This window comes from Ochotona curzoniae, unplaced genomic scaffold (genome assembly GCF_017591425.1).
Source record: "Ochotona curzoniae isolate NIBS_2020 unplaced genomic scaffold, NIBS_Ocur_1.0 contig_1274, whole genome shotgun sequence".
Classification (NCBI taxonomy): Eukaryota; Metazoa; Chordata; class Mammalia; order Lagomorpha; family Ochotonidae; genus Ochotona; species Ochotona curzoniae.
In genome coordinates, this window is record NW_024465023.1 from 34,584,228 (window position 1) to 34,728,406 (window position 144,179).

Here is a 144,179-nt window from a genome sequence, read left to right on the forward strand (position 1 = left end):
TACAAGGAGGATATCTGGCAAAGTATTAACATGATGATTGGGACCCCTGACTCTCTGCCAAGGTTCAACTCCCAGTTCCAGCGTTCTGTTGATGTGTACTCCTATCAAGGGTGACAGCTCAGGTACTCATATCCCTGCCAACCCCCTGGGGATACCCAAAATAATATTAACATATACTGATTTTAAAGCATTTTTCTAAGCACAGAAGAAATTAATTCTAACAACTCTTTGAGGTAGATTAAGTGAGAAATATCTTTATCAACCTGAATAGAGTACTTATGTGCAGGTTACTTTGCTTTTATCTTACTCCTTTTATTCTCAGCTATTTAGGTCAATGCTTTTCCTCTCATACCTTGCATTTTTTCCCCTTTGATGCCTAAATGATTTTTAATTTTTTAAATTTTCATTTATTTGAAAAAGAAAGAACTCATATCTAAATGTGTGCAACAACTGGGGCTGGGCCAGGCTGACTCCAGGAGCAATGAACCCAGACTTGGTTCTTGTGCTCACATGCAAGGACTGTGTCCTGAAAGGGAGTTCCCCAAGCTCCTCCATAAAGTCTCCTCTCAGTGGCAGATCTCATGCACACTGGTGGGTCATGGGCCCAGACTGACTTAGTCCATTTCCTGTCCATGCAGGAACAGTGCCTTTCCCAACCAGCCCAAACGCATTCCGGTTCTTACTGTTGAGTGCTACAGCCCAGCCACACCTGGTTCACACTCAGACACGGGTCTCATGTGGCGCAGAAGGAGCTAAGACATAGCTCAACAGTTCCTGCACCACCCTGGCTTTCTCAAGCACTAACAGGTGTCAGAGTCAAACCCAGTCAGGCATACCCCAGACCCAGTCCACATCCATGCCAAGGGATACAGTCATGTCCAGCCCAGATTGCTATCCCCCTTCCGGCTCTTGCACTCACCAGTGAGAAATCATGACCCAGCTGGGGCGTCCCCTTAGCTCCCCAAACAGGCCTGTTCCCAGCCACAAATCTTGTGCATGCCAGTGGTTGCTGTGACCTAGCTCGACATAGCCCATCCCCCAGCCTGGCCTGTCCCGACCCTCTCTCCCAGTCCCAACTCTCACTGGTATGTGCTGCAGCCCAGCCCTGCCTATTCTGCTTCCATCCCTGGTTCACGCAAACCAGTAGATGTGATAGCCTAGCTCAGTATGACCCACACTTCAGCCTGGCTCCTGCACATGCCAGAAGCTAAGGTTGGCCCTGCCCTGCCTGGTTGTCCCACTCCAGAAACAACCCACACACTCCCTGATGATCATCGCCTTCCCGTCTGTTCTGATCCCTAAATAACATTTCATTGCTACCCCTACTTTACTCCTCCCCTGCTACCTTAGACTGTTCTCTTCCCTGAGTGACATCCTCACTAGACAGTCTGCTTTCTACGCTCTGCCTTCAGCTACCTGTAGGTATGCCTATCCCTCTTGCACCCTACACCATGAGAAGTTAAGCTTCTCAATTGCTGCTTGAGTTGGTCTCATATTCCTTGTAAGGCAGAGATGATCGCGCCTGGGCCTTAACTAATCACTCTCTATGGTACTCGTGACCTCCATGCTTACCTACCTCTCTAGTACTGAACTTTCTGGGTGTAATCTGGGTATTCAACTACTTTTGCTATATCTTTGCCAATATATCAGATAGGATTCCTTTTTTAAAAAAAAAAAAAAGAGAGATTTATTTATTTGAAAGGTAGAGTTACAGAGATCGACAGAGAGAAATCTTCAACCTGCTGGTTCATTCTCCAAATAGCTACAATAGCTGGGCCAGGCTAAAGTCAGGAGCTCCATCTAAGTCTCTTACATGGGTAGCAGGGCCCAGGCACTTCGATCATGTTCTGCTGCTTTCCCAAGAGCATTAGTAGGAAGCTGGATTGGAACTGCAATCAGGACTTGAACTGGCATTCCTTTGGAGTGCTAGTATCACAGAGCTCAGCATTCTGTAGCACAATGCCAGTCCCCAGGTAGAATTCTTAAAGTGTGCTCAGTCAAAACGGAAATCTTAATTTTGTTCAGACCCTTTCCTCCTTTCATCTTTCTCCCCTCAGCGAATGTTGCCATCATTTGTCCAGTTTCTCGGGACCCCAAATTCAGGAATTCCTCACTCCTCAATCTTGCTTACAATATGCCACTTATACTTTCAAAGACTATTCCAGACACACCCAATTCTTACTTCTTCCAGTCCATCATCCAACCTGAGCCCTGTTCAGTGTCACAATTTTTGCTGTCTTTTCTGGAATGCTCTTCCAGCAAACTTCCCATGACTGGCTGCTTCATTTGGATTGCAACACATAGTGGTCTGGCCTTACCACTTTGTCTAAAGTAGCTCTCATTTCTCAGTTCATACACGCACAACTGTAATAACAACGCAGCTTACACTGTGCTTAGTGTTGTCCTATGCCCTTTACATGGATTAAGTCATCCTTGTTGTGTTACTATAGTATAAATATTGTCATTGCCCCAGATCAGAGACCAGGAAAGTCACTAAGACACAGAACAATTAGAAATTTTTCTAAAGTTACACAGTGAGTTAAGGCAATGAGTCATTATCTAAACCCATTCCATAGATAGATAGATAGATAGATAGATAGATAGATAGATAAATGGATAGATATAGATATGTTAGTAAACTTCAACATTTTTTTTTGAATAACAGATTTTACAGAGAGATTGAGAGACAGAGAGATGTCTTCCATCCTCTGGTTTACTTCCCAAATGGCTGCAACAGCTAGAACTGAACTGATCTGAAGCTGGGAGCCAGGAGCTTCTTCCTAGGTCCCAAGGGCCTAGGTCATTTTTTTAATATTTTGTTAAGCATAAACAGGGAGCTGCATCAGAAGTGGAGCACCCGGGACTTGAACCAGTGCATGTATGGGATGTTGACATGACAGATGGAGGATTAAATGATTATATGCCGCTGCACTGGCCCCTAAATAAATAAATCCTAAAAAACACCTATAAAATTACAGATCTGTGTTCTAATAGAACAATGTCTAAAGACATCAACATTTTGACCTTTTTTCTGTTTCTCACCCAGCTTACCCATTCATAGCAGAACCTCTACTAATTAGGGGATAACTTATAATTTTTTTCTGTACATCTTTGATCTTGAACATGTTAGAGGGGTTTAGAAGTGTCAATTTTACCACCTGATGCTTCTTTATGTCCATGGTTTCCTGCATGGAAACTTGTAGCTCAACGCAGGCCACTTGTCCTGCTTCTGTATGTCACTACCTTATTCTCTTACTGGTTTTGATCCAGTGTTACCTTTGGTGGGTTTTGGGTGAACAGAAGTTAAAAAGATGGTAAGTATCTGGTTGAACTGCCATGTAACTCACTAACATTCGACAAGTAACTCTTCAAATATTCTTTGCATTTTTGAGAAGGCAAATCAGAAACTTGATAGAAATGGGCTTGTGGTTGCTCCTCCAAAATTAAGACTACTCCATCAATATCTCCTTGCAAATATAATTTTTAAGAAGTTGTAAGGTTTTTTTTTTTTTTTTCAGAAGAGGGAAGATGCAGATACAGGTGGGCATGTTCAGGGAGAGTGAGCCAGGAAGGGAAAGGGTGATGGAGAGAACACTTTCCAACTTTTCTTCTCTGGGTGTGTAGGGGAGATGAGAAGCTAATAGGATTTTGTTGTGGGTGAAAAGTATGCAAGCCCTCTCCACTAGTGCTTCCCTGAGTGATGAGTTCTGCAATCAAGAAGGATCTTGGAGCTTAAGAAACCAGAACTCTTCCTTCTGATCTTGGAAGCCCCTTCATGGTTTGTTCTTTTGTTACTCCTTTAAAATATATATATATATATTTTTATCAATTAAGGCATACTTGTTCAGATCTTCTTTTCGTTAAGCATAAGGTGAAGACTCCTATAAAAGTTTGAACTTTTCATACCTACAAGTGAAATTCTACAGCATATTTTAAGTATTCCCTTATTTCTACTCAACTCTTAATTCTTGCTATGCTTTATTTTAAAAGGTTAATTTGCATCATACACAGTATCATTTACATTTTTCCATGATTGATGGTGTTTCAAAATCTTGATGTACATTTTTAACTCAACCTTCAAAATGACAACAAAGAAAAAAAAATGAATGAACCCATTATTATTACAAACTCCAGTTCATGGGCCTGGTAGCCTAGCAACTGAAGTCCTCACCTTATACGCGCCAGGATCCCATATGGGTGCCGGTTCTAATCCCGGCAGCCCTGCTTCCCATCCAGCTCCCTGCTTGCGGCCTGGGAAAGTAGTCGAGGACGGCCCAAAGCCTTGGGACCCTGCACCCGCGTGTGAGACCAGGAAAAGGCTCCTGGCTCCCAGCTCAGCTCTGGCCATTGCGGCCTCTTGGGGAGTAAATCAGCGAATGGAAGATCATCTTCTCTGTCTGTCCTTCTCTCTGTATATCTGACTTTGCAATAAAAATTTTAAAAACAATTCATTATGTTCATCCTTTTTTTAAAAAAATGGTAAGTCTTAAATAATTGTAAGAAACAAAGTAGAAATAATTTGTTTTGTTCAGTCATGCAAGTAACTTCTAGCCTAATGGATGGCGGTAGTACAAGATAGGCCATAGAGAGACTCCAAATTTGTAAATTTGTAAACAGACTCTGGAAACCAAGAGTTCTTGGTGAAGAGAGATGGGCGGGAATATTTGATAAGAAATATTTCAATTGTCATTTCTCCATTAATAGCATTCTTTTACTTTTTAGAAACTATTTGTTCAACTGAAATGCACAGATTAACACGTTCCTGCAGTTTTCTGACACAGCAGTTTCAAATGTAGAGGAGGGACCAGATTATATTTTCTCTCCTAACCTAGATTAAGCAGGTTAAACACTTTTCCTTTCAATTTGTGGGGAAAAAAATATTTCCGTGTTTCATAAAGTTCTTTTAAAGAACATATTTATTTAGAAAATCTTTCTATAGTTGAAGCCGGCATTGCAGTGTGGTAGATACTGATGCTGGTATCCCATATGGACCCTGACTGGTGTCCCAGCTGCTCTGTTTCTGATCCTGCTATCTGCTCAAGGCCTGTAAAAGCATCAGAGGATGGGTGAGTGCTAAGGCTCCTCATCACACCTGGCAGAAGTTTCCGGCTGAGGCATGGCACAGTGCTGGCCATTCCATCAACAGACAGATGGAAGATCTCTCTTCCCTCCCCCACCCCCTTGACAGAGTAAAACATCTATGAAAGGAAGTTTCTTTTTTTCCATTGGTAGGAATTATGTAGCTTTTGTTCTTTTGACTTTAATAAAACTGTGAATATAAAAAAGCTTTCTTAAAAAAATAGAATAAAATAATTAAAAAGCTTTCTTTTCTTTATGTTTCTTAGCGATACATTAATACCATCAGCATATCTTTATTTGTTTTATTTAGTGGTTGTTCTAAGGATTATAATATATACATATTAGAATTTGATTCACATGATGTTAATTTAAATGAGCATTTTAAAAAGAATTATTTGAAAGGAAGAGAGAGAGAGAGAGGAAAGAGAGAGAAAAAAGTATACAGTGGTGAAAATAGCTTCCTTCCACTGATTCACTCCTCAAGTGGCCATAACAAGAGCTGCACTTGTCCAAAATCAGCTTCTTCCGGATCTCCCACATTGGTGAAGGAGGCCCAAGCGCTTAAGCCATCTTCCACTGCTTTCCCTGGTGCTTTAGCAGGGAGCTGGACTGGAAGTCCAGTAGCTGGGACTCAAACAAATGCCTACATGGGATTCCTGTGTTACAGGTGGTGGCTTTATCCTCTATGCCATGGAACCAGCCCCATCCAGTGAGATTTTTAAAAACACCAATTTATATGACTATTATTGCTCTTTTTCATAGTCTTATTCTCATATATAATACATCTACATATATTACAAATGAAATTATGACTTGGAATGGGCTGGCAAGGACCAGAATCAGGAATTCAACTCAGGTCCCACATGACAGACAGAATCCAATACTTGAGCCATTGCTGCTGCTTCCCAGGCTCTGAACTAGAAGTAAACCCGAATCAGGAACCAGAGTCAGTGACCACACCATGTACTCTGATGTGGAACACAGGTGGCTTAACTGCCAGGCAAAATGCTCATCTCGTACTCACCTTAGTTACAATTTCTGCTTCTCTTGATTGATTGATGTGTATTCCAGTTGCCATTCAGTGTCTTTTCCTTAATATAACTTTGCTCTCTTCTTTCTTTGGGCTCTTATTGCCAAACATATTTCTATATGTTATAAGCCTACAGTGTAATTAAGTACTGATACCTTTACACCATTGCTTTTTTTGGCGGGGGGGGGATTTTTTTTATTGTTATTAACATTGTATTATGTGATACAGTTTTATAGGCACTGGGAGTTCCCCCACCCCTCCCGTACCCCTCCCCCCATAGTGGATTCCTCCACCTTGCTGCATAACCACAGTTCAAGTTCAGTTGAGATTCCTTCATTGCAAGCATATACCTAGCATAAAGTCCAGCGTCTTATTGTCCAGATAAGTTCAGTGGCCTCTTGGGGAGACCTTCTCTGGTTTGAAGGTAGAGCTAACAGAGTAAATTTCTGGTCAGTTAAAAGCCCCAACAAAACCTCAGTATCCATATACAACGTTATGGAATTAATTGACATAGTATTGAGTAAACAATATGTTAAAAATAATGCAAGTTCCATTCTTCGAAACATTTGGGTTGAGACAGTATCAATGACAGGTTCAAAAAATAACAAACAACCAAACAAAAATTACAGGTTAAATCAAGGCAAACATGTGGTATCTAATCTTTTGGGATTCGCTCTTCAGATCGTATAAATCTTTCGCCTTTTACACCATTGCTTTTAAAATTAGTTAATAGGAGATAAAAAAATTTATTATGCATTTATTTCATCTTCTATTCCATAATCTACTTTAGTAGTGTGTTCTTTGTTTCTACCCGTGGAATCAAATTAGTATTTGGAGGGGCAGGTATTGTGGCAGAGTGGCTCAAGCTGAGGCTTGTGCATCTTACACGTATCAGAGTGGTAGTTTAAATCCTGGCTATTCCACTTCCAATCTAGCTTCCACCTAAGGTGCTTTCTGATCCTTGCTAACCACAAGGCTCACATGGATGGATCTTTTGGCTCCGGGCTTTGTCCTGGCTCAGTACACATGTTACAGGTGTTACAGGTGGTGGTTTAACCCATCATGCCACATGTAATATTAATATAAGGAGAAGAGATCCAATATATTTTACAAATGTAATTGTAAGAAAATAATGATATAGACAAATGTTTTCATTTCTTCTTTGTTAGGTTGAGAATGGAATTGCAAAGTCGCGTGGTAATGCATGCTGGACATTTTAATGAACTGCCAAATGTTTCCAAAAGGATGGTGACATTTTACATTCCCACAAAACAATGTGTGTTCAATTTTCCATTTTCTAGCAAACATTTTTTATCCATTATCCGATGATAGTGAGCAATAGCTCCTTGTGATTGTCATTTGCATTTTGCTGATCCCTCACAATAATAAGCATTTTTATATGATTTGTGCACGTATCATTGTGTATCTTTGTACTAAAGTATATTTTTATCCTTTGCCCACTTAAAAATTGGATAGTTTGCCTTTTCATTATTAAATTGTTACAATTTTTTATATAGGGCCTGGTGTGATAGCCTAGTGGCTAAAGTCCTCGCCTTTTAATTGTCAGGATCCCATTTGGGCACTAGTTCTAATCCAGGCAGCTCCACTTCCCATCCAGCTCCCTGCTTGTGGCCTGGGAAAGCAGTGAAGGACAGCCCAAAGCCTTGGGACCCTGCACCCATGTGGCAGACCCAGAAGAGGCTCCGGGTTCCTGGCTTCGAATCAGCTCAGATCACCAATTGCGGTCACTTGGGCAGTGAATCAATGGACAAAAGATCTTCCTCTCTCTCTCCCCTCCTTTCTGTAAATCTGTCCCTCCAATAAAAAGAAATAAATCTTTTAAAAAATAATAATAAATAAAAATATATAATTATTTATATATTATAAATAATACATTCTTATTAGATATATGATTTTAGAAAAGCATTCCCTCTTTTTGAACGTTTTTTAAAGATTTGTGTTATTTTTATTGCAAAGTCAGATACACAGAGAGGAGGAAACTATGATTTACTCCCCAAGTAACCATAATGTCCACAGCTGCATAGATCAGAAGCCAGGAGCCAGGAGCCTCTTCCGGGTCTCCCACACTGGTGCAAGGTCCCAAGGCTTTGGGCCATCCTCTACTGAACTCCCAGGCCACAAGTAGGGAGCTGGATAGGAACCAGAGCTTGTTTGGGATCCCAGCGCTTGCAAGGTAAGGACTTTAGACACTGGGTGACCATGCAGGGCCCTGGGCTGTTTTTTTTTTTTTTTTAATTTGTTTACTATTATTGAAAAGGCAGATTTACAGGGAGGGGAGACAGAGACAAAGATCTTCTATTCAGTGGTTCACTTTCCCAATGCCTGGGTTGGTCAAGGCTGTAGCACACACCAGCACGAGCTAGAACCGGGGGCAGGGCAGGTCAGGCCAGACCATAGCATGCACCAGCAAATGCCGAGGTGAGGCAGGCCATGCCAGACTGGGTTGGAGCACTCACTCAAACACACAACAGCCTTGGCCAGGGGGCAGAGATGTGCGATTATGGGAGTGGGAGACTGCAGGTGGTTCCCCCTGCTGGGCCACCTGCTCCTGCTGGTGAGCATGAGAGCTAGGACTTGGGGTAGACCAGGCCAGGCAGGCTACAACACCTGTTGGCCTGCATGTGAACTGGGGAGAGCCAGGCTGGGCTGACTGTACCTACTGGTTCATGCATAAGGCAGAGTAAGGGCTGGCTGGTTGGGCTTTGCCACAGCATTGGCTGTCAAATGCTGGGACTAGAGACAAATTCTGTCAAACTGCAGAAGCCCCTGGAAAGTGCAAGATCTGGGACTGGGAGTGGGTCCAATAGGGAAACTGTGGGCACCCCTCTGATGGGCTGCAACTCCCACTGGTTAGCATGAGAACAAGAGCTGAGGGAGGGTCCAGTGGAGGTTATTGAGGGTTGCTCCAACTAGCCTGCTGTTCTTACTGGTGTGCATGAGGGCTGAGTGTGCGGTGGGCAGGGTTGAGCTGAGCCACAGTATCCATTGGTTTACATAAGAGACACGGCTGGAAAAAGAAACAAGCCAATAATTGCAGCTACTAGTGTGTGCTGACATGCATGACGGACTGAACAATACCTTGCACAGGCAGGCACACAAAAGTCAGGTCTGAGAACACTAAAGACCAAGTTTCTATGGAGATTCTCCAACTGAAAAGCTGTACTGAGAACTTCAACCATGAGAATCACAGGATCTTTAGTCACAGTGTAGTGCATGTGTCAGAAGTGGGCCTCCTCAGTGGCTTAGATGGAGCAGTGGACAGCATACCCAGATGCACATGGAGGATATGGCAGTCTGTTGAAGCCTGTAGAGAACATCTGGTACCATGGCAGAGGAAGGATGGCAAAAATTGGTCAACTACACCAGCCAAGCGTTGACAGCAAATATCTGGGCAGATGGAGATTTGGGGTGGACTGTTCAGCATATGAACTGTAAAAGTATTTCCTTATCCTTGTATCAGCAAGATTGACAGCATTTCAGGACTATCGAAACCACTTGAGCAGAACTCTCAATGCATCCTCCACATCAGGGACCCTTAGATGATATCGGGTGGCCATTCCCCATCCCAGGTACTGAGGCAGTTGGGTTCCTGGATGCAGCTTCCCTCTCTGTATCCCTCCTCTCCCCCAGACACAGGAAAAAGAAAAAGAACATTTGAAAACAATGGTCTCAACCACTTTCCCCTAATCCTCAACCCTCTCCACCCCCATCAACTGCGTAAACATCATCAACAAGAAAATTTATATATTTTTTTTTCAAAGGCAAGGGAATGGGGCACAGGGATAAGACAAGCAAGAAGGAATTGTTAAGGAGAAAATTCTGGTTTATATTCTTGGAAAATAAGTGGATACTGACACCACCAAGTGATCAAGAGGTGTAAGAGGACCAGGAACAAGAAAGAATATTTGTTAGTTTGAATTTGAGGCTCCAGGCAACATTAAAATTTTGTTTCTGTCACTGCAAGCAGTGTGACCTCATTGGAGTGGGGGTGTTATTTATTCTGTGTTTTAGGGGTTTTTTTCCCTGTAACAATAGCCCTGACTTCAAGATACTTTAAAGACAACATGAGTAACTGTATAAAACACGCTTTACAGTATCTGGCACAACGTAAGCACTCCGTAAACATTCATTATAATTATGACACAGGTATGTAGACATGAAGAACTCTGGGAGGTTGAGGAGCTAGCCAGGGCCTAGTATGTCTGGTATGCAAAGTGTTGGGGAAAGATATATGATGGATAATGGAAGATAAGGTAAATCAAATTGTTAAGAGCAACGAATGGCCCTAAGCAAAGGAATTCTGGCTTTTCTCACATTTTATACAAGAAAGTACAATGCATAAATTTGTATTCTAAACCACTTCAGGGACAGGAGGTGAAGTTAAGGCAAGGCCTAGTTAGGTTAAAAGAGAACAAGGACCTTAATGAGAGCTCCTGGAAAAGACAAGGAGAAGATGGATATTCTCAGAGTGCCATAGACATGGAGCCCCCCACTCCCTTAAGACTTTTTTTTTTTTAAAGATTTTATTTATTTGAAATGCAGAGCAACACAGAGAGAAGTAATCTTTTTGGTTCACTCTTCAGCTGGCCATAATGATCAGGGCTGTGCCCAACCAGGTGTTCATTGGGTTTCCCTAGCGTGTGCAGGTGCCCAAGTACGTCAGCAGGGAGCTAGATGGGAAGTGGAGCAGCCAGGACTCCAATTAGCATGCATATGGGATGCTGGCACTGCAGATGGTGCTTTTAAGTTTTTCTGCCACAGCACCAGCCTCCTCCCTTAAGATCTCAACCAAAAGTTTTAAAAGTCACCACCTGCGCATAGATATATAAACGGTGTTGGTTGCACAAGTGAGGGGTGGGCAGGAAGAGACTTCTTTAGAAAGAAGATTGAAATCACAGCAGCTGGAACAGAAAGGGTGTTTCATGGTATACTAATGTTCAGATATGAGCAATTAGGAGATGGTGTCAGGCCAAGTCTTGCAACCTTAACTGTGGATGAGTCATTTTTGATTCTTGGATCTGTTTCCAACTCCATAAAATAGAGAGAAGAGACTAGATTCAGTAGTTTCTGTGGTCTCTTCCTGCCCAGACATCATTGAGGGCTTTACGAAAGCAGGCAAAGGATCCCTCCTCCTGAATAGAAAGAAAAGGTAAGCTTGGAAAAATATGGAAGACCTGGTCCACAGTTTGAAGGCCCAGGAAAAATAACAAGTTCTAGGCCAATAACTTTCTTATGTTTGTGTGACCTCAAGCAAGTCCCTTTTCTCTGGAACTCAATCTGGACAATGTTGGTCTACGCTAGGCACGAAAGCTGTGGCTCCCCTAGTGTATTTCTTCAAGCACCTGCTTCAGCACCCCTTGGGAACTTACTAAAATGCAAATTCCCAGCCTCCTCTTCTGATCTATGAAAAGGAGCCAGGCAATCTGTCTTTAGAAGCCTAAAGGATGTCACCAATACAGGAAAATAGTTTGAGGACCATGGTTTTTGCTATTTTTAAATTTTTGAAAAAGCTCTCCTTTTTTGTGCTAGTGTGATTTATATACAATTTGATGATTTTTTTTTTACCTGTCATAAACATACAGTATAACTACCACCCAGACCAAGAGTATTTCCACGGTTCGTTTCGTTGTGCCCCTTTGCAATCTATCTAAGCATCTATGACTGCTTTAGAACTAAACAGAAACGGAATGATTGTTCTGTTTTCTTTTTGCCAGTTGCATACTACATGATGTCTGATATTTTCCCACAATGTTGAATATACCAGTAGTATATTTCTAGAACTGAGCAATACACCACTGCAGTAACATAATTTCATTCAGAATCCTTGCTGACAGAAGTCTGGGGTGTTTTCAGACTCAAACCATTGCATGTAATGTCACTATGTCTTTGAGAAGGCACTCACTGCTCTTAGGTATGTATAAAGGAGCACTTACACCTCTTATTTTTAAAATGGAAGCCTTTTTGTAAAAAGAATTTTGAGATCATTTGTCATTGCACATGCACCTGGAAGAAACAGTATGGAGATATCCCATGGACCCTTCACTCAGGTTCTCCCAGTGGTGATATCTTGTTAAATTTTCCTACAATAACACAACCAAGACACACTGAGACTTGTCAAGAGGACAGTGTATCATCTCAAGGGTCCCTTGTGTTACTCTCTTACAGCCTCACATTTTGCATACAGGCTCTGCCTCCTACCTTCTTCCTTAACTGCATCAACACTAATTTAGTCTGATTTCCAGTTCTACAAACTGCTGTTTCACAAATGGAATTTCAAGAAATGGAGAGCAGTGTCATAGTGGCTTAAAACACAAAGCTACAAAGGGCAGACATGGACCAATGTGGGCTAAAACCGAGCTAGAATCAAAGGCGGAATGGTTCTCTATAGAGTGTGAATTTCAGCGAATATCCTATATCCACCCACCAATATCACAAAGCAACGACGAGTCAGAGCGTTGTCCTCCTAAACTTTATTGGCACTTAAGTAGAACAAAGGGTTGAGCATAAACCCCTCCAAAAACATTAAAAAAAAAAAAACCAAAAATACACACAAAAAACTGGAATACAAAATCTAACCTTTCTCCCCAGCCTCCCCTGTGGGTGGGTTACTGCCATCAGGCAGCCAGATTGTCCCAAGATTCCAGGTTTGAATTTAGCCAATATAGGGCATATCACCAAGTGAGTGTCAATATAGTTCACAGCAATGCACATAAGACTCCCTAAGGTTGGGGGGGTGGGCTGTGGGAAGGGGAGCTATCAAGGGATGCTCTGGGGTAGGGGCAATGTATGGAAGAGGTCAGGGTAGCCCTTTGGGGATTGAATCCCAGGGAGAAGGCAACAGGAAAAACAAAACCAAATGCCAAGTACTTGAAGAGTTGATTGTATGACCTATAGTGACAGGTAACATCACTAATACTGAAAGCTCCTTACATTAAAGTTTCTGGCAAAATACCCTTTTATAATATAGCATATGCTTCCCAGGTATGGGGTAGGTAAAGGAATGAGGCCAAAATGATCCTGCCCCGAGACTAATATCTTCTAATGGTGCATTAGCAAGAAAGGTAGAAATCAATACTGAGTTAGATATCACTAGAATATATAATACTGGTGGGAAGAAAAAAAGAGCATTCTTGAGTTAGAAAGGAGGAATGAGGCCACTCCAAGGTTGAGAACAAGGGGTGGGGAAATGCAAGGGATTAGGCCAGAATCCCAGCAACTCTCTGGTTTATAGTTCCATGGGACAACACAGCTGTTGGCAAGACTTGGATCAGAGGTTTGTCAAACAGAGGCAGAGCCCAGTCCCAACCTGGAGCTGGGAGGGGTGATGGAAACGAGGGTTGAATAACCTGAGACCAGAGACACAGGTTCTCACCTTTCTCAGATTCTTGTACCCACTCCCCACTGGAGCTTCCTGGCATTAAGCTCTAGGGCTCAGCATACCAAGACCTGAATGGCTGTGAAGCAGGAGCTGGGACCCAAGTATCTCTAGAAGTGGCCTACAATCCTCAGCAGGGGAAAACACTGAAACCAGGTATGTCCATTTCTTCTGTTTTGGCAAGAGTCCAGGGTGAGGCTAGCTGGGATTTTGGGTACTCATCCCTTCTGTTCTAGTTGGAGGGGATTTGGAAATTGGAGAGGGGAGGAGCAGATCCAAAGAAGGGACCAGGGACCTGGAATAATAAGTAACAGGTACCTCTGCCCTTAGAGCTCACTTGAGATGGACCTAGGCTCCCATTAAGGCAATGGGGAAGGATCTCCTACCCAGCCTTGCTTGAACAGAGGGCCAACAGTCTTTTAGGATGATCATGCAGTCTGTTGAAGGCACTGTCTCCCCCATCCCTTCCTGGGGAGAAACTGAGTCCCTAAACTCAGGGACAAGGCTTATTGGGACTGAATTTGTAGCAGGCCCAATATGGGAGGTAGAAACAAGAATGACAGAACATCTCTTTATCCTCCAATCAGTACAGAGCCTAAATAACCTGAAAAGGTATTGGCATTGGGAGGCCAAATCCTAGGTCTGTTGACATCCTAGTGCAGATAGCCAGGGTCCTGCCTCCTTCCCTAACCCTGTGATACTCCAACCTTACCAATCACAGGACGTGGGAGAGGAAGACAGTGCTGAGGCAGAGAGGCTAATTCAACCTACTCCACACTGCACTCCCGAAACAGCAAGTGTGCGCGCGCGGTGGAAGGAGGGGAGTTTTCAGATTGAGCAGGAAGTGCCTCTGAGCTGGGGAAGTGGTCTACTCTAGCAATCTAGATTAAGTAGGACAGAGAAGGGAAAGCAGGGTCCCATTGACACCACAGTGGGCTGTTTGCCCAGGGAAATAAATGGGGGCTGAAGAGTTAGGTTTGGTCCCATGGCTGCACTGACTGCTTGGCATGACTCCAGGGTTGCTCTAGTTAGTGGCTCTAGCACAGTGTGAGTTAGGCAAGGGTGTAGGAGTGGGGCCGATGAAGAAGGGAGGAGGGGTCCCTAGAGGCTGGGTGTCTATTACATGGATTCAAACTCATCAATACGCTGCTTGGTGTTGCCCTGCCGGATCTGGCGCAAGGTCTTGTACTTGTCTCGGCCCAGTCGCATGTTCTCAGCATGGATCATGTCATTGGCAGTCTTCTTGGACTCATCACGAGCATTGGCCAGCTCTGAAGTGAGGGCCTGTGAAGGAGGGAAGGAATTCGGGAATCAACAGCTTCCTTTCATTTTAACCAGATTTTCTGCCCCAGCCCCCAACACAGGGGCTGGGGGAGGGGGGTGATTTCCAGCCCTGTTAGGACTGTGATAAGAATTAAAAATAAAGCCCAAAAACAAGCTTACAAACTTAGAGGATCAAGGAGTGATGACTGTTCCCTGAGAGGAGTACAATGTATCGTAGGTTCAGTAGGAATTTTTTTTTCAGTTAGATGTTTTCTGAATGTAAGAGGTCAATCAAGCAGGAGTGGTGGGACAGTGAATCCTCATAGTCTAACAAGCAAGAGGTACCTGCCCTTTCAAGCTTTCACTTGAGAATGGATCAGGCTTCCACACCACACAGGGATTGGCTCCTACACCCATCCTGCCATCCAGGGGAAGACCAAGAGCCACGAGTCAACACACAGGGACTTCTTGACTCTTTGGCTCTGACTGTGTACCTTTAGGTGCTTCTGCACACGCTCATTCTTCTCTGCCTCGGTGGTACGCTCCTCCTCACTGCGGTCCTTGGCCATAGCGTCAGCCCGTAGATCGGCACTGGCCTCCGCCCCATTCTCATCCTGCTCATCTTGATCATTCTCGGCAGGCTCTGCCACATGAGGTGTACTCATGGCAGTCTTCAACTCAGCACGGGTCTTCTCCAAGTCTTCCTGTACCATCTGGGCCTATGTGGCGACCAAAGGAGAAAAGGACCAGCAGTCAGATGAGGTGATTTGTGATAACCTGTACACCTCTAGAAGAATCTAGACAAGGCAGACACCAAGTGGAACAAGTAAATCCATTTGCCTCGCCCTTGATTTCCTCTTTGTCCAACGGGACAAGGGAATTCTGGAAATGTCTAAGACAGTCTTGCACACCTTCCTTCAAAATGTCTGCTGCCAGAGAAGCATGGAAATAGAAGGACCTGGAAGCTTTGTGGGAGGTACCACTTCCCATAATGCTTTATTCAGGGCACCATGTCTTACCTTCTGCTGCCACTCCACAGCCTCACTCTCCTTCTTCTGTCGGGCCATTTCCAGCTGGGAGATCCGGGCTGTCAGTTCCGCCATTTCCATGGCCTGCGGATAAATTAGCAGCCTATGAGGACTGGGGCTTCTGCCCCTCATGGTTCAGGTATTTTCAAACCTAGTTTTCTTAGGGAATCAGTAGGTAACCTACAGATCTACATGTTTGCTACCTTGGAAGCTCTTTTTACCAGACTCCTTCATTCCACTCCTATCTTCCATACTCACCACATCCTTACAAGCCACAGCTCCCCGCACAGACTGCAGGTGTCCTGAAGACAAGAGAGTCATCTCTGTGCCTGCCTCACTGTATTCCCTTCTATTTCCCCCTCACTCCAACTCCATTGCCAAGTATGCACTTGGAGCCTTAGGAAAGCTGTGGAGATAACGATCATTGTCTAGAGTGGCAGACCCTTGCCTGCTATCCTAGAATGATCAGGGCTTCACTAAGACTCCTCCTAGGATCAGTACAGAAAATACACTTAAGCATCACCAGGAGATGTGAATAAGGGAAGAAAGCTTATGCTTAGCTTCCCTTTGGGCATATCTTCCATGCTAACCTCCCCCTAAGAGATAGGCCTCAGTCCCCACTGCTACTATTTGCTCTCCAAATAGTGTGAGCAAGAGCATATCAAGGAATTTGAGTCATTGCTTTGTGATTTTTGAGTCACAAAACCCTTAGTAATGATTAGAGTATGGATGATGGTGCAACCCTCCCCAAATCCAGCTTTTCCTTGTGATTTCACAAGGACACAGAAATGGGTGCGAAACCTTACTCAGCCATAGCTGTGTGACTTTGGTAGGTCTCTTAACCTCCATGAGCCCTAATTTTCTTAGCTAGAATTAATCCCATAGGGTTTCTGGGAAGAGAAAATTTGAAATAAGCCAAAGGAAAATCCATTGCCAGCCTAGAACACAGCAGGTCCTCTATATGTGAATCTCTGTCTTTTTTTTTTTTGTTTTTTTTTTTTTTGTCCTCCCTGTCCACTGCCAGGTCATCAGCTTAAATCCCTAAGGGTTCTGAACTACAAATTCAGAAACTACAAGTGAGGGAAGACTGTAGAGCTTTTGGGGCCAGGCCAGCAACTTCTCAGCTTGATTCTGAATAACATATCTGCTAAGGGTTTGTGGAGCAGAAGTCTCCCTGAAAGAGTCAGCCCTGTGAGTGGATGTAGTTGTAATTAGGCAGGTAGACAAGAGGGAAGGAGCAGGCCCCACAATCCCAGTTCTTCCTACAACTTTACCAGCTGTTCCTGGGTCTTCTTCTGGTCCCGAGAGGCCTGTAGCAGGGCCTCCTTGGCCTCTTCAGCTTCTTGACGCTCTTTAGCCAGCTTTTCAGCCTCACTCTGGGCACGTTTCCGTTCCTGCTCAAGTTCCAGGGCCCGGCGGGTCTGTTCTTCCAGTTCTGGGCAGCAAAGGAGAAAAGGCATTGAAGAGGACAGAGGGGAAGAAGACACTCAAGCTCCTTTCCTGCAAATGTTCCACCCCAGGGCACAGCTGGCAAAAGAGTCTGAGCACTCTTTCTTCTTGCCCCATCCCTCACCAATTTATTCTGTGAACACAAAGCACTAGTTGCTGTGAGTCTGCAGGTCAGCGAAAAGGGTTTCTTCACCTCAAAGCATCAGGTGCGGGAAAACTCAGTCACCAAACTGGCCCCAAGCCTCACCTTGCTGAGCCTTCTTAGTCTGTTCCTCAATCTGCTTCAGCCTCTCCATCAGTTCCTCCTTCTCCCGTTCAATTTTCTCCTTTTCCTTTTCTGCCATTTCACGCTTCTTCTTCTCATTTTCCAGTAGAGCACTAAAGAATAAAGTTGGAAAAGGACAGCTAGTAAGGCTTCACAAAAACCTGGGGACTTGCAAGGATCCCAGACTCTGGGGCTTTTAGCCTCTGCTGTTTCAACACACCCTGGGTTAGTGAGTTTGCACCACATTCCCTTACTGCCACAACCTTGATGTCACATCATTGCCCCCGTGGGCTCACATGCTCTAGGCCAATCAGTTTGCTTCTGAGTCAGAAGGCCCAAACTGGATTTTCAGCCCTGCCAATAGCACATTGAAGTGATCTCAGCTATGCTACTGTTTTTGCTCTTAGCCTCAGTCCCACTAACTATAAAATGGCCAAATAGATCCAGGGAGACAAATTTAGGCTCTGTCCTGGGATGCTATGCTTCATGTCTGGTGATCTTTCTGGAGAGAGCACCAGTCTCAGAACTACCTCTGCCTACCCAAAAGTCCAGCTTTAAGCACCTTTTGTGCAGAATTTGATAACAACTTTCTTGCCGCAGGTCCAGCACAAAATCCTCACCTTGAACACGCCAGGATCCCATATGGGCACCAGTTCTAATCCCAGCCATGTGCTTCGCCATCCAGCTCTCTGCTTGTGGTCTGGGAAAGCAGTGGAGGACGGCCCAAAGCCTTGGGGCCCTGCACCCACTTCGGAGACCTGGAAGAGCTCCAGGCTCCTGGCTTCAGATCAGATCAGCACTAGCCATTACAGTCACTTGGGGAGTGAATCATCAGATGGAAGAGCTTCCCCTCTGTCTCTTCTCTCTATATATATCTGACTTTGCAATAAAAATAAATATTTTTTTAAAAAAAAATAAAGAATTTTCTTGCTCCAACACCTCTTTCAGGAAACTTTCCTGTATTCTGTGGCTAAATGCCTTTCTTTCCCCTCTGAGATTTGATTCCTTTCTCCTTCTCCCTATCTCTTCTTCTGTTATTTTTGTCCTAGCACTTGTTACCATCTCAGGTACTACCTAATTTTTTTTATATGTCTTTGCATTCATATTGCAATGATAGCTTCATGTGGGCAGGCATTTGGGATCTTTTTCTCTGCTTGATGAAAATATTTATTAACTGAGTTAATAGTGCAGCATTTTTTATCTTAAGTCATATATACAAGATACGTCAAGAAGTTCGTGGAAGTGCCAGTACTGTAGTGTAGCAAATTAAGCTGCCACTTGTGATCCTGGCATCCCATATCAAAGCACTGCTCAAACCCTGCCTATTCTATTTCCAGTCCATTATTCCTGCTAATGAGCCTGGGTAGGCAATCGACGTTGGCCCAAGTCCTCGGGTCCCTGCCATCCATGTGGGAGATCAGGATGAAGTTCCTGTATCTTGACTTCAGCTTGGCACATCCCCGCCTGTTGTGGCCTCCTGGCAAGTGAAATAGTATGTAGAACAACTCTGTCTCTCTGTCTTCCTTGCTCTCCCTCCAGTGTTCTGACTTTCAAATTGATAAATAAACATATAGATAAATATTTTTAAAAAAACTCCATGGAAATGTAGAATTAAAAAACAAATTGAGGCAGTTAGCAATTAGCTTACCAGTTAGGATGCCCGTATTCCACATCAAAGTGCCTGGATTTGACTCCCCATTTCATCTCTACTTTAAGTTTCCTACTAATGCCAACCTTGGAAAGCAACAGTGATGAATTGAATAACTGGATTTCTGCCCCCACCCCCTCCACATTTGAGACTAGGCTCACAGCTTTTAAAAAAAATCCTTAAAAATTCAGATTTAAATGTGCACAGCATTTGCTGTCTTTTTGTTTATCTGAGGAACCCAGAGTCCATCTAGTATAGAAATGGATGAATCGTAGACAATGGGGAGCTAGGAAGTACCCCTCCTTCCTAGAAGTCCCTGGTACCCCAGGTTTCTAATACTTGCTTCTAAGGAACCTGAGACTAAATGGAAGCAGCTGTCATCCCTACACAGCTCCCTCTTGGTCCTAGGTTGGCTTCATTTTCTGCCTTAGCAGTCTAGGTACTTTTAAGATGCTTCCTGGCCTTGGTTCTGGTCCCATTCCAGCTCTGTAGCACCTACCGCTCCATCTGCTTCTGGTGCTTCTCCTCCCGGGCCTGTGCCTTCATCTGCTGCACTTCAATGGTGTCGGGCTTACGGCGGCGCATGTATAGCTCATGGTTCCCCATGCACAGGGCTAAGATTCGTTTGTTAATCCGCAGTCGGGGAGCATAGAAGACAAAGTCCTGGTGGGAAAACAGCAATCACAACGTGTTTGGAGGTACAGATGAAGGCGAGTTTCTCCCTTCTGGAAAGCTATGTCCATAAGCAATGGAAACATTATTTAATTCAATCCTTCATATTAGAGATCAGAGTGGTGAAGTAACTTGCCCAGGGTCAGACAGCAAGTTAGTGGCAGACCCAAGACTAGAACTCAGGTTTCTTCAGTCTAAAACCAGTTCTCTTTCCACAAAACCACAACTTTTGGCAATTGCTGCTTATGAGAAGCATCCTAAACACCCTCAATTGAGTTGAGGGGTATCAACTGTCCTTCTGTGTTACTCAGAGATCCCCCTGGGACTCAGGGGGCCTCTTTTGGAAGCCAGGTAATTCCTGAAGCATATCCTAATGAGTGCAGTACAGGTGGCTGAACAGCTCCTGTGTGTCTAAAAAGCAGATCTCAGACCCAACCTCTTAAATCCTTTTGTGGAACAAGACAGGCATACATACATACATACATACATAGATAAATACATCAATTATGCAAATATTAATTGTCCTGGTTGTGGTGGTTTTTTTTTTTAAAGAAGCTCTGATCTCAGCTGACTTTGTTACTTACCTTCTTCTGATGAAAGTTGAGCACAGCAGCAATGAAAAAAGCACACACAAGAAAATCCAGTGAGTTTGAGTTTGTTACTACAAATATCACTGGACCAAAGTCACCAGGTGGTGAATTAGCCACTGCCTCCTCTGTCACTGAACCCAAATTGTTACCATCTCACATGACTTAGAGTGCACTGGAAGGAGCAAGGGCTCTCGAGGCCAGATAATTTAGGTATTAATCCCAGTTCTACCATTTTCGGCTGTATGATCTTGGGCAAATCACTCCATTTCTCTGAATCTCATTTTTTTTTCAGCTATAAGTTAAATATGCTACTATCTACCTGACCATGTTGTTGAGGTTTTAAGGAAACAATATACGCAAAACATCTAGTATGGTTAAGTTCAAATACCTCAAGCCTTGTTCACCCTTAACAAAAACACTCAACTTGAGCCATAGCTACTGCCCCTTATTGGACACAAAATACAGCGAGGGTATACTCTCATCTCAATTTTCTATACTATTCTCTGGTCTTGTCAACTGAGTTGGATGAGAACTATGGCAAGCATGTTAGAGAAATTAAGTGAATCAGAACATTTTGCTGGCTTTTGGTTAGTCTAGAGAAGTCTGAGAGGGCCACAACCAGGTTACACCAAAGATCAAGTTTGGAGATTAACTTTCAATTTAGACTTCTGATTGCCTTTTCTCCACAATTAAAAATAAAGAGATAATATAAACAGCATCCACTTTCTGAGGTTCAGAAGCTTGGTAAGATGAGCTGCATTGTCTGTTTCTAGCCCAGAGATTCTGGGTAGAGGCTATGGCTAAGAAGCAGCACTCAAGACTGCCCGTGGCCCTCCCTTATCCACAGCAAGGAAGACATGTAACAACTGGCATCTGCTGGCTATTTCTTGGCATCAACATCCCCTTACATCCCCAATCTCCATTTGTGCTTCCTGTTCATGAACACACACATACACACATCAGAAAATGGAGACAAAATAGTAATGATATAACTGTTCTCGGCATTATCCAGGCATCAGCAAGCAAGCACCTGTCTTGGCCAGAGTGGGGTCACTCACCGGGGCTTTTTTGTCAATGGGCTTGATGACAAACTTCTTATCATTGAAAGAGATGTTCCGGATTTCACTCCAAGGGAATCCTATCTTGGGAGTCAGTCTGTAGAAATAGAAACCAACAATATTAGGACAAGGGCAAGAGAAAGACATAAAGGACTGATGTTTTACCCTCACTAGTCCCTGTCCCCAAACTTCTCTCTTGAGGAGGAGGTAGACTCACTGTCAGCTCAACTAGTGATAGCACATGCTAGCAGGTCAGTTGTAAGCACTAGAGGCACAAAACGGATTCCGGATACCACAACCAACACAGTATTCCTTGGCCCAGTCTCTTAGGTTTGCTTTGTTAAGAGTTATCAGCTCTATTTAACTACGACTATTTTACCCAAGGCTGTAAAGGTAGAGAGATAAAGTAAATGAATTCCCAGATTCAAAGTTATATAGGACGATAATCTATTGATCTCTAGTCTCACCCAGAGGGAAAAATAAGCAAGTAAAATAAGGTATGGTGAGAGGATTACAGGCCAATAGCCACTTTATCATCGTGTGGGTCTATAGAAACAAGCATAAATGCAATTAATTGTAATGTATTAATCATACTAGTAACCCCATTTAAACAAAATAATATCATTTAAACATGTAATATCTTAAAACTATTAATAAGGCTTTACATTCTGTTTTTCACACTATGCTTTCAAAGTCTGGTACATAGCGTACATTCCCAGCACATCAGTTCAGAGTATCAAGTGCTTAATAGCCCCATGAAGCCAATGCCTCCAATAACAGACATTTATAAAGCTAGTCAGTATAGGATTTTGAGTCAAAAAAAAAAAAAAAGGATTTTGAGTCCAGAGGATAGCTGCGCAATCACCTAAGCTGGATTAAACTAGGCCAAAAGGACCGATTCAAAAGACTGAGCTCCATGGAGAGAAATAAGTGCTTGAGGTCAGAGTCCATGACCCCAATAAACTCAGAAAACTCTGAGGTGTACCTGTCATTCTGCTCATAGATGTTGAGTCCCAGGGCATCCACACCCAGCCACAGCTCTGAGCCTTTCTTGTTCTTAATGTTGAAGTAGTTCACCCCGTACATTTCCAGGTCTTGAGCAATCTTCAGGTACTCCAGGACAGCATCCTCTCTAAATGACAGAACAGAGGGTCCCAGAGGGGAGCCTATGCATCAGAGCCAGGAAAACAGAAAGCCTGCTTGCTCTACATTTCTAATAAGGATATCCAGAGTGAAAACGGTGACAGAAAGTGAGCAGATGATGGACAACAGAGCATACATGGTTTTTGTCAAGTAAACTTTGCTGGCAAGAATTTAAGCTCTGAGATTCCCAAGGGGAATCAGGTTAGGCTGAGTCTTGCTGGTCTCTGGCACATTAGCTGCTACAGAAACAATTTCTCTTCTTCCTATTTATTTTCACAGTCTATTATACTGGCACGTTTTAGCAGAGCTCAGATATGGTAGTGCTGACTACATGATAGATTTATTCCTTAGCGAAGCAACCCAAGCACTCTGCAGTGTTCAGAGAGCTCCTTTCTTAATGTCATTTCTGGAGAAAAGTCATAGGAGCCCAGAAACTGCCTGGGTTTACTGAGATCCTCTCCATTTCTTTATGGTCAAAACTATTTGGGCTACAAATTACTAGCATGCATCAAAACTAAACAAACACCCTTCTAATGAGATTACTTTGCTGTCTATATTTAAATGCCGGCACTATCTTTGTCCTCTTTTCTCCAACATCCAACAATATTTCTAGTCTTCATTCTCTCTACAAAGGCAACCAGGGCCCACAGCTGCCAGGGCAGGCTTACCTGAGCATACCCCGGTGTTCCTCATGCCACACCTGGATCCGCTCCTCCCACTGATCCTTATTGAGTTTGTGCTGCTCCAGAACTCTAGAAATGCAATCAGAGATAAGTGGTTTAATGTACAAAACCCACAGGAGGGAAAGGAAGCCCACTTTGGTCACTAAGGGTTGATGCAAAGAGAATGTAGAGTCATCTCATTGGGGTCATACTGGAAACGGGCTAAAATTATAGCAGGGAGATAGGAGGACTACAAGAATAGATGACCAAGAAAGATAACAGGGATGTATATTCAACCAGAAAATGCAACACTACATGGTAATCTCCAAACATGGCAGTGCTGTATCGGGAGTCTGTATTGACTTTGCGAGATAAGAGTAGGGAAGGGCCTCATGGAGCCAGGCATACTCTATTCCTGGATCTTCTTGGGACGAACAGTTTGAGAATCTTGCTCAAACATGAGAAGACAGCTTTCGTGTATAAAACAGAAATCCTAGCCCAACCACCTAGATCTACTGGGTTGTAAACAAGGTATGCTTTAGATCTACTGGGTTGTAAACAAGGTATGCTTTAAATATACTGTCTCAAAACACCATAGCAATGACTCAAGTCGAGTTTCAAAGCATTGCTACTATTTCTAATGCCTTCTGCTGAGTTGTACATGTACTATGGCACCCACAGAACCAGGGATCCCAGTGTGAGGATTGGCTTATTATAATGCAAATAACTATGGAAATAATAATCATTGGATGCGATGGAAAAAAAAGACCCAGCATGAAAACATAAACAGACCAGGGTCACAGATCTGGTTGCACCTCAAATGAGCAACGAGAGATTGGGGCAAATCAGTATGAGCACCTCTGCACTTCTATTTCCTTACCAGGAAATAAAGATAACATCTGCTTATCCATTTAGTGTGTTGTCATGATGATAAAACAAAAATAATTATTGTTTCAGAGTGCTCAACTTTAAAGCTTAGAAAAGCAGAAAGCTCCCTTGTTTGAGCTCCCCCACATCCCTGGCTTGTGTACTCCTCTCTCTCTTGTGAAGTCCTGAAATAAAAGATCCAAACCAGTGGGAAGCACTGAGAAAAATATAACCAGCAAGAAGAGAAAAATCAATCCATCTGCTTCCACGTAAGCACCTGCCTCTAGGGTAATGAGGTTCTATAATCAGGCACACAGAGGAGGGAGGAGACCAAAAAAAAAAAAAAAAAAAACAGACATTGAAAGCCAGAGAAACAACAGGGCATGACGCTATGCACAAGCTTATCTCTCTGAACCTCATAGCATGGTCTTATGGCAGACGCCAGTGGAGAGGCACAGATCCAGGGGACCTGCACAGCAAGATCCTCACCTCTGCGGAAGCAACTTGTCTCCAGCCAGATAGCCAGATTTGTGCACTTCCTTATTGAAGTCGCCATACTTGGACTGGACAGCATAGGAGGCCAGCAGAACAGCCGTCTCCGGAGGGCAGTAAATATCATCATTGAGAATACCCTCCTTCACTTGTAGAAAGAACAGGCGCTGGGTGATATCCTGGATCAATTCTTCAGAAACATCCTCAGGGTAGAACTTGGCCCGGAACTTGAAGAGCAAGGGGCTTTCCTTCCGTACATCCTGGGCAGTCACCTAGGAGCAGCACGGGGTTATAGACGGTCAAAATCTAGGTTTCAAGGTATAAGTTGGGGAGCAGATCATAGGGCAGGGAGAAGACACTGAAAGGTTATTATCCCAGAAGCCCAGATGGCAACAGTCCTGGTACTACAGAGAGGGCACATTATTTTCTTTGTGGACCCAATGACATGTCTAACCATTTCCTGTTGGAAATTTCATCTAGAAGTTACCTAATGTTCACTGATGGTCTGAAACCTTTGAGCCACCATTAGGTGGCAAAATATCCAACTGGCAATAAATTTGAGGGTAAACTTAAGAAAGCTCCTCCTTTAAGGTTCCTTCGAGTCCACAAATTAGCAAAGTAAAAATTAGAATGTGTGACTGAGGTTTGGGAATTGGATAGACAAGAACACAAACAAGATAATTATTTTGAAAATATTTTTTATGTGGGGTCAGTGTGATGACTCAACTGGCAAGAGCCTGCATCCCATGCAGGTACCCATTCATGTCCCAGCTGCTCCACTTCTGATCCCTGTTTGTGGCCTGAGAAAGCAGTAGAAGACATCCCAGAGCATTGTGGTCCTACACATGTGTGGGAGACCCAGAAGAAGCTCCTGGCTCAGCCCTAGCCATTTGGGGAGTAAACCATCAGATGGAAGATTTCTCTCTCTCTCTCTCTCTCTCTCTCTCTCTCTCTCAACTTGTTTTTCCAATAACAATAAATCTTTACAACACACTTTTATTTATCTATTTCCAAGGAAGAATGAGAAAGAGAGAGTATCTTTCATCTGCTAGCTCACTCTTCAAATTGTTGTAACACCCATGATGAGGCCAGCCTGAAGAGAGGTTCCAAGAACTCCACCCTAGTCTCCTACACAGGTGCAGGGTCCCAAGGCTTTGGACCATCCTCCACTGCTTTCCAAGGTCATTAGCAGGGAGCTGAGTCCAAAGTGTGGCACTCTGATATGAGCACAGACATCCCAAGTGGCAGCTCGACCTTCTGTGCCAGCAAGCCTGTCCCTACATCATCTTAAAAAACAGGAAACTGACTCAATACTGCCACATTTGTCCATGCAAAAGTTTCAACTTTTTCGGAAAATTATTCTACCAGCAGAAGGTGGAGTACCTACCCCCTAGATATGATCTGTGTGGAAATCTCTAAGGACAAAGTCAGCTAGTTTGAAGATAGTGAGATGGAGGACTGCCAGCCTCCTGCAGAGATGTTTCTTAGAACAGACAGCTTAAACAGACTCTGATCATCCCATCTGGAATCCCACTGTGGTGGAAGATCAAGAAAAGCAGTAAGCACTTGTATGAGGTTTAGGTATCAATTAGCCCATTGGGGACAGGCAGTATGACTCTGATTTTTTTTTTTTTGACTCAAATGTCTAGTTCTCTAACATTATTGCAAAGCCTTTAATATTGAGAAAAAGAAAGGGGTATCAAGCTCCTCTTGAAGAACTAATGACTTTTGTCCCAAACAAGTAGAAGTTCAAGGTAGAGCTCCCAATGGGAAGGAAAGGGTCTCTTCTTCCTAGAATACTGGCCCTTCCTGCTGCGAGAGGTCAATGTGGAAACAGAGCAGAAACATTGGTTGTCTTGTCTGAGTCATCTGTCTGTATTCTAATTCAGAGGGCCAACAGACCACCCAACTTCAAAACATAGCCCCAGGTACCCTGCATTTGCCAGCTAGTGCATGTTACATTCTTGAGCAAGTTCTTGTGGAGGAATAAATTCCAAATCTGACAGAAGAGTGAGTAGTTACCTTCTTATTGAGCTTGAGCCAAGTGGAGAAACCCTTGGTGTCCTGGTACTGCAGACCAAAGAACCACACTTCCCTCAGGCCAATGGTCTTCACCACCTAGAAAACACAAAAACCGAACTGATTGAATCCTTACCTTGTGCCAGGTACAGAGGACACAAAAAAGTAGAGCCACCAAAGTCTCATGCTCTTAAAAAGTTTAAGGATCTTGGCATCTGGCAAGAAAACACCTTTTGGCAGCAGTCAAGAAATAGTATCTGCATCATTCTGCACAAAGTACTTCTAATGAGATATGGAGGGGAAGCACTTCCACACATTGAGAACTTAACATCCATTACCTTCTGCAATGTTCCAAATAGTCCTATGATATCATAAAATGAGAGTCATTATATAGATAGTGAAAGCGAGGTTCAGGTGCATAAAATGATTTGTCCAATGTCAGGTAGGGTCAGGATTCAAATGAGTTTTGTTTTTTTTTTTGTTGTTGGTTTTTTGTTTTGTTTTGTTTTTTCCCTAACTCAAAAGCCATTCAAATCTAACACTTTCCTACCTCCCTCTGCTACTTTCAACTCTTGGGGTAGACTAAAGGTTTAAGATAGAAACTGTTTGACTGACTCATGCATCATGTTCACCTAGGATGCTTCCAGATACTATCCTTTATATTTTAGTAACCAGGAGTATAATTAACAGATTTACAACACTCCAAAGAATATGTGAGAAGACAAAGCAAGGACTGTGGGATCTATACACTCTGAAGCTTTGCTGTTTCTAGGTGCTAGGGTCCATTTATTTATCTTTGCTTGGAGACTAGTTATGATGCCCTTTGCCATTCAGAAAAGTTGAAGGTGTAAATAGTGTGAGTACCTCAGTATGGTACCTTAGGGATCCTCTGGTGCCCTGAACTTCCTGCTGAGGAGTGGGCAGGAAAGGAAAGGCTGCCAGGAGAGGACACATAGGGTCTTTTTTCCAGTCCCCAACATTAGTATGTTGATGATCTGTTTGTAGACTCAAGCCTAGCATGCCCACCACTGGCAGCCGTGAAACTGAGACACATCCTAATTGAGGTCAGGCTGGCAACAACCTACTTTATTTTTGCCTTTTCTTGTTTGAGGGGGAAGGATCGAAGTTAGGGGGCTAGAGTGAGCTGAAGAGAATACAAGAAATGTACCTGTGGATAAAACTAGGAAACACTGATCTAGAGTTGCCAATATCCTTCCCAATCAACAAATTACTATCTTCGCTTGACACACACACACACACACACACACACACACACACACACACGTATGGGATACTCTGTAAAGCAGTTAGGATGCCCATGTCTCATATCAGAATGTCTGGATTGGGAGTCTCAGCTCTGCTTCCAATTCCAGGTTCCTGTTAACATGTACCCTGACAGTATGGTTACTACCACCAATATGGGAGACCTAGACCTTTGGCGTTACCCATCCCCACCACTGTGAGCATTTGCGAAGTGAATCAACAGAAGGGATCCTTTCTTTCTGTTTCTGCCTCTTGAATAAATATATCCATATCCAGGACTCACAATCACACCTGGAACTTACAATCTAGATCTGCCCAGGTCCAAAGAAAAAAAGTATGTCCTTTCTATGCAGCACCTATCATGCACCAGGTACTGAACACTAAACAACTCTGTGAAATAGCTATTATTCCCATTACATGGAAGATAAACTTAAGGCTTAGAGAAAGAACCTATCTAAAAGCATGGAGCCACAAAACCCTGATATGTGTGACTTTAAAGCCTGTACCCTTTCTTCTCTAGTACTCTATCTCCAGCACTCTATGCCCTAATGTCAAGGGCTCCCAGAAGCTTAACGTCACAGAACTTTTAGGTAACCAACTTTGACACCTCTTTTTTTTTTTTTTTGTCCCGGATATCTCATCCAGATAGTGAACTCTGACCACTTTTACACTGAGGTGTAATTTCTAGCTTCCTCCCCAGTCAATAGTCATTCTGGGGAGAAGCCAACTTCTTCTGGAGCGAAGTCATCAAGCTTGCCTGCTCACCAGGCCAGCCTTCTTCCTTATTGTTTGAATTGGCTATTCTGAAACCTGAACAAAAGTCTCATTCTGCCTCCAAACTGCCATGTGAGTTTAAGGCAGCACATTCCCCATCTGGCCATCACTGTCCCCAGCTATTAGGGTTAGGGTTTACATTAGTTATTTCTTAAACTCCGTCATTTTACCAATTAGGTTATAAGGTTATTTTGTAATCGGGTGAGAAAAACAACCCAATTTTCCACCTACTTCTTGCTGACTTATTAGGAACATACTTAGCAAAGATAAATTGGGATGGAAAAGTGGGGAGGAAAGATCAAAATGGTTCCAGGATTCAACAGCCTCACAGATGAGGCCCTGACTTTAAGTCAACAGGCAGCAGGAACTGGCAGCAAGTCTTAGATAGACTAATATGAATGCTTACATTGAAATGTAGTATTGGCTATTTGCAGAGGGTGGAAAGGGTTGGCAAGAGAGAAGTTTTAAAGCATGTTTTCTTTATTTCATACTAGAACTAAGAGCACAATAATCAGTTCTAATGATGTTTCACAGATTGAAGAAAACTGTCCAGCTGCAATTGGTAGAAAGACGCAAGTTCCATGAAAACAATCCAGTCTCAGTAGATAGAAAAGCTCACTAACGATGCTAAAAGGCAAGTTAAATCATTAGGGTCAGCATGCTAGGTCACGAGAAGTAGGTCTGATTGAACAGACCTGGTAAGGAAGCAATTGGCCTTTGCTTATAACAACAGGTCAGCTGTAGAAGCTCAGAGAGCCCAGGGCTAAAGGGAAGTCAGGAACACACAAATTACCTAGCCAGTCCTGAAGGGTCCAGGAGTGAACTCCTTAGCCTGTTTATGTACCATGCTAATGTTTAATTAATATTGTGTATCGGGTATGCTAAAAGAAGGAGCATCATGGGAATCAAAATAGTTCTGGCATACAGAATAATTCTGAGAAGATGGATGGGGTGCTAGCTAATACAATGTTGACAGAAATAATTCAGAATCAGCGAGGAATCTTGATCTTTCTGAACTTTGTGATCAGAGAAAAATCAGAAACACAGATTTTCCACTGCCTTAAGCTCCAAGACTTGGAGAGATGAACAATGTCTTTCAGCTTACAAAGAAGTTCCAAAGTAAGGAAGTGAGCATGTGAGGGGGAGGAAATATGACCAGAAGTCAGAATTGAGGTTGTGAAAAAACAAACCAAAAAAAAAAAAAAAAAGGACAAAACAGATGACCCCTGATCTTAGGCTATAAGGATATCTCCAATTAAGGTCTTGGGGACTCTGGGAAACATTTGATAAGGCAACTCTTGGCCTCGTTTCCAATTCCCTAGACACGGAAATGGAGCCAAGATTTGCTTGCTTCAGCTTTGTTTCCAGCTGAGACCTCTACTCCAGGGGAAAAAAAAAAAAAAAACCAGAAACTGTTTTCAAGTAAGAGAGAGGCACCTAGCTGCCAATTCCAGGAACAACCTCTGTGGACCAAGTGACTAGAGTTCTTATCGCTCCATTCCAAGAAATGGTTCTAGCCTGGAGGGGAAAAAAAAATCCTTCTTAACTCCCTTTAACCTCAGCCAGCCAAATAATCTGTTGAACAAGTATTTCCCAAAGATGCCATGGAAGAAATCCTTAAATAACGAGTACATATCCTGAGAGGATTCAAGGATAGGGACGGAGAGATAATTAGATTGGTTGCAAGTTAGCTGGAATTTCTTTGAAACCTCAGGTTAAGTCTTCATTGTACAAATTTCACATTCCACTCCATAAACTAATGTTTTTAATATAGTAATTAAAACTGACATGCCAATACTTGTACTACATCACATGTAGCCCACAGATCAGTGGACCCCCTTACAATCTGCTGCACACACACCTAGGGGGACTGGCTGTTATGGATTCAGTTCAGCACCATGACCAAAATGTCCAAAACAGGCTGTAAAGTGTTATGCTGTTCAAGCAGTAAAAACAAGATCCAGTGAAAGCAAGAATTTGCCTCTGAGAAAATCTTCACTACTCTCAGGCGCTTCTAGGTGTAAATGAGAACCTGTTTTCCTTCTTTTTTGCATGTGAAGGCTGCCTAGGTTTGATTGCTGTGGAGCCCAGAGCCTCCCCCCTTGTATCCCCCCCAGGAATCAACCTATCCGAGTAAACAAACCAGTGACGTCACCAACCGCCTCAGAGGCCCACAGCACGATCAGGAACCTGAAGGCTGCAGCCTCAAGAGGACCGTGTGAGAAATTATGTGCAAAATGCGTCAATGCCCAGACACCTGAGGCCCACTGAGATCCCATTCTCAGCTTGGAAAGAGCTGCGTCAACCACCCACCTAAAAGCAAATCAATGCACAACTGCAAAGCTCCAAGCCAGGCTGTTTGTACCTGCACACTGCCTGTGCTTTAGCGGTTTTCTGATGTATAGCAGAGAATGCTCATGGGGTGCCAAGTCTGGGGAGCAGGCAAGGGGAGGGGTCACACGGGGCACATCTGACACAAGGCACTGGGAAAATGGAAAACACCATGTGCCCTGATTCGAGCCCTAGGAGCATCACTTCCTAGTGATGTGAACTTCAAAATGATCTCTTACCCTCCCTCAGCCTCGGTTCTTCCTTGGCAATATGGGGATAATAATATTATAATAACGAATTTATTTGACAAAATGCAAGCGGGAAGAAAAGAAAGGGTTGCTATTTTTAATGAAAAGTCCTCCAGTCCTAAGTACTCCAGGGAGCCAGATATGCTTCTTGAGTTCATGGCTCTCTCATCTGAACTCCTAGAGCAACTTCCACCTACTAATGTAACACTTAATAATAACAACCACAATTGGAATGTCTGAACTTTATTTATCTAAGGATTAAGTCACAAAAATCTCTGAGATTTCAGTGTGATTGTCATACTGAGGAAAAGGAAAAGCCCGAGAGGCGTAATGAGCCACTCAAGGTCACACAGCCAAGTAGCAAGGACAAAAACCGAACTCAGGGCTGACTCTAAATCTGACATTCCGTATACCTTGCCGTGTTACCTGATCCTCAGGGGTGTTTCTTTCATTCATTATGAGAAAGGGGTTGCATGTGCCTATCTAAGCCTCCACTGCTAAGGAACTCCATGTGGCTTTAGGGCAGAGATGGTGTTGGACAGGTTCTGAGAGTCTCTCCAGGGCACTACACACTTTCAGTCAATATTCAGTGAGTCAATGAATACATGGGCAATAGGTGCTCTGAAACTTAACTTCACCCTCTTAAGAGCTAGAGGAAGGCCCAGTGTAATAGCCGAGTGGCTATAAAGTCCTCACCTTGCAATGTGCCGGGATCCCATATGGATGCCGGTGTGTATCCTAGCTGTTCCGCTTCCCTTCCAACTGCCTGCTTGGAGCCTGGGAAAGCAATCCAAAGCCTTGGGACTCTGTACCCGCGTGCAAGACTGGAGCAGGCTCCGGGCTCCTGGCCACTTGGGGAGGGAACCAGTGGGCGGAAGATGTTTCTGTCTCTCTTTCTCTCTGTAAATCTGACTTTCCAATAAAAATCAATAAATTTTTAAAAACAAAGAGCGAGCGAAAGAGAGATAGAGCTAATGGAGAGAAGACAATCTAGAGCTTGAGATCATGGCTTGTGGGGACTTCGTAATGGTGGCACTGCCCCCTAGTGGTACCAAGGTAATTCACCATGGAGAACCTGTGGAAGAATGTTGGGCTACAGAGGTTCAATCAAGTGCTGAACTGTTACAGCAAAACGTGTTGTCTCTCCTCCCTAGCTCTAAGCACACTCACAAAAAGAAGTATAAGTAAACTGGAAGACCTGTGGGATCTACTCTTTCCCACCAGGTTTTGCGTCACATCAAACTATGGTTTTCTCTTGTCCCCTTTTTGTTATCATTGTGGCCAAGAAAGATGCTTTCTCTCTAACCTGCTTCTTCTTTGGTAATTGATCATGACTGTTGGGTTTGAGGATGGCCCCGGAGCTTTTATCAATTTCTTCCAGGAGTCCAGCTCCTTCTTCCCAGGTCCTGGCTCCACAGGAAAGGCCTTTTTGAATGATGGGCTTAAGGGTCAAACTGAATGGACTTCCTCCTTCATGTTTCACCAAATTATAGAGGGAGAAAGAACTCACAACCGCCTATAACTGAACATTTCCGTGGATTCCACTCCTGCTCTTGCCTTTAGAGGGGCCTATGACCAAAATCTTGCTTGAGCCCTAATCTTTTCTCCCATAAGTTTCAGCTGCAGGATCCCAGCTCTGCTCCTTCTGATCCCACAAACAGGAACTGCTCTCTCCTTCCCATGGCAATCCCTTAAGGTCTGAGGATGGAGAACACATCTCCCCTCAGCTAAACAAGTAGAGTACTGCAGTGGCAGAAAATTGTAGTTGTTCCACCAGGGCTGCATTTTGAAATTCTATGTCACAGTTTACTAACTCCATGACTCAGGGTATTGCTTTCGCCTCTCAGAGGTCAGATGGAGAGGATTCAACTACCTTACAGTGGGTATTCCTCCCTTGATGCTCAATAAAAGACACTTTTCAAGCCAACACTGATCCTCTGGAAGAAGAGTCAAGCATTTCCTAGCTGCCATTGTGCCTCTCCCCCAACTAGTAAGAAAGGCTCAGACTCTGGAGGGCATTTTTTGGGAAGCAGGAGCTTTCAGAACTCGCATAGCCATCTGGCCAGGACTCCCGACCATCTGGGCTTCCCTCAGAACCACACCCACAGTACACAAACCAAACCAACACTACCAGGACTTGTGGCTTTTCCAAGTTAATAAACCTCTTTGTTCGAGGATTTTTCTGCCCTGGGCTCTAAATCATGCTTTCTGTGCCCTCTGCAGCCACCCCCTCCGATGTAAATGGACAAAGCCCCCAGTGTTGAAGGAGAGGATGGCGTCATTTGGTTTGGGAGGGGGACTGAGGAGAATCAGGGCTCTGGAAAGGAGTCTGGGCAGAGACCGAAGGAGCCTCAGGCTCCCAGCTGGACCATAAAATCTGCACTGACAGACACCCTCCCCTCTACTAGCGTAGCTGCTGCCCAGAATGTGGCTGCCTGGAACAAAGGGTCCACCAGCCTATGTGGTGTGTGACCACCTCTTCCCATTTGTCCCAGAGACAGTAAGAAGCCTGTCCACAGAGATGACCCTGCCAGCCAGCTCGTCCCTGCCTCCTCCCACAACATATGCCGACAGTTAATCACATTCAAGCAAGGTGTTTTCTTTCTTTCTACAGTAAAGTTATTAGACATCCAATCAGTAGAAATAGAAATGGGAGAGAAAAAGATATAGTCTGCAGAAACAAATGCCAGAAGTAAATCTGACAGATAACCAGACTAAAAAAAAAGATCAACTAAACATCAAACAAATGGGGAAACAGGTCCAGTGAAGGGTAGGGTTTACGGGAGGTGAGTGACAGCTTGCCTTAGAGCTCAAGATTGCTGATTTTCCATCCAGTGCCCTTTTGACTTCATCAAGCTGTTCCTTTAAAAGCTCTTCAACATAAAACTTGCATGCAAAGAGAATGCAAGATTTTCATTGAAATTCAGTCATTCCAGACTTGCACTATAATCATACGCAAGCTATGTGAATGTCAGTACATTATTTTAATTGTAGTAAACACATGCTTAAATATTCTTCATGCTAATTGTATTTTCACAAATTAAATGCCGATTGCTCTTCAAAGTAAAATAAACATAAATGCCAGAGAACCAGAAAATTCCTATGAAATCCAAAGTTAGATAATGTGATGACTATCCTATATGAACGCTGGTTTGGATCTCAGCTGCTCCACATCCAGCTCCCTGCTAATGTGCCTGGGAAAGCAATGGAAGATGGCCCAAGTGCTTGGGCCCCTGAACCCATGTGGGAGACCTGGAGGGACTGAGCCATCTGCTGTTGCCTTCTCAGGCACATTAGCAGAGTTGGATTAGACGTGAAGCAGCTGGGGCCCAACTTAAAGGCTCAATGGCCAAATCCTCACCTTGCAAGTGCCAGGATCCCATATGAGCGCTGGTTTGTATCCCAGCTGCTCCACTTCCCTTCCACCTCCCTGCTTCTGACCTGAAAAAGCAATAGAGGATGTCCCAAACCCTTGGGACCCTGCACCCACATGGGAGACCCGGATGAAGCTCCTGGCTCTTGGCCACTTTGGGAGTGCACCGGCAGATGGGAAATCTTCCTCACTGTCTCTCCTCCTTTCTGTATATCTGCCTTTCCAATAAAAATAAATCTTTTTTTTTTTTAAAGAGTATGCTGTTTTCCTTCTACTGGGAAGCAAAAAAGCAGGAGCTATATGGTAAGTGTAATTAAGCAATTTAACTTATAATCATTTAAATGGAGAAGGGATCATTTAGGTCAAAGGATGGCTCTGTAGGATATTTGTAAATCACATAGCACAGAATCATAATCCCAATTTTCTTTTCCTCCTTTTTCATGGCCAAAGATAGGATTAATCTGGACCCTGAGCCTGGGGTCAGGATTTGTTTTGACTGATTTTGAAGAAACAAGTAGGAAAAGAGATTTCAAGAGTAGAAAGCATGCATGACTGGCATATGGTGAGAGCTAGCAGAAGAAGAGGAGACTGAGGAGTAATACATCCTTCCCTTACCTGGTCAAACAGCTGCTTGCCAGTGGTGTTGGGCTGGATGGCAAACTCCAGCTCTGCATCCATGGTGGTCACACGCACACTGATCTAGAATGAGATCAAAGGAGATGCATTAGTCATCTGCAGTCTGAGCTAAGTGTCTGTTCAACAAGAGAAGAGGGGACTAGGATTCCAAGAACCCTGAGTGACTTAGATATTGGTTGGGAGGAACAGGGGAATATTAACAACAATAAATAATAACCTAGATTCTGCTCCTAACCAGCCACACAGCAAGGTGTACCAAGGAGCAGACAAGTGTGCAAGTAAAAATACTACCAAAGACTCAACACTGGCCATGGAAGTCTTCCACACCTACTCCAGCTAACTCAAGCTTAAAATGTTCTTTCTTACCCCCGGTCTATACCATAGATTATTGATACGAGGGCAGCTCAAAAAGTTTAAGAAAACAGACTTAAAAGGTAAGTTTATTTTGAAGCCAAAAAAAAAAAAAAACATTGAAACTTACACCTATTTTTTTCATAATATAGATGTTAGATGAACCTCTGAAGATGACTTATAGCACAACTTGCTAATTGCAGAAGCAAGTTTTGGACAAGATCAAGAACATGGGGTTTTACATCTAGCACTGATATTTGTTCAGTTTTTAGCTTTGGGTAGCCCCTGTGGTTTTTCTGGGCCTCAGTCTCCCTCATCCGTGCAAAGGCAGGCATGGGGTGAGGAGCTGTTAGTTAACCTAGGTGCTCTCCAAGGGCAAGTTCAGTGCTGATATCTATGATTGTATATACTGACTTGCATTGCTAATATTTCCTGTATTTATGTCTCACTGGCCTCCCTGGGCCCAAGAGAGAGGAAGAGGACTCAGTAGAGGTGGGCATGGGCAGAAATACATGTGCTAACAAAGCCAAGTCAATAGAGAGGCAAAGATAGTAGCCATACACCATTTCATACATATTATGAAAAGTATTCACCGCCTTTATTGAAAGGTCCTCAAACCCATGTTGAGGATAGCTGAAATGTCATCATTAGAGACTTTCTCATTTCACTAAACACTTGGTAACAACAACAACAGCAAAAAACTTGGTAACAACGTTAGTAATAGTTCAGAGTAAAACTACTTCGCAGGTAGTAAGACTTCCTAAATCATTGTACTACTTCATTTAATATCTGCAATCACCTTGTGAATAAGAGAGTGGCATCGCCATATTAAGGATGAAGAGATAGTTTACCTGAGGTCACACCACTAGCAAGTGGAAAAATCACGACTTGAATCCAGGTCTAAAGTCATACATCACAATTTAAATAAGCTAATTTTCTCTTACCAAATAAAAAAGGCTTGTGTTAAAAGAAATAAAAGACAAATTTTTGAATCAATAGACATTTAACTAATTATATGGTATAGATACAAAACAGTTTGTTTATGGTCATATAATATCTTCGGCAAACTCAAACCCTGGGAAGACATTTCAGTTATATTAAGCTAGGAAGTCTAAAGAGCAAGCTTTTATGCAGTGATGAGCACAATTTCGTAGAAAGCATTTAGAGAGACAACTGGAATCGTGGCCAAATGTTAGGCTTGGCACTAGAGTGATGACCTTATGAGCATTTGCTCCACATAAAACAAACATCTAATTGATGTGTTTGGGGATGGTCACAAACTACTCATACTACTGAGGAAAATGACTGAAAACAGGATTGTCAAAGATGCAAAGTCCCCTGAAGTAAGTGGGTAGGAAATTTAGACTTGTCAGTCTGAAACTCTGGGCCTTTCCTGAGCACAGGGGCCAGGAGACAGGGAAGAGAGGCCAGAGGACCATTTTGCCAGCCAAACAATTCTGATGAAGACCATGCACAGGGAGCAGGAGCAACTTTGTAAATAAATCTCACCAGGGAGCCAGGGAGGAAATCTATTTCAGGATTGACAATGGGACAGGAAAGGCCCCAAGGCAGGAACAAGTAAAGCAAGTGCCCCATGGGAGTAAAGCAAGGTTAGCCACCTTGACTTGGTGTTACCTTAGGCTTCCTGCCAATCCACTGACCCCTGAAAAACTGTTCCTCCTAACGCAGGGGCAATGGGGTCCCTTGGCTAGAATTTGGGGACACTAGACGATACTCGGCCTAAAATCATTCTTGAGCTCCCTTAAGAGGAATCCTCAAGGGGCTGACTTGGTAGCATAGCCAGTTAAGCCACTGCCTGCATCCCATATGGGCACTGGTTTGAGTCCTTAGTTAAGCCACTTCCAATCCAGAGTCTGGAGAATCAGTGGAAGTTGTTCCAAATGGCTGGGACACTGTCACCATCTAGGTGACCCAGAAGAAGCTCTCTGCTCCTGACTTTGACCTGGTGAATGAACCACTGTTTGAAATCTTTCTCTCTCTCTCTCTCTTCTCTTTTCCCCTTTCTCCCTCCTTCCTCCTCTTTACCTGTGACTTCTAAATAGATAAATAAATCCATATATAAAAAAACCAATAACCTCAAATCAACAATCCCTGAAGCAAGAGAACGTAGAAAAGGTTCAGGGGGCTTTTTAGTAGATTGTTTCTCCTCTCAAGGTCTGTGTCTTACCTGAAATGACCTCTCCAGTACCCAAGACTAAGTAAGTCCTCTAAAGACTTGGCTAGATGAATAGGTACTGAGCGTGCAGATATGAGACAGAAAGAAAACAGTGTACACCTAGAGATGATGCCATGAACCATTCTTGCCCATACGGTAAAATCTATGGATCCCCTCTCAGAATATTGCAAATGCATAAGACCCTTTACATTTAAATATGTATCTGTTTGTTAACATAGCATGTAATTACCAGGTATGGAGTCTTGCTATTACTACGGTGATTTCAAATTTGAATGGAGTATTAAGTGATATTTTGAAAACTCCGCAATAACTAAGTCATGATATAAAATATCAGATTTTCATTGATGACAAAGTCAGAAGTACTAGTAGCACTACTATAATTCTTTTTTCCTACATTCACAACTGAAAAATGACATAAACTATAAGTGGTAGGTTAGTGAAAATAAATGTAATTTTCCTTGATCCAGTTCTATAGATTCTTTCCATGGAGGCCTAAAGATGCCAGATTAGGGAACCTTCCATGAACTGATGAAACAAAATGTTTAAGGAACTCTAGTTGTAGTAGATCTCTAGAACTGGTCCCTGATCTCATAGCAGTCACTGAAAAAAGGAAAGCTACCACATAGGAAGGAGACCATGCAAAGCACCAAAGCAGAACAGAGTAAAGCTTTTGTGGAAATCAGGAACCATACAATTCAAAGTAGTATTTGCACTGGTCTTTAAGGACAAGCTGGATTTTGGAAATGGGAAAACATGGGGGGACGAGGTAGGGGAAAAGCATGTTCAAATGCCCTAGGTAGGGAAATCCACATGTGGCATGACTTGGAAGGAGGCAGGGGTACCGATGGCCATTTAGAAGCAACAATGTGTGTCTACTCCCAAGTGAATACAGACTTCAGTGTGAAGTGAGTGGATGGCAAGACCAGGACAGTAGGTGAAGAGCCATGTTAGAAAACTGAGCCTTAATCCTGTTGTTCGTGATAAGCAGGCCTAGAAATTCTGGGCAAGAGGGGCAGCATTAGAACTCTATCTTTAAACAGCAAGTATTTGGTGCAGAGGTTAGAATACCATTTGCAACACCTGCATCTCTTAACAAAGTGCCTCATCTGATTCCTGGCTTTGCTTCATAGCTCAATTACCTGCCAATGCACACTCGGGAAGGCAGAAGCTGGAAGCTCAGGTACTTGGGTCCCTGCCACCCACAAGAAACCTGGATTGAGTTCTGGGCCCCTGACTTTGGGCTGCCAGAGTCCCAGCTGTTATGAGCACTTGCAGAATGAACCAGCAGATGGAAGGTCTCCTTTCATCTAATTCTCTCTTGTAAATAGAATAAATTCTTTTAAAACAGGAACTATTTTTTTTTTCTCAGAAGAAAAAGTCAAAAGGGGAAACATAAAATGTGTGGATTCTCAGGGAATTGTTCCACAACCTAAGAATTCGCACTGCTGGCAAGAATTTTCAATAAGGAACAAGCTAGCGTCATTCACAAATCATGTCAAATATAAATCATGCCAATCAAGTAACCTCAGGACACTGAGCAAATGTAGAGCCTAGTCCAGGTTCAGAATACATATTCAGGGCCCGGCGCGGTGGCGCAGTGGTTAAGGTCCTCGCCTTGCACGCCCAGGATCCCATATGAGTGCCGGTTCTATCCCGGCGGCCCCACTTCCCTTCCAGCTCCCTGCCTGTAGCCCGGGAAAGCAGTCGAGGACGGCTCAAAGCTTTGGGACCCTGCACCCGCGTGGGAGACCCGGAAGAGGCTCCTGGCTTCGGATCGGCATAGCATCGGCCGTTGCGCTCACTTGGGGAGTGAATCATCGGACGGAAGATCTTCCTCTCTGTCTCTCCTCTCTGTATATCCGCCTTTCCAATTAAAAAAATAATAAAAATAAATCTTAAAAAAAATACATATTCAGATATTTGTTAAAGAAATGCTTCAGTGCCGTAGTCAGGGAACACGGCAAGCACAATGGTGTACATACAGGCTAATCCTCCATCTATGACAGTAGCATCCCATATGGGCACCAGTTCATGTCCTGGCTGCTCCACTTGTTTTTACACAGAGAAGGAGAGACAGAAGAAGATCTTCCATCCGTTGACTCACTCCCCAAGTGGCCACAACGACCTGAGCTGCACCAGGTCGACCAAAGCCAGGAGCCAGGAGCCTCATCCAGGTCTCCTTCATGGGTGCAGGGTCCCAAGGCTTTGGGCAGACCTCCACTGCTTTCCCAGGCCACAAGCAGGGAGCTAGATGGGAAGCAGGGCTGCCAGGATTAGAACCGGTGCCCATATGGGACCGTAGTGCATGCAAGGCGAGGAGGACTTTAGCCACTAGGCTACAGTCCCAGGTCTACTGTTCTAGTTCGAATTCAGCTAATTGCTAATGGCCTAGGAAAGCAGCAGAGGATGGCTCAAATTCTTGGGCCCCTGCATCCATGTGGGCGACCTGGAAGCAGCTCCCAGCTCTGGCAATAGTAGCCATTTGGGGGACATAAGATCTCTCTGTGCGTCTCTCATCCTGTCTTTCAAGTAAATAAATCTTTCCTTTAAAAAAAAAATGATGCTTACTCCACAGAGAAAGGCTCAACCTGCTTTAGGAATAAGCACGTGCCAGAAAGCAGTGCTGGTGACTCACAAGGACAGTGCTTAGGTCGGTACACTCCTGTTTCTTTCTCTCTCTCTCTCTCTCTCTCTCTCTCTCTCTCTCTCTCTCTCTCTCTCTCTCTCTCTCTCTCCCTTTCTCTGGTGGGGGGTGTCACAGTCTGGGGACTAAAGGTGATAGATAGCATGATTGGGGCATGAAGTTAATAGCTGGGGTAGGAGTCCTGGTCAAAGAAGGCCCCTTTATTCTCTTAGGTTAATCGGGGGTCAAATATGTCAGATGAGCTGCCAGCCCAGGCTGCAGGCCACACAGGGCTCATAGGATACTTAAATTACTAGACACCCAGTGCACTCCTCTGGGACAGAACCTCTGCTTTCTCACTGAGGAGCAGAAGATGGCCTAGTAACTAAACCCTTACCTTGCACTCACAGGGATCCCATGTGGGAGCCGCTTGCTTTCCCGGCTGCCCCACTTTCCTTCCACCTCCCTGCTTGTGGTCTGGGAAAGCTGTGGGGAGGATATCCGCTTGGGACCCTGCATCCATGTGGGAGACGTGGAGGAAGCTCCTGGCTTCAGAACATCTTAGTTTTAGCAGCCCTTGGAGAGTAAACCAGCAGACAAAGAATCTTTCTCTCTCTCCTTCTCTCTGTATATCTGCCTTTCCAATGAAAATAGATAAATCTTTTTTTTTAAAAATGAAGCCTCCAAAGTCCAAAATCATCAAAAAAAAAAAAGCTCCCACAGAGCCCCTCAAGTTAGCAATAGAGATGATATAGTCCCCAGAAGAGACTGTTTATACAACTAAATCCCTGTCTAAGCTGGGTCTGAGGATTTAGGCCTAGCCTGAGATCCCTTAGGCCAAGCACTGTGTCTATACAGAACATCAAGGGCTTAAAAGGCAACAACATTAAAACAAACAAACAAACAACTGAGTGTTTGGGGATGTCATTCTCTCGCACACAATTGTCTTCCCACTCCTAGCGCAAAAATAATAAACTCACTATTGTTTCTTGAATAATTAAACATACATTTCTCACATCAAACCCTTCTCGGAGCACTAACAAACCTATCTTAAAGGTTTCAACAGACCAGGCTCTCCACCATGTCCTTAACTGGCTGGCATGAGACACAAAATTAACCAGGCTGTAGTGCCTTAGCAGCCGCAGCAGCTGTGTTACTTTGGCCTCTGGGTCTCACCAGCTTCTGATAAGTGACTCTTCTCCTTCCCAAATGCCAAGAGCACCCAGGTGAACAATAGCCAAGTCCCAGCAAGGGAGTCTAGCAATGATATTCCTCCATTGCTCCATATCACTGAAATATAAGATGGCTCTTTCCTGGAGAGAAAGAGAAAAAATAAGATGACTTGGTGATCAGTAACTGCCTGAAGCATGGATTTCCAAGCTGGAGATGTGTATTGTCAGCCCCACTTCATAGATGAGAAAACTGCAGTGCACGAGGCACATGCAGGATAGAAGTAGACATTTACTGAATGCCAACTACATGCCAGTGCCATCACCCACATCACCGAGGGCACATTTACTCAACTAGCAAGGGGTGGAGACGGGTCTTCTGGGCATTCTTGGAGCTCTTTCCACAACTCCACCCACCTCTCTAACCATGCTGATTTCACTGCTGTCTTCAGACACCGCCTTGGCAAGTATTTTGGCCAAGGCCCAAACTCTTTGGCACAGGGAGACCGGGCATATCTGGGAAGTAAAGTTTGGGAAGGTCCCCTTGTCTCCCTGGGGCAGAACATATGAGTCAGTCGAGTTGAGTCTGAGCTCAATGACATCACCTCCCACCTGCCATCTCCCTGGTCTCCCCAAGTACCCACTCCCCTCTGGGCTTTCAATACAGCTGCTGGTGTGGAAAGGAATGCAAGCATAAGTGAAGAACTGGAGCCAGAGTTAGGATAAGCCCCACCAGAGCAGCCCCAGAACTCCAGTCTCTTTCCTTGCCAAATAGTAGTCACCATAGTGTCACCCAAACCACTTTAATCAGCCAGCAGACCAATCCCCGTTATTTAGGATCCAGCACCCACCATTTCCTGCTACTAGGGCAGGGCAGGGCAGGGCAGGGCAGGGCAGGGCAGGGCAGGGCCTGGTCTGTCTTGCCTCTTGGGATGACAGCACTGCCTAAAGTAGCTGTTTTCCACGGGGGCTGCAGGGTGAACAAGGGTTGCTTTGAATCTTTAGTCTAGGAGCTAATTCCCTCCTCCTCCTCTTCTTTCTCCTCCTCCACTGACTCATTCATTTCCCAATAACTTAGACTCTTCCTCACTAACCAGGAAGTGCTTGGTTCAGTTATCTTCTATGGTCTCTTCCTGCCCCTTTTCAAACCCTTAACACAGCTTGTAAGACTTGCCTGGGGTAAATCTTTCCTATGCCCATGCCTTTTCCCAGTAATTTCTGGAAAGGAGAACTATACTCAATCCCACTCACACCTACACCTTAGTGGGCCAGCAGTAGTTCTTCAATCTCTCCAACTGCTCCAGAGGGCATGGGAGACAAGAGTCCCCTTTCATTGGCTTTGACCCAGCCATACTCTCTGAAAGCTCCCCAAGGACAATTTCAGTGTGGGAGATAAAGGCATACTGGAGACTGTTACTTCTCCAATTACCCTATATTGGAGGCACTAACCCCTTTGAGCAATGAGAACATAACTACATTGTCACTGTGGGAGAAAACCTCAGAGCAGAGGCCCATGCTGGAAACAATCAGAAATGATGATGTCACATTAGAAAGCTTTGGTTTTACTAATCCAGACTTTTTGTATGGCCTTTTGCTCAACTACAGTCTCAAGTAGAGTCTCCTCCTTTTTCTCTCCACATGAAGAAGTCGGGTAGGAAATTAGCTCCTTAGTGCCTGCACCTAACTCCAGGCCTCACTTTCAAAGCTGCCCAAACCACACCCGCCCCTGCCGTCAGCTCTTCGCTCCTTCCCAGGCACTTGTGTTGCCCTGCCACCTCTTCAGCATGACCATTTCTCCTGCTGACCCTTCCTTATGATGTCAGGTCACTCATCCTGGAATCTCATCTGGCTTCTCCCTTTTGAACATCTCATCCTTGCTCTCCAAGACAATAAATATTCCAGAATCCCAAACTATCACACTGCTGCTATAGAGACTATGTGAAAGAGACAGAATCATCTTTATTTTGTGAAAAACTCCAATTTAGCACTGCTCTGGGATGCTGACCAACACCCATCCAAAGGAGGCAAGACCTCTCATAACAACATGAAAAGAAACTCAGCAATGCCTTGTTTCCAGGACAGCTCCCTTTGAAAACTCTTGGATGGCAACTGTTGGGAAGTCCCCAGGCACTGGGCACAACAAAGCTCCAAGCTGAGGGTTGAGGAGGGCACAGAGCAGGCAAAGAGGTAGGGAATTGGAGGAATGAATCTGTTTCCAGGCAGCCAAGAACAACAGTCTTTCAATTCCCATAAAACTTCAAAAATGTTTAAATAAAAGGACCTGTCACTAATAAAGTAAATCTCTAAATCGGCAAAGCCCCTCTCTGGGGCCACACCCAGCAGAGCTTCCCTCTCTTGAGTCAATTTCCTGCTTGACCCAGCTTCCTGCCTGCAAGTTTCACAGGAAGTATTTGTAGACTGGAAACATCTACCATTTTTGGTTGCCTTGAGGTGCCAGCTCTGCCCAGGCACCAGAAGAGGGCTCTGCTGCCTCTGTTCAGGAACACAGCCTGGCAACCTCCACCATTACATCGCCAAAGCACCCTGGAGCTGATCTTAACCCCAGTTTGAGGTCTGTCATTTGCTCATGGGAATTCTGCCCTGTCTTGTGCCCCTCGGTATTAAAATTGCTGAAGCTAAGATCATTCAACAATGCAGGGGCATCCAGGTCTAATCAAAAAGCTCTTTTATCAACCCCAGGGGAAGGCCAAGATCAACTTCCTACCTACCTTGCTGTTAAACTGAAGGCTAAATCCAGCACCTACGAAACCACAAAACTGGAGCTCTTGTCCCAGAAATGTTTTCAGCACTTAGAAGATCAAAGCATGCTACAGTAACTTCTTTCACCTTCCTATAAAATGGGCTTGATAGTATCAACCTTGTTGTAAGATTTTTTGGGAGATTTAAGTTAAAATAAAATTAAGTTAAGCTAACATATGAAAGTTCTTGGCACATAATAGGTAAAATATGATGATAATTGACCCCTGCCATTTCAGCCAAATTATTACACGCCTCTTACTGTCAGAAAGATTTAAAACACAAGCCTACCTAAGTATAAATGGTTAGGGGCTGCCTAAGAAAGAGCCCTTCTAGCACAAAGGATTCTTTCACTTTGATGGCAAATTTTAAAATGTGATTAGACTTCTAGTTTTCTCAAGCAATGTGAGTGATGCACAACAGTTAGAGACTGTATATACATTCCTGTATTATTTTAAATGTTTTCTCCTTTTGGAAGAGTGGGTGGGAGGCTTCTCTACCCAAGAAGTGGAGCACTAAGGAAGCCAGAATACAATAGAGCACTGATGCTAACATCCTTTAAAAAGGCTGCAGGATTCCCATGAATCTCTATGCTGCTTTGCCTTGTTCTCTCGTCATGTCCCAAAAAAGTACATACACATGTGTACATCTTAACACAGTCCACCAGACACTTTCAAAGTATATCAGCTAGCATTTATGGTAAAGTGAAGGCTGGCATTGTGGCACAGTTGGTTACTCTGTAGCCACAACCCTGGCATCTCATGTTATTAGTGCCAATTCAAGTTCTGGCTGTTCCACTTTCAATCCAGGTCATCACTAATATGCCTGGTAAAGCAGCAAATGACCTAAGAATTTGCATCCCTGTACCCAAACAGGATATCCATATCAAGTTTCATGTAGATGAACCACCAGATAGATGGAAGATATTCTCTCTCTAATTCCAACTTGCAAATAAAATAAATCAATCTATAAAAAATATTTTAAAAATCACGAAGTAACTCTGCAAACTGAGTCATCACTAGCATTTACAGTAAAATGTTTTAAATACAGGTTTCCTGGCCTCACTTGTGGAATACCTCAAGCATCAGAAGTCAACAGCTTCAGATAATTTCAAGGTCTGGGAAATTTGAGAGTCCCTGAAATAGATTATAGTTCCCAGAACCAGCCAGCCTCTCATAGGCTGGTACTAATAGTGCTAGGGAAATGCCTGATGGAGAAAGACAGCAACGAAAGAGCAACTGCAGAGATATCTGGACCACCAAATCTAGTGAACGAGTCTCCAGAGTTGAGGACAGGTCCTATCCACAAAAGGTAAGGATGCCGTAAGAGGTGGGTATCTGGCATAGTGGTTAAGATGCCCCTTAGAATGTGCACATTCCATACTGGGGCACCAGAGTTCAAATCACAGCTCCACTATCAGTTCCATTCTCCTGCTAATGTACAACCTGGGAGGCTGGGAGGCAGCAGAGATAGCGCAAATAACCTGATTCCCTGCTACTGACACGGGAGACCTGGATTGAGTTCTGGGCTCCTGGTTTGATCATGGCTCAGCTCCAGCTGTTGCATGCATTTGAGGAATAGATGAAGGGATTAGATATCGAGCATTCCCCCTTCTTTCATAAACAAATAAATTAATGGCAAGGTTTTATAGACTGTAAGTGCCACTATAAACCAAACCCGTCTGCAACCCATGGACGGTATAAGTATGGTAGGGATTATGCCTGCTCCTTGCTTCCTATAATCATCACTACCCATCACCACAGATATTATTATACACTAAAGTAATGTCTCTGTAGTAGGAAGAATGTATTTGGAAAACCTAAGAAATGCAAAACCTAGCTCAACCAGTAACAGGGCACAAGCTTTCAAATCCCTCCCCCCGATAAAATGGGCATAATGGTGTTAAGAGGGCAGGAGTTTAACACAATGCTAATGAGGTGTCTCTTAAGCTTAACTGTCTAGAATCACTTGTAGTACTAGTCAAAAAAAAAAAAAAGACTAAAGTTCTGGATCTCAAGCTTACTGAAACAGAGAATGATCTTGGGCATTTGTACTCTTAACAAATGGTCCAAGTGATTCTCACCATCTGGGAAGCTTAAAGCAATGTGTCCTGGCACAGATGTTGTTGCGATGAAAGCACAGACAGAGATGTCTGTCCCTTCAAAATACTTTCTGACCCACGAATCCCCGTGGCAGGATCCTTAAAGTTAGGATTCAGCAAAGAAGGCTCTAAGGACAGCATTGGAAAGAAGAGAAAGGAACTTCAGATTTCCAATCAGAAAGTTAGTGGTGCCAAACATTTGGGCAATTGGCCAGAGTCTTCAACCATCCTCTCATCTAGTTAAAAAAAAAAAAAAAAAAAAAAAAAAAAAAGAGAGAGTGAGAGGTAGCCATCAGTGTGAGTATCTCAGCAGCCAAAATATATTGATCAAAATACTCTAATTAGGACCTCAATCAAATCCCTCCGGTTCTCTATTCAAATACTGCACATCCAGTTATTCACGGGAAAACTTAGACAAGGCACAGATGTTAAATGATAACTTGCCCTTTTCCCATTTGTCCCGGGAACTTGAGGGAACAGAAGATGTATGATGAAGGGTTGGCTGTAGCTGCATACACAGGTGATGAGCTGGAGAACTGAGGGTGGGACTATAAGATGAGCATGAGCAGAACAATGCACTGGAACCAGCCTGCACTAGAGCTGATCAGGCATGTCTCTCCCTAACTCCTCTACCAATGAGTTCATGTGGATAGCTTGAAATTGACCACAGTAGGGGTATTTGTACATGGCTTCATCAGAGAGTTTACTGTTAAATATTTGCCTTTCTACCAATGGACATAAGACATACAGTTAAACATCCTCAAACTGATTTTACACATGAGGAAACGGAGTCTCAAAGTAGGGAAGCAACTGCCATATTTTAGCTGCATGACTGTATCCAAGAGTCAGGTCTGGATAGCAATAAATCCCTGGTTTTCCCTACCAAGAACTCAGGGCAAGAGGCCCCTCTTGTCACCCGAAAGGTGGCTGATCCTAATTGGCTCTTCCATCATCTAGGGCCAACAAAACACATCTAACTGTCTTAATACCACCAAGGAAAGCTAGGGATAAGGAGCCAAGACTGAGACATAAAGGCAACAAAAGACAGTCTTAGCCCTCTTTACCAAGGAGACAGGTAGGAGTGGGACAGGGACTGAGCTGGAAAGTCCCAGTGGACGCCACAGTGTGTTCTTAATGTCTTTACAGAGAATCTAGGCTCTGCAAGGAGTCTCTGAGGAAATATTTGTCCCAAGACCTCTTGACACATTCATTTCCCTATAAGTACAACAGGAATAACGATGACTAGGTCACAGGATTGTGGACAATGTTATCTCCTTTACTTATAGGAAAATGTCTTGCATACAACAGGTGTTTGACAAACTCTGGTTCTTTTCTCTTGCAACCCCCTTAGTCAATCCAAATCATTCCAGCGCTTCTAGCACACCTGTGCCATGATAACAGCCCTTGCCCCATCTGCTTGGAAAATGCGCTACAAGTTAAAGAATACTTGCTCACATGTATTCTCTTACTGGATTCAACCCTGAGAGAGACACAGGACAGAGACAAAAATTATTTTACATGAGAGAGAAACAGGTTCAGTGAAGTTAAATAGCAACTTGCTAAAACATGAAGACAGAACTACAACCTAGGTCTCCCCACCTAATAGTATGCTGTTACAAGTCTCAATTTATTTAAGGTTATAAGAGAACCTACTATAGTCTTACCTGTTATCATTTCTTTTATCCAAGAAATCTAATGTCCTCTGGCCTCCAGCTTTATCTTACGGTACTACAAATGAGGTAATCCTTGAGACAGGAAAAGATTTAAGATAGCATATAGTGGTGACAGTTCTTGTGATGGATAGAGTTATCATTAGCTTGGGGTAGCCTGCCAAGAACGGTGGCCCTGAGATCAAGAGTTGGTCTGCTCTCACTAACCCTGGGATAATCCCTTCCCATGTCGATCTGAGTTACACTTAACTAGATGTATCTTGCTTAGTGGTTTTAAAATTAATTCCTTTTTTTAGCTGCTTCTTGCCTCCCTTCTCCCTCAAACAGAAAAATCACAGAAACAGGAAAATATAAAGTACGTAAAAGAGGAGTTGTTCTGCTTGAAGGAAGCTGAAGCTCACTACACAGCTCAAGCAAACTCTTTGCAATTCACTGCAGTAGCAGCTTGGAAAGTTCCAAGTCTGACCTTCTAAAATTTTACTCATCCTAGCTTTTCTGCTGACTCCTTATGGGAGTATAGGATGCTCTGGGCCTCAATTTCCCTATTTGTCATGTGAGGTGATTACACTAATTAGCCTCTCTGCAAAGGAAACTCTCAGCATTGTGATTCCAGAAAAAGAGAGTACAGCTAACCCCAGAGAAAATGGGTCAGTCTCTAGGCTCCCAGAGAACCCTTCAGCCTCTGGTGACTCTCAACTGAACTCTTCAGACGGTTCCTCAAGTACTGGGTGAATGGTGGCTGGGCGGGTGGGCAGACAGGCAGGAAGGCGGGCGCCCCACCCTACCCTTGCACAGGAAGCTAGCTACATCCTCTTTTCCCCACCCCAGGCAGCACATCTCTAAAGGTCCCCAGCCCAAGTAGTGGGGGTAGGGTGAAGAAAAAGATGGGGCCTAAAAGGAAACCGAACATGCAAATCACCTCAGCAAGCTCAGGAACCCGCTGCGGGGAGGGGAACAAATAAGGCAAAGAAAAGCACAGCAAAGCAAGCCCATCCTCTACAAGGGTCCGGTCTTTAGCAAAACCCTGACAAAATGGTCTATGGATCCAGGATCATAAGGCATGAGCTTTTACAGTTGGGCAGCCACTCACTCCGTGTCACTGAGTTTCCATGAGACAAAGAGCTGGACCTTGTACATGTAGGTGTTTTCTCAGGTACAATGTTTCTTACGGTAAGGAACACACATGCCATGTGTGGGAGTGGAGTACACATATGAGGGAGCAATTGAGAGTACAAGGTTCTTCAAGGCACTCAAGGCCAAGGAAGCGGCACCAACCTTCATGGCCACACCACCAGCCCACTCTCCCGCGCCCGCCCCCATACCCTGTGACTGGGGCCCATCCCTCCCCACATCCTGTTCTCAGAGAACACGTGGCCTCCTGGGGAAAGATAATGTCATTACCACACTTCCCCTCCCTGAGGACGCTTTGGTTGACTAGGGAGGGACTGCAGTTCTCTGCCTGACCAGGCTGAATAATCTGCAGTAAATCTCCCAATTTCACCGACAGGGACAGGAAGGGTGACTAACACTGGAGCACCTTCCACATTGAAGGAGCCATGCCTGGAGACAGATGGGAATAGTCTAAAGTATTTCTGGAAAGAATGAATTTTCTGGAAAATCACAAATTGGAAACTTCTATATTTGGAGACCGGATGACAACATGTCAGTGTTCTTCCTTGATCAATGAACCAGGATGAGTAAATGTTCAACAAAATTATATGTTTCAAAGATTTCCAAAATGTCACTTAATTCTTACAGATGAGCTTTAGATCCCAGCATTGGCATTTCTGCTAAAAGAGCATGACCTAGAGTGGCTTTAGCCACTTAGAAAAAGAAAATTGCATCAGACATAGGAACAACTTCCCGCCACCCCACCCCGACCACCACCACAAAAGAGGTAGGGAAGGATAGGAGAGGAAGACAGCCTGAAATAACTCATTGTTGAATTACTCTTCTCTGCTTTCTAACCAACTGACTCCCCCCTGGTTTCCCCATGCCTTCCCTTCCCCGGCCTGTAAATATAGCAAAGAATGTAGCTGAACATTCCATCTGAATACTCAGGGAAGACCTCCTCACTCATCCAGGGCAAGAAGTGGAAAGGCAGATGCCATTCCACAGCACTGCCTCATTAAGTGCAGATGTTCAGTTGACTGGGCTTGTGGGGGGAACTTTGGCCAACAAGCGTTAAGCAGGATGTTCCCAGAGCCACTCAGCCTCTACTCCCTCACACCTAATCTTGCAGCTCCATCCAATTCTTGCTCCCGTTGAGGAACTAGGTTTACCACAAAGGCCTTATGAAAATGTTGACTCTCAAAAATATCTATGTCCATAAGATGTGCTGAAGGGTAAAGGGTGCTCTCATAATGTGCTGCCTATATCTGTGCTTACAGCCACTGGCTCACAGCCTTCATTTTTGTCATGGCCACCCTCCCAGAAGCAGACATATAGAAAGCTCAAAGGATGCCTTTGGGCTCTGTGGATCTGTGATTGTTTTTGAGAAAGTCCAAAGGGGATAGGACGGGAGAGGGGAGGGAGGCGAGAAGGTTCGTAAGGGAACATACAGCATTTGGCTTATTAGTTTTGGTCCCTAAGTAGCTTAAGATAACTTCTCTAAAAGCAGGCTTTGTTTTTCTGAGTTGATAAAGCCACATCTTGCCCTTCAAACCACAAGCTCAGCTACCAGTTTACTAAGACCAGTAAAAACTGTTAAACCTTTCCAGCAACAATACCACGGTTTTTAACACCCATACCACCACAAATATAATGTTCACACCAGCTAATGCTGAGGTGAGCATGCATGAACCCACACAGTCCCTCACACACATAAAGCAGCAGGTCTGTGGGGAGAATAAAAACTCTCTTTTCTGTTGCCCTAACTATGATCTCGTTCCTTCGCATAAGTCGCAGTAAAAAGGCCCACCAGAATATCTATACAAACTATTTTGCAACCTCTTTAATGGCCTGGACAAAATACATTGTTCTATAATCAAAAGCAAACCCTAAAACTATGCCTGCAATTCTTTTAAGACCTGGAAAAGCAAATAAGCCTGCCTCTTAGGCACCTCAGGTGTTTCAAAAAGGACCTGCATCGCTGAATTATTTTAGAATTCATGTGAACAAACAGAATTACAAGATGGGCTTATTTTGCTGCAGTTAGCCTAACAGTTAAGATGTCAGTTAAGAGCCCACACCCCACATTAAAATACCTGGATTCAATGTCCAGCTTTAGCGCTCCAGTCTAACTTCCCGTTAATGTGGCTCCTCCTAGGTAATAATCACGGTATCAAGCAAATAAGTTCTGGATTGGAGACCTGGATTGAGGTCCCTCTGCTTTTTGACCTTATCCAGTTCTGGCTGTTAAGCCCATTTGTGTGAACCAGTATATGGGAATAAACTCTCTGATTCACTCTAATTCTTGCTCTGTTTCTTTCCCTCCTCCTTTTCCTCGTTCTTTCCCTCTCCTTCTCTTGCTTACAAATCAATTTTGTTCAACTTAATTTATAAATCCATGTAGGGTGTTTTTTGTCTGTGTGTGTTTTCAACAACATACGTTCCACGAAGATTTTGAAGACCCTTCATTGATTCCATACACCACCAAATTATCAGATACTCAATATGGACCAGGTTTAAAATATTTTGAAATGGGGAGAGGAGTTTTTCTTTAATGTTTTAATTTATCATTTATTTTCCCTACTTGAAAGGAAGAGGGAAGAGAGAGAAAGAAAGAGAAAGAGGGAGAGGGAGAGAGAGAGAGAAAGACCGACCATCTATCTAACAGATCCCAAATGCCTGCAACACTGGGGCTGCGCTAGGCTGAAGCAAAGAGCACTGAAGTCCATATGGGGCTTCCAGATGGAAGGCGAGCACCCAAGCATTTGGACCATCATCTACTACTACTTCTCAGTGTTCACTAGCAGGAAGGTGAATCAGAAGCAGAATAGCCAGGACTTAAACTGACTGAAATGGGAGACGGGCATCCCAAGCATGGCTTGACCACCACCATCTGCCCCACTGAGTTTTGTTGTTGTTGAAGGGAGCCAAATCACAGATATATGAAAGAGGAAGTACCACTCTACATAGCAAGAATAGTAACAGAGGTAATGAAAAGCAACCGTGGAAATACATGGAGTGGGCATTCTGACCATAACAGACAAGGGCAGATGGAAAGGTGGAAGGCGTCTGGAGAAACACCTGACCTGTCCTGGCTGATAAATTAGATCATCACACACACACACACACACACACACACACACACACACACACACACACACAAAGCATGTTTTCTTCCAGGTAGAAAGACAGCATGTATAAGGACAAAAAGGCAAGAAATGTATTGTGTGCTTTCAAAATTCCTCCAAGAAACATAAATAAAAACCCTCCCAGAGGCATGAAGTTAAGAACTAAGACCACCTTTCCAAGCCTCCTGATGCTTTACCCAGAATTAGAACAGAATAAATTAGAAAACTTCCCACCACCCCAGGATTGGGCACCAGCTTATCAGATCTGGGTCTAGGTCTCCAAAGGCAGCAACAGAAATCCCTGACAACAAAGCCAGACAGGTGGCCTAATATACAAAATCCAAGTAAGAATCTGGCCCTGTTCCCATAGTCCCACTAGGCACTAGCTCAGGTGTACGGGCACATCTTGTCCTACCTCCCACAGACCTCTGGCAACTCCAGAACAAAAGAGAACTCATCACAGCACATCAACTACAGACAGATGCACAAGAGTGACCAGAATTATGTCCTCCTATATTCACACCCCACCCCACTCTTCTCACACGCTCGTACACACACACACACACACACACACACACACAGACACACACACACACACAGAGGAAGTGAAAGCTACCAACACAGCAAGAGCCTGGGGTGGGCCCCAACCCAGAATGCCTGGCTTCTGCAAAGGGGTGGGGACCCATGGATTTCACAAACAAACCCTTCTTGAGTAAGGGTTCCTCTAATCATTTTCTCTTTTGTACATCCTCCATTCTTCCCACCCTGTAACCATCCTTTCTACACTGGGTCTCATATACTTCTCCTTTTGCCTCCACTCCTTCATCCCTGGGACTTTCAAGGTTCCCCAGCACCAAAGTTCCTCTTTACATAGGGGCAGACACACCCACACAGAATCTCCAACTGCTTCTCCTCAACGGCAACAGCAGAAAACATGGGAGGGCGGGGGTGTTTCACCACAAACGAAGCCAGGCATTGGCATTACTGTTTCAATATCAGTTTCCTAATCTATTTTGAAAATCATAGTTAGAGCAGTCCAGGGGACACATTCACAAATTAGAAACAGTGCCTACCTAAGTGCCTGAAATTCTTTGATCTCAAATACTCAAAGAGGATAAAATGTGACAAAAGAGTTTAGAGAAACAGGATATTTGGCCACCACTTTCAACATGCCATGCACCTGCTAGGAATACTCACACGCTTAAGCTCTTTTTTAACTCTCATGAATCCCAGCAAACTGGGCATTTTTAATATCCTTTATTTTTAAAACTGTAAAATTAGATTTCAGAGACATTAAATGATTTGCCCATGATCATTCAGCTCCAAAAAAACAGTTGAAAATGATTGCAACAATTAGCCTACTTTGCTTACCTTATGGCTAGTACTCTTTTCTCTAATCACCTTGAGCTAACCAGACCCTAACCCCCAAAAAGTCACAGAAATACCTGCAGCAACTCTACTTGGAATGCTTCCTTTCACCTGAAAAACTATTGCTGCCAACTCCACTCACTGACTAACCACACACACTTACAAAAAGCTCATGGCAAGACAAACTTCAATACTGTGTATTCTGAAACAACTATCCATAGATTTCAAAACTTCTACCAAATAAAATGTAACTTTTTACTCTATTTTTCTACTTTCCTTGAGGGGCAGAAGACCCTCTGCATGCACTTCACATCTGCAAGAGGCTAGAGGTCCACCCCTATTGCCCCATTAGAAAAACAGAGTAGATCTGGTGAGTGATGTTCACCACTTTGGGCCTTCGGGTGTTAAAAACCGGGTCAGGAAGCCAGTGGTTGAGTTCTCAAGGCCTAGGTAGCTGGCAGGGAGAAGAGAAGGCATTCCAGAGCAAACCAGGGGCAACTCCTCCTACAACCCTGACCTTTCCAGGTTAATGACTTGGTGTGTGCCCAAATAGGCATGCCACTGCAAAAAACACTCAGTAGCTAACACACAGTACACAGGCTGTAAGAGCTAGAGAGGGAATTGGGAACGTGTCCACAGCTAGGAAAGCCTATCGCTGGAGCCACATTATAATGTCAGCCCCACAACTTTCAAACAGGCTGTCTTCTTCCAAAAAGCAGTTTGCATTCAGGTATGGTCTCACAGAATGCAAAGGAGGCACCATCTCAAAAAGCCATTTAACTTTAGGAGACTCAACAAAGCCACGGATGGAGTGTGGAAGAAGAAAATGGAAGGGCTAGCCCCAGCACTAGAATCCTTGCTGAGTACAACTTTGGGCTCTTCTGCTTGTGTTTTCAAATCTCCCTAATTACTATAAACAGCAGCTGTCTACTTATCAGACTTGGGGCCATCTGGGATGAAAAGCAGAGTCTTAAAAAGAAACAATAAGCTGGAAAAAAAGTATCATCAAGCAGGTTCTTTCCCTTCCAGGAGGGAAACAATTTTAATTTTAATCTCAGGTAACTAGGGCTCAAAGTGTATCCCAAAGGGATAAAGGGTGATTTGGCTAGTTAGTAACCAATTTGAAAGGGGTTTTTGATTGCAAACAAGAAGCCTAATAATAAATCAGGTTTTAAAGGCAAACAACATGCCTGTCTCAAGAGGTGAGAGTCAGGAGTACTTAAGATATGGGTATAAAAATGTTGAAATTCTAAACCATAGACTGTCATGGGATAGCAAATGGCTTCTGCGGGCCATACACTGGTATAGTTTCTGATACATATGTTAACTTTTTAAATAATTTTTTAAACTATAAATGCTGCTCTTACGATACATACAAAAACAAGCTACACAGCAAGTCTGTCAGTTCTTACACTACATCAAATATTGGTAAGCTAATGTCACTGTCAGCTATCTGCAAGGCCTCATAGACTAACAGCTCTCTTCACATTCTATTTTCTACAGAAGATGAACAACAAGAACCTTAGCTGAAAATTAACCAAGGATAAGTCGCTCATACATCAGATAATCGTGCACAGCAGCCTACTTCCTTCCTACACAAAAACATTTGGGAAATATATAGATAATAAGCTTATTAACCATTTTCCTGAAAAGCTCAACAATTCCTAAAATAGCAGGCTCCAGGCCAGGGGCTAAACCATGAGGCACATGGTCCCCAAGCCTCTGGCCCAAACACCTGGCCTTAGAAAATAAGTGGGATGCACAGAAGCAAGAAACAAGAAAGGGACCTCTTCCAATGGGTTCATTAAGGGCTCATGAAACAAAGGAACATATGTGGCTTTCTTCTTTGCATTCAGCTAACCTTTCACTCTGGCAATTCATACTTGTCCCTCCTGTGGAAGCAAGAACATACATATATGTGAAAGTGTATGCACCTAAAAGGCCTTCGACTACTGAGAATCATGGGATTCTAGATACATGGGACACCAGAGTAACCAACTCTCAGAAGCAAATCTTTCCTCCCTTATTAGCTTCTCTATTCTTTGCCAGGCGATAGAGGGCTTCTTAGGGAATCTAATCTGATTCAGTGGAAGAAGCAGCAGAAGAAATTACCTGAAATCAATTCAAATTCAACAGGGGTTGGCATCACAATACAGTGTGTTAGTTATAGCCTATCACACATATTACCCCACGTGAACACTGGTTTGAATCCCAAATGCTCCGCTTCTGACCCAATTCCCCAGTAATGTGCCTGGGAAAGCAATGAAAAATGGTACAAGTGGTTGGGTCTCTGCACCCATGTGGGAGACCCAGCTGTAGTTTAGGGTTCCTAGCTTCTATCTTCTCAGCCAAAGCTGCTGCAACTCTTTGGGGAATGAGCAAAGGGAAGATTTCTTGTTCCCTCTCCTTGTCTCTAATAATCATGCAAATCTTTAAGAAAACAAAATTCAACAGCTACTGACTCGATGAAGGGGACAAGAGAAGAAATGTCATCAAATCAATTCAGTGAAGCATGGAGGCATTTTGTAGAGTACTGGAAACACAGATTATAATAAGCCCTTATTTCAAGGATTCCCCTTTTAGCAGGTTAAAGACATAATTCTAAGACCCCCACAGAATGATGTGTGCACTATTTCCATTATGACATCCCCAGTTCTCCCTTTTCCCCCCAAAGAAAACGTTCCTCTGGAGGCTGGCAAAAGTAAAGATACCCATGGTGTCCTCCTGGTGCTGCTTGGTTTCATGTCCTGAATAAGAATAAAAAATCAAGTGCCCTCTCCTGCCATAGAATAAGCTTATTCTCTAACGAGGGTTTCACAAATGTTAGGGAAAATAATCAGTGATTGCACTGTGGCATGGTACCAGGGCACACATGAGAGCATCAATGTCCTCTGAAAGGGCAAGAGCCAAGGCTGAAGAGAGGTTGCTCTATGGCTGGACCGACTTGACAGCCAGATCTAAAGAATACCCAGCTGAAGCAGGAAGCTGAGAATACGCAGCCTTCAGTTCCCAAGAACCCTGCCTTGGACACAGATCAGGGCTCCAGCTTGGCACTTCCATATAGAGCTGAGGAGTAAAATCATCAGGTCCTGGGTTCTTACTCACCAACTGCCTATAATGTTCCCCCTAACTGAATGCCTTGGTGCCCAAGCTGTTACTCACCTCCCATTCTGTCCTATTCTACCACTCCACCCTGGCCCTGAAGATCAGCACATGCCCTGTGAAGTCACTCACTGAAATTTGAAGGGGTGGGGAACTTTCTACCAAAGGCCATTTGGATATTTATAAAACCATTCATGAGCCAAACAGAATTATCAATTTAAAAATTAGCCAGCTATAGATTTACTGAAATGCAAGCCCCAGCTTCAGTTGCCTTGGCAGGGCCAGGCCAAATGATTTCATGGGCCTTTTACAGCCAGTGGGCTGCTTGTTAGTGACCCCCCACAAAGCTGCTCAACTTCTTTATGTATGGTTAGTTATAAACTCCACCTTTCCTCCAGCTCTTATAAGTTGGTGACCATTATTCCAATCTCCCCCAGGCCCTCTGATCAAGTTCAGAGGACACCCAATCAAGCTGTCAAGGCCATCTTTACCTCTAGCTACTAAAAGAGAAAGGGCCCCCAAAAAGAATGACAGCTCAGCTCAGCTATACCTATACTGTGAAAGCATGGACAATGCCTCTACTTTCTCAGGTCCAATTTTCTTTCCTTTTTTTTTTTTTTTTTTAAGATTCATTATTTATTTGAATGGCAGAGCCTGAGGGAGAGAGACAGAGAATCTTTCTTTACCTTTTTTACTCCCCAAATGGCCACAACAGCCATGGATGGGCTGGGTTGAAGTCAAAAACTCCATCCAGGTCTCCCATGCAAATGGTAGCGACCCAGGCACATGGGTCATTTTCCCCTGCCTTCCCAGGGAGCTGGATCAGAAGCAGAAGCTGTTGAAACTGAAAATGACATTCTGATATGGGATGCCAGTGTCAAAAGCAGTGGCTTAACCCACTACAGACCACATTGCTAGCCTCTCAGGTTCAGTTTCATTCCATGTAACAAAGAAAGGTTTCCATCAGAGGTGTAGTTTATCAGCTTTTGCCCAATGTTAGAGCTTCCTATAGAGGTACAGTTATCAGCCCAAAGCACTAACTGAGACCAATAAATCAGAGACTCTATGTTGCCACAATTGGCCAGGACTAACAGCACAGGCAACCTAGACTTTCACAGGAACATTCTGGCCAAAATGGACTAGAAGGTAGGAAGCCTAGCTGGTTCCATGCAAAACTTTGCCCCTTAATATAAAAAGAGAAACCCTTAATGATCAACCTCCAGCTTCATTTCTGGTCCTTAGATTCTCTGGGGTGATGGGTTCAATTTCTCCCTTTTCCAAAGCTCTCCAATTCCACAAGGAAAAAATATTAAAATATATCAACACTTGCAAATTCAATCCCTCATGCTTTGCCATGAAGCAAGCATTACAGTTGCTCCTTCCTCTGAAGGACCAGGGCTCTCTGCCATTCTGAACTGCGTTTTTCCATCTGCCACTTACTCTCTCTAGGGCTCGCAGTTTAAGGATATTCCACCATACACTGAGAGGATCATGATGAGGGAGAGCTGTTCTTCCTGTCCCCACAAACTTTGGCCACTCCAGTGACACATTCCCATGTGACACTGTCACATTCCTGAAGGCTTATCAACTATTTGTGACCAGGAACTATACTAAATCCCATGATGTCAGTCCGTTGCCTGCTTCTGGAGGGCTCACTCAAAACTGCCTCTCTGCAGCATCTCTTTCCATCTCATGTCACACCCAGCCTGACTCTTTCCGCCCCTCACCTGCCAATTCCTCCACCCAGTTATGTCCCGAACATTCACAAGATCCTTTTGTAAATGTCTCCTTGCCAAAGGGCAGATACAGCAGATCACTCCCAACCTACAAATGCTAAGATTCCTACTTAGCTCAGTTCTCCAAAGTCATTTCTTTAAAAAACATATATTTTTTAAATACTTATTCATGTGAAAGGCAGGGTTACAGAGAAAGAGGGAGAGAAAGGAAAAGTGGGTGGGGAGGTGCTGCCACTCTCCAAATAGCCACAATGGCTGGAGCTGGGCTTGGCCAGTCCGAAGCCAGGAGCTTCTTCCAAGTCACCCACATGGGTGCAGGGGCCCAAGTAATTTCTCAGGCACATTAGCAGGGAGCTGGATCATAAGTGCCAGGACACAAACTGGCACCCATATGGGATGCTGGCACCACAGGTGGAGACTTTACCTGCTATGCCACAGTGCCAGCCCTAACTAAGGCCATTTCTAAGACGCATGCCACCACCCAATGGCAACACATAGCAGTCCCCATTGGTAGGGGTGTATGATATTTCTGGAGAAATCATGGAACTTCACAGCAGGAATAGCCCTCTGAAATTATCCAACCAACCCCTTGTGGAACAGACTATGGCTCTGGAAATCAAAAGGACTTGGCCAAGACTGTCCTGGGAAGCTGACAGCAAAGTCCAGAATAGCTCTTCATTGCAAAATACTTGCCCACTTCATGATTCTCCAACACCTCCTCCTGTCAACAAGAAGCTGATTCAATGGCCCTGCTACTGCCAAGGTACAAACAAGGTCCGACATTAGCTAGATCTAAGCAGTCTCCAAACAAGTCTCACTTGCAAGTAAGTGCCTCCTTTGCTTCTAGGAGCTTGGCAACGCTAAGTTAGTTACTGGCTCAACCAAGTGGAAAGCACATCTAGCCTTAAAGGTAGTGATCTGACATTAGACAAAAAGGGTGACACAGGAAGCCAGCTGCAAAACAAAGACCCAAGCAAGTTCTGAGCAGGCAGAGCACAAACAACATAACAGGTGGCCCTCCTCATGCAGACCCCTAACCATCTGAATTCTCCCTAAACTTTATTCTTGACTCTTGGTATGTTAGAAAAGAAACTGGAAGGAGGTTGATCAGCTACTAGGGCAAGGAAAGGACAAACACTTAAAACTGCACCTCCCTTTCAGAGTTGTGAACCTCAGAACATTGATCTAACCACATCTCATATTAAGTCTCAGCCTTTCTGAAACAGCACTTGCCTCCTTTTTCACTTCCCAACCTGTACATCATCTAATACCAACTTTTTTTTTGCATCCTGCCCAAGCAGCGTCTCTGTTATTCATTAACTGAGTAACCTCTTTGAGTCTTTCCCCATATGAAAAAGTGGGATTAATAATCCTTAACCTGCCAGCTGGGGAAAGTTAATGGGTATCAAAAGACACAATGAAAGTAGTTGTAAGAAAGGGCTTTATAACTACAAAGCTTATTACAAATGTAAAGAGCTATTACTATTTGTGTTAGGGACCATTTTATTTTCTTTAGTCTCGACATGAGTAAAAAAAGCTAGGGACCCTAGAAAATAATTACAGGGCATTGTCAGTCAATCTACAAAGGATTCCCTTCCGTTCACATCTATCTGGAGTGTTTTAACCAGAGAACTACTTGGAAACTTACCTGGAAAGCAGGCAGCTGTCGTCTAAACTTATACTTCCACCACCTGCCACAGGCCACCACCACCACCACCACCACCACTACTCCCATCCTCCAAACACACACACACACACACACACACACACACACACACACACACACACACACACACACACACCACCACCACCACCACCACCACCACCACCACCACCACCACCACCACCACCACCTTATTAGAATTTCCTTTTCTGGCTGCTCAGTACCTAGAGATTCCTGAGGAACTTTCCCAGGAAGCTCCCTAATGGCTCTTTCAACGTTTTCTTCAGCCGTAGGTAGCTCTTTCTATGAAAGGCTGAATCTCTGGACACTTCGGAGAAGGAAGAACTACTCAAACTTCCCCTGGAGTAACAATCCACAGCAGGGAACTCACACTTGACCTCTTTTGCCTCCAATATTTGAGGTGTCGCCTTCTTCCTAAGCCCAGTTTCACTATTTGCTACACCCAGCCAGAGACACTATCAGTGAGGACACAAATGACCTGGGAAGAATAAGCCTATCACTTTTTTTTTTTGCTGTAGATGGCAAAATTCACCATTTCCTTGTAGTTATCAACATCAATATAAAAGCAGTGCAGCATGGATTCGCAACAATCTAACAACTTCATTTTCAGAATTTTTGGACAGAATTGCCCACCTATTTATATATTATTTGGATTATCAGAAAAGCCAAGGTTGTGTCTTTCATCTACTAACACAATCTACTGTCTGTGTCAACAGTGGATATTAAAACATACTTTAAACTTCCTGGAGCGCCTAAATTCTCCACACTTGATTTTCTAAGCAGCTAATATTCAAGGACCTCCCAGCGTTACCTTATCCAGGTTTCACACCAACTCTGAAGGTTGCATGAGGCTAGTATTATCATTCCCCTTTAGAAATGACATGCTCAAGGAGAATAAGGGATTTCCTCAAGGTCACACAGTAAATGTTAAAAATAAACATTATTAGGGGGTCAGCACTGTGGCACAGTAGGCTAAGTTTCAGCCCTTGGCATTGCCATCCCATATGGGTGCCAGTTCTAGCCCAGGCTGCTCTACTTCCGATCCAGCTCCCCGATAAATGCCTGGGAAAGCAGCAGAGGTTGGCCAAAAGCCTTGGGCCCCTGCACCTGCATTTGAGACTCAGAAGAAGCCCCTGGCTTCCAGCTTCAGATCAGCTCAGCTCAGCTCCAGCTGTTGCAATCATTTGGGGAGTAAACCAGCAGGTGGAAGATCTTTGTCTCCCTCTCTCTCTCTAACTCTGCCTTTCAATTAAGAATACATTTTTAAAAAAAAAAAAAATGTCACTGCAATCCTAAATCAATGTCTGTAGATATTTCAGAACCAACTCTTCCTAACTGGACCTAAAAATTATTAAAAATGGCAAATAGTAGAGTGGGTATTCAGCCTAGTGGTTAAGGAACTACTTGGGATATCCTCATCCTGTCCCTGAGCACTCAGTTTGAGTCCTGTCTCCAGTTCTGATTCTAATTTCCTGCTAATGAGCACCCTGACAGGTAGCAGATGTTGGCTGAAGTAGTTAGGTCCCTGCCACTCACATGAGAGACTAATACTGAGTTCCCAGTTTCCAGCTTCAGCCAGGCCCAGCCTCAGCTGTTGAGGGCATTTGACTTGAACCAAGCAGGCTCTCTCTCTCTCCCTTGCTCCTTCTCCACATCTCTCTCTCTCTCTCTTTTCTCTCTCTCTCTATATATATGTGTGTGTGTGTGTGTGTGTGTGTGTGTATCCCGCTCCTCTCCTTCCCTCCCTCCCTCCCTCCAAAATAAATAGAAAAAAAAATTGATGTCATTTCCTTTCCTTTTTTGGAGTCCAATCTCAGAACTTTTCTCTTTGTGCCTCACAATGGTTCAGAAAACTCCAATCACTTGCTCACACTCCACATGCAGTTTCCTGTTTCTCTGAAAGGGAAGGCAATAGTTCCTGCATTGGCCTGTAGGCGCAGCCCAGCCAAGGTCAACCTCTGGTAGCAGAGACTCCAGGATTAAAGGCTGAGCAACCAGAAGCTTGGCTCCACCCACCGTAGAAGTCTGGGAACTAAGAATACAAGAAAAGGGTGGGGCCTGCATTGAGTGGGCAGAAAGGAGCCAGCATTTCTGGTAATTCTGCTTCTCTTCTCCTGGCTAGTCTCCTTCCACATGATCAATATCCTCAATGTAGCAAGCTTTGAAAATCAGGACCAACCATCACTAGATCTGTGTGTGTGTGTGTGTGTGTGTGTATTTTCAACATGTGCTGTATGCTTATTTGTATTTCTTACACCCCTATCTCCCTCAATTCTTCAACTGCAAACTTCCACTCTTCCGCCACGCGGTCAATGTTACTGGGGAGTGGTGGCAAGGAGGGAAGCAGGATTCTTAGGGAGTTTTACTGATCACTGACAGGCCCTCCCACTGCTTGTCTTTGGGGAAGACTGGAAAGGCATGCACCCACCACCAACACACACAAACACAGAATTACTGACACAGCTACTTTCCTGTGAGCAGCCAGAGGTATTCTGAGGAGTAGGACTCTCCAGCACTTTCTAGAATCAAACTAGCCCAAAATTGGCAAAATCACAGAACGGAGGGTGGTGCGTAGAGGGTGGCCATATTATGTACCATAAAGGGCTTTATCCTACTACCAATCACTCCACTAGGACCACACACAGATCAAATCGCAGAAATTCCTACAAATGGGGTCTATTGAACTTGGTAAGGGAAACGGCAGGTAGCTCTTACTCTCTGTTCTAACAGAAGGATCCACAAATCCTATCTTCCTCAGAAAGTCTCTCTCAGGCAGGCAAGCCCATACAATACAACAAACTTTTGATTTTGCACCTGTTGAAGAATCTTGCCCTTTATCTGTATGCAAGTGAAAGTTTTCCATTCTGTCACTAATTTGTTTATTGATAGACCTACATGAAATTTAAACTAACTTGACATTAAAGTATGGCCAATATGTACTAAGCTTAAAAGTATAAGTGTATTTTAAGAATGTACACACATGTAACTCATTGGGTATGTGCTGGCTGTATCTAGAGAGAAGAGTCACAGGCAGAAGGCATGGGACTTAATGCTTTTCTCATGGCAAATATATATTAGCTGTACAGTAAAAACTAACCAAACCTTACAAACTCTGTGCTTATTTAAATCTGCTGTACCAACAGCCTTTGTTAACATTCCTTGTACAGTCTCTAGCTTTGCACTGCAAAAAAAAAAAAAAAAACACAGATGGAAGAGGTCCTTTAAAGACAACGTGCCCCTCACAGGCTCTCTCTGTGTTGGGGCATCCAAGGTAAGCTCAAGCTTATTCTTTCCAAATGCTGCCCATACCAACTCTCACAAGAGTGGATAAGGGTAAAAGTTTTCCTAATTGTTCCACAAGTTACTTTATCTTATCCAAATCATGCACAAATTCTCAAAAAAAAATATGTATCTTAGTGCCCACAGGCAGCTGTGGGGTGGAGCAACTATGGCAACAGGAATAGGCAACTGCCGGGTGCCCCAACATGCTGATCTCCAAGACCTCACTGCTATCCTCTCTAATCAGTGCATGGCTCTGCCCAGCCTTGATCACGGGGCCATCCAATTCCTAAACCTCAGGGGCACAAACCTCTCAGGATTAGATTACACAATGCAGCCTTGCCTGGTGGCTATGCCATAATGAGCAGGGCACATACAAAAAAAAAATTTAAACTGGGTAATGCCTCAAATATGTACTCTACATAGTCAAACTCTGGGCTGCTTCACAAAGGCGGATAGAAATGCTTGCACAGTTAGAATCAGCTTTGATTTGAATATTCCCCTTGACATGAACACTGCTGTATTGTGTGAAGACATGGAAAAAAGCAGTAGAAATTGGCTGTGAATAAGTGGGCACTATCAGATAAACAGGCTCTCCAGAGTGCATGGAGGGACAATATTTTCCCCTTCCCTGGCACTACTGAGCTCTACGGTATCAAGGCCCATCCTGCCACATGAGGCACCTTCCTGTGAACTACTGGGATTATTGTTTGGCTCCCTGATACATCTAGCTAAAGGATTCTGAAGAAGACAATTCTGACTTGAAAATAATAGCCACTAACACTTCTAATTGACACATAGGAGGGGTTCAAAAAGTTCATAGCGGGTTGGGCACTATGGCAGTTTAAGCTGCCCCTATTCAGAATTTTCTGATAGGATACACGCATATCAGAGTCCTTATTCTGAGTCCCAAGTACTCTGCTTCCGATTCAGCTTCCTGCTAATGAATCTAGGAAGGTAGTGAATGATGACCCAGTTACTTGGTTCCCTATCATCCTTGTGGGAGACCCGGCTAGAGTTCTGGAATCATGGTTTTGGCTTAACTCAGCCCCAGCTTTCACAACGACTTGAAGAATGAAACAGATTGAAGATTTATCTTTCTCCCTCTCTGCATTTGTTTCTCCTTCTCTATCAATCTCCCTTTCAAATGAAAATATATATTTATTAATTCATAGAAAATGGAATTGAGAGATAATGTGCATTTTCTCTGAGGTTCTTTTTTCTTTAAAGAAATTGTATTTATTTTAAATCCAGACACATAAACAGAGTTCTCATTTGCTGGCTCATTCCAAATATCCTCATCAGCCAGGGCTGAGCCACACCAAAGCCCAGAGCCAGAACTCAGTCTCCTTCATGGGTGGCAGAAACCCAAATACTTGAACTACCACCATGGTTCCCAAGATCTGCATTAGCAGAAAATGAATCAGGAATTGGAGTTGAGACTAAGACTCAGATACTAGAATGTGAGATGCTGGTACCTTAACAAGAAGCTTGGCTGCGAGACAAATGCCTGCCCCTTCATGAGCTCCTTGAAGCATTCTTGTATTTTTTGAGTACCTACTCTATGTCAGGAACCATGACACAATGGGTAGTGGGAAAACATCACTGTCCTCAAGAAATTTACCTTCTAATGGACTAGAGTGACACAGAAGAAAGAACCTACTCCTGAGAGTCTTGGCTTCAGGACCAATTTTTGCTTAATTCTGAGCAAGTCCTTTCCCATTTGATACGTGTTACAAGGTTTAGGTAACTCGTTTCTTCACAAAAAATAAAGCATAAACATAAAACCCTGGGGTAGACTGGGAATGTGCCAATGAAAAGACATCAGCAAGAAACACAGACAGTATGTGGTAAAAACAAAAAGCACATACACAAGAATGTTAACCCAAAAACCTTGAATTTGGTTTGGATAGTTCCCGTGTCCAAGATAGCTGGGAGGAGCAAGCCTCAAAAGTGTATAGTTGAGGGCCCGGGCGGCATGGCCTAGCGGCTAAAGTCCTCGCCTTGAACACACTGGTATCCCATATGGGCGCCGGTTCTAATCCCGGCAGCTCCACTTCACATCCAGCTCCCTGCTTGTGGCCTGGGAAAGCAGGCAAGGATGGCCCAAAGCTTTGGGATCCTGCACCCTGTGGAAGACCTGGAGGAGGTTCCTGGCTCCTGGCTTCGGACCAGCTCATCTCCAGCCATTGCAGCCACTTGGGGAGTGAACCATCAGACAGATCTTCCCCTCTGTCTCTTCTCTCTGTATAACTGCCTTTCCAATAAAAATAAGTAAATCTCTTTTTTTAAGAATAAAAAAAAAGCGTATAGTTGAACATCAAGATCTGCCCCTCCAAAAGGTGCATGGCAGGCTTAGAACGAAAAGATATGAGAAAAGTGCCCAGTTTCACTGCAGCTTCTACAAATACTTCTACTTCCAACTGCAGGAATTTTAGGATTCCCTCTATCATAATAACATTTAATTTGGTTCTAGTAGCTAAGAAGAAAGTGCTACCTCTCTCCTTAGCCACTTGTGGCCATTTCTGAGGTCTGTGCTTTCACCAGGTGAATGGGAAGTTAGCATTGCCCTGCATTCCTCCTACTACAAAGAACCAGACTGCAAGGCACCCAGGTGATGCCCATGGAGATTGTAGCCTCTGGCTCAGAGACCTGATCGGAAAAACATACTGGACAGAACTTGAAGACACTAATTGGAACAAAAATGCTGGACTATCCTGAGCCTACCCTCCCTCACCCATACCCACCCATCTCACAAAGCACTTATAAGTGCATGAGTGCATGATGAACCCTCCTCCCAGTAGTAAAAAGCAGGGTACTAGTATTCTTTCCATTCCACAGATGGGAAACAGATCTGGAATGGTTCAGGAAGTTTGCAATGGTGGATCATGATCAGCTAGGCTTTCCTTGTCCTTACCCTCAGGCCCCCTCCTCCCTAATATTCCCTTCCCTTCTTCAAGCTGTATTTTCTCTATTACGAATGCATAGTATGTCCTTCCAGGTGCTTGGCCAGATTCCATGCACACTGTGCTACTGCTGTTCCCTCACCATGTGCATCAGTGACTTTACCCATACCTAGTCACCTGGGGAAGATAATAGGAGGTTTTAGAAGCTTTCCAATCCACAAGTTTTTCTTAGGAGAAATTCCGGGAGCCTAGATATCTGGAGTGGTGCATGGGAAGTATCATAGTAGAGATTCTTACAAAGTACACTGGGTTCAAAATGATGCAATACTAATAGGGAATAATAAAGAAAGCTTCCAATGAGCCAACATAGAGTCAGGGAAGGTGAAGAGGAGGCACCTAACATTTCATGCTGAAAGGAGAGATACAAGCTTGGGCAGTAAAACATAAAAGGTATACATAGCTATGCTGGGAAACTTTGATCCCCAGAGCTATACAGCACATTATACATGTGCGAATAAGTGGAAGCTAAATTTGAACAGGGTACTAAGATGGGGACAAATACCAAAGGAGCCTTGCTAAATGATATGCTAAGGGGTTCAGATTTTTCATGTTCACACACTAGTGAATCCTGTGAGTAATCTAAATGCCCCATAAAAGAGGAATGGTTAAGTAAATTATTGCAGAGCCACTCAATGGAATTTTACAAAGCTATTAAAATGTTCACTTTTTAAAATCAAGCAGAACTTACGTTTTTAGTGTTACATTAACTAGAAGAAAAGCAGTAATATTATTATGTACACCACAATTGCACTAAGGGAAACTAGGGAACATATATGAGACATGACAAGAAATACAAATAATAATTGTTGTGCTGACATCATAGATTTATAGATAATTCCTCTATCTGCCGAATTTTGCCAGTGCCATTTTGGGTTTTACAAATGGGAGCAAAATATAAAAATAACTATCGTTCTCTCATTTGACTCCACATTCCTTCTCTTTCTTCCACAAGTATACCTGCCTACTCTCTCCCCACCATCACCAACAGTCAGTTTGATTTACCACCGGCAGCTACACATCCTTAATAACCTATGTGTATGAAATACGTGGAGCTGCCAACATGACAGCTGCTCATAACAATAAGCTTCAGCATGACCCAAGGGACATTCTTACCCAGTGCTGTGGCAAGAATCTTTCTAACTTCCTCCTCCCTTCACAGCATTGCCAAGCTCTACCCAATTAAGCCTTCTCTAGTTAAATTACTTTAGGAACTTATTCTTTATGGAAGGAAGAGAGTTGCCAGCCATTTACTTGAGTGTCCTCTTGGGAGCTCAGAGCAGGTGAAGCTCATGATCATGACCAATTCCTAGATGGCTAAAGCATTGCTTGGGATCCCTGATTCACAAGAAAGTACATGATAAATTGTCAGTTGGTAGGAAGTAGAGGAGGAAGGGGAACAGGAAATTAGATCCAGACAAGGTGATATCATCTCCCAGAAACTTATATATGTCCCACAGGCACTCACAGGAAATTCAGAATTCCCTCTCTTTTGGTCTACTGGTATAACATAAAAGGAAGCCATATTCACAAGATGCAATAATCAGTTGAAAATTCAATGCTAGCCATGTGGCGATCCCTTGCTCCACCCGAGTTCACGTCACTTAGCTCTTCCCATCCAAGGGCAACATAGACGCCAGTGACTCAGACAGAGGAAGAGGAAGGGGAGCTTAGCAATTTAAAATTCAGCCAAAAACAATTTCATGGCCCTAACAGAAGGATGTTGTAGGGGAAGGCAGTAGAGGAAGATAAATCTCCTTTACAATCAGTTTTAGTTTGTTTCTTGCTCTTCCCCCGACCATGATGCAACAGTGACCAATCAAAAGGTCTCCTCTTTTTCCTGGAGTCACCAGTGACCCAAAAAAGCCAGTAACAAGTCAGCAGGCTGGATTCCAACACTCCACCAAAAGTACTTGGTCAGGGCCAGCTCTGTAGCATATCAAGCTAAGGTACAACCTACCATGTCCAGCATCCCATGTGGGCACTAATTTGTGTCCCGGCTGCTACACTTCTGATCCAGCTCCTTGCTCATGGCCTAGGAAAGCAGTAGAGGATAGTCCAAGTCCTTAGGCCCCTGCACCTGACATGGGAGACTCAGAAGAAACTCCTTCCTGGCTCCTGGCTTTGGACAGACCCAGCTCTGGTGACTGAGGCTATCTTGAGAGTGAACCAACAGACGAAAGGTCCCACTTTCTCCCCTCTTCCCTCCGTAACTCTGCCTTTTAAATAAATAAATCTTTTTTTTTTCTTTTAAGTAGTTGATCAACAGTTGTCTCTCAAGCCACGACCCTATAGTAAGTTGTGTGGTAGACAGATCCAAAACCTCCAGGGCACACTGATATCTAAGGGAAGAAAATGACACCCTCAGTGCCATTCTAAAAAGGATAGGGCAACTTCCTCCTCTTTGCTTCATCATATTCTTTCCAAAAATCCTTTAGTATCCTCTTGATGAGTGAGCACGAAATGTCGTTAAAAAAAAGCCAATGTCTCTATTTTACAAATAAGGAAACTGGCCCATGAAAAATAAATCAGAGGCAGAAACCAAAAATCAGATATTCTGATTCAGTCCACTATTCTATTATACCATTTCTACTAAAAGCATTAAAAATATCCAGAGAGGTACCCCAAGCTATAAATGTCAAAAACATGACTCCTCTATATATTTCAGAACTAGGGACAAGAGGCAGAGGGAGCTTGGACACAGCCTACTCAGGAAAGCCATGTGAGAATGCTAAGCATATGACTGGCATGGACAGAGAACTGGATTTACCAACTGGAAGGCTTTATGCACTCCAAAGGAATAGTTTTAGATGCTGAGAGCCCTAGTCCCACTCCACTCCCATACTCGAAGCTTTCTTTCAGGCCAAGTTAGACCACTCCTGGGCTGTCATAAGCTGTAGAGGGGTGATCATGCAAAGTCAAGAGGGCAAAAGGAGATAAAGAAATGGGGTGGAGAAATCACAGTCATTCCAGAGCTCTCTCATCTTCTCTCCTTCCCCACTCGTCTCCCTATTAGAGCTCTAATCAAGAAGAAAAGAAGTTTGTTAAGTAGCATTGTATAAACTTGAAGAAGGCGTTCCCTAGACCAAAGGAGAACAGACGACTAGTTGAAGTGAAGGGAGGGGGCACATTGAAGGGGGGAGAAAATAGCCAAATAAGGCAGGCTTGACTGGTAGGGAATCATCAGGAAAGGTTCCAGAAGCTGACGTCTCAGGGAGGAAGCCTTTAGTCATCGGTTTCCTCTAGCAACTGGCCTAAGGCCAAGAGGCAGACTCCCAACCTTAGGAAAATGCCCAGGCTATGGCAGACAGAAAGGCAAATAAACCAAATTTTCCCAGTCCCACCTCAAACCTGCTGCAGCAGCTCTCTAAGTATCCAAAAAAAGAAATGTAATTCAGTCCTGAAAGCAAATGGGAGATGTTCTTGCCAAACATGCACTAGAGCCACCAAGGCCTAAGCACCAAGGGAAATAAATAACTTAGGGTAGTGGGCTTTGCTCTACTCCATTTACATACTTCTAATGTTGTGGATTTTGTTCATGCTGGGGAAAAGATAAGCCAAAGACAAAGAGGTTATGTGACTTTTGTTCTCAGTAAAGAAACTTCTGTGGTTTAGTCAATCTCCCAGGAGTATCTACAAGAATATCTGAAGAGGAATTTAGCTCACTTAAAACTCTTGAAGATAGCAAAGATTTCTACGACTAATGATACCCATATTAGCTGTTATTACCCCACCCTAAAACTCCATACCTCAGATTAGTCAACTTCCAGTTAAAGATAACAAGAGGAAAGAAAGACTCTCCTGGTGTACTTCAACAAACATCCAACAAACATCTTTCTGAAAAAGAATTAGAGTAGGGGTGGGGCAGATTATATCAGGAAAATAAGTTCAGGAACTATCTAAACCATAGGTAATTTAAAAAAAAAAAAATGAAATCCTTTCTAGGTCCTTAAGGAAAGCCAGGGCTAAAGAGAGGGGAGAAACACTGAGCAAACTTGAGAGGTTCCCCCTTCCAGGCTCTGGCCCATCATTACCCAAACATATAACCTGGAAAGTAGTTCTCAGTATTATACTTTGTTTTGTGTAACTCAATTTTCACAGCTCACCTTTTCACTCACCAGGTGCTGGTCAATACCCAGGTCACACAAAGTATCCATCAAATTCCCACAAAGGAGGATTGCCAAGAATGAGAAAATATTTCAGCTCTCAAAGTTGTCAATCCCAGAACCTTTTTGGCAAAATAGTCTAACTGGGCAAGCCAGAGCCATTCATCCTATCAGTGGCCTAACAACTATGTCAAGAGTTAACATTCGCCACAATAAGTCCATTGTAAAGGGCAGCAGATCTGGTGACTGTGTCATCAGGCATATTCAAGAACTGGACCCTCATCAAAAGAAGCCACATTCCTCTACCTATCACAACGAGGCACCTGTTTCCATCTCCACCTTTCCCTAAATACCTGATCTCATGGCAAAGCCACTGGGAGAACTAAAGGCTGTCTCTAGGCTGAGAGGGAAAGAGATCATTAAGCTCTGTTCCTTGCTTTGGCTCATATGGAACAATGAAGGAAGGATCCAATTCCTGATCTACATAAGCAACAAAGACAACAGTTTTCAAATTAATTTCTCCAATACTAGAAAACCCAAAGTACATTCTCTACCTGTTCCCAGACTCTTTCAGAAGTTCCACCAATTAAGAAAGAACTGTTATAGCCAAATGACCCTAGAAAGTACAACTTAGCCAATGCCTACATGTACATCTCTCTGGTTCTTCTTGAAACCATCAGCACCTCACCCCATTCTTTCATTTTCACAAGGGCTCTGACCTTGGGCCACTTGATTTACACTAGATATACTGAAATCATATCACCCTTCCACCCAGAATGGTGTTATCATCATATATCCTTCAAGATCCAGTTCATGACAGAGTAGACCTCCTTCTCCTCAAAATCTACAAAATGCCCCCATCCGACACATATACTTCTTAAACTGCTTTCATGGGAGCTGTCCCTAAGTCCTTAGTTAAATAGGAGATCTTTGAAGGCAGCAGTAGTATCCTCAATATATTTTAATGATATTACTTAAAATAACCAGTACTTCCTTCTTCAGTAGTCACTGAATAAATGCTATGCAGGTTCCTGTCTTACTTTTCATCCATCCCATCTAGCACAGGGATCTTGAACACTAATCATATCAATATAATATTGATATATAAATAACAGATATATAAATCAACAGCAAACAAGAGTTACAATAACTATAATTGTATAGCACTAAGTAAATACTAGGCACAGTTGTAAGCACTGTACTTGAGTTACCTCATTTAATCCTCATGACAAACCTATGAAACCTATACTAATTATTAAAGCAAGATATTTTAACCTTCAGTTATCTGATAATGGACAGAAACAGAGGGAGTGAGATTTTTCATCTGCTATTTTATTCCCCAAATGCCTGCAACAGCTAGGGCTGTGTCAAGACCTGGAAAGTATCCAGGAACTCCACCCAGGTCTTCTGCACGAGTGGCAGGAGACCAAATCTTTGAGCAATCATCTACTGCCTTCCCAGGTGCAGTACCAGGAAGCTGTACCAGAAGCAAAACTACTGAGTGTTGAACCAGCACTCCAATATAGTATGTGGGCATCCAAAGCTGTATCAAAATGTCCACCCAATGCACACTATCAATTCCTTCATGCTACATGAGGAAAAGGATGTGCAAGTTAAGCAACTTGCCCAAGGCTACACAACCAGTTGGTCAGAGGTGTTATTTGAGTCCAAGCAGTCTATTTTCAGATATGTGCTTTTCAACATTACTTTATGCTCCTTTTTTTTTAGGAAAGCCTGAAAAGTCCTGTACTGGAGAGCTACCTGTCCCATATGTGAAGTACAAGCACTTCGAGTTGAGTAGTGAGGGCTAAGGCCAGGAGACACAAGTCTGAACTGAAATGGTTACTACAGTAGCAAAACTTGTCATCAAATTGGAAAGGCAAAGTACCATAAATGTTCTAAGTTAAGAGACATGTCAACTTGGATAACTGAGTAAGAATTCCAATAGATCCAAACTCGAATTTTAGAAGGGTGGGAGCCAGCATTGTAGTAGAACAGATCCAGCCACTGCCTGAAGCCCCGGCATTCCATATGAACACTAGTTCAAGTTCTGGCCACTCCATTGCCAATCCATCTCCTTGGTAATGCACATGGAAAAACAAAACAGCAGAAGATAGTCCAAGTACCTGGGCCCTTGCACCCACATGGGAGACCTGGATGGAGTCCTGGGCTCCTGTCTTCAGCCTGGCCCAGCCCCAGCTGTTGCAGTCATTTTTGAGAGTGAAACCAGCAAACAAAAAAATTCTATCTCCCTCTTTCTCTTAGTCTTTCAAGTAGACAAATCTTTTATTTAAAAAAAAATTAAAAAGGAAATAGAAAGCAGGGAACTTGGGTGACAGGCACACAGGAAAGAGAAGAAAGTCATTCTGAAGCCCCAGAACTGAGTCACCCACTAACTGAAAGTCGCTACAGTATAAGCTGTTTAGGGGAACTCCACAGCCACCATTTTGTTGATGTAATCAGCACACAGTCATTCTCTGGAAGTCGATGGCCCGTGGGTACAGAGTCACCTCTCCAAAAGTAAGCCAGTCCAGTGAAGACTACCAGCTTCAGAATCCAAAAAGAGCCAAGTTTCTCCTTTCTATAAAATTATGAACTTTACGTGACCCAGAACAGTTTGTCTAACCCTCTAGCTATGATAACAGACAAGAAATAACTATTCTCCCTTAAAGAATCTTAGCATAGCGAAGCCAAATCTCGAGAAGGAAAATGTGTCTGGTCATTTCTCCTAATCTAACTCTATCTGATGCATCTGCCTTCCACCACGCTTCACAACCAAGGCAGAACATACACTTTCTTGAGAAGGATCACAAAGGTTTCCCAACATAAGATCAGAGCCTGAACCACGTATGAGAATACCCCCAAAAAGTCCGTGGAAAATGCATATTATGAAAACGCTATGCCTGGGTTTCAAAAATTTTTTGCCCCAAAGTAAACTTATTTTTTCAGTTTTATTTTTATTGGAAAAACAGATTTACAGAGAGAAATATCTTTCACTCACTGGTTCATTCCCAAAATCACAACAATGACCAGAGGTGAGCCAATACAAAGCTATGAGCTGGGAACTTCTTCCAGGCCTCCCTCATGGGTGCAGGGTCCCAAGGCTTTGGGCCATCCTCTACTGCTTTCCCGGGTCACAGGCAGGGAGCTGGAAGGGAAGTGGCGCAGCTGGGATGTGAACCAGCACCCATATGAGGTGCTGGTGTCTGCAGGTAGAAGATTAGCCAATTCAGCCATCACATCAGCCCCAGTAAACTTATTTTTAAATTCCATTTTCTACCATCTTTTTTATGTACCCTCATAAATAAGCTCCTGAGTCAGCCATTAGCACTTAGGACTTACTATTTCCATTGTCAGCCATAACACCATGGTCAAGTGATCCCCAGGACAAAGGGAAAACATGAGCACACACTCAAAGCGGTATATGTCATTTCGAATACAAGCAAAATTCCTTTCCTATGTACCAAAGGCCAGAAGAGCTGGATTTCAGTCCAGGCCCTACTAACCAGTTCACCCAAATTGCTTCCCTTCTCTGGGCTTTGTTTCTAAAGAATAAAAGCTGAGCTAGAAGGTTTAAGGCCAGTTCAGTCAGATGTTTTGTTGTTCAATTCACTCCTGTGAGAAACCCAGATCACCGAGAACAATCTGCTAAAGGGAAGCTGAAGTGTGATGAAGCTCTGGGCTTCCCTAAACACAGATACAGTTGAAACCCTGCACCGAACAGCCCTTCCTCGGCACACTGAAAATGGACGCATTCTTTTACATCTACCAGTTACTCAGTAGCTACGAATATATCGAGATATCCACCCTCATCAGGATAAAAAGAAATTGGAAACACAATCCAAGAGCTCTCTGGCCTTTCAACATAACGGTATAGGGATTCCATATAGCTATCAGGCAAACACTGGAAAATAGGAGGAAAAAGGCAGGGAAACTTATGAAGTTCTTGTTCGGTCAACCCACAACTTCCAACATACAATTTCACTTAGTTTATTTCTTCAGTAAGGAAAAACACAGTTCTCCCCCCCCCAACACACACACACAATAAATTCAAGGAAAATCGGCCAAAAGTAGCCTACAAGCAGTTTTGTCAGGTCCACTTGAAACCAGCCAACTCCCAAAACTCCCCTGTCTGAACTTAGCACTCAGAAAAAAAGAAAAAAAAAAAAAAAAAAAAAACTCTTCTGAAATGTAAGAGGGCAAGAAGATACATTTTAGCAAGTACTGCTTAACTTTTTATTTCCAACACTTCCTGACACTTAGAAACTCAAATTTTAGCAAAATAAAGTCTGAATTGGGGACAACTGCTTGCATAGCAGTTAAGATGTCACTCGGGTTCCCAAATTCCATACCAGAGTGGCTGGGTACAAATCATGGCTCCGATTTCAATTTTCTGATGATACATATTCTGGGATGAGGCAGGTGATAGCTCCAGTAGTTGGGTCCCTGCTACCCACCAAGGAGACCCAGACTATCGGGTTTGACCTAGTCCAGCTCCAGTGGCAATTTGAGAAGAAAACCAGCAGATGGAAGACCTCTCATTCTCTTTTGTTCCCTTTCTTCCCTTCCTTTCAAAGAAATAAAAATTTTCAACAAGGAAAGTAGATGATCTGAAGGAATGAGCATTTACATAAAAGGCTGAAGATGTACTAGAAAGAGTCCCTAGAGTTCACGAATTACTGGAATAGCCCCTCATGACAAGCAACAGACTGAGGGCCAGAGAGAGACTTTGCCTAAAGATCTACTTTACTAATGACAGGAAAGTGATCCTTCTCACATGGAAAGTAAAGAAGAAAAAAATTTTTTTAATTCAGTGTTACAGTCCATTTTCCAACATCTACCTTCCAAATTGATGGAATCCTGAGCTAACCCTCCAAAGTAACAGCTCCTGTACCACAAATTAGAATCTGGGATTGAAAGGTTTTTCAGCTCTATCGAGCATGAAAATGGTGGAGAGATGAACGGCAGAGCCAGTCAATCATGAAAAGACCACACCCTTCATCTGACCAATAGACTTTCCCAAAGGAGACCACCTTTGTACTTTGTTTTGTTTTGTTTTTCTTTGGAGGCAAAAGAATGAGGTGGGGGGGTGGGGGGGGAAGCACATACTGAGTTAGGGAAGAAGCAAATCATCAAACTGAGTCCTATCTTTGTAAGATCACAGAAAGCCTCAAATCTATCTTTGAAGATCAGAGCAGCTCTGGCCATCAAAGGCCCAACCCCGATAGTACTGATACACAAATCTTCTCCCTCCTAGGCCCCTAAGTATACAAATTCCAGTGGGTGGGGGAACTCTGAAGAAGATACAAAGGGACTTAAGACAGACTGTTGCCAAGCAACACCATTAGAACCAATTCAGAATAATTGTAGCTGTCATATCATCTCAACCCTAAAGAATTATGTTTAGAAGAGTGGTGCTGGTGTTTGTGTCTGTGTCTGTGTCTGTGTGTGTGTGTGTGTCTCAGAGGGGGTAGACAAGATGACCTCTAAATGTCCTTTCCAGCTCCACCATACGTAGTAAAGAAATCACATGAAAAGAGAAGGCAAGAGAAAAGTGACACTACCACTTTCAAAGAAGCTACTGTTACAGGCAACTAAAGAGTAATGCAAAGTTAACAGATTCATGGTCAATACCACATCTATCATTCATTCACAGAGCAACCAAGCCTAAGACAGGGCATATTAATTGCTTTTGAGGGTCCCACAAAGGCCTGCTTGCCCTACCAGCCTCTCCCTGACCACAGCATTGTTCAAAATCAATCCTCAAGGAAATCCCCAAGATGGTTCCTGTTCTACCTCTATCATCTACACTTTGAAAAAGGACTGAGTGAACTACAGAGCCAAAGAAGTGGATATGGGAAACTCTCCCACAGAGCCTCCAAACTTGAGCCTTTACCTCACCCTGAGCTCTACAGGGTAAAGCTAGCTCAAGGGTTAAAAAACTGAGATTCTGTCTCCTATTCACCAAGTACCACTTTTGTGCCACTCGAGTGGCTCAAGCAATGTTAGGAATGGCAGGACAATAAACAGTGCACAGAGACCCTGTTAAAGTTTAGCTGAAGGCATACCCAGAAGCCCTCAAATATCACAAGAGCTGGACTCTATGTCTGGTCACATGGATGGTTCCATGAAACGACCACTTGATCTCCTTTGCCTAGATCTGTTGATCTAGGGCTAAAAGCCCAGCAAATCAATGAGCTTTTACCAAGATTGACCCTTTAATATCTACTGATATGTCACACCTCTCTAGGTTAGTCCCTTCCTATCATGGGTCTCAGTCTCTACTTATAGAGTGAGAAAGATGAAATTTGATCATTACGAAAAAAACTTCTCAACTCCAGCATTTAATAACTCCTACAGGGATGAAATACAAAACTTAAGAGCACCTAGAAAACTCAAACTAATGTATATTTAGGGAATCTGGGAGAGTCTCAAAGGTGTTGTAATTAAAACTAAAACTAAGAGGATTATGACCGACATTTTAAAAATTTAATTGTCTCATCATCAACAAATATATAGATGGTAGTAAATAAGCTTCCACGTTCTGCCTGGCAAACCAAACTCAGAAAACTGGCAACCAGAAGCAGTGCAAGAATGACAAAAAGAAAAGGTGGGGGAGAGGAGGGTAAGACATGTTCTAACAGATTTAAGGGAAACTGTGCTGATGAGGCGAGACAATTGGCTATAAAAGCGAAACTGACCCTGCATACACTGGAGACACGGTTCACATGAATGAACGGGTTTGATTTTCCACTACCCTCCTCTGTCATACTCCAGAAATAGCCTAAAGTACAGCACTGAATAAAGAATGGGCAATAGGGAAAAAAGTTACTGGCCAGTATTCAGTGAATTAGGGTATGCCCCTAGACACATCAGCTTTAGGACAAAGAATAAGAAAAGCGGAGCATCTAGTAATACTCCTAGATCTTACCAAGAGACCACACAAACATCACAGTTGGTCCCTATGCCCAAATTACCTACTTCCCTTTTCTGGGGATCATGAAGTCCTGGGAATGAGTGCAATTTGCTTTGGGAAAGAGAATAAGCTCAAACCTCGAGAACTCAGGTTATCAGTGCAACAGGTATCAGAATATCTGAACTTGATTCTTGGCTCAGTCACTATGTGCCCTTAGGTAGGTCCTTTCTTATAGCTGTAAATAGTCACATTAGTGCTACATGGGGGATATACTAGAACAGTAGTCTCTGGGTACCTTTCAGAGTAAGATTCTATGGTCTTAACAGGAATGAAATAGTTCTTATAAAATTTGACCATTTCTTGAGTCTAACAGGATGGAAAATTCTCTAATGCTTCCACTGTATGAAAATTTAATCCCCTCCTTCCAATTCGGTTCAAGTTTCACTCAATTTGCATAAAGTCCCTTCAGTAGTCAGGTACTTCTTGTACCCCAAGACTGATCTCAAACAATTCATATTCTAATCTGTCTCCAAACCAAGGAAAAGATCACCAAATTTTCTGTGCAAATTTTGGCTGAGGTGAGATGGTTAAAGCAACTTCAACGCAATTTCTAGGCTTCTCAAGTTGTGTTAAAAGTCAGATTATCATGGCAGGCGTTGTAGCACAGCTGCCACTTGAGAGAACCACAGCAAAGTCCATAGCAAAGTGCCATTTCAAGTCCACTTTCAAGTCAACTTCCTACTGATGCACCTGGAAAGGCAGCAGAAAATGGTCCAAATACTTGTGTCCCTGCTACCAATGTGGGAGACCTGGATGGACTTCCAGGATCCTGGCTTTAGCTTGGCTTAGGCATGACTGGGCATTTGAGGAGTGAATTAGGAATAGAAAACTGATCTCTCTCTCTCTCTCTCTCTATATATATATATATATGTATATATATATATATATACTTTATATATATACTTGAAATAACTTTTAAAATTTTTAATATCTCAAAATTGAGGATGAGTTACTCCACGAGGAGGCTACAAAGCAGAGTATACTCCTAGAAACCTACTCCATAGTTTGGGCAAGATCACAACTTAAGTGGAGTCATCAGTCAACGACAGGGAGACAAACACCAAGAGAGCCTTTTAGAAGGATCTTTATAATCTGTGTTGGCAAAGACAGCGGGTTTTCCCCATTTTCCCTCACTTTGCTTGTAGAGGGTCGTTGGAAGACCTTGCAGAAAGGCCCTATGTTGTAAAACCATGGGCAGTTTAAAAAACAGAGCTAGTGGAAGTGCCAACTTGTTCAAAACTCGGTATTTCTGAAGGTCCAGGTTCTGGAAAGGCAAGAATGAATTGGCAGTGAGACTGGAACACAACATGGCAACCAAAGCTCCGACACACACCCAGAGACTTGTGCTCCAGGTTCTCCTCTCATCCCAGGGTCTCTCAGCCCTTCTCAAAGCTCCTTGTCCTTGTCCCAGCTTTCCAAGGCCCTGGCAGTTTCAGGCAGACAGGTCTGGAAGCCCCGCTAACCTAGGCAGCTCAATAGGTTGCTTGGCCTAAGAGACTCAAGCAAGCGAGGGTGGTCACCAGGCCTTCCTGAACAAGGGAAGGGCCCCAGCAGCCATTTGGCATGACTTGCACAAAAGCGAGCAGAGCTCATTAGTCAGGCACACTCCTCCTCCGCCCCTCCCTCCTGGGCATCCGGCCCCCCTAGGCCCCATTCCCATGAGACTTCTGCTCTTCTCACAACAGCCAGTGGGGTGGATCTCAGCCTCAACCACTGCTCTCCAGAGGTGCGGGGCCCCCACAGCAGAGAACTCACCACAGCATAGCCTGGAGAGGACAGAGAGGCATTAACGGCAAGGGCAGGGATCCCGTCCCCTCTCCCAGGAAGTGGCCTAGGCCTCTCTTCAGCGCGGTGCCTAGTAAAGTGTTGGAGTACCTTGGTAGAGAGGGTAGCAGCCTACATGATGAACCCTTCCACACCTCTGGTCTCACGTTCCTAGTGGGTAACAGCTGGAGCCACCCTGGGAGAGGCTGTGGGGAAGGTGAGTGGGGGCACGGGATCCGCCCTAAGCAACTCCCTCCCTCCACCCAGTTTCTCAGTTCCCATGGCCCCTCCCGGGCAGGGGCAGCCTTTCCCCAGAAACGCGCCAATCCCCCCCCCCCGCCCAGCTGGAGAAAGCGTTCAACCACAGCCATCGCCCTTGCGTCCACGGCCCCGGGGGGGGGGGGGGGAACAGAAGCCCATGAACCCCCAGTGAAGCCTTGCCGCATCCCCGACACAAGAAACTGGATCCTGAGGGAGAAAAAAAAAAAAAGCCGGCCCCACCCTGTCCACACTTGGATCTTGGACACCCCCTCCACCGCGAGAGTCCCTCCAGTGCCCCTCCCGATTCCAGGCCGTGGCTGAGGGCACGGCGTCCCAGGCGGACTGGTCGCCGACCAAGTCCGGGGCCACCAGCAACGGGCCACGAGGGGTAGCGTGAGCCCCCCCCCCCCCATGTCTACAGCGCCCACTCCGGCACTCACCGTCTTGGGCATGGTGGCGGCGGCAACGGCGGCGGGAGTTGGCGAAGTTTGGCTAGGAACTGTCGGGCAGCCCGGAACACTCAGTCCACACGATTCGGACTTGGTGTCGGGGACTCGGATTGGGTCCCTCTCTAGTGTCGGGGCGACTGCTCGGCTTCCTGCTAACGGGCCACGACTTCATAAACCCCACCCAGGAAAGAGCCGCCCCCGTCGCACCGCCCGCTCCTTTATGTGGCCCGGCTTCCGCGCGCCGCTCCCCGCCCTCGCGCCGCCTCCCCGCGGCCCCGCCGGCCTCGCCCCGCCGGCCTCGCCCCGCCCAGCCCGGCCACCCCGGCCACGTGGGGGGCCGAGCTGAGCCGGGCAGCCCAAGGGGGGGATTCCCATTCCTCATTCAGACCCACCCTGCTCCTCTCTCACTTCACTCAAAGACCCTAACCCCGCGCGTCGGGGCCATCGGCCCCGGCTCCGCCCCCATTAGGGGGCCAGACCTTGGGCCGCACCCTGGCAGTTGCTTACTGCAGTCCCTGACTACAACTTTTCCACTGATGGAGAGCTCACTACCAATCAAAGCTGCTTGTTCCCTCTCAAGGCAGCCTTAGAAAGTTATTGCTCTGGGTGTGACTTCCATCCTTGAAATTCAGCTCGGCTCCCTGTTGTCACAACTTATTACCCCCTTGGTATCCTTAAAAGATCCACATCTCTTATCCTGAATAAACTGTCTTAGCCCCTTCAACACTTCATCCAGCCTCTTCAATAGGACTCTTTCTGGATCATAGTTCATCTCCATCCTTGTTCACTGCCTATTTTCATCAGAATTGAGCCCCGTCCCTGTCTTTTGTTCATTTTCTTTCCTCCAGATCCTAGTCTGTACCTTCCTTAAATCACAGCCCTGATCCTTCAGTCTCTCCCCTAATACATTCACTTTTTAAGGAGGTGCCGATTCCCTCAGGTAGGATGTAGCCCCCTCAACCTCTGCACATACACACACTCCACTTTCTTCCAGTATGTCTGTCAGCTCCGTTTCTACTTCTTGTGAAGGTCACAGATTCCAAAAACTGAACTGTTCTAGGCTGTACTTGTAATCTGGCTAAACCCAAGTGAAAGCAACTATTCATCGTCCTGGTTTTTTTTCTTCTTCTTCTTCTTCTTTTTTTTTTTTTTTTCTGTTCTCCTTCAGCGACCATGCAGGGTCATGATCTGAGTGGTCTGAGCAGAACCATCCATATTTCAGGGATGGTGAGGCAGTTTGGAATAGCAGGACGGTTAAGAAGGGTACCAGGACACCTGGCTCTGTCCTGCCCTTAACCACCCTGACCACTGTTCCATCTTGGTAAGTCCCTTTCCCTCTCTGGCATAGAGTTTCCCCTTGTATGTCAAGAATGGTCTGGATTCCTGGGTTTTCAAGGTCCTTTCCTGCTCTGTTATTATGAAAGGATGAGAAAGAAAAGTAGCCTCCCAAGGGCAAGAGATAAGCCTAGCTAGGTTGCATAAGGATTCACCCCGGGTTAACACTTAGAAACCAAGAGTCCTTTCCCCTCCTCCTCTGCTTTCCCAGCCTAATGGGGGCCATGAAGCAACGTACCTCAGTTGCGCACTAGCAAAAACAAAGTTCCTAATCAAGATCATTTTCTTTTTTAAAAAAAAAAAAAAAAAGATTTATTTATTGGGCCCAGCGCGGTGGCGCAGTGGTTAAGGTCCTAGCTTTGCACACCCGGGATCCCATATGGACACCGGTTCTAATCCCGGCAGCCCCGCTTCCCATCCAGCTCCCTGCCTGTGGCTTGGGAAAGCAGTCGAGGACGGCCCAGGGCTTTGGGACCCTGCACCCGCGTGGGAGACCCGGAAAAGGTTCCTGGCTTCGGATCAGCATAGCATCGGCCGTTGCGCTCACTTGGGGAGTGAATCATCGGACGGAAGATCTTCCTTTCTGTCTCTCCTCTCTGCATATCTTTGTTTTTAAGATTTATTTATATATCTTTATTTTTAAGATTTATTTATTTATTGGAAAGTCAGATATACAGAGAGGAGGAGAGGCAGAGAGGAAGATCTTCCGTCGGATGATTCACTCCCCAAGGGAGCACAACGGCCGATGCTATGCCGACCCGAAGCCAGAATCCAGGAGCGTCTTCCGGGTCTCCCACACGGGTGCAGGCTCCCCAGGCTTTGGGCCATCCTCAACTACTTTCCCAGGCTACAAGCAGGGAGCTGGATGGGAAGTGGGGCCACCAGGATTCGAATCTGTGCCCATATGGGATCCCAGCACGTTCGAGGCAAGGACTTGAGCCGCTAGGCCATGCCGCCGGGCCCAAGATCATTTTCTTTAACTATTCGTTAAGATAAAGATCAGCGTTCTTAGGACAGCCCGGTCACCTTCAGCAGCTACTCCAAAGAAGAGCAACACTCATTAGAAAGCCTGAAAAGCCAGAGTTAGCAATAGCAATCAATCACATTTTTTGATACTATCATGGGCCTTTCTTACTCGGAAGTTTGATGTGTTCACTGATTCCTTCATTCACATTCACAAGAGCCCATAGAGGTCTGGACAGTATGCCTTAACAGAAAGAATCGAACCTGCCAACTTTCTGGAAAGTGGAAACCCCTTGTGTGTCATGCCTCATTTCTTATGCCAACTCTACCCCCCTTCAACACACACACACACACACACAAACACACACACACACACACACACACGCAAACACATACACAGAGCGGTGAGTGGACAGTGTCGGAAAAGGTAAAGGGATGCAAGCATCCAAGCAGGAATGGGAGGGGCTGTCAAAAGGTAAGAGAGCTAAGCCGTTCGGGGGGTAAGAGGATGTGAAAGAGAAGGGTGGGATTGGAGCCCTGCGAAGGAGAAGGTTGGGAAATGCAGAATACAGACTATCTGAGATGGGTAGTCTAGCCTTCACTCCAGGGGAACTGAAGAGCAGAAAGAAGAAAGGAAGGTATCTAAGGCCAGACAATCAGTGTAGAGAATGGGTTCAAGGGTCAACAGAGGAGACAATAGAACAAAGCTAACCAACTATTGCAATGATATAAACAAGGAATGTTAGAGACTAGAACCAGGGAGGCAACCAACCTCCCCACCCCACCCCCAACTTCACTGGACAGAAGCCAGTGGGCAGGGCTTAGAGACTGGCTGTGAGGGACTCCCACCTCCACGGAAGAGCTGAGGTGCTCTCTGGTTTTTCAAGATGACCAGGGAAACACCTCTTTGTTGCCTACTTCTGTGTAAACAACTTTGATATTTCTATGATCAGAACTTCTGTGCTCCTCCAACCTATCCCCACGGTGATGCCATGTGAATTAAAAATTAGAGCAGTTTTACTGGGCCAGATTAATTTCCACAACTATATTTAAATGTGGTGAGCTTTTATGCCAATGTTTATACAGAGAATACTTGGGGACTAAAGGTTAAACAGCTACACATATGTAACTACTCTGAAAGAGAAGTAAGAGGATTGAAGAAGCATATGTTTTTAAGTGAGTCGAATTCAGAAAGTTCAGGACACAGATATGTTTTTTTCCAAACAAGACTAACTTGGGGCCAGTAAGAATGAAGATGTTCTGGGCCTGGGACTGTAGCCTAGCGGTTAAAGTCTTCCCCTTGCACCGGGATCCCATATGGGCGCTGGTTCTAATCCCAGCAACCCTGCTTCCCATCCAGCTCCCTGCTTGGGGTCTGGGAAAGCAATCAAGGATGGCCCAAAGCCTTGGGACCCTGTACCATTGTGGGAGACCTGGAAGAGGCTCCTGGCTCCTGGCTTCGGATTGGCTCTCAGCTCCGGCAGTTGCAGCCGTTTGAGGAGTGAATCATTGGACAGAAGATCTTCCTCTGTCTCTTCTCCTCTATATATATCTAACTTTACAATAAAAATAAATAAATCTTTAAAAAAAAAAAAAAGAATGAAGATATTCTGGAACTGGTCTCCAAACCAGGTGATGGCATCTGAATTAGGTAGAAAGAGATGCAACCAGAGAAAAGTTGGCTTGGCATCTAGGACTAGAGTTGAGGTCCAGTTAGAAAGGTTCAGAATTCCTTGGGGGCGGGGATTGTTCTCGAGCTCTGGACATCAAAATCGAAGGAATGGAAAGCAAGACCTTCATAAGGATGATGATGTGAAAAGTGAATGCCAAGCTCAAGAAAGAACTTGAATTGGGCTTAAGCATATCTTCCCAAGTATTGTCCCCACTTTAGTTTTAAGCTTACTGCAACACAGAAGTTTCTGCTTTCTAAAAGGCGTTTTTCCTTCAGAGACTGAAGTGTGGTACAGGAGAGGCAGTAACAGAAAGGAGCTAGGTGGGGAACAGTCCTAAGTTCCAAGGCCAACTTGGGTAAGAGATTGTTTCCTTGATGCACTGGATAGCAGCTGTTAAAACTTTCACATCTCTTGGAATTATCTGAGGGTTATTTTCCATGTTTACCATTATTGGGAAAATTTCCCTCCCATCTAGATTAGACTTCTTCTGCCATCCTCGGCACATTTGCTCTTAGCTAGTCCTTGATGGAGGGATGAACTAAGCATCTGAATCTGCTGTTCTGGCCTATTCACAGAAATCTATCAGAGACAAAGACTGAGGCCACATGCTGAGATCTTTTCTCTCTCTTCCTTCCCCTTCATCCGTTGCCCAAACACTTGACGAATGCCCTTTGCACAAACCGTAGAATACATAGAAGAATATACATTGTCCTCGAAAAGAAACAGACCCCTGGGTGACAAAAAATGGCTGATATTACAAACGGTAACAGTAGGAAAATCACACTTTTGACTGTGATCAGTCTTCTGCCTACTTGTAAACAAAAGCTAGAATCTGGATTAAAGGATAGAGGATAATATTAATGAGGTGCACTTCACATGCTGAACCTTGGGAAGCACATTTCGGTTTCTAGCCTTGCAACCCTTGCAAGAATCTTTTGATTTAGGAATGAGGCTCTAGGACGGATCCAAAAGTCACATGACTTGTTGATGCTGAGACAGGGATCCCAGCCCAGACCATGTGAGTCCAAAGTTCGCCTTCTTTTCATCAGCCTGAACCTGTGACCTTCTCAGTCCCCAGCTGCGATCAGGCATACCAGAGGAAGGAGATGCATTTTAAGATTCCTATCACCCAGGCACCTTCACAGCCAGACAGCAGCTCAAGAGAGCAGGCAGGTAATAACAAACATCAGCGATAAGGCATCTTGCCAGTATCAGATGCCTGGGGATATTTATTATTCATCACACTAATGGACCGCAGTGAGAGGCCAGAGTTTCTCTCTGGCTTTTCCTCTTAATAAAGCTGGAAGCTTTTCAAGAGCTTCCCCCAGCCAGCCAGCCAGCCAATATCAGTTTGGTTTGAATCAGTGTCCTCCTGGACTATAGAATTAATCTCACAGAAAGGGTCCCCCAGACCCTCACTGGCAATCCTACCCATCCCCAGACCTGCCCCCAACTAATGTGCGAGTCCAGTCTGCATGTGTCAGACAGGAACTGAGTGTGTTGGTGAATGGCAACATTCGAAAGGGCCAGCATAGGTCTTCCAGGGCCAAAACGACTCCACTTGGCTCATTCACTTCACATACCATCAGCTTGTTGAGCAGATCTAGAGGGAAACCCTGTTTGGTCACTTCTTGTCCAATGTCCATGGAGCCCAGGATGATGCAATCAAGCATGTTGAGCACCCACACAAAACAAGGATGCAGACCCTCAGTCCAGGCGCTAACAACTCCACATCCAGAGACAAGTTCAGCGCCCAAGCCATTTTCAGCTACCAAGGAAAACGACGGCTCTGGTAGCACATATGCCTGAAAGTGTATGTGATCCCTGGGGAACTGAGTGTGTGGGTGAATGGCAACATTCGAAAGGGCCAGTACAGGTCTTCCAGGGCCAAAACGACTCCACTTGGCTCATTCACTTCACATACCATCAGCTTTTCGAGCTGATGGAAACCCTGTTTGGTCACTTCTAGATCTAGGAGCAGCGGGCCTCTGTAGGAACTGCTCATGGTTCAAGTTCAACAGACCCAGCAGGAAACTCCCACCCTTCTCCCCAGCCACATGTCCATAGTGCCCAGGTGCCTGTTGGGTGCCACGTTGTATGTGTGGTTTGAGGGGGCTTGCACTCACCCCCTACCATGAATCTCTGTCTCAGCAGCTCTGTGTCTGTCTATGCTTTCGCTATGAGCGCCGTCTTACGTGTGTGCAATGTCCTCATCTTTAACTCTCCTCGGCCTGCCCCCTGCCAGTGGTCACCTGCTCTCTGTCCTTCCCAGCTTCTCTCCCTTCCGTCTCCATTGGGGGTACCCTAGGTCAGCCTTCACCAACTCTGACTGAAACAGTGGCAACAGGCTTTTCCCTGGCCTGCCAGCCTTGGCCAACCTCCAAGTGACATCTTCCACCCAGTTCCTATGGTGATCTTCAGAAACACAGCCTTCACCTGTGCTCAGAGTTGGCAGGTGACCCCTCCCCCTGCCCCCCATACACACACAGACACAGACACACACACACACACGTGTCCTTTTCAGCCCTTCCCAGCCTTCTCTTCCTCCCACAGCTCCTCAGCTCAGGCTTTGCTCTGAAGCCAGGCTCTGCATCCGGCAGGATGTGCTCGCTCTTGTCTCGGATCCTGCACACAACCCTCTGGTCCTTGCTCTCACCTGCCGTCTGTGTGCTCTCCAGCTGCCATGGCGCCCACAGTAGGTCTGCAGTGCCTCTCTCCCACATCCTGCTTTGTCTTGTCAACTGTTGCTTTTTTTTTTTTTTTCCTTCTCCTCTATTCCAAACTGGACCATAGCTGTTCCCAGACAGGATCACACTTTGTGTGTCACGCAGAAGGAGCGCAGTCCAGTTGCAGGTGCATTCTTGAAGTAGCGGACAGATTGCCCAGCTAGGACAGCAAAGAGAAGGATCTGCTGTTCTCATTTCCAGCCCTGCAGGCCTATTAACTGTCCTTGCATCTGACTTTCTAAGGGCCCAGATTCCCACCGACATTGCCTCAAGTTCTTCTGGGAATCAAGATCAATGGAACAGAGCCTCCTCTCTCTACCCTCTCTCCCTGCTCACAACAATACAACCACATACACTGTGTCATTTCTGCTCCAAGTATACCTTATAGAAATGCTCCACTGTGTGCAAAAGGACATTTATAAAAACAATCAATATTATATTGATTGAGACAACATAAATATCCATCGCTAGATTAGTTAAATACATCATGATATATCCATATGACATGATGCAGTTGAATGTGTCCATTTACTTCTATGTGTGTTGTTAGGCTTTTGGAAAATAGGAGCTATCATGAAAATTTTTCTAAGAAATATTAAACAATATTAATGTTATGACCTCATTTATTAAATAAAAGATCCACTTGCTCATGTATATATTTATAAGTTTCCAGAAAAGGAGGATGATACACAGAAAGCTAATGACAATGGTTGCTTCTGGAGAGGAGATTGGAATTGAAGAAAAGAGCCAAAAGGAAGAATTTTTTTTCACATTGTCTTCTTTCTTTCTTGTATCTGGGGTGAGGGGAGAGATAAGGGGAGAAACTACACCCAGCCTCCTAACCATCCCTGTCTCCGATGTGGGGCATGCTCCGAGGGTCCTGCTCAAGAGATTTTCATAATCCAACAGTTCTAAATTACTACCGATCTTGTCACCATTCCAAGCACGATAAAATCTCTCCCAAATTCACTGGTTGACATAATCTACCTTAGAGTCTCCGTTTGCCCAGGTATTCACTGCCAACTCTTGGCTGGAGTAGCTGATCAATTTGTTCTGTCCTCCATTCTCTGCTACGGTACCAGGTGTCCTCTGCATGCTGCACGGTACTGCTATAAACTCCATGTGCATCTGGATATACTGTCCACTGCTCCATCTAAGCCATGGAGTAGGCCTAGCTATGCAGGCATTCCACAGTCAGACTGTGGAACCTGCAATTTTCTCCATAGTTGGATTTCTGAGTCCAGAGGTTCAGTTGGGGGGATTCCCAAAGAAACTTCATCTGAGGTGATCCCAGACCTGATTCTTGTGTGTGCTTGCCAATATAGGGTCTGGCACAATCTGTCACCCAAATCAGCCTACATGCACACTGTTAGTTGCAATTGCTGGGTCAGTTCTGTCTCCAGCCCTATCATTAGCCCTCAACCTAATGGGTGTTTCAGTCCAGCCCGGTCCTGCCCACTGCACACACAGCCCCCAGGCAAACCAGTGGGAGTTACAGCCTAGTCGGAGTGATCACCATTAACCCCCACCAGGCCTGACCCCTGCCTTGGTTCTCGTTCTTGCCAGTATGGACAACAGACTGGTCCTGTCTGTCCCATATCCCATTCAGCTCTCACACATGTCAATGGGCATTGAAGCCTAGTTCCACCCAACCAGCCCCCATCTATCCCACACATGTGCTGGCTGGTGCCACTCTCTGTCTTGCCATGCCTGCCTCTAGTCCCGGTGCTCGTGCTCACCAATCGGAGTGGCAACCCAAGATGGAGGTGCCCACTGTTTCCCTAATGGGCTCACTCCTACTCCCAGATAGTGTACTCTCCAGGTGGTACTGCAGTTTAGCTCCACAGAGTTTTTCCCTTCGCTGTGCCGGCAGCTGCTAGCTAACGCTGCAGCAAAGTCCAACCAACCCTCACCCACACTGACTTATGTGTGTACCAGCAGGTACAGTCCACCTAGCCTGGGTTGTCTTTGATTCAGCTTACATGTAGGCCAACAAGTATTGTAGCCCTGTCCAGCTTAGTCTGCCCCCAGTCCCAGCTCTCATGCTCACTAGTAGTAATAGTGGCTCAGCAGGGGAGCTCCCTGCAATCCCCCTTACCGGGTTCACCTACTCTCCCCTGGGTCTCATGTGTGCTGGTTGGGCTTTGCAGCCCACCTCACCCTGACATTTGCCAGTGAGTGCTGTAGCCTGGCCCGATATGGTCTGCCTCCAGTTCCCACTCATGCTGGTGGGGACTACAGCCTAGCCAGCTCAGTCATCTCCCAGTCCCAGCCCTAATGTGAACTGGCTGATATTGTGGCCCGACCAGGTATGACCCACATACCATTCTGACTCTCAGATTTGCCAGCAGGTGATGTGAACTGGTTTACCCTGGCTTGCCCCAGACCTGATCCATTACCTGGCCTGGTGTAGGCTGCTCACTTTCTTGGTTCTTGCGTTCACCTGTAGGGACTGTGTCCCAACAGAAGAGTTCCCCAAGCTCCTCCATCACAACCTCTCCAAATGCCAAATCTCGCACACACTGGTGGGTCCATTGGCCAGCCCTACTTAGTCTACCTCCTGTCCTAGCAGGATCAGTGGCCTTTCCTGACTGGCCCTCATCCATTCCAGTTCTTACTGTTGGGTGCAACAGCCCAGCGAAGCCTATTCCACACCTAGACACAGCTCACACCTGGCTCAGCAGAGGCAGAGACCTATCCCAGCCTGCTCTCCACTTACCCTGGTTCTTACAAGCACCAGTGGGTGCTAGAATCTAGCACCATCTGGCACACCCAAGACCCAGTCAATAACCTTGCCAAGGAAGACTGCAGCCATGTCCAGACCAGACCACAGGCCCCACTCTGGCCCCCATGCTCACCAGTGGGACCCACAACCCAGCCAGGACATCGCCTTAGCTCCCCAACCAGGCCTGTGCCCAGCCACAGATCTTGCACATGCCAGTGGTTGCTCTGATCCAGCTTGGCATAGAATTCACCTCCCTTGGCCTTTGTCTTCAGATGTTGCAGCCTGGTCTGGCCCCAGTCCTAACTCACTAGTGAGTGCTAGAACCTGGCCCTGCTCAGTCTGTACTCATCCCTGGTTCTTGCAAACCAGTAGGTATGGTAACAGCCCAGCATGACCTGTACGTCATTCTGGTTTCTGCACTTGCTAGTGGGCTATGGTTTGCTCAGTCCTGCCTGGTCTACCCCCTTCCAAACTCAACTCACACACTTGCTGACAGATGGAGCTACCCTGCCCAACCTGCCTAATACCCAGGCCTGGATCAAGTGTTCATCAGTGGGAGATATGACCCACTAGGAGGGTTTCCCAGGTTCCCCCATTCAGGCCATTCCCAGACCCAGATCTCACGCATACCAGTGGATGCTTGGCCCTTACCTAGCATGGCTTGTCCCAGATGTCGTTTGTATGAGCTTTGTACAACCTGGCCACCCCCCACACCCTGTTTTAGGGTGCTCATGTGGGTGCTTCAGCCTGGACCTGCCCCGCTTATTCCCAATCCCAGTAACAGTGACCATCAGTGAGCTCCATGGTCACTCCTAGCTCAGCCTATCACCATTCCAACTCTCAAACTAACCAGCAAGACTTGTAGTTCCACTTGAATTCCCTGCCAGAATTCACCCCCAGACCTGGTTATCTTGCATGCTGGCTGTTGTTATGGCCAAGTCTAATGTGACCCATCCCCCAATTGGACACTCCCTGTCAGGTACAATGATCTAAACTCTGCCAGACAACCCCCCAACCATAGCTTGCATGTGTGCTGGTGTGTGGTGGTCAGCCCTGTTCCATGCTAACAAGTCCAACCCAGGACTCCCATGTGGGCTGGTGCACTGGTCTGATCCACAAAGAACTTCAGGTCTCTCCCCTCCAAACCACCAGATCTTAGTCCCTTTGCTTTCCTGCAAGAACAGTGACCCTGTCATTGGGTGTCCCTTAGGATTCATCCCTCACTTGAACTCCACCCACCAACATCAGAATTTTTACTTTTTAATGTCCATACTATATATGCTTTTGATTTTAAAGATTTACTTATAATTCTATAAAAATGTAAAAATGAAATAGGATCAAAAAAGGCAAGAAGAAGAGGAAAATAAATAAAAGAATGTGGGAAAGAGTGTAAATAGATTGAACAACACAATCAGGACCAGAGAAGTTTATGGCATTCCCAAATGATGGTAAAGATTAAAGGCAGAGCAAATGTGAGGCATGTGCCCAGGTCCAAACAGCCTACATTATGAAGAAAAGATACCTACCAGAAAAGTTGATTCAAACTAAGAAATCTAGATTCCAAGAGGAAACAGACAATGATACCCTTTTGTTCCATGGGAGACCCCATTTGGAGAACTGTAGCCTGCTGTGGACCTCCATTTTAAGTGATACACACACATACACTGGGGTCTGCTCATGGGGAGTGTGATGGCTAGGGTGATGGTAGAGACACAGGATACCCGGAGAATAACAGTTCAGGAAGGTAAAACAAAGAAGAAAGGAATTAGATCAGCTAAGAAATACACAGCATGACACACGATGTGGACGCATATATAGGCAAGCATGAGAGCATGTGAACAACACCCATATGACAATTGAGATTATTCAGTTTTGAGAAGAGAAGGGGATTGTCATCTGTGTCTCTGGACGTCTGAATGCCAAGAGACAAAGTGGGGAGCACTGGGGAAAAGCTGTATTTAGACACAAAGGAGAAGACGTACAGTAATAGTTGTCTAAATCTGGAGCAAGTCTCACAGGGGGTACCGAAGTCCTCAGAACCAGAGGTGTGAAGCAAGGTTGGATGATCCTGCACTGCTGAAGGTTGAGAATGAGATTCCTGAGAAATGGCAAGTCCACAAGCCCAAAATGTTCAAAACCTGCAACTGAAAATAGTGTCATTTTCAAATCATTCTCTCCTAACAATAGGTTAGATAAACAGAGAGTGGATAGCATTCCATATTTAATAGATAAACTATGAAGGTGCAATGAACTTAGCTGACTTGGCAATGATCACATTACAAACAAGCACATGAAACCAAGCTATTCGACTTTATTATTCATCCATTCATTCATTTCATTCATTCAAGAAATTTTTGTTTGTATGCATACTACATGCAAGGCACTATACTAGGCTCTGTGGCTGTGGAAATGAAAAGTGGAAGGTTTCTACCCTCATGGAGCTCACCACCTGGTGGAAAAAAACAGAAACACAACACAACACAACACAACAAAAACATATTATGGAAACAATGAATTCTTTCCATCATTCTTTATTTTCTCAATGTTGATTAACCCCAGTGAAGCCCACTGAAATCATTAGTCCAGTATAAAAAATTCCTGACTTTAACATTCTGACAAAGCAGGCCATAAATGAATGGACAGGAAACAGAAAGAAGATTGGCTCACGGCTTTAAGCACACTCCCTCATTGCTCCCTGGTCTTGATTGAGATCTCCCTGAGAGTAAGACACAACTCCCGCTGGCAGCCGGAGGTATTTATCTTTTCTTCATGTGCATGTGATTAAACATACGTGCAGCAGGGCATCTGTGTGTGTGTGTGTGTGTGTGTGGTATTTCTGTGAGGAGAAAGTGCTATCTAGGAAGCCACAAGTGTTTGTTTTGTTTTGTTTTTGCAGACAGAAAAGTTTATTTGCCAAGGGACCTGGTGAGCAGGGAAGGGAGAGGGAAGGGGAAAGCACCTCCAGAGAGAAAGCAGGGAGGGAGAGAGTGAGAGAGACCAGAGGTTTGTGGAAGGGTCTTGGGATTTCAAGTGTTCCCCGACCCCTCCTTGTTGGGCAGGAACCTACAGGTAAGATGTTCCCCATTGGTGTTCTCTTAACCAGTTAGGAAACGGGTGACCTCAGCAGGCCTGGATGGTCTCAGGCCCTCCTCTTGAAATCCCACATCTTACTTCTGGCTACATCCTGCTGAAACAGGGTGTTGTTTGGTAAAGGTATGGGATCCACAGAGAGATGGTCTGGGTCATTCAAGCTGCTGTGGCAGAATTTGGTCATCAATCAAGCTTGCACGTTCAAGGTTACCTGGAGTCTGAAGACCTCTAATTGGGAAACAAAGAAGACAAGACAGTTAAGAATATAAGGTCCTGCCCATTAGGCCCACATCCTGCTAAACTTGCAACAACAAAAAAGCTGCAGTGATAGTAATGGGTGACAAGATCAGATCGGCGGGGCACAACTTTATAAAGATGTTATAAAGAGCACTAATTTTGAGGCCTGAACACCTAGTTTTAGTCTCGGTTTTGTCATTTAATCGTTTAAATTTAGGTAAATCAATTTATTAACTCAATCTCAGTTTCCTGATCTGTAAAAATTAAGGTACTAGTAATAGCCACCTCTCAGGATTGTTTTAAAAAAGATATATGGTTGAGTATGAGAAGCGTTTTTTCTTTTTTTTGTTTGTTTTGGGTTGGGTGTTTTTTTTTTTTTGGTGGTGGGGGGGAAGCAAAGAGTTCTTACATGTGGGAAAAGGTTGATAATAGCTGTGTGCACTAGAGAAGTGCCAGAGTCTTCCTGAGTCCAAAAGCACCCCTGTTTGTCTCTCTCTGTACAGTCTGTATGCTTACCAGTTGGAGTGTATCCATTGACTTCAATGTGTGTTGTTAGATCTGGTATGTGTTTCCAAATTGGACCTGATATATAGTAGCCCTTTCTTCCTGTTGCTCATCTCCTTGAAACATTCTGTCTCTTTCCTTAGACCCTCAGATTGGAAAACATCCTAGCCTGTCTTTTTTTTCCCCCCTGAGAAATATCAGTCTCAAACATGCTTAATTGAATTTTAAGAGCACTGGTTTATATTTGGAGTAGTCATGTGTACATGCAGATGTGAACCCATACGTGGCTGTGTCTCAGTGTGGAAAATGCAAGACCATCCCCTGAGTTTGGGGTACCCCTGTGAGCCAGTCACAACATGTATTCCTTGGCCTCCCCAGTGGCTCCAGAGAATGCAGAGTTGGCAGTGTGATGTGGCATGCAGAGAAAACAAGCCTTCTCTAGTCCCCCACACACATGCCTCTCTCTCTCTCTTTCACACACACACACACACACACACACACACACACACACACAACTGCAAGTCCTAAGCCTTCGTTTCTCCAGGGCTTTGCAATTTAGGGCCTAGCAGTCTGGTGCTACGTTCCTTCCAATCAGCAAAGTTCTAGGTGTGCTGCCAGATAACTGGCTCTAAACACATCTAGACATTTATCAGCATATCAGAATGAGAGGAGAACTCTGTGTTTTAACTGGGAAGCACTAAATCTTGAAGCATGGCTCTTTATCACTCCCTAACCCCATTCTTCCCAAATCTTTTTGAAAGGATTTCTGTTTTAGAAATCAGCATCCTAAAATATCACACCTTTAACATCATCTAAATAGCATGTTTCATAAGTGAGAAGACCAAGGCTAAGAGAAGTGAACAGACTTGCTCAGAAAAAAACAATTTTCCCGACTCTCGGGCCAACATTTCTTATACTTGATCTCCAGTCTCAAGAACAATAAGGAACAAGCAAATTAGCTTTAAAAAGATGAGTGGTCCTATAGTTCTGTTGATTTGGGGCCCTTTTTTGAAAGTAGCACCTGAGAGATTCTTAGGAGGAGGGAAAGGGTATAGAGGCTGACTGTACACCTCTGCTGAAAGCAAACCTGAACTGAACCTGAACCTACCATGGCTCAGGGCAGGGTCTGAGACCCAGAATAAATGCAAGCTTTTCTCCTCCAATTCGCTGATCTGGAAATTGGGTAGGTCTTGTTGCTCCTGCCACATGGGTTCTGGATCTCCAACAAAAACTCCTAAAGGTAAGAGTTGTGACTTACACCCTCGTCTCATTTCCCAGAAACTTTCCCAGCTCCAGGCTCTCTGATTGATGATGCTTACTACAGAGATGAGATCATCCTGGCTCCCTGGGCAAAGGCCACTCTATCTGGATCCACCAGCTGGCTGGCTGCATCCTTGAGCTGCAAACACCCCAACTCTCTTCTACGCCACATTCTCATTGCCTCCATCTTCCAGGACCCTGGATCAGCACATTAGAGCTCAGGAGTCATAAAGGGAGCTGCTTACCATCCCCAGAGCTCTGACATCCTAGACCACAATGCAGATGCAGATGTAGGTGATGAAACCCCATTGCCATATCCCCAATGGATCATTTACCAACTCACTTATTTGTGCAAAGTTTTTGCTATTGGAACTCTTCCACCTCCTAGGATAAACTGGGATCTTTTCCACTTCCTGTTCACGGCACTATCTTTTCCCACGTTAGAGTCTTTGTGCACTGTGAGTGCTTTTTAAATGCTTCTTCCATAATGTCCCAAAATGTGAGATAGCATTTCCTCCAAGGTGCTGAGACCAAAGGATGCCAACACCTCTCCAGCCAGTGCCACACAGGAGAGAGCAGCTAGAAGCCTGGAAATATCTGGGTCTTTCATTTCTTAGAGACCTCTTGTATTTCTAAGTACAGGAGGACTGTGACATTCTACAATAATTCACCTGTATATCCATTCATAAAATGTATATATCTTCCCCTTCCTCCCTCTCTCTCTCTCTCTCTCTCTCTCTCTCACACACACACACACATACACACACACACACAAAACACCTAATCAGTACAGATACTGATTAGCATCCAAGAACTTTTTTTTTAAGCGCTTGGTATGTGCCATTTGCAGTTCCAGAAGCTTGCTCATATGTTATTTGTGGATGGTGGTGATGATAATCTGTTTTCCCATATGTTACTTCTTATTATCTCATTTGCTTCTTACTTTGGTGGGACAAGAATTTCTAGCCTTAGTATGAAAATGCTAAAACAAACCTGCCCAAGGGAATCAGTTGACAGTTGAGTGTAAAAGCTGAAACTAGGATCCAGTTCTCCAGAAACCAAACTCAATAATATTTATATATATATATTTTTAACTAACCCTATTTCTAGTATTGCCTTACACAAAGCTCACTTTTATCATTCCACTTCCGCTAGACTTACTGTTCCACCTTTCTCTGCTGAAGTGATATACCTGCCTTTCGGCAGCCACTTTTCCTATTGGTGAAAATAAGCAGTAAGTTGAGAAGAAGGGTCAGAAGACTTGGCATCCTGGTGTGGGTTTAAGTGTCCACTCCGTGATTTTGGCGCAATGTGATCTTTGGTATTTTATCATTACCTGCCATGAGACCCCTTACCTTTCACTGCCACCACATCTCCCCCTTTAAATGCAACTGCTTTCTCAAATTACACTTTGTCTTTCTTGTCTAGATGCATTCCCCATCACCAACCCACGAACATTCAAAATCTTTTTAAGATTTGCGAATTTGGGCCCAGCATCCTAGCCTACCTGCTAAAGTCCTTGCTTTGCACACACCAGGATCCCATAGGGGCACCAGTTCTAATCCCGGCAGCCCTGCTTCCCATCCAACTCCCTGCCTGTGGCTTGGGAAAGCAGTCAAATACAGCTCAAAGCTTTGGGATCCTGCATCCATGTGGGGAGACCCAGAAGAAGCTCTTGGCTCCTGGATTTGGATTGGCTCATTTTTGACCATTGTGGCCATTTCGGGAATCATCTCCTTTCTGTATATCTGTTTTTCCAATAAAATAAATAAATCTTTTAGAAAGATTTGCATATTTGTTTATTTGCAAGGCAGTTTGGCAGTCAGAAAGGAAGAGATAGACATCTTCCTTCTATTGGTTGACTCTCCCAAATGTGTGCAACAGCCAGGGCTGGGTCAGGCTGTAATCAGGAGCGAGGAACTCCACCTGAGGCAGCCACATGCGTGACAGGAAACCAGGGATTTGAGCCATCATCTGTTGCCTTCCAGGGTGTGCACCACTGGGAATGTGGATCGGAAGCAGAGGAGCTGAGATGAGAACCAAACACTCTTATGTAAGATATGGATGTCCAAGCAGCAGGTTGCTGCTGTTCCACTGCAACAATGTTTATTGAGTCCTTATTTTGTACGAGGTACCTTGCTAATATGATATGCATTATTATATCATCCTCACAACATCAAATCACAGGTATTATTACTATCTCTATTATTCATAAGGACGCTAAAACTAAGAGATTAAATAACTAGCCCAAAGTTGCCATGGTTGGCGCCTGAAGATAGCAGGATATAAACAGGTATTCTAGTGCCAAGTCCACATTATGGCTCTTACATTCTGTAGGTTACTCTGTATTCACCTACATTCATAACTTAGAGACTCCTGCTACTACAATGTGAATGCTGGTTTTCCCTCTAAAATTCATGCAGATGCTTAATTCAAAATGCAACAATAACTCTAACAAGACATATGTCAACAGTTGAGGTGCAGAACAGTTTTAGGAGGAGTGTGCAGAGAAATCTTCAATGCCCCAGTGAGGAGTAACTAATCTGTGTCCCACCTAGAAAGGTATAAAAAAATGTAGCAGTATTAACAAATGGAACCTTTCAGAGGTGAACACTCCACAAAGGGGGTTGATAACCTTTACAAAAAGGACTGGAGAGCACTGGCAGGACACTTTCTGCCCTTCTATCCCATGTGTCATACGCAGACTCAACTTCAAAGTGCCATCTTGGGAGCAGAGGCGAAGCTCTCAGCAGGCACAAAACCTACTGGTTGCTTGATCTTGAACTTCCAAGCCTTCAGAAATGTGAGAAATAAAATCTTCTTATTTATAAATAACCCAGGCTCAGGTATTTTTATTATTGCAACACAAATACACTAGGGCACCTTCCTCTTGGAAAGCTGAATGAAGAATACGAAGCTAATGCATTGGGCCGAAGAACAGGAACTACAAAGACAAAGAAGAAAGGGAGATTATGGAACTCAGAAATCTGTAAACAGACTGATAAAATGGAAACACTGGATGCATGTGGCAAATAGATTCCTTCTTAGTTAAGTCCATCTTAACATTTTAAAATCTCTTTAGGTCTTCCCTCTCAAACCTTCCCTCTCAGCCCTAGCCTTTGTGGCCATTAGGGAGGGATCCGGACAATGGAAAATGTTTCTCTCTCTGTAAATCTGACTTTCAAATAAATACACCTAAGGAAAATAATATTATACTTCCATAGTTTTAATGGCCTGTGATTACCTTAAAATTTACTATATATGAGTAAAATGGCCATTTTTTTCATTCAATTATTGGCTATATGAACTGTCTATAACCCCACAAAAGTGGTATCTTTTTTTTTTTAAGTTTTTTTTCTTTGTTAAAGATTTATTTATTTTTATTGGAAGGTCAGATTTACAGAGAGGAGGAGAGACAGAGAGGAAGATCTTCTGTCTCCTGGTTTACTTCCCAAGTGACCACAACAGCTGGAGCTGAGCTGATCTGAAGCCAGGAGCCAGGAACCTCTTCTAGGTCTCTCACATGGGTGCAGGGTCTCAAGGCTTTGGGCCTTTCTCTACTGTTTTCCCAGGTCACAAGCAGGGAGCTGGATGGGAAGCAGGGCCACCTGGACACAAACCAATGCTCCCATGGGATCCCGGCACGTACAAGACTAGGAGTTTAGCCACTAGGCTACCATACTGGGTCCAATGGAGAAGTTTTATTTACAAAGGGATCAAGTGACTGAGGAAAGACAGAAGGGAAAAGCATACACCCCTCGAGAAAAAGCCAGGAGTTGGGGTACCTCTTGAAAGGAGAGACACCCAGTAGTATCTTTTTGCTTTTTATTTGTTCACCTTCTTATTTGGTGCAGTATTAAACCTTTTTACTGTAATGTTAACTTTAAATATGTTGTCTCACAAACTAAAAAAAAAAATGAGAGAAAGAGAAAGGAAGGGAGAAATTTGTATTCACAAACTATATTGCAGCTGTTAAACATTAATTTAAACATTTGAAAGAAACAATGACAAAAAGAGTCATTTTCACCATCTTTAAAAATCTTCGGTGATTTGGCTACTGCCTTCTTCTCCGGCCTATCTCAACTGTCTGTGGCTGCTTGCATTCCAATGCCATTGGTCTTTGTCGTTCTAACACCACCCCCAGGAAATCCTTTGCATACTATTTATTCTATAAGGAGTAGACTTGTTCCTACTGCCATAATTTACCTAGTTAACATCTAATTATTACTTCAGATCAAGCATCACTTCTTGTGGAACTTTATAGAAAAACTACCCTGAGGTCATAGATCCTCAGAGAACTAACCACTCTTCCTTCAAAGAACCCAGCACAGTTTGTAAGTATACATTTGAGTGTGCAGTTGGTCAATGATAGTAGAAGCAGTGTCCATTTTTGATGACTGTTGAACACCAGTGTTCAGAAAAGTCCCTGGCACATGGTGTACTTGGTACTTAATAGATAACAAATAAATTGGAGGTAACAACTTAAGACAAATGTTGCATCTCGTAATAGGAAATTTGAATGTTATCGAGATAACAGAGAACCACTGGCGGTTTTAAAGCAGCTGAGCAACAGTCAAGGTTTGTTTTTATAAATAATGATGTTGTAGAGCAAAACAAGACAGAATGGTGAAGGTGAGAAGGGATACGGATGGAATATGAAACAGTTCGGCAAACAAATCATTGAGTGTCTGAAGTATTTTGTCTCCTGTGGGCCAGGCATCCCTCAACACATCCATGTCTCAACTTCTTAAACGATTAAATGTCACTTATAACAGGGCAATAAAAAAGAAGCTGATCAGATTAAAAATTAGCATGAGGGAAGTTGGGATCAGAAAATCAAAACAGAGGAGAGACTAGTACGAACAGTGCACAGACAAGACAGCTATGGGGTTCACACACTGTGTTATGCATGTGGCCTGAGCACCTCAGAGTTCCTATGAAAAGAAGAAACTGGGTCTGGTGCGGTGGCCTAGCCGTTAAAGCCCTTGCCTTGTACAAGCCAGGATCCCATATGGGTGGTGGTTCTAATCCCAGCGGCTCCACTTTCCATCCAGCTCCCTGCTTGTGCCCTGGGAAAGCAGTTGAAGACAGCCCAAAGCCTTGGGACCCTGCACCTGCATAGGAGATCCAGATGAAGCTCCTGGCTTCGGATCGGTGCCACACCGGCCATTGTGGCCACTTGAGGCCTGGTCACAGGGGCCTGGTGATGTGGCCTAGCAGCTAAAGTCCTCAGCTTGAACACAACGGGATCCCATATGGGTGCTGGTTCTAATCCCGACAGCCCTGCTTCCCATCCAGCTCCCTGCTTGTGGCCTGGGAAAACAGTCAAGGACTGCCCAAAGCCTTGGGACCCTGCACTTGTGCAGGAGACCTTGAAGAGGCTCCTGGCTCCTGGCTTCGGACCAGCTCAGCTCCAGCCGCTGTGGCCGCTTGGGGAGTGAATCATCGGACGGAAGATCTTCCTCTCTGTCTCTCCTCCTCTCTGTACATCTGACATTGCAATAAAAATAAATAAATAAATCTTTTTTGAAAAGACATTAGTCAGGATTGTTTGCATTCCACATTGCAATGCCTGCTTTGGGTTTTCGTTCTGTCTCTCATCCAGTTTCCTGTTAATGTGGGTCCTGGGAAGGCAGCACATGATGACTTGATTATTTGCATCCCTGCTATAATATGAGAGGCCCGGACTGAGCTCCTGACTCCTGGCTTCAGCTGGTGCAGGCATTTGCGAAGTGAACACGAGGGATGGCGATATCTCTTTCTCCTTCTCCCTCTCAGTCTTTCAAATCAAATCAAGAGCAGTTACTTTCTTTAGAAAAGGAATTCTAGAAAAGGATGATCTTGTGGATCAGGAAGTTTGTGGACATGGTGAATTTTAGGTACCCACGGATCACTGAAGTAGAGAGGCCTGAGAGGCTGTTGAGTACTCATCTCAATATTGCTTTGCTCATCCCTGCTCTTTTTCACCCTCCCATACACTTTCTCAATGGTAGAGCCACACCTGAACGTTGCTAAGTAGGTTCAAAGCTCTGTGCCTTTGAACCTTTTGTCTCCTGTCTTATAATCATTTTCCAACTGACAAACTCCTCGTCTTTTATGAGTTAAATGTCAGTTTCCCTTTGAATCTGTTCCACATACAGCACAGCAACTCTCTTTCTCCTCTCAGGACAGTTTGGATACCCAGTTCCCCAAAAGCACACTTTAAAAAAAAAAGAACTTTATGGGGTGTAAGGGTAAGGTGAACTCAGTGTTATGGGACCCTGCGAAGAGAGTGGTTATTATGTAAATCCCAAAAGACAAAGGAGAAGGATTCCACTGGAAGATGACAACAAGAACCAAAACAGAGATTTCCGCAGGGCAGGAGTGGGGGTAGGGTGCATTGATAAGGACCAGAGAGTCCTGGATTTCTAGCATGGAACAGCCTGGAAGAGACACAGTGAGAAGGGCCAGTCTAAAGACCTGCCAGCCTGGACCCAAAGTCTGTATGGCTCAGCCAAAACTCAACCCAGTTAGGAGAAGATGGGACTGGGCCTCCTCCATGTGGGCCTGATACCCCAAAGTGGAGTCAGGACTGGGTGTCAGCTTCAGTGCTGAATAGCTTTAACTAAAGAGTCCATTGATCCTGTTCTGACTTTAAGGATACCTGTAAATTTCCCATTGTCTTTGTTAATCCCTTTCTGTTTGCCCTAGAGTTACAAGTGGTTAAAGAGCTTTAAATATCTGACCCTAGCATAAAACCTGGAGTTCTGACACAGGCTCAAGCCCAAACTGCTGAGCAGGCCAAGCCTGTTTAGTCTATCTCCCTCGTAGCTATTTGTTGTACTGCAATCCAGCCGTAGTGACACCTGGGCTGGACCGGAAAGTCAGACCTTCTGACTCCTCTGGGCCGTTGAACACATCTTTTCCAATGCCTAGAAGGTACTTACTATCTGGCTTTCTCTCTATTTATCTAGATAGCTATTACTTTTCTTCTAGTTTCAGCTCACTTTATCTGAGAAGCCTTACCTGGTCATAGCTGCTTCCCCAGGATAAATTCAGTTCCCATGTCCTGAGATCCCATTATCCCTTTTGTCTTTGAATGCCGAGGGGTGGCATTTGTGGAAGAAGTAAAATCCAATGTACCCCAAGAAACATATGTGTGTATGGGGGTCAAAGAGGTGGTTGGACAGTGTTCTGTAACTCTTGGATGAAGAGGTGGGGTATCAAGTTGTGCTGGATTTGATTAGTTATTTTACCTCTTTTTAAAAAGTTTTATTTTTATTGGAAAGTCAGATTTACAGAGAGGAGAGACAGAGAGAAAACTCTGTCATCCACTGGTTATTTCCCCAAATGGCCACAACAACTTTAACCGAGCTGATCTGAAGTCAGGAGCCTGGAGCTTCTTCTGGGTCTCCCACATGGGTGCAGGGTCTCAAGGCTTTGGGCCATCTTCCACTGTTTTCCCAGGCCATAAGCTGGCAGCTGAAAGGAAAGTGGAGCAACTGGGATTTGAACTGGTGCCCGTATGGGATACCAGTGCATGCAAGGCGAGGACTTCAGTCACTAGGCTATCGCACTAGGACCTATTTTACCTCTTTAAGCTTCCATCTCTGCATCTGTTTGATGAGGGGATAGTGCTGAAAAAAAAAAATTGTGATTCCTTCCAGATCTAATATCCCAGGATTACACACACACACACACACACACACACACACACACACACCACTTTAGGAGATGAAATAAAATAACATTTGGGAGAGAAGAAAAGGATAAATGAGAGGCAATCTGCCACCATGATGGATGTTACAGATTTAACTGGCAAGCATCCCGTGACCTTTTCAGCCTAGTAGGCACTGCTTATTATTTATAGCATTCTGCCCAGAAGTGTGCACAGTGCTTCACAGATCACTGAGTCCTTATACTAATGTTATTCCATTTTACAGCAGCCAATCAGAGAGGCACGCCATGTGTTTAACGACTAGCTCTATTTTACAGAAGAAGTACGTGAAGAATAGAAACATTATGCCAATCAATGCTCAGATGAGTTAAGGCTTACATACCTGCAGCCACCTGTGTAGGATGACCAACCTTTCCGGTTTGCCAGGAATGTGGAACTTTCAGTTTCCAAACCAGGAAAGTCCCAGGCCAACCGTAAAGTTGGGTCACTCTATACTAGTAATTAGCCCTTCGGGCCTCAACCATGCTTGAGCAAGAGAGCTGGAAGCTGTGGAATGGTACAGTAACACTGTCTCTCTCCGCCCCGCCTCCTCTCCCCTCTCCTCCCCTTCCTTTGCCTTCCATTGCTTCTTTGTTCTGCCCTGGAGGGGACTAGAAAGCTAACCCAGCTCCTGTCTCTTCTCCCTTAAGCTAGATTATTACATCTGATTTGGCTTCTCTAGGTTTTGTAATTCATAGTTCTGATTGCACATTACAGTAGCTTGGGAAGTTGTACAAAAAAATAACTATGCTCAGACCCCACCCCAGACCAATGAAATGAGAACCTACTGGTATAAGCAAAGACGGGGTATTCGTACTTTTCAAAACACTCTGGGTGAGTCTAATATGCAGGCGGGCCTAGGAACCACTGAGTGTAGCTGTTCTAAGCTTTAACCACAGTGTACTTGGGCTTCTGGATAGAAAAATTTCTCTCCAAATGTCTCCTCCCCCTGCTGCCTAGCCCAGCCTCCCAGCATACAAAACTTCCTCTAGACACACAGAAGAGGCTCTCTGCAGAATGCAATAGCCCTTCCCCACCCTTCTCTTTCCTGGCAGCTTAAGGTGATCCCCTTCCCGGAATTATTGGCATTTTTGCAAAGGAATTTTGGAAAGCATTCAAGACTTAAAGGACAAAGCACTGATGAAAATCAAAACTTTGGTGAGGTGTTCTGAAACAAGGAGATATGGCCAGTGCCCTTGGAATCATACCACCTAGGTAACTGTCTTTTTATTCAGCCTAATAATGTCATCGATTTAGATGTTCTGATCCAGAAAAGCGGAGGGGGGGGAAGAGTTTCCATTGTCTGCTAGAGAGCCCTGCAGTTTCCACAGGTCAGATGTTACAGGAGAAGGGAGGGGCTGTTTGGGCTGGGAACAGAGGGCGACGTAAGGGAGAGCTCTTTATAGGGCTGAGTGCGAGAAGCCAGCCTGCACATAAAGCCCACACTCTAGATTAGGAGCCCTGAAGTCCACCCGCTCTACTCCACGACCTGATTCCCAGGCAGAGAGCAAGCATCAATTTGGGCATTTGACTGTGAATCCTGACTCTGCCATTTATATATCCTGAAAGCTTGGTTGATTGCTGTGAAAGATGAGGCCCACTATTTTAGGCCTACCAGAAATTCAAACACTATCATCACACACTTCATGCATGCAGAGTTATTTCATTGCACCCTCACCACACCTCCATGGGGTATCATGATGATTGCACTACAGGGCATGAAACTATGACTCCGGAAATGAAGTAACATGCCCAAAGTCACACGGGTAAGAAGTGACAGAGCTGGATCAAAATCCAGGATTGTTTGATTACAGCTGCTCCAACTGAGTACCATGAAGGCACCATGCTAGGTACCAGTCAATAATTCCTACTCCCATGGGGTGGAGAGGGGTAACTTACAGTTTAGTAGGGGGAGACAGATGTATGAGAAGATCATCAAGGTACACAATGATCAATACAACAGCAGGGTAACTCTGCACAAATTGAAAAGGTATGTAATCCAATCTTGCAGAAGCAGACAAGTTTCCATAGAAGAATGGGGTTTAAGCTGAGACTTGAAGAGCAAGCAGCAGTTTTCCACACAGACTACAGATGAGGGAAGGGAAAGTTCTGGGCGCTGAGAATACATACAGACACAAGAGTAAAGCAACATCCATTATTTATATTATATTGTATTGTATATATTATATTATATTAAATTATATTATATAAACTTCTTTCATGGCCTGCATTTTGGTGCAATGTGTTAAGCTATCACCTGTGATGCTTGCATTATGCTTCACTTCCTATTCAGCACCCTGCCACTGCGCCTGGGACAGCAGCAGAAGCTGGCCTCCAAGTACTGGGTCACATTGGAGACCCAAAGGTAGTTTATAGCTCCTGGCTTCAGTCTCACACAGCCTCAAAAGTTGTAGACATTTGGGAAGTGAACCAATAGATGAAAGATCTCTCTCTTTCTCATTTTGTTTCTGTTGCTCCACAATTCAAATCAATAAAATCAATCCTTTTAGAAAAATATTCTTTGAAAGAAGGGACAAGTAATTCAATCAGTCAGAATAGAACCAGGCAATAGTCTGAAATACCAAAAGAGAGTTTATAGTTATCATCTATTGAATTTCACTCAATGAGTATTTTTTTAGAACAATTTTTTGAAAGATTATTTTCATTTTTTATTTGAAAGGCAGAATTTTACACCCAGATAAGGAGAGACAAAGAGTGTGGTCTTCCCCTCCTCCAAATAATCGAAATGACTGGCAGTGAGCCAATTTAAAGCTGAGGGCCAGGAGCTTCTACTGAGTCTCCCACTTGGATGTAGAGGCCCCAGGTCTTGAACCATCCTCTGCTGCTTTTTCAGGTCATAAGCATGAGCTGGATCAGAGGTGGAGCAACTGGAACATGAACTGGGGCCTACATGGGGTGCTGGTACCACAGGCAGAGGATTGAGCTTGCTATTGCCACCGTGCCAGCCTTTTTTTAATTAAAAACTCATGATGTGGCATGTATCCTATCAGGAAATGGACAAACAAATGGTGGAAAAGGTGCTGCCCTCACGGGGTGTACATGCTAGTAGGGGAGACAAACAATGAACATATACATCAGTCTCTATATAATGTGCAACATAATGATAAGTGCGAAATAATAAAACAAGGCTGCAGATCAGAGATGTGGGAGACTGTAAAGGACAGGGAAGTCCTCACTGAAAAGGCAGCAAATGCAGACAAGAAAGAATCAAGCTGTCTGTTGAAATAGCATTCTAGACAGGAATTAACAAAGGCAAACATCTTTCCGTAGCAGCTCTTATGTACCAGGAAGAGCGAGGAGGCCTTTCACGGCTGGATCAACGTAAAGGTATTGTGGAGAACGGTGGGACACTAGGTCAGAGAAACAGAAGGCAGTTATATCGGGTGGGAGTAGTTTAAGTAGTTTTATTTTTCATTTTACTCTGCTGTTTGAATTTCTACCTATAGGCGTGTGTTAACTTTGGTTTTGTGTTTGAGAGAGAGAGAGAGAGCGAGAGCGAGAGAGAGAAAGAAACAGACGGAAGACAGAATGCCAATTCGGGAGAATGGCAGAGGGTGTGAAAGTTTCCAAGGGAAACAGCCAGTTTGGAAAGGTGAGCAGGAGCTAAATCACAAACAGGCTAATGTGTTATGCTAAGAGGCTTTGGATGTCAGCCGATATGTACTGAGAAGCAAGTGAAGACTTTAGGCAAGAGTGACACAGTCAGAGCTAGCTGCTTCTCCAGCTCCATTTGACCCCTAAACCTTACAGGTCTCTCTGGCCAACAGTCAAGCTATATTGCCAGGGAAACCAGACTGCCTCAACAATTGCTGCCAGCAATAGTAAACTAGGGCAGAGGCAAAAGCAGGTGATGTTGAATTTAAGAGATTCCTTTTCCCTGCCATCCTTCTTGAGAAATATTAATAACGGCCTCTCTAGTCTTTACATATAAACATGGAGGGGACAAGACTTATTGACCTCTGGGATCCCTTCCAACTGGGATAGCTTGGGATTTAGGGGTTGGAGGCAGTTTATTCACCCTTCCCCACCCTTTGGAGGGCTTGTCATTTACTGCTACTATTCCTCTCTCCTCTGTGACACCCCAATATGCAGCAGCATTCCTATTGTGTTACCCCTGGTTTGTGGAAGCTGAGGAAAAATACAGGGCAGTCCTCAGTTCCTCTGCCCTCAATGAATATTCTGGCAACCCAGGCTGAATGGACAGGGTAGACAACGCCTTCTGGGATATTTTGAAAGCTTCCAAAAATAGCCTCAAGGTCTCAGTCAGAGAGCACACGGCCAGGACACTGACTGAACGTTGGAACCCACAGTCCTTGCCAAGTTCCCACCCCAGGCTCCGTCCCCTGACTGCATAAGCCAGTTTTTCCTCTTTCTTCCCTAACCGTCTCCTAGAAAGCCCCACCCTAAACTGAAAAGTTCAATTTTAGCCCTGAGTCTCCATCCCTAATTCCTCTGAAAAGAGAACAGCTCATGCTTTCCTTGAGATCCGTGCAGGCTCTGAAATGGGAAAGAAAATGACAGGAAAGGAGGAGAGATTGCAACTAAGACACACACACACACACACACACACACACACACACACATAGAAGTCAAGAAACAAAGAAAGACAAACTGGACTATAAGGAAGAGAAAGAAGACAGAGTGCAATGGCTGTCAGAAGGAGAAAAGGTCCTCAAGACTGGGGAAAAGAGGGAGAATGATCCAGGGCTAAAGGAATATGGGGGACAACAACAACCAAACAATCAGAAAGAGTGGGGGAGACTTAAATAGGTGAAAAAAGGGAGAGTCAGAGCAAAGAAACAGAGCCTCCTCAACTCGTTGTCTTGTCTTAAAACCCTGCACCAAGCTACCAGCCTGTGACTGGGGTCCAGGCTGAGCCCTGTGCATTTTCCCCTTGGAATAAGAATTGACCTTCAAGGTACCGACAAAGGATCCCCAACAAGAAGTCAGGACAGAGTCTCCAATATGAGCATGGCAGTGAGCCCAAAACGACCCTTATATTGAATGATGTGATCATCAGGTACTCAAGCCCACCATCTAGGGCAGATGTGTGGATAACTAGTTACCCTCAAAACTAAGTGAACCAAAACCAATGCCCAAAACGAGAATCCCTTCCCATTTTACATTTTTAAACATTTAAAATTAGTCATCATGGGCCTGACACGGTAGCCTAGTAGCTATATTCTTGCCTTGCATGAGCTGGGATCTTATATGAGCACCAGTTTATGTCCAGGTTGCTCTACTTCCCTTCCAGCTCCCTACTGTGGCCTGGGGAAGCAGTGGAGGACAGTCCAAATCCTTGGGACCCTGCACTCACATGGGAGACCCAGAAGAAGTTCTTGGCTCCTGGCTTTGGATCAGCTGAGCTCCGGCCATTGACGCCACATGGGGTGTGAACCAGCAGACGGAGGATCTCCCTCTGTCTCTCCTTCTGTCTGTATATTTGCCTTTACAATGAACATATGTCTTGGGAAATAATTGGTCATCTCGGGAGCATCAGAATAGTGATGATGTTTACAGAGATTTCAATGCCGTATTGTTCTTTCTGTTTTGAGTTACATATGAGCAGCGATACATCATAATATGCTCAGCATTCAGGGCCCTTAAAGTGTTCATGTAGCACTAGCATCATGCCTCTAGGTGCCAATATCAGGTGGTAGGAAAAACATACTTCCCTCCAGGGCCTATTGGATGGCTCTCTGCCTGTCTTCTCAAACACCTTTGCCAGGTGAATGATTATTGAGTCCCTGAATGCATACAGAAATTTTTTTTTTTTTTTTAGCTAAAATCTCTCCTCTGAAAGGGGATTTGTGGGTAATAGTCAGGCAAAACAAAGAGTTGAGTAAAGACACTAGTTATGGTAAAGAGGGGGCAGGCAAGCTGCCACTTGGAAAAATAATATTCTGTCAACAGACCTCTGGTTTAAGTCCAGGATCCTCTGCTTCAGGTATAACCTCTTGCTAATACACCTGGAGGCATCAGATGGTGGCCCACTCACCTGCTAGACTGGATCAAGTTCCTGGCTTCTGGCTTTGGTGCCTGGCTCAAGCCATTTAAGAGGTAAACTGGAGAATGAAAGAGCGCTCTCTCTCTCTCTCTCTCTTTCTCTCTCTCTCTCTCTCTCTGTCCTTTTCAAATAAACACAATTTTACAAAGGGAAATGGAGAGTAAAGGCAAAGGGTCTGGTTGTAAGGCATCAGGCCATGTAGGTTTAAGACCCAGCTCTGACTCTGATTTGCTGACATTGGACACGTGACTTTGTTCTTTTGAAACTCCACTTTCTTTTTTTAAAATTAGACAAATATTCAGTATGTTGGAGTTATCCTGAAGTTTGCATGGCAATAAGACATTGGAGATTCCAAGTATGAGAAGATTTCTTTTTCTTCTTCTTATTTTTTTTTAAATATTTATTTTTATTATTTTTTGATTGGAAAGGCGGATATACAGAGAGGAGAGACAGAGAGGAAGATCTTCCGTCCGATGATTCACTCCCCAAGTGAGCGCAACGGCTGATACTATGCCGATCCGAAGCCAGGAGCCTCTTCCGGGTCTCCCACGCGGGTGCAGGGTCCCAAAGCCCTGGGCCGTCCTCGACTGCTTTCCCGGGCCACAGGCAGGGAGCTGGAAAGGAAGCGGGGCTGCCGGGATTAGAACCGGTGCCCATATGGGAACTTATTATTTTTTAAAGATTTATTTATTTTTATTGGAAAGTCAGATATACATAAAGGAAGAGAGACAGAGAGGAAGGTCTTCCGTCCAATGATTCACTCCCCAAGTGAGTGCAACAGCCAGTGCTGCGCCAATCCAAAGCTGGGAACCAGGAACCTCTTCTGGGTCTCCCACATGGGTGCAGGGTCCCAAGGCTTTGGGCCGTCCTCGACTGCTTTCCCAGGGCACAAGCAGGGAGCTGGATGGGAAGTGGAGCTGCCGGGATTAGAACCAGCACCCATATGGGATCCTGGCACGTTCAAGGCAAGGACTTTAGCCGCTAGGCCATGCCACAGGGTCCAAGATTTCTTTTTATTAAAGCCTTTTTTTTTTTTTTTTTAACAAATTTAGAAAATGTTAGACCATTAAGGATGATGTACCTTCTGGTACAGATGAGGCAACTAAAGCTCACAGGTAGAAGAGACTGGCCCAAGTACACTGTCAGTGAGTAGTAAATTGAGCCTACAATGCAGATCCCTTGTTCAACCCACAAGTTTCTGAATTTTGTCAGATCAGGACCAGAGAGAGCAAAAAAGCCTGTGAAAATCTGAGTTTATTGTCTTAAATAAGAACTGAGATGTGACTAATTAAGTGTTCATGACCATGTTTTGGATTCCTTTGACGGTGAATTGCAGAGGAATTGCAAACATGCCTAATATGCAGAGGTTTTTGTAAACCCTTAAAAATGGAGTGTGGCCAGACCACCAGGGGTCCAAGAATCAGCTCCATGCCAAAGGGTGTCTGGGGCCTGAAGTCCTAGAAGATAAGGAGTGTTAGGAAAGTCACTACCCTGGCCATATGTCACTCAGAGATTCTGTGGGCTCCCCAGGGCCCACGAGGTGAAACCCAAACTCCTTTGTGTAGCACATACACCCTTGCTTGATCTCTCACCACCTCCTCCTCAGTGCCATCTCTGGTGTTTTCCCAGCCCTATCACCATGATTTATAGTTACATTAAATTTCTTCTGGGTACCATAACGTACCCCAATCTGTGCTTCCTGACTAAAATGTACCTTGGATAGCTATCGCTTTGTTTAGCTAAACTTATGCTTCAAGGCTTAGCTGAAAATTATCTCCTGGGAAATTTTGCCCTTGATGGTCCTTTTTCCCTAGTCTGGGGTACCATAATTTTGGAGGCACAAGTTGTCCATTTAGCAATCTGGATATTCATAATTTAATTCTGTGTATCTTGTCTCCACAAGATAATGACTGTTTTGAGGGCAGTGACCATATCAATATCTATCTATGCAATTACAATCATAAGCTAACATTTATTTAGCTGTGCCAGACACTTTTTAAAAAATATTTATTTATTTTTATTGCAAAGTCAGATATACAGAGAGGAGGAGAGACATGAAGATCTTCCATCCAATGATTCACTCTCCAAGCGGCTGTAACAGCTGGAGCTGAGAGCCGATCCAAAGCCAGGAGTCTCTTCTGAGTCTCCCACGCAGGTGCAGGCTCCCAAGGCTTTGGGTCATCCTTGACTGCATTCCCAGGCCACAAACAGGGAGCTGGATGGGAAGCAGGACTGCCTGGATTAGAACCAGCGCTCACATGGAATCCCCATGCGTTCAAGGCTTTAGCTGCTAGGCTATCGCGCCAGGCCCTGTGCCAGACATTTTAACACATGAACCGTCACATGAGACTTACTGAGGTAGGCACTATGAAGTATAATAACACAATGATACATCACTGTTTATCTATTAGAATAGCTACAATTTAAAAACAATGATTGCTCTAACTATAAAGAAACAGGATCATTCACACATTGTGGGGATATAAAATGGTACAACTACTCAGGAAAACAGTTTGGCAGTTTCTTATAAAGCTAAAAAGCATGTACAGTACGACCCAGTATGTCTTAGTCATTTTTGGGTACCACACCAGGGTCATTTGTAAAGAACAGCAATTTATTTGACTCATAGTTCTGAAATCTGGAAAGTCCCAGATCAAGGGTCAGCATCTGGCAAGAACTTCTTGCTGCATCATCCCATGCAAAGAACAGCAGAGAGAGGCTGAGAGAGGAAATAAAAAACTGGTGAATTCTCCCTTTTTCTAACAGACTCAGTCCTGCAGCAACAAGTCCACTCCCACAATAGCAGCATTAAGGCATTTCACCTTGTGGCTTAATCCTTCCCAGTAAGCTCCACTACCCAGCATTGCTGAGCTGAATTGAAGATTAAGTTTTCAGCATTCCAAATGCTGTTTTGTGACATCAGTGTTGGTTAAGCAAGTTGTGGTTTGTCAAAAACATGAAACATTACTCAGCAGTATCAAGAAATTAACTATTGATACAATTTGGATGAACCTCAAAAGAATTATATAGTAAGCAAAAAAAAAAAATAAATGTCAACAGTAACAGATTGCAAGAAAAAAATCCACTCATGTAGTAGTCTTCAGATTACAAAATAATATAAATTTTTAATCTGTTATATACACAATTGGTCATATAAAATAAATACAATAATCATAAATAAATACAAAAGGTTATGTATAACATTGGTTTTGCAGTATTAAAGTGGGTAGCAGAAGAAGAGATTTATATGTGGCTATAATTATAGCATACCATGAGGGGTCCTGTGGTGATGGAAATGCTTTGTTTCTTTTTAATTTTATGTTATTTACTTGATTGACACAGACAGAACTCCTTCACATTGGCTGGTTTACTGCTCAAATGCTCGAAACAACCAGGGCCGGGCCAGGCTAAAGCCAAAAGCCAGGAAATTGACCCAGGTCTCCCATTTTAGTAGTAGGGAACCAACTACTTGAGCCATCACCTGCTACCTCTCAGGGTGCACATTAGCAGGAAGCTAGAATAAAAGGAGGGTCAGGCACTCCAATATGAGACACAGACATCCCTACTGGCCAGGCCCAATGCCACTGCATTCTGTTTCTTAACTGTATCAGTACCTCTATCCTTGTTGTGATATCATACCGTAGGTTGAGCAAAACTTCGTCCTTGTAAGTGACTAGGGAAACGTTGCCGAGGATCTCTGTTATCTCCATGCAAATCTCTTATCATCTGAAACTGAAGACTTCATTTTTAAAAAATGAAATATGGGGGCCCGGCGCGATGGCGCAGTGGTTATAAGGTCCTCGCCTTGCACGCCCAGGATCCCATATGGGCGCAGGTTCTAATCCCGGCGGCCCCGCTTCCCATCCAGCTCCCTGCCTGTGGCCCAGGAAAGCAGTCGAGGACGGCCCAAAGCTGTGGGAGACCCTGAAGAGGCTCCTGGCTTCGGATCAGCATAGCATGGGCCGTTGCGCTCACTTGGGGAGTGAATCACCAGACGGAAGATCTTCCTTTCTGTCTCTCCTCCTCTCTGTATATCCACCTTTCCAATAAAAAATAATAAAAATAAATCTTTAAAAAAATGAAATATGAACACATGTTATAACATGAAAGACCCATGCAGAATTACAGTGAGAGGAAAGAGGTTAGTAACAACAGACCACGTGTATTAGTCCACTTACATGAGATATTCAGAAAAGGAAAATCCACATAGTCAAAAAGTAAAATAGCAGTTGCCTTGCTCTGGGGGAGGGTAGTTATGGAAATGGGAGTGGCTGCTAAAGAGTACAGTTTCTTTTTAGGGTAATGAAAATGTTCTAAATTTAGATAGTGGTGATGGTTGCACAACTCTGTGAGTATATTGAAAACCACTGGATTCTGGATTTGATGCTTTAAAAGGATGAATTTTATATGTCATTTGAATCTCAATAAAGCTGCAATTTAACACTGATCTTGAAATTTCAAAAAGTCGGAAACAATACAAAATAAACAAAAACTGTCAGAAGCAACTAGTCAGAACTCTAGAAAACAGGCAACTAAGTAAACCAAGAAATAATAGTCTTTGCAAAAGTAGTTTGGATAACTCACTGAGCAGACAGTGATAGCTTTCAAAACCAAAAGAAAAAGGTATGGGCATTTGCTTTAGTGGTGAGTACATTTGGGTCCCACATGAGAGTTCTTAGGCTCCATACTCATCTCTGGCTCCTGCCTCTAGTTTCCTGCTAATGCAGACACTGGGAGGCAGCAATGATCTCCCAAGTAATTAGATTCCTGCTACCCATGTAGGAGATCTAGACTGCCTACTAGCTCACAAATTTAGTCATGTTGGACATTTGGGGAGTGAATCACAGGACAGTTCTCTATCTCTCTCTCTCACACACAGACACACATCACCACCACCACAACACATAGATTTAAAAATGTATTTATGTATTTATTTGAAAGGCAGAGGTATGGGGGGCGGGGGGACAGAGCGAGAGAGACAACAGAGAAAAAGAGAGATAGAGAGGGCAAGATCCACTATCCATTAATTTACTGCTGTCGGAAGCCACTTAGGTACAGGGGCACAAAAACTTGGACTGTCTTCCACTGCTTTCTCAGGCACATTAGCAGGGAGCAGGATCAGAAATGGACCAACCAGGACTCAAACTGCTGCCCATATTGGATACCAGGATGGCAGCTTTTACTAACTATGCCATAACACTGGGCCCAATAAATAGATTGAAACTATTAACAAACCCTGTGGGAAGAGAAAAATCTCATTTCCACAGTTATATTTTAATATTCAAATACACAGTGTTCAACAGCAACAGCAAAAAAAAAAAAAATCACAACTAAATAAATAAATAAACCTTAAAAAAGAAAGGTATGTTCCAAGACCAGTTTTGTGGTACAAAAGGCATTCCACATCAGAAAGTTGGTTCAAGCCACACCACTTTTCCTTTTAATTTTATGATACAAATGCATAGGGTCTGGGATGTCCCTACCCCTTCCCCAAATTTCCACCCCGACTGATTTTCCCCATATTATTACAATAGTATAGTCCTTCATAAGCAGGCATAAGTCCAGACAATGCCAGAAAGTCCAGCATTCTATTGTCAAAGTATATCCAACAGTTTCATTTGGAGTCCATCTTTGATTTGGAAATAGAAATGCATACTGCATTGTGCTTTCACATCTGTATATGATAATCTCTATTACACCATCACTATACTTTCCTTTAAATCAGAAACCATGAAACAAATTCAACAACAGGAATGGAAATTAAAACAAAAGATTGATAGCACCATGGAGTTAAACAGCATTCCACTGAATAACCAATGTATTGATGAAGAAATGTGAAAAAGAAAACACAAAAGCTTCTAGGGTAAAATGATGCTATTGTGTGATCAACGAGTCAGTGAAGAATTTGATAAGAGAAAAGAAACTATTTGGAAGAAATGAAAATAAAACAAAAATAGCAAAACCCATGGACTGCAGCAAAAACAGTACAGAAATTTGCATTAAGGCTGTCTTATATCAGAGAGAACATATGGTATTTGTCCTTTTGGACTTATTTCACTGAGCATGATGGTCTCTAGTTGGGACCATCTAGTTGTAAATGGTTTAATTTCATTCTTTTAATGACTGAGTAGAATTCCATGGAGTAGATGTACCACAGTTTCTTTAACCACTCTTCCTTGGACGCACATTTGGATTGTTTCCATGTCTTTGCTATTGTAGATTGTGCTGCTGTAAATATAGGATTACAGATCCCCTTCTCACATGCAGATTTCACTTCTTTTGGGTATATTACTAGGATCAGGATAACTGGGTCATAGGGCAGGTTTATTTGCAATTCTCCAAGCATTCTCCATACTGATTTCCATAGTGGTTGTACTAGCCTACACTCCCACCAGCAGTGAAGGAGGGTGCCTTTCTCCCCACATCCACAACAGCAGGTGTTGTTAGTAGAGTTCTGAATGTAGGCCAATCTCATTGGAGTTAGGTAGAACAAGCCATACCACTTTTGATCCAACTTTATGCTAATAGGCCTGGAAAGGCAACAGAGGATGGCCTAAATACTTGGGTCATGCTAGCCATGTGAGAGACCAGGATGAATTTGGTGATTCTTACCTTTGGTCTGGCCCAGACCTGGCTCTTATGGCCGTTTGGGAATGGAAAAACATTCTTTCTCCCTCCCTCTGCTCGCTCTCTCTCTCTCTCACTTTCTGTAGCCCTTTAAAATAAATAAATACTTGAAAAAGAAGATAGATGGGGCCAGTGCCATGGTGTGGCAAGCTAACTCTGGCTGAGGCACCAGCATCCCATATGGACACCAGTTCAAATCCTGGCTGCTCCACTTCCAAATCAGCTCATCGTTAATAGCCTGGCAAGACAGAAGAGCAGGACCCAAGTCTTTGGATCTGTGCACCCACCTGGGAGACATGGAGAGAGTTCCATGCTTTGGACTGGCCCAGCTCTGGCTATCGTGGTCATTTGGGGAGTAAACCAACATGGAATACCTCTTTCTCACTTTCTCCTTCTCTTTCTGTAACTTTGCTTTTCAAATAAAAATAAATAACTCTTAAGACAATAAAAAGAAGACAGAGAACATATTCCATGTAGATAGTAACTAAAAGAGAGTTGGAGTGGCTGTCAGAAAAAATAGACTCAGAATAAGATTCAATGTTGATAACATTGCCATTTTATCAAGAATATGTAATAAATTTAAAACCAGACACATACAAAATTACGATCCCAAACTACGACCCCAAACTCTAAACAAACTTGACGGAAGAAACATACAGTTTTACAATAATAGTAGAAGACTCAATGCTCTATTTTCAGTAATGGACAGACCATCCAAACAGAAAATAAACGCAGAAATATAAAACTTGAATTGCTGTATAAACCTGGTAGACCTAACAGATGCATACAGAACATTCAACTTCACAAGAGAACATATTTTTTTTCAAATACATATGTAGCATTCTCCATGATGCAACAAATAATAACCCATAAAGCAAGTTTCAATACTTTCTTAGAGATTTATTTACTTTTGTTGGAAAGTCAGACATACAGAAAAGAGGAGAGACAGAGAGGAATATCTTCTGTCTGATAATTTATTCTCCAAATGGCCAAAATGGCCGAAGCTGATCCAATCTGAAGTCAGGAACCAGGAACCTCCCCTGGGTCTCCCACACAGGTGCAGGGTCCCAAGGTTCTGGGCCATCCTTGACTGCTTTCCCAGGCCACAAGCAGGGAGCTGGAAGGGAAGCAGGGTCACTGGGATTAGAACCAGCATACATATGGGACCCCAGAGTGTGCACAGCGAGGACTTCAGCCACCAGGCTATCGTGCCAGGTCCCATCAATGCCTTTTTAGAGGTTTTAAATCTTTCAAAATATTTTCAACCACAATGGATTGAAGCCAAAAGTAAACAACAAAAGGAAAACTGAAACTTTTGCAAGTGTATGGAAATTAAAGAATATTCTCTTAAACAACAAATGGGGAAATTTTTTTAAAAAATTACAAAGGAAATTATAACATACCTTAAGGCAAATTAATGTCAAAATATAGCATGCCAAAATATATGAAATGAAATTAAGATAGTGATTTAAGGGAATTTTATTTTCTGTTTTTATAAAGATTTATTTCTTTTTTATTGGAAAGGCAGATTAGACTTATGGCAAGAAGGAGAGATGGACAGAAATATCTTCCGTCTGATGGTTTACTCTCCAAGTGGCCACAGGCTGGGGCTGAGTTGATCAAAAGCCAGAATCTAGGGACTTCTGGGTTTCCCATGTGGGTACAGGAATCCAAGGATATGAGCAATCCTCTGCTGCTCTCCTAGGCCATAAGCAGCGAGTTGGATTTGGAAGTGGAGCAGATGGGACTGGAACCAGTACCCATATGGGATGCTGTCACTGAAGGCGACGGATCAGCCTGTTACACTACAGTGCCAGCCCCAACAAATTACTCTTAAAAATTGTCAGAGAATCTGGCACTGTAGCATAGCAGCTAAAGTCCTTGTCTTGCATGCGCCAGGATCCCATATGGGTTCCGGTTTGTGTCCTGGCAGTCCTGCTTCCCATCTAGCTCCCTACTTGCATATAGGAAAGCAGTCAAGAATGGCCCACAGCTTGCACCTGTGCGGGAAACCCGGAAGAAGCTCCTGACTCCTGGCTCCTGGCTTTGGGTCAGCTCAGCTCTGTCCATTGTGGCCACTTGGGGAATGAATCTGTGGTTGGAAGATCTTCCTCTCTGTCTCTACTCCTTTCTGTATATCTGAATTTCCAATCAAAATAAATAAATCTAAAAAATTGACAGAGGATTTGACTAGGTATCTCCCCAAAGAAGATGAAACACATCAAGTAGGCACATTAAAACATGTTCGACTTCATTAGTCATTGAGGAAATAGAAATCAAAACCACAATGAGATAGTACTTCCTAACAACTAGAATGACTATAACTCAGTATGGATGGAGTGTTAGCGAGAATGTTGGAAAATTGAAACTTTTCTACATTTTTGGTTGAAATGTTAATGTGAAAGACACTTTGATTGTTCTCCAAAAGGTTAAAATCCAGTTACCATGTAATCTGGCAGTTTTGTGTCTGGGTATATATTCACCATGATCAAAAGCAGGGTTTCAAGGAGACATTTGTACATTCATGTGCATCACGGCATCGTTTACAGTAAGCAAAAGGTAGAAGCAACTCAAGTGCCTCAAGAGGTGAGTGAATGAAGAAAATATGCTGTAGACATATAATGCAACATTGCCAATAAACTTTGAGGACTTTAAGCAAAATAAGCCAGTTAAAACAAACAAACCCCAAACCCAAAACAAACGCTGTATAATCACACTTTGTCTGGAGTACTCAAATTCATCAAGATAGAAAAAAACCTAGCAGCCTCGGGAGCGGAGAGAAGGAGAAAATGGCAAGATTTTAAATGGGTGTAGTACAGTTCTGGAGATCGGTTGCTCAGTAATGCGAATGTACTTAATGCTACTGAAAAAGATGGCAGGGCCCGGCGCGGTGGCGCAAGTGGTTAAGTCCTCGCCTTGCACGCCCGGGATCCCATATGGGCGCCGGTTCTAATCCCGGCAGCCCTGCTTCCCTTCCAGCTCCCTGCCTGTGGCCCGGGAAGGCAGTCGAGGACGGCCCAAGGCTTTGGGACCCTGCACCCGCGTGGGAGACCCGGAAGAGGCTCCTGGCTTCGGATCGGCATAGTATCGGCCCGTTGCGCTCACTTGGGGAGTGAATCATCGGATGGAAGATCTTCCTCTCTGTCTCTCCTCTCTGTATATCCGCCTTTCCAATGAAAAATAATAAAAATAAATCTTTAAAAAAAAAAAAAAAAAAGAAAAAGATGGCAGATTTTACTTTCTGTGTATTTTACCACAGTTTGAAATAAATTATATTTAATCGAGAAAACTTTAAAAATGAGTGGAAAATAAGTGTTAGCAAAATTGTAGCACTATTATAACTCTCATATAGTGTTGCCAGGAATGTAAAATGATGAAGTGGCTAGGTGAAGCAGTTAGGCAGCTCTCAAAAAATTAACATAGAATTATCATATGATCCAACAATTCCCCTCCAAGATAAATATCCACAAAGAATTAAAAACGGATACTAAAACACGTATTTGTACCTAATCCCCATTGTGGCATTATTCACAATCGCCAAAATAGGGGAACAACATGAGTGTCCATTAACAGATGAATGACTAAATGGAAAACACACACACACACACACACACACACACACACAAGCTGTCTGCCAATGAAAGATTTCTTCATTTGAAGCTTTGTAACATGCTACAAATGTGGATGGAACTTAAAAACAGCATGCTATTGAAATAAGCCCTAAATAAAAGCACACATATTGTATGATTCCACTCACATGAACTATGCAAAACAGACAAGTGTGTAGAGATGTAATGTAGATCATGGGGTTACCAAGAGAATGGATAGAGTGGAGAGCTATTGCGTAATGGTCCTGTTTTTGCAATGGTGAAAAGGTTTTAGTAACAAACAAACAAGCAAAATAATTGGCCAATTTAAGCTCCAGCTCAATTGTCAACTGTGTATTTAGTGCCAATCCAACTGAACCAAACAAGTCATTCAATCTTCAGTTTGACAAACATTTATTTAATTACCCCAGGCTTGGGCCTAGGTGTTGGTAACCTCACTCCAGAATCAGAAGAGTGGAAATAATGATTTCTTGAGCACCTTCTATGTAAGGAACACTACCCACAGATTGATTCACTAAATTTTCACAGCCTTGTGTATGGACAGAGTTTATCCTATTGTTTTTTTTTTTTAACAGAGAAAATGGTATTTGGAGAGAGAAGACTGAGATCACTTGAGAATGCCTGGTGACCTGTACCATTCCACTCCACACAGCCAGTACATACTCCACTTATCTAGTGCACCACGCCCTCTGCCAACACCTCACATCAACACAGCCATTCATCCTCAACAGATATTTCATGCATGAAATATCGCTCACACACGTTGTCTTGCATACCACACAAAAGCTGGTATGTACGTCCAAACAGACTTTACAAAAACACTGGTACTTAAGATTCCCCCGTCAGCAACACACACACACACACACACACACACACACACACACAGGTCACACATATGATAAACCATACCTTCTATCCACTCACTCCAGTGTGAAAATCTCTGAAAAACAGAGTTAAAACAGTTCCAGTAACAAAGCTGCCCACAAAGTTTCTTCATTCATCCTGCTGCATCTCCCTCCTTATCTCCTCTTCTCCCATGCCTGCCTTGCTTCTGTGTCAAGCTGTCTTTATTTCACTCTGACCCAAACCCTACACGCACAGCCTTTCGTCCTCTGTCAGAACCGGCCCAGGTCATACACAAAGATTATCAATTTGCCTTTTCCTTATCTGTCTCTCCCTGAACTATGGCATTTAGAATCATTTAGCAGAGATGGCTCTATGAGCAGAACTTCACTTTGTACTTCAAGGAAGGCTAGTCTGGTAGGGCGGTGCCTGCTTCCATCTGCGCTTATACACTTCTCTCCACTCAGTGTTTGAGACTTCTTGATATTTCCCTTCATGGTGGGGGAAAAAAATGAATCCTGCCTCTTGTTCTCCAGATATTCAGCCCAGGGAGGAAACAAATTGGAGGTGAGGGCAGGAAATGGTCTGGTATAGAAAGGACCTCTTGTGTTCATATAAATACATGGAGGTCAGGCCCTCCCTAGGAATCTAGGTTTAAGATTAACAATTGGATGTTTGTTCTATAGCTACCACTGCCCTCCCCCTTCCTGGAGTTAACATTCAGTGCCCTTTCCGTAGTCTCTTGACTACTTGGTTGCCAGGGTCTTCATGGTCAATATAACTTTAGGCGACCCTCTCCCTGACCCCGCATCTCTACTCTCCTGTATTTCTAGAGGAATATGTTATGGAGTCCAGGGTATCACCAAAAGTGTTGGAGAGGGCCAGAGAGCTGTATCAGGCCTGAGCTAGGTTAGGAGCTTTCCGATGGGTTTGCATTTTCTCAAAGACTCTCTCTGGGTAGGCCTCTACAAAGGTTTCACTGGTATCATTTTAGACATGGAAATTATGGGTCAAAAACTGCTTCTGGCATTGTGATGAATAAGCTATCAAACTTTCAGGTCAAACCACCTACACGTGAGTCCTAATTAACGGTGTGATCTAAGGCAAGATGTTCAATCTTCCTGACCTTAGGTACTCTCTGAGAAATGGGAATAGTGATATCTTTCTCATAGGTATGTATCACAGACTAAATAAGAAGAGGAAAAAAGTTGGCCTATTGAAAGTACTGGATGGATACTTGTTGACTAAATGGATAAACCAAGTAATAGAGGCATTCAGGATCACAGACCCAAAAAGAAACAAATACATCTGCTACTCAGTGTGTCAAACAGGTGCAAGAGTATGGTTAAGTGTTAAGACTTCTGAGATGTTAAACGGAGTTGAAATTTTAATCGAAGTTTCACAAAAGCAATGCTTTGAGACCAGCATTGTGATACACTCAGTTAAGCTGCCACCTGCAACACAGATGTTCCTTATCAAAGCAGAGGTTCGATTCCTGGCTGCTCTGCTTCCAATTCATCTCCTTGTTAATGTGCCTGAGAAAGTGGCAGAAATTACCTAAGTGTTTGGACACCTGCCACTCATGGGGGACATCCAGATGGAGTTCTAAACTGCTGGCTTCAGCCTGACTTAGCCCTGGCTGTTGCAGTCATTTGAGAAGTGTGCCAGTGGATATAGGGATATTATTATTTTTTTTTTTTGGTTTCTCCCTATCTTTCTGTTACTCTGTCTTTGAAGTAAAATAATTTTTTTAAAAAAAGAGAGGTGACAAATACAAGGTTTTTAAAAAGGCAATACTGGGCCCAGTGTGATGGCTTAATTAGCTAACCTTCCACTTACAAGTGACAATATCCCACCCACATGGGTGCCAGTTTGTGTCCTGGCTGCTTCACTTCCCATCCAGCTCCCTGCCTGTGGCCTGGGAAAGCAGAGGAGGATGGCCCAAAGCTTTCAGACCCTGCACCCATGTGGGAGACTCGGAAAAATCTCCTGGCTTGGCTTTAGATCAGCTCAGTTCTGGCTATTGCAGCCATTTGGGGCGTGAGTCAACAGATGGGGAAGATCTTTATCTCTTCTCTCTGTAAAAGTGCCTTTCCAATAAAAATAAATGTCTTTTAAAACGAAAGACTGAGGCAGCTTTTTTTAAAAAAAAAAATAAAAAGAGATGTATTTATTTATTTATTTGGAAGGCAGAGTGTCAGAGAGGGAGAAAGACACAGAGAACTTGTACCCATTGGTTTATTCCCCACATGACTGCAATGACACGGCTGGGACAGGCTGAAATCGGGAACTTAGCAGTCTCTCATTGAATTCTCTCCCACTTGTACGATAGGGAACCAAGCATTTGGGCCACCTTCTGCTTTCATAGAGTTTTAGCAAGGAAGTGGGTCAGTTCTGAATACAATAGGAGGGCTATGGGCTAGTTGTGAGCAGAGGAGAAACATGAACTGGTTTGGTTTTGACATAGTAACTGCAGACACTGGCTTAAGAATGGACTGTAAAAAAACTGAGGATGGAAGCAGGGAAATCAGAAAGAAAACTACTTCAGTCATCCAGGATAAGTGTGGCGCAGCTGGGGAGAGGATGGTTAGATTTAATGTTGGTTTTGAAAGAACTAATAGGCCTAGGTCATAGATTATATATGATACGTGAAGACAGTGGGAGAATCAGAGGTGATATTCAAGTTCTAGGTTTGCCCACTTGTGCTGATGACGGAAACATTAGCTGAGCTTGATACGCACTGCAGGGCGTGGGTGGATTATGTAGATAAAATGCATTTAATTTTGTCTTTTTCCATGCCCTTTTCACTGGCTTTACTTATGCTGATCTGCGGTCACTTTCAGAAAAAGCTTGCCCATTCTACCTCAAACTCTACTACCAGAAAATCCCACCTTTATTTTGAGGCATAGTGTCCCCAACTTCTATTATCACCATACACTTTCCCTGGGGCATTACTTCTACTTCCATACCTTTAACCGTCATCTTTAAGTCAATATTTCCAATACTGTCTCTGGTACTGAACTCTTGCCTTAGCTCCAAACTCATACAGCTAACCAGTTACTGGGAAATCTCCCCATTGCATGCCCTACATGTGTCACAAACCCTGTCTTGCACCATACTGACGATTTCCTTTTGCTGTTTGTATGTCAGTGTTCAGCTCCAGTGTTCCCTAGTTGCATGTATGTCTTGCTGCAGACACAGTTATCTCTGACTGGTCTTAGGCTCTGCATTTAACCCAAAACTCACTACAGTATTTCTGCCACTGAGGCCACTTTTGGTACAATATAAAGTAAGTGGTTGTGAGATTGGATTCTAAAACCAGTTTGCCTTACAATGTTATCTGGAAGGCTTAATGGGAAAGGTGGAATTAGAAAGGGTGGGCCAGAATGACCCTAATGTAATTGTGGAGGAAGCACAGGAGGGAAAAATACTGGAAATGGAGAGTCCCATTAAGAGATTATTGTCACTCAATGTCATCCCATATCCACAGATGGTGATGCGGTAGGGCTGCTGGTAGCAGCCCTCTCCTCTTCTCTCCCTCCTTCCCCTAGAAACAGGAAGAAAAAGCGAGAGGGCACGGCATGATAGTCTAGCAGCTAAACTCCTCGCCTTGCACGCACCAGGATCCCATATGGGCGGGCACTGGTTCTAATCCCGGCAGACCTGCTTCCCATCCAGCTCCCTGCTTGTGGCCTGGGAAAGCAGTGGAGGTCTGTCCAAAGCCTTGGGACCTTGCACCTGCATGGGAGACGCAGAAGAAGCTCCTGGCTCCTGGCTCCTGGCTTTGGATCGGTGCAGCTCCAGCCGTTGCAGCCAGTTGGAATCATTGGAATCACTGAATCTTCCTCTCTGTCTCTCCTCCTCTCTATACATCTGACTTTCTAATAAAAATAAATTAATCCTAAAAAGAAAAAAAGATCAGAAACAACTGTATTATCCACTTTCCCCCCATTCCTTGATCCTCCCCACCCTAATCGGTGTTTCATGTGGGCGTATGTACTTCTCAACTATGTTAACATTCTAAAAAAGAAAATAAATTTATTATAAAAATAAGTTAAAAATGAAATGTAAACTTATTTTTAAAAGAGAGATTATTACATGCAGATGAGAAATAATGGGGAGTCTTGAACTGAGGCAGCAACCCTCGGCATGAAGACAGTTGAACAGAAGGAGGACATTCTACTGGCACTCTCTCACTCTACTACCAATCTCTTAAGTGAAACAACTGCCTTTTTGTGTTTGTATCTCAATACCATACAGATACACATAGACTAGTGTAGCTCTTTGCTCACAAATCACTGCTGCCTAAAATGGATTCAATTAAATTCAATTCCCTAGACGGTGACTACTTTGGTCTAAGGCAATCAAGATGGCATCCAGATTTAGAGCCTGTGTCTTGAGGAGCATTCTGGAGTTGTACAACGCTCAAAGCATGTCCCAACTGCCCTGTTTCCCCTACCCTAAACCGTTCTTGGCAGGATCCCAGCTAGAGTAAAGCCAGCCTTCCCTTCAATCATTTGGCCCTTTGGACTAGGAAGAAGGCTCTTTCTTCTTGGGCCTCCCTTCCGTTTTCCTTAGCCTGGGCAGTGAGTCCCTCTTCATAGTATTTGAATCAGAGGAAGCAGATAGACTGAGGAAGTGAAAAAAAAACAGGCCGCCTGGGCTCTGCGAGCCAATGTAAACACTCAGTGGTTTCCTGTTGTTGCAGCCCAAAGCGTCCCATGACATCATTCCTGGCCTTTCCAGAACACACCAGCTCAACCCAGACTGCCAACCTGCCCAAGGCTGAGTGGCAGTGCCGCCACCCATGCCTCCCTACTCCCCCCATCCCCACAGCCCCACCAGTGCTAGATCCTCCGGAACTGGGAAACTTCTCCAGCCCAACCATTCTCCTCCTGCCTGGCCAGCCACTTACGCCTTTCCAACCCTATAAGGCATTGGAGATCGCAGGCCAGGGATGCTGTCCCACTTCCCAGACGCCCAATGGCTTATGGGTCACTGTAAGATTTCCCAAACCGGAAAAGTTACCTTACTTCTTTTAATGGATATTTGGAGTCAGGGAAGAGGAAGGAGAGTGTAATACACAGCTTCTGCTGACAACCTTGACGGCTTCCTCCCGTCTTCACCCCACCTAAACAGCGCAGAGATTTATATTCTCAGTGTTAGTCACGAATTCCTAGAAACATAACTGCAAAGGCGTTATAGCTTAATTTTTCCATAGTACGGAGGAAAGCCCTGAGTCCCAAAGTGGGAAAAGTACTGGACTCAAGTCACACAGTTGGTCAGAAAGGCATAAATAATTCATGATCAGAGGTCTGAAACGTGATCTATACCAAGATGAAATGGTACATTTGCAAGAGTTCCTGACAAAGAAATCCAGAAACTGGGATTCTAGCTCTAATGCCTCTGCAAATCGCTCCTTCTCTCTGGCATTTGACTTAGCTATAAAACAATTAAAAAAAAAAAAACTTTTTGTTGATCGCTCACTCACTGCGGTTGGTAGGGCTGGTGGCTTCTGGGGATGAGAAGTAAGCTTGAGGAAAACACTTCCTAGTTTACAGACTGGATTTGAAAGATGAAAAGGAGAGTCTGAATTCTAGGAGAGAACTGAAGCTTATGTCAACTCTGTGACTCTATCTCTAGCCAGAATCAACCAATAATCAGGGATGTTATTTGGGGTTGCACCCCACCCCTTTCTCCCCCTCTTCACATGGCAGCAGGGTGTTCTCATTGGGCTAGAGTTTTGTTGAAAAAAAAATCCCCCAATTCTTGTCTCATTTATCCAAATAGATTTACATAGATAGGTGGCAAGGTCCTAAATTGTTGTCTGGAAAAATCAAGCCAAATCCATTATGATAATTCCTGCAGCCAGCAGTAATTGGATTTCAAGCCGTTGCTGTGCCATGGAACACAGGCAATTCGAGACAGCTCTTTTAAACCAATCAAATTCATCACTGTTTAAGATTAGCAAACAGAATTCAGAGGCACGTTTGGAGAAAAGGATGCCTATTCCTGCACCCAAAAAACGCACGAGGCAATGTGAAGTCATTCCTCTAAACAATCAATTTAACCACAGCATGGATTAGGTGAAACACGTACAGAGCAACACACAGACGCATTCAGACGCCTGGAGACGCACATCCGTACGCAGATGCATACGTAGGAGGCTGTACATGCGCGCATTGGGAGACACACAAAGTAACACACTCACACAGTCCCAGTGCAGCAGACACACAGGGAAAACAACACCCCCCCACACACACACACACATACACATACACATTACAACCAGACGCTAACAAAACAACTGGCAGTGCTGGGGTGTTGCTGCCTGACATCCTCTCTGGCCTCTCGGACTAATGGCTTTCATTCAAAAGCAATATTTCCTCTAAAGAAGCTTTAAAAAGCCTTCTTCCAGTCCACTGCATCTATACTTACCTCCACCATACCATATCGCATTCTTATTACCTCTCTGTTGCCTGGACTACAGCAAAGAGCTATCAGGGCTCGTTGCTGTCAGTATCTTTCCTCCAATCCTACTTCCTCAATGAGGCTGCTTGCCAGAGAGAATCTCTGTAGAGTGCAGCCCCATTCTTGGTTCTCTGTTCCATTCTTTTTCCTGTAAAAAAAAAAAAAAAATCCTCACTTTCCTGTCACTGGTACCAGCTAAGCCAGACACCTGACACTGGTAGAGTGATCAAAATTACGGCTCCCATGCCCTTTCTCATGTCCTCCAGCATTCAAAGAACAATTGCTCTTTTCCCACCTTCCTACTAACGTGCCCCCAAGTTCTCCTACCCATTGTGGTTTTCCCCTTGACCTACAACCACCTTCTTCTGCACCTATCAAAATCCTACCTGCATTATATATTTTATAGGATGGTTAACATTTTTTAAGGATGGAAATATCTTTGTCATTAAATTTTGTTTTTTACAGATTTGTTTACTTACTTATTTGAAGGGTACACTGTTAGAGAGAGAGAGAACCTCTTACATCTTCTGGTTCATGATTCACTCCCCAAATGGCCATACCAGCTGGGTCTGGGGACCAGGTTGAAAACTATAGCCAGGAACTCCATTCTGGTGTCTCACATGGGTGGGGGGCAGAGGTCCAAAAACTTGCACTATTATCTACTCATTTTAAAGATTGGTGAGCAGGAAGATGGATCAGAAGCAGAGCAGCTGGACCTTAAAAGATATTTCATTATGGGATACTGACCTTGAATCAGGAGCTTAACCGTTGATCTCTGCCATTGAAACTGTGCTTGACGTTGTCATCGTTTAAGGCCCAACTCAGCATCAGTGACATCAGCTCAAACCTCCCGAAAACTCTGGGTTACAAAACTGAACCCTGTGTGCCCTGGTGCTCAGAGGAGAGCTGATGGGAGAGGAAGACAAAACTCCCTGATGCCAGTGCCTCTTGGGAGGCAGACAAAATGCTGACACTCTTCCTGTACTATTTCATTGTCCACAAACAGCTAGACAAACTCCAGGTGTCCCAGCCCTCAGACCAGCTTATTTTGAGCTACTTTGGTGTAGTCATCGTTTGGAGTCTTGGTACTTCCAAGAGCTAGGAGCAAGTCTCCATTCCCCTCTGATCTCATGTTTTGTTTTTGTTTGGTTTTTGCTTTTTAAACAAGAATTCTGCTGGCGCTGGTCTCTCATGAGACCATCGAAGAGTAGGTACATCCATGCCATATTCCCTCTCTCCATAGCCATCTCTCTCCTCTTGGTGTGGTTCCTAGTCTATCGCTCCCTCTCTTTGTGCCTTTTCCTTTCATCTCTCTCTTTTCCTCTCCCCTATTCAGCTGTCTCTCTTTTATTCTGCCTCTTCCTTGATGCCTCTGTCTCACGTGTCTCCTGCCTCTGCTCCCCTCCCAATCCCAGAAATTGGCCAACGAGCTTCCAAAGTAAAATAGTTTTTGTGCTGAGTATTTCTGGTGAGAAAAAAGTAAAAAGGGAGTCCCTCTGAGGCCCTCAGAAATCTCAAGTTCCTCTTCCCCTTGCCCTAACCCTTGGGAAGGGTTCATAGAACTAAGAAAGAAGATGAACTGATGAAGGGTCTCATGGTAGAGCCAGCTGGCTCCTATCCTTCAATCTTTCACACAAGCATTGCCCACAGACCTCAAAAATATCTTCAACTCCTAGATGATTTGAATCAGGTGATTTAGCCATCATACGCTCCGCCCCCACCCCACCCCCCACCATCCAAACATTTTGCAGATGCAAAAACGCAAACTCATACACAGGAAAGAACTGGTCCACTCCCACAGAGTGCAATAATGGAAAAACTGAAACTAGAATGCTGGTTCCTGACTCTCAATCAAGTGCCCTGGAAAGACAATGAAGTTGGTTCAGTACCATCAGTTGAAAAGCGCCCTTGAGATCATTTTGCCAAGACAGAGAGGGAGACCAAGGCTTACGATGTGTGGCATGGTGACTCAATCAGCATCCAGATTGTGAACACTTAGTGACAGTGTGTGGCCCTCTTCTGTATTTAGTGAAAGCCTAAGTCAGCGTCTGGTCCCGACTCAATGATTAACGAATGTGGGAAGGGTTACCATTAGGCACTTTGGGTATGGCTGCGTGAGAGAACTAACACCTCTTCTGGGTCTCCAGATAATCATGCAGAACGCTTTTTTGGAAATGCAACAATCAAAGCATATAGTCTCAGTCTTGTAAATCTGCTCAGTTCTCATGCATCCGTTTCTTCTTGATAAATCAGTTTCTTTAGAAATACAAGGTAATGAAATCTGCTTCATATGTGTTTCTGGGGCCTGGGGAAGTTGCAGTTAAAAAAAAAAAAAAAGATAGGAAAAAGCTCTGACAAAAACAAGACAGCACTCTGTAAATGTGATGGCCGGGTGCTATGGTGATGTCCCAGCTAGCAATTATGTTCTTCGGCGCGACGACTGTGGGCGCTGAGTGAGTCATCCTCTCACTCTCAAAGCCAGAGGCCTTGAAAGGGGAGAAATGAGGTGAGCTTTTTGTTGAGAATTCCCCCCCACCCCGCCCCCGGAGCATTGGGGGGGGGGGGTGCAGTACAGGAGTGGACAATCCTCCCCTACACACACACACAGTGCCCCCAATTTCAGCCTCTTTTAAAACTAAGCAATCATCTTAAGGCAGGGTTGCACCCTGACCTCTGCTGTTTAATTCTGAGACTAAGTCACTGACAAGATGCCAGAATTCTTATTTCCATTCAGTTCAGTTCCATAATCAGCTTTGGGCAATAGCTGTGACTGTCACTAATTTACTCTGTGGCTTTAGGCAAATGGCATTCCCTTTGTGAGTACATTTCATTTGTAAAATGCACAATGAGATATTTAAGGTTATGTTTCATGAGTCCCGAACTGGGATTTAGAAGACCAAGTTCAAGTCTCAGCTGTGTCCTAGCCACCTTAGAAATCTTAGGTAAGTTCTCTCTTGGGTCTCTCCTGGATTTCCACAACTATAAAATCAGACATCTGAATTAGATGTTTTTAGCAGTGCATTTCAAAATGTTGAACTAGGAACTCAGAGTTCTGTTACAGATTTAATCATTATCAGTTTAGATTGGGCCCTAGTTTATGGGCTCCTAGTTTACGAGGAAATCTGAATATAAGGCATCTAAACACATTCGCTGATTCTTACAGATTGTAGTTCTAGAATTTTACAAGCACTGAAAAGGAAGTGGAGAGGCCACACCCAGAAAAAAATCTCATAAACTGGCAGAGGCTGCCCTCTATGGGTCTGGCCTGAAAGTGCAGGCCTAGCTAGCTTTAACGGACTGATGCAATTACTCCAGGAGCTGAGGCGAGAGAGGAAAAATAACTCGGTGCTTCACCGGATAAGGCCAGACACAGGTTGAAGTTGATCTACAATGTTCCCTACGCTTCCAAATGAGGGGGATTCGGATAACAGATGTGTGCTGAGAGGGTTGCTTTTCCCAGCTAGCTACCAGAAGCAGGAAGCTTTCCTGGACTGGATAAGATGAATGGGTTTCTGCCATGGGCAGAGTGGCTAGGTTTGAGGGGAACATGGAGTGTGACTGTGCTCTGAGAGTGGATCTGGGAGCATGTTAGTTCCATAATCAAAAAGTTTTCACTGATGAGGCAAAAATTTTTCTTCCTTCTTTTCTCTCTTTCTTTCTTTTCTTTCTTTCTTAGGTCCATTTATTTTTATTAGAAAGTCAGATTTACAGAGAGAGAGACAGAGAAAAAGATCTTCCATCCTCTGTCACTTCCCAAGTGGCCGCAACAGCTGCGGTGTAAAGTCCCAAGGCTTAGGGCCATCCTCCACTGCTTTCCCAGTCCACATACTCATATATTGGCAGGACATTTTGTCCTGGAGGCTTACAATAGCTTCAGATACAGACTGTTACAGACAGAGGTGTATAGTAACATTTTAATAGCTGCCATTCTATAATGCTTCGAAACTGAGTGCAAATCTCAGGAAACTCTGCTCTATTTCCCGCTTTTCTTTTTTAGTTAAAAGGTCTAACAAGTCTGGGGCTAGGGCTTTGGCTTGGTGAGTAAAGTTGCTTCCTGAAGCACCAGCATCTCATATAGATGCTGAATCCTAGCCGCTCCAGCTCCATACTAATGCACATTGGGAAACAGCCAAGGATGACCCAAGTGCTTAGTCCACCACACCCATATGAGAGGTGTCGGTCCTGGCTTCCTGGCTTTGGACCAGTCAGACTTTGGACATTATATCCACTTGGAGAGTGAACAAGTGAATGGAAGATATGTGTGCATGTGTGTGTCCACCCCAGACAACTTTGTCTTTCAAATAAATAAATAAAACTTATAAAAAGCTCTGAGCATCCATCCCAGACAACACAGGGAGAAATCCCTGGGAGACAATGTCTCCTCTCTTGTTCCAGGGGTAGTCACAGCCCTAGTTCTGTTCCTGATTCACAATTATCAGCTAGGTTAAGTTCTAGTCTCATCCTAGGCCCCGAGTTACCCAAATGGAGCAGGAAAGGGTTGGACTTGATGAGTTTTCAGGTTTTTCGTGTCCCTGACCTTCTGCCTGGTTCTTTTTACAAAGTTCTGTGGCATCCCTGGCCTCCTCTCCTCCTATTCAAGTATGGCCCAGATAGTCCCTAAAGTGTTTTTAACTCCAGCCTCCTACCTTATTTAATTCAAGCTCCAAGGCTTTTCATAATATGCTAGCTCCATCCTCTATTTCTTCTTTTCACCACCACCACTGTTACTATCTGCAATAGGGTACAGTTTTTTCTCTTCATAAATGAAAATTCTAATCATTCATTTCTGATGCTGGTGAGTTGACAAAAATTGATAGAGTGTTCCTCTGAGGTGACCGAACTCCCCGCTTTACCACCACTTCCGTCTATGACCTTGGGAAAAATCTGCTGAATTGTCTAGATCTTATTTTTCCCATCTGTAACTTAAGAGTGAGCTAGAAATGTCTCCAACAGCAGCAAATAGTTCCCAACATCTTCCACTTCCATGCACTGAGAAAATCAAGATGGTCTTTAATGTTTTGCTATAGTCCCAGTCCTTTTCGGTGCTCCTGAACCTGTAATCTCTCCGTCTGATACAACCTCCCATGTCTGAGAAGGAGCCAAGGTTTCCATAAGCATGCCCTACACAGTACAGCCAGTCTTCCATTCTTCAGCCCTTGGATTTGTCTCCTTTCCTTTTTCACCCTGTTTCTACCAAGGAGTTTTTCCCTTCCAATCAAAATGTCTGCGAATGATAACAGCTTACCATGAGGAGATGCAATGACAAGAGACAATGGCTTTATTGATCACAGTTTTGTCATCAGTGTTTTTCATGATCCCTCTCCCTGCTGATGCCCACGAGCTTCTCCCAGAAAATCACAGAGAAATCGTGCGATGAAAATTTCAAAGGATATTTTATTTAAATGTTTTGTAAACAGAATTCATGCTCACAGCTTCTGCAATAGTGAGGCTTCACTTCAACCTCCCAGCAGAGCCCAGGGGCCTGGTGTACTTCCTCAGACAAACCAGTGGCTTGATTTGAAGTCAGACCCGAGGAGGTCCCATTTCTCCCTCCTGGAAGTTTCCAAGAGAGGTGCACAGTGGGGGGGCACCACAAGTAAAGCTGGGAGGGAAGAGCATGCAGGTAGTTAGAAGAAGAAGAAAAAGAGGAGAGGGGGGAGAGAGAGGAGAGAATTTGAGTATGTTCAATAGCAGCGAGGATTGGAGGTAGACCCGTTGTGGGTACTGAAAAGTGTTCAGAAAAAAAAAAAAAGAATTGTAAATGAGTAAAATCAAGAAATACATTTTTTAAAAACTGGAAGAGGAAATTGCCTACCTACTCTTGCTAATGATCCCAGTTTCCTCGTTCCTGTCCATGCAATGTGCAACAATAACATTTCATGTCTATGAGTGACTATATACTGTTACTGTGGCTGAGATAATGTGGTTAATATTGACTACTGTATTGCGATTAATAATGGCTAATACTATAACTGAAATACTACGAAAATAATCATAATAAAAAAAAAGATGAGGAGGATTGGACAAGAATAAAATGGCATGAAGAGGTCATGGAGTTAGAGTACTTCAGGTTCAGATCTGGCTGATCTGCATCTGGTTGAAGTCTCTGAGAATCTTCAAAAGCCTCCTTGTGGCTCTAAGAAGCAGTACAGAGAGCAATGCTACAATCTGGCTCTGTCTGGGTACTGAAGGTACCAATCGTCATCAATAGCCATAACCAGTTGCTGTCAAATAATCACAGAAAAATTGCTATCAATGCTCACAGCCAATCACCATTTATATCCATAGGCAACTGATGTTGACAACCTATAGCTACCACCACTCGAAAGTCCCCTATCTAGACTGGGGTTTGGTTGGGGTAAGGGGTTTTATTCAAGGATAAGGGGGAGGAAGGGAAGTTAGTTGAGAAGGGGATAATAGCACCAATCCAGGAGGAATGACACTTTATTCTTCCTGGTCATTCTGAAATTAAGAGAAGGCCCGAGAGTAAGGCAGGGGGAAGATGAGGCTTAGACTTGCTCCTAATCCCTTTCCTCCCTAAATAATGAGGAGGAACCTGATCTATAGGCCTTGGTTAACTGATCCTGAGTTACCAAGAATCTGGGGCTATTCCTGAAGGGTTCTTTGCCAAGTGCAAAGCCAAAAATCTTTATCTGTAACTAAAAATTGGCAAGAGGAAGAAAGGAAGGATGAGGTCCACCTCTTTTGATCAGTGTGCCCAATGGTTTCTTCTGGGTCTCAGTTTCTGGTGAGCCAGGGCTACTGCATAATAGCGCTGGAAGCGGACCAGGAGCACGGGCACCAGCAAGACACCAGTGCACATGCCCACCGTGGCTGTGACTGCAGCAGTCAGCTGACCCAGAGCCGAGAGGGGATAGATGTCACCATAGCCAACGGTGGTGAGTGTTATGACAGTCCACCACAGACATGTAAAGATGTCTCCAAAATGGGGCTCCCCCTGACCTGGGGTGGACATGCCTAAGAGCTCTCCATAGAGGAGGAGTGAGCCAAAAAATAAGATTTCAGCCACCCAAATCAGGAGAAAGGCACACACCTCTTTCCAGGATGAATGCAGAGTGTGAACCAGAACTCTTAGGGCTAGGGACTTTTCCAGGAATCCCAGGAGGCGAACCAACTTGAGGACATAGAGAGAGCGAATGGCCCCGAGGGTTAGGCTTAGGCGGGGCTGCTTTTCAGCCTTGTCACCCAACACCAGTTCCACTAGCACAGGGAACAAACAGAAAATGTCAGCCAGGTTAAGAGGGCTGCAGAGGAAGCGCACCTTATCAGGGCAGGAAATGGCCCGAGCAAAGAGCTCAGTTCCAAACCAAAGGGCACAGAGCAATTCCAGATAGAGCAGGTGGGGCGCACGGTGGAAAACTAGACCATGGTCCTGCTGCTGCTGTTGAGGCGGTGGCAGGTGCTTCTGCAGCTGCTGCTGGTTGCCCCTAGCGCTGACCCCATGTCCCATAGGAGTGAAGTTGGCTGAGAAGTAATCCAGGTGGACCTCTGTCTCTTGGAAGAAGATGACCAGGGCACATACAGCAAAGAGTGTAGAGATCAGGGAAAGGCACTGTGGAAAGAGAGGTGTGTCAGAAGTCATCCAGTATGCCAGCCATCCCAGCAACACCCCCACCCTCCTCTGCCACCCTGGGTGAACCCCTCAAACCGCCCCCAGGGAATGTACACGTTCAGGCCCCAAGCACTGTGCCACATGCTACTAATGAGTTACCTTGGCCCCTAGGGAAGACCGGGGTTGATCGAGAAGCACCCAAAGCCATGGTTTCCACGAATTCCGCAGTCCCTGGCCTTCAATGGGGTTCTGCAGAAGACGCTCATCCACGTGGGCATTCTCACAGGCCTCCCAGGAGAGGAAATCCTGCGTACGGATCTCCCTGCCACTTAGCTTGAGCCAGCAGCAAGGTGCCAGTGGCGCTTCCGCCAGGCCCCAATAAGCCAACTCCTCCTCTAGGACATCCCGACAGACGTCAGCAGGGCAGTGCAGCTGCCGAGTTCGGTAGTAGCCCAGCACATAGCCAAAGAGCTCAGGATTTCGGTCAAAGAAAAACTCCCGGACCGGTGGACCCTGAGCAGCTGGAGTGCCAGGTGGTGGTGGCTCGGTCAGCTTGTAGAGGCGGGTGCCTGGAAAGGCCCGCACGGTGCTGATGTAGGTCTCGTGACGCATGCCCCCCACATTCAGGATCAGTTTATCATCCGAGCCCTCCATGGCAAACCGTGAGCCTGCGTCTCGGCTGGCTCGGATCCGCTGGCAAGAGGAGGGATGACAGGGGTTAGGATGGAGTCGTCCTGCCTTTCTCTTCCTTCCAAGGCTTAGCCAGGGCAGGGAGGGGACTAGGGGCCACAGTGGTGATGTGGCAACCCACGTCCCCAAGGGAGACTAGCCAAGGCGGGGAGCTGGGGGCGCCTCTTCCTTCTGGGTCTTCAGGTGTGATCACAGTGACTGGCCAGTCTCTCTCCTGGGCCCAGCAGTTCCAGGAGAAAAACCAGCCTAGCCTGGAAACAGATGTCTTTCAGGGGCTCTTGGGAGATGTCTTTCTGATGGCTCGGAGAGGAAAAAAAAATGTGCCACGATATACAGCAGGGGTATAGTCACAGACAGGCAACCGCAGACTAAATGGCCAAGGTAGGGACGGAGATGTCTCTTAATCCTGTGACATCACACTGAAAAATAGGGGTTGGGGATGGGGTGGAGTGGGGTAGGCTGGGGTGGGGAAGGGAGTAAAAATAGGAGTCGCCAAGGGAGGCGAAGTGCAGGGGCAGATAGGGGACGAAGATAGGGGTGACGGTGGAAGCTGGAGTGCTTTAGAGATCCCTAGGCCTCCACAGGGAGTAGGAGGTGCCTGACTTGAGAAATTGGCTGGGGGGTCGGCAGACCTGACAGCGATGGTTTTTCACTCCAGTTCCCCTGGCACCTGGTCCCGGGCATTCCTCAGCAGCAGCGCCACCAGCAGCATCAGCCGCAACAGCCTCTGTGGGTCTCTCTACTGGGCGCCCAAAAATGGCTTTGGGTTTAATGAGTTCCTTGCCTGGGAAAACAGGGATAAGAAGAGTGGGGTGAGGGGGAGATGGGACAGAGAAGAAAGAGAACGGAGAGGAGAGGAGAGGAGAGGAGAGGAGAGGAGAGGAGAGGAGAGGAGAGGAGAGGAGAGGAGAGGAGAGGAGAGGAGAGGAGAGGAAGGCACAGACAGACAAAAGAAGGAGGATCAAAACACATATTTGCAGCAACACTTCAGTGACCCTCATCCTCTGACAAGCAGCCTGCCCGGGGCCTCCCATATTTGTCCCTGACAGTACCAAAAAACACAGGCACTTCCAAGCCCAGTAAGATCTCTCCACCCCCCGCCAGCCCCTGCTCACTCACTTGGCTGTTTTGCATGGTCCACAAAAACTGGCAGAGTAGGGACCTGAGGCAGTTGGTTGGGTGGTGGAGCCGGGGGTGGTGGCGCGGGTGGTGTGGCTCGCGTGGCCGGCGTAGCCGCCGCCTCGGGAGTTCGTGGCTGCTCCTGCATCGAGAGATCTCAGGGCCCAGGCCCAGGGTGTGCTCATAGAAGAGCTGGCGAGGACGAGCTGGAGTTTTCTAGGAGCCTCTTGTTCCTGATGTGGTGAGAAGAGCAAGTGCCGAGAAGCAACCCCCGGCCCCAGAGCTATATTGTGCCCCCTCCGCCCCCGCTCCCGCTCCGTTTAGGGAGGCTGTCTTGGCCCCCAGCCTGCTTGGAATCAGACAAGCGACCCTGGCCAACTTTGCTGCTCTCTCCTCCCCACCCCCCTCAGTTCCCGCCCGGAGCAGAGGGAGGGGAGGAGGCAGCTGGAGGAAAAACAGGAAGTTAGGTGGTCAGGCTCCAGCCAAGAGGCCACCTCACAAAACCAGTTAATATTTGGAACAAGTTATTCCCCGCCCCCACCCTGCCCCCACCCAGGCCTGCTCTAATTCCTTACCCTCCCCCTAGTTGCAGTACATTCCTCCTATGAGAAGCCTGCAAAAGAGTGAGGGGCGTTGCAGGAGCGGGAAGCCAGATGTTCTCCTGGCTGCATCTAGCTATTTCTGCCCACTCATTTTTCTTCCTTTTTCTCCATAGGTCCTAGTGCCAAGGATGGGGGGCAGGGTGGAAGAAGGGGAGAGGCAGGGGAGTGAGAAAGCAAGCTGCTTGCCTGTGGCCCGTGTCAGGACTGGCAGAGACCCCAGCCCCTTTGAAACGAGCCAGCTCCCCTCTCCCTGTTCTAGTGCCTCAATCCTGCCTCCATCCAGGACGCCCTCCCCAAAGAGTAGGCCATTCTCTTTTTGTTACTGATGAGAGTTTGCCAGCAGAGTACCCAGATGATTCTAAATTTCAGGATAGTCCTTACTCCTAGCCTGTGGCCCAGCCGTGTGTTTCTCATCTGCCATCAATCCAGAAATTTCTATTACAAATGAAGATTTCTGCTACAATCCAACACTCTCTCTTAACTTGTTTTCAACCCAGTCTTCAGAGGGTTGAGCTGGATTGAATTCCAAGACAGATAAGCGGATTCCTGGCTCCGCTCCCATCTGTGTCACTGCCTTGCTGTGAGAGGTGGTGGAAGAGGGCAGCGCTCTCAGTGTGCCTCTGGACTAGAATGGGGGGTAGAGAGGAGTGCTGACAAGCACGAAGGCCTACAGGGTTTCTGAGTTTAACTGTGGCCGGGCTCAGCTCTGCACTCCGATTCTGAACTCAGTAAAGAAAGGCAGACAGTAACTCGGACATTGAGGAATGTTCAAGTGGGGAAGACAGAAGCAGCAACCTCACCTCTTCCCCTGACTCCATCTTCTTTTTACATATCCTGCCTCACCTCTACTCAGCCCATTTGTTTCTTGATCCCCTGAAGCTACTGCTCTGACGGTTTTGCACACAGCATCTGTCCTCACGACACTCTTCCGTCCCCTCTCCCAGTACTTTTTCATCCACATCCAACACCAATGTCAGCTCCTGGCAGAGCCTTCAGTACATCTTCCTTATGATAGAATCTTGTCCTGTGTGTTCTCACAACCTTCCTCGGTTCCTTTGGTTTTTTGGCATTTTGGTTTTTTTCTTCTTGTTGTTTTTCTAGAGCACTTTTCACCCTACAACAGTATTACCTATGAATCCACTGTCCAGTCATATTAGCTTTTTAATTGCCACTGTAACAAACTAGCCTACACTTAGGGACTAAAGACAGCATACGTTTCTTCTTTAACCTTGGCAAATCAGAAGTCCAAAAGTGGTCTCACTGAAGTGAAATCCAGAGGCCCGACAAGAGGATTTGTTTCCTTGTCTTTTTCAGCTTCAAGACGCTTTTTGCATCCTTTAACTTGTGGTTCCTTCCTCCATCTTCAAAGCCAGCAACAGCACGGTGAATCTTCACACTTCAGCCTCTGAGCTCCTCAACTGCCTCCCTCTTCCATTTTATAAGGACTTTTGTGATGGCGTAGTGCTCACCTGCATATAAACAACCTTCTTATAATTTCAGGGTCATCTTATTAGTGACCTTGATTTCATCTGAAACTTCAGTTTCCCTTGGTCATGCACAAGAACATGTCCATATATTCTGGTGAATATACAAGGACTGTTTTTCTGCCTCCCATGCCTGTCTGAACTCTGAGTTCCCCAAGGGATAAGCTATGTGAGATTAATCTTTCAACCGTCTGCCCTGTGCTTTTCCCTCCAGTCTTGTGCCTGCTACCAGCTATTCACAGTGAATGTGTTATAATCGCTCGCATCTCAGCACACAGCCTTTTCCTTCCTTAAGCCTGACCTAATTCTCACCTTGTTATCCTAACTGAATTGGTCCCAGCTCTTTGTATCACAACTCCTTCACTTTCTGCCCCTACTTGGTGAGATCGAACTACAAACAAACTTACCACTGACTAGACTTGGCCAACGCAGCCACAGCAGGCAGCACACATTCTCAGATCTCATAGAATGCCTGTCATCCTTGAAGCCTCTTCCTGTTCCTCCTGGTTAAGGCCTTTAATGCTTCTACTAACTAGATCTGGGGAGGGAGTAGAAGAGTGGAATCCCCATTCAGGAAAGAACACCTTCCCTGAGGGCACCCCTCTGGGCTCCTTTCTCCACCTTTGATCTATAGTTACGCCTGTCCCCCGACGACCCACTCACCCACTCACCTTCCCTCTTCTTGGGTAGTCTTGTGTATGCGTGATGGAGAGGGCTCGCCCTCCTGGAGTTGGAGAGCTGGAGGTATGCCCACAGCTTTGAGAGTCTGTCACCTACACTCTTCACAGAGCTGAGCATGAGAAAGAGTTCTGTAAACCCACAATGTAGCCCCCCCAAATTTTGGCAGACTTTTCCCCGACTCCTGCCACTTCCAACTGCTCCCTATTAGCTCCAAACAGCATAAACACACGTACTCTTCTGTCTTTCCTCAATACTAGGCTTTCCTTTTGCCTCCTGCCTTCCATTCGTGCCAATACCTTTCTCCACTCCAGTTGTATGCACATCTGGTCATCTTTCAACACCCAGTTAAAATGCTTTCTCTCCTGTGAGATATTCCTTATTATCTTGTCGGAATTTTTGCCTCTTTCCTTCCTGTCCCCACTCTGATCTCCAATAGTTTTTGTAGTTCTGTTTAGCACAGATGCCATTCTCCCTCATTTGCCTTTTGTTTACTCACCTACTTTGCCAGTGGCTGGTAAATACCCTTGGAGTTTATTCATGTTCCACCCACCATTCACTCTGCTCCCTTTCACCACTGCAAGTACCATCACAAGTGCCAATGCCAGCTTTATGGTCAGTGTTTACTCAGCAGATGAGTGACTCCAACATCTTTTCCCTGGCATCATGGAAGGATTGGGGAAAAAAAAAAAAGTCCCAGCGCATGTGTTGCATAGCAGTCCTGATTCCCTAAACTTCTCCCTCTTTACCCTCAGCCTACATACATGCCTTGAACCTCCCCCTCTCTGTGGGCCCAAAATTACATCACTGCAGAATTATGAAGCTGGAAAGGACTTCAGGGACCCCAGCTGCTTCCCATTTCACAACAAGAGGAGCTGAGGTTCACACACAGCAAGAGATTTGTCTAAGCATTCTCATCAAACGTGTGACTTAGTCAGACCTAGATGCTTAAAAAGTTTTCAGGCTTTTCGGTTTGATTTTGCACGTAGCCACCGCCCAATAGCTTTGCACAGAAAAGTGGGTAGATGGTGCCACACAGTGGCTGAGAGGTTTATCTTCAAGTAATGGCCCGGTTCCTGGAAAGTGGAATTCCCAACCACACTCTGTTCCCTTTCCCACCTCCCCACCCCTATATAGGGTGAGGGGACACGGAGGTCCCCTTACAAGAATACCCCACAGGATATCCATGCAACCCCGACTTCTCTTGACAGAAAATGAGACCCCATTGTACCATCCAGTGTCTTCACCAGGAAGGATGGAAAGGAGTGGCAGCAGGCAGCTTGGAGTCAGACAGTTGAGGACTCGGACTTTCCTTATAAGATACAGCTCTGAGAGCTGCTCTTTCAACCTGTGCCGCTGGGCCTGCAGTTTCACTGAGTGCCTCTTTGCCACAATTCGGCTGCGAACTGGTTTTACACCCCTGGCACAGACTTCAGTCTCGAGAAAAATACAGATCCAAAGGCCTGAGAAGTGGATACACCTAAACTCTTTCCATAGGAGTTTTAAACAGCTAATTTGGAGGTTTAGAAGCTGAGCCTTTCCTTCTTCACGGATAGAACTGCACTCTAGTTGACCCCTCAAGCCTTCCTAGTCCAGCTCCTAATGTAGGAATTTTCTACATTATGGGTTAGAGGAAATGAAGGTTTAGTCTCAGGCAGCAGGGGGAAAAGGGGACAGGTTTCATGTCATGCGCCAAGATCTGACAACATGCCTCATGTGGGAATGGAGATTCTTGGAAGTTTAGGAGAAAACAAGAAGCTCCCTAGGGTTGAAATGCAGCCAGGGCCACCTGCTTGGCTCGTCCAGTGAGCTGTCATCCTTGACCCCCAGTTGGCCTGTGGCTGGATGCCTAGATGGAAGGAAAGTAGGGGAGGAGTTGAGTAGCCAGGAAAATGAGGCCTGGCCCTTGCTGAGTTCCGGAATGAAATTGGGGGCAGATGACTGAAAATCAGGCAGAGGCCCAGCAAGAAATCAGGCAAGAGTCCTGGAGTAAATGAATCTTTCTTCATACCTCTCCCATCTGGGTGGTGAGTTCCAGGAATCTGTTCAGAAGATGGGGCCCTGGGTGAGCTGGTTTCTGGCAGCCTGAGCAAGGAGGGGTGCTTAGAAAACTGGGTAAGGGGAGGAAAGGATGATAAAGAGGTGGAAACTGGAGAGCACTGGGATGTGACAGGGGCTTAGGCAGGGTGCCGAGGCATATTTTGTGGGTTGGGATGGAATTTATGCAGCCAAATCATGTTTAAATGAAATGATCTTGAAAATCAATTTCCTGGTTGGCTTGGAACTCCTAGGAATAAAGCAAGACACCATTCCCCACTCCAAGGACTCAGATCACAAGTTTCTCCTCTGTCTGCTTCACTCCTCATGCACAAAGCACATGATGCCATTATCCCCTGAAGTTGACTTGGATCTCATAGGGGTAGTGGTTCTGCAGATGGCATGATTTTAACACTTGCATCTAAGCCTTTACACCCACTGAATGTTGCAGAGATAGCATGTCAACTCCCTTTCCACATCTAATAATCCATTCGAACACAGCTGACGATCTGACCACGGCAGGCTATCACTTACATGGTCATGTAACTAGCACCTCAAAGCTCTGAGAGGTTGGCAGGACATTGCAAGTTGTCCCCATTTTACAGATGAAGAATGGTGCCACTTACATTTAAACATTTCAGGGCTGGAAAGATCTAGAGCCATTAGAGCTAAAACTGCCTTTGGAGACTCCAGTTCCAGCCCTTTTCACTTCATGATGCTCATTTCTAGGGGCTGAGTAGCAGTACTTCAGCAACTTGAAAATCATCATGATCTAAAATAGGCTTTAATCAAAGCCCACAGAACCCAGAGTTTATACTAAGTGTAGAGAAGTGCGGTACTTGACTTTAGGATACTTTCCATTTTCCGAGTTGGGAACTGTTGGGTGGTTTATCTGATTTGCATCAGACATCCTCTTACGACATAGCAAATCAAGACTCAACTGAAGAGGGCCCAAACCCGCTTGAACCTAAAGAAGAAAAAACAAACTGTAAATTGTTGAAAGCAAGTTTTGATCCTAGCAGAATGTCTGGGACAGAGTGATTGTGGGTGGGGTGGAATGGGGTTGGGTAGGAGGGAATGCAGAAGTGCTATCACTTCCAAAGAACTGGAGCTTAGGAGTTTAGATATCTGCAAAAGCTTGCCATCTGAAGCCAATCTGGGGAACCACTCCATTATAGTCATTTTGTGCAGAACATTCAGGTTAGCAGAGCTGCCACTTTGCAGATAAACTTCTTATCCTTGTTTGAGAAAGTTAAGGACAAGTAAGAAGAAATACAGCACCCTTCTGGCTCCAATCAGAAGTTTTGCAGTTGGAGGGTTGGAAGTGTTGCCCAGAATCAAAAATTTACTTGTAATTTTGTTAGTGTTGTTAGTTTGTAACTAATGATCATAATATACAAGATTACAATTAGTAGAAAACCTGAGGCTAAGGAAAAGTAATTGTCTAAATGACATTAAAACCATGCAGCCCAAACCTTAGCCCACTGGCATGTGCAGGAACCAGGTTGGAGTGCAGATCATGCCAGGCTAGGCTATCACATGTACTGGTTTGTATGAGCCAGGAATGGGAACAGACTGAGCAGGGATAGGCTGTAGACCCCTGTAGCAAGAGTTGGGACTAGGAGCGAGCTGGGACAGGTCAGGCTGAAACATCTAATGGCAAAGACCAAGACGGGGATGAGTTATGCTGGGCTGGGTTAGAGCAAGCATTGGCACATGCGAGGTCTGTGGCTGGAACCAGGCCTGGTTGGGGAGCTAAGGGGAAGCCCCAGCTGGGTCATGATTCACACTGGTGAGCGCAAGAGCTGGAATGGTGGCAGCAATCTGGGTTGGACATGACTGCAGTGTCCCTTGGCATGGGTTTGGATGGGGTTTTAGGTGTGCCAGACTGGGCTAGACTCCAGCACCCACTGGTGCTTGTGACAGCCATGGTGGGTGCAGGACAGGTTGGGCTAGGTCTTGGTGTCTGCTAAACCACACAAGAGCTATGTTTGTGTGTGAACCAAATTTGGCTGGGCTGTAGCACCCAACAGTAAGAACCAGAATGAGTGTGGGCCAGTGGGAAAAGGTCTGTTCTGCCAGGACAGGAAATGGTCTAAATCAGACTGGATCAAGAACCCTCCAGTGTGTGCAAGATCTGAGACTGGGAGGAGGCCTGATACAGGAACTTGGGAGTTCTTTTGTGAGGAAACAACTCCTGTAGGTGAGCACAAGAAATAAGACTGGCAGCAGCCCAGACCAGGCCAGGTTACAGTATCAGCTAGCATATGTGTGAGTCAGGTCTGGTGGCTGGGCTAGTTCTTATCACTCGCTGGCAGATCTGAAAACCAGGATGCAGTGCAGGGTAGGCTGGGTAAGCCACAACACAAGCCAGTCCATATTAAGGCTGAGACTGGGTGCTGTCTGGGCTGGACTAGACTACATCACCCATCAGCATGAGCTGGAACTGGGGGTAGACTGGACCAGGTCATGTGAGACAGGGGAGGAGGGGTGCGAGTGGTGGGAGATGCAAGCCCGGTAGGGTGATTGTAGGGGTCTCTCCTGCTGGGTTACTGTTCCCACTGGTAAGTGTGAGAATTGGGCCTGGGGGTAGATTAGGCTGGGCAGGGCTATAACACCTGTTGTCCTGCATGTGAACTGGGTTATACGCAGAACCAGGCTGGGCTAACTGCCTGTATCCACTGGTGCATGCATGAGCCAGAATACGTGCAGGCTGTTTGGACTTTGCCACAGCATCAGCTGGAAAGTGCTGGGACTGGGACAAGTCCTGCCAAGCTAGACTGCAGAACCACCTAGAAAGTGCAAAATCCAGGACTGGGAGTGGGTTCAATAAGGAAACTGTGGACACCTCTCTGATGGGCTGCCATTCCCACTAGTAAGCATGAGAACTAGGGCCGGGGGTGGGCCTGGCTGTACAGGCAGTGACACCCACCAGCATGAGTGTGGGCATTGGTTGGGTTGAGCTAGCGTTCAATGCCCATTGAAATATATGAGAGCTGAATGGGGTGTGGGACAGAGTGAATTAATCTGCCGCACATACTGGCAAGCATAGAAACCAGGGCTGAGGGCAGGCCTAGTGGGGGTTATTAGGGGGTTATCAGACTGCAGTTCCCACTGGTGAACATGAGGGCTGAGTGTGTCGTGGGCAAGGTTGGGCTGGACCTCAGCATCCATTGGTTTATATAAACGATAGGGCTCACTCAGCAATTGCAACTACCACTTGTGTGCATAAGTTGATGGGGGTGACAGATTGAGCCGGACCCTGTATTGGTAGACACACATGAGTCAAGTCTGGGAACACCTCAGACCAGGTTTCTTTGGGGATCTCCCCAACTGAACTCTTGACTGAGAACCTCAGCCATGGGGAGAACGGCAGGCTCTGTGTTCTGACTGTAGAGTGCATGCGTCAGAACTGGGCCTCCTCAGTGGCTAAGATGGAGCAGTGCATGGCACATCCAGATGCACATGGAGGACATGGCAATCCATTGGGGCCTGAAGAGGACATCTGGTACCATAACAAAAGAAGGAGGGCGAAACAAATTGGTCAACTAGCCCAGCCATGTGTTGACAGCACATATCTGGGTGAATGGAGAGGTGGATTATGTTAGCCAATGGACCTTGGAAGCATTTCCTCATCCTTGGACCAACGAGGTCGACAGCATTTCAGACCCATCGAAACCATCTGAGCAGAACCCTCGGTGCATGTTCCGCATCAGGAACCCTGGAATGACATCGAGTGGTATTCTCCATCCCCAGGTACTGAGGCTATAGGGTTGCTGGTATGGTTTCTCACCTTATCTCCCCCTTTCCCCCAGATACAAAGAGCCCTGGACACCTAAGCAAAGACTCAGCTCTTTTTCACACTACTGCTTGTCTACTATCAGGGGCTTCATCTCACCCAGCCTACCTACCCACTGGTTTTTGGCAGGAACCATCTTCTCTAGGGAGATTGAAGGAAGTAATAGGAATGGAAATTATATCCTTTTCTTCTCCTCCTGATTTAGGAAAACATCCCAGGGAGGGGAAAGCCAGCCCCATACTGGAGAAAGCAGTGTTCCTGTTCCTTGTACTGCCTACATTTTGGGAAGGAACAACTCACTGAAAAGGCTGTGGTAGAATGTAAAGGAATG

General features: G+C 44.6%; 2 protein-coding genes across 2 annotated transcripts; both read right to left on the bottom strand.

Moving 5' to 3' along the window:
* Positions 1 to 12,585: 12,585 nt before the first annotated feature.
* Positions 12,586 to 80,252, bottom strand: MSN (moesin). The gene is made up of 13 exons (XM_041001013.1): positions 80,072 to 80,252; positions 35,266 to 35,349; positions 26,665 to 26,760; positions 24,640 to 24,914; positions 23,290 to 23,373; positions 22,464 to 22,610; positions 21,479 to 21,575; positions 19,658 to 19,821; positions 17,493 to 17,623; positions 17,071 to 17,231; positions 15,788 to 15,880; positions 15,263 to 15,487; positions 12,586 to 14,789 (listed from the first exon to the last, which is right to left on the bottom strand). The coding sequence occupies exons 1-13, from the start codon at positions 80,081 to 80,083 to the stop codon at positions 14,625 to 14,627; spliced, it is 1,734 nt and encodes a 577-aa protein (XP_040856947.1). The 5' UTR covers positions 80,084 to 80,252; the 3' UTR covers positions 12,586 to 14,624.
* Positions 80,253 to 131,242: 50,990 nt separating this feature from the next.
* Positions 131,243 to 135,486, bottom strand: LOC121170899 (potassium voltage-gated channel subfamily C member 1-like). The gene is made up of 4 exons (XM_041002339.1): positions 135,249 to 135,486; positions 134,762 to 134,913; positions 133,599 to 134,132; positions 131,243 to 133,439 (listed from the first exon to the last, which is right to left on the bottom strand). Exons 1-4 carry the CDS (start codon positions 135,394 to 135,396, stop codon positions 132,576 to 132,578), a joined length of 1,698 nt encoding a protein of 565 aa, XP_040858273.1. The 5' UTR covers positions 135,397 to 135,486; the 3' UTR covers positions 131,243 to 132,575.
* Between the last annotated feature and the right edge of the window lie 8,693 nt (positions 135,487 to 144,179).

Coding starts and splice junctions, on each gene's coding strand:
- MSN (XM_041001013.1), bottom strand. Junction 26,761..35,265: donor GCAAGCAGCTGTTTGACCAG/GTAAGGGAAGGA, acceptor TGTGTTTTCTAG/GTGGTGAAGACCATTGGCCT. Junction 21,576..22,463: donor ATCTATGAGCAGAATGACAG/GTACACCTCAGA, acceptor CTATTTCTACAG/ACTGACTCCCAAGATAGGAT.
- LOC121170899 (XM_041002339.1), bottom strand. CDS start 135,396: ATGCAGGAGCAGCCACGAACTCCCGAGGCGGCGGCTACGCCGGCCACG. Junction 134,914..135,248: donor GGACCATGCAAAACAGCCAA/GTGAGTGAGCAG, acceptor CTGTTTTCCCAG/GCAAGGAACTCATTAAACCC. Junction 133,440..133,598: donor GGTCTTCCCTAGGGGCCAAG/GTAACTCATTAG, acceptor CTCTTTCCACAG/TGCCTTTCCCTGATCTCTAC.